The following is a 144,179-nucleotide window of genomic DNA, read 5'->3' as shown; positions in this document are numbered from 1 at the left end:
AGCCTATTCGTTCAGAAATTTCTTTCTGTGTCTTACCCTCTCGCTTGAGGGTGTCAGTGATGGCCTTCTGGACAGCAGTCAGGTCGGCAGTCTTACCTATGATTGCGGTTTTGAGTAATGAACCAGGCTGGGAGTTTTTAAAAGCCTCAGGAATCTTTTGCAGGTGTTTAGAGTTAATTAGTTGATTCAGATGATTAGGTTAATAGCTCATTTAGAGAACCTTTTCATGATATGCTAATTTGTTGAGAATTTTAGGTTTTCATGAGCTGTATGCCAAAATCATCAGTATTAAAACAATAAAGGCCTGAAATATTTCAGTTGGTGTGCAATTAATCTAAAATATATGAAAGTTAAATTTTTATCATTACATTATGGAAAATAATGAACTTTATCACAATATGCTAATTTTTTGAGAAGGACCTGTACAGGGAGTGCAGAATTATTAGGCAAATGAGTATTTTGACCACATCATCCTCGTTATGCATGTTGTCTTACTCCAAGCTGTATAGGCTGGAAAGCCTACTACCAATTAAGCATATTAGGTGATGTGCATCTCTGTAATGAGAAGGGGTGTGGTCTAATGACATCAACACCCTATATCAGGTGTGCATAATTATTAGGCAACTTCCTTTCCTTTGGCAAAATGGGTCAAAAGAAGGACTTGACAGGCTCAGAAAAGTCAAAAATAGTGAGATATATTGCAGAGGGATGCAGCAGTCTTAAAATAGCCAAGCTTCTGAAGCGTGATCATCGAACAATCAAGCGTTTAATTCAAAATAGTCAACAGGGTCGCAAGAAGCGTGTGGAAAAACCAAGGCGCAAAATAACTGCCCGTGAACTGAGAAAAGTCAAGCGTGCAGCTGCCAAGATGCTACTTGCCACCAGTTTGGCCATATTTCAGAGCTGCAACATCACTGGAGTGCCCAAAAGCACAAGGTGTGCAATACTCAGAGACATGGCCAAGGTAAGAAAGGCAGAAAGTCGACCACCACTGAACAAGACACACAAGCTGAAACGTCAAGACTGGGCCAAGAAATATCTCAAGACTGATTTTTCTTAGGTTTTATGGACTGATGAAATGAGAGTGAGTCTTGATGGGCCAGATGGATGGGCCCGTGGCTGGATTGGTAAAGGGCAGAGAGCTCCAGTCCGACTCAGACGCCAGCAAGGTGGAGGTGGAGTACTGGTTTGGGCTGGTATCATCAAAGATGAGCTTGTGGGGCCTTTTCGGGTTGAGGATGGAGTCAAGCTCAACTCCCAGTCCTACTGCCAGTTTCTGGAAGACACCTTCTTCAAGCAGTGGTACAGGAAGAAGTCTGCATCCTTCAAGAAAAACATGATTTTCATGCAGGACAATGCTCCATCACAAGTGTCCAAGTACTCCACAGCGTGGCTGGCAAGAAAGGGTATAAAAGAAGAAAATCTAATGATATGGCCTCCTTGTTCACCTGATCTGAACCCCATTGAGAACCTGTGGTCCATCATCAAATGTGCGATTTACAAGGAGGGAAAAAAGTACACTTCTCTGAACAGTGTCTGGGAGGCTGTGGTTGCTGCTGCATGCAATGTTGATGGTGAACAGATCAAAACACTGACAGAATCCATGGATGGCAGGCTTTTGAGTGTCCTTGCAAAGAAAGGTGGCTATATTGGTCACTGATTTGTTTTTGTTTGGTTTTTGAATGTCAGAAATGTATATTTGTGAATGTTGAGATGTTATATTGGTTTCACTGGTAAAAATAAATAATTGAAATGGGTATAAATTTGTTTTTTGTTAAGTTGCCTAATAATTATGTACAGTAATAGTCACCTGCACACACAGATATCCCCCTAAAATAGCTAAAACTAAAAACTAAAAACTAAAACTTCCAAAAAAATTCAGCTTTGATATTAATGAGTTTTTTGTGTTCATTGACAACATGGTTGTTGTTCAATAATAAAATTAATCCTCAAAAATACAACTTGCCTAATAATTCTGCACTCCCTGTATATTCTTAATGCATACCACATATAGACATACATACGTAGTGCTCTTTTCCAAAACGTAATAAATAAACCATTTTCACAGGATACATTTTATATTAGCAAAGTGTATGAGTGTAAGTACTATGAAAATTATTAAAATGGATATATAGCGTTTTGGAAAAGAGCTCCTCATATATGAGCTGTCCATCCCTTTATGACCACCATGTACCCATCCTCTGATGGCAACTTCCAGCAGGATAATGCACCATGTCACAAAGCTCAAATAATTTCAATTTGGTTTCTTGAACATGACAATGAGTTCACTGTACTAAAATGGCCCCCACAGTCACCAGATCTCAACCCAATAGAGCATCTTTGGGATGTGGTGGAACGGGAGCTTCATGCCCAGAATGAGCATCCCACAAATCTCCATCAACTGCAAGATGCTATCCTATCAATATGGGCCATTTTGTGTGTGTGTGTGTGTGTGTGTGTGTGTGTGTGTACATATACAAACATCTACACACATACACACATATACATAGATATTATGTTTCAGATTATAGCTCCATATTAATAACAGTCTGTGTGCTGTAGGGTCTTAAACTATAAACTCACGCGTGTTGACTTTTTTACCTGTTTCTATTCAGAATGACTTAGGAGCAGCAGCCTTTTTATTTTGGGTATGTCATTTATGCCCCAGTTTGATCTTAGAAAAAAAAAAAATCAAACCTATTTGGTGAAAAAATATGTTAACATTCAAATCAAATATATAGGACTTAAAGGTGCAGTGTGTAGTATTTCTGAGGATCTATTGACAGAAATGCAATATAATATACAAAACTATGTTTTTGTGGTTTATAAAAACCTAACATAATGATTTTATCCACAGGCTCTTACATTATGCTTTTATCACCTTAGAATGACCATTTCTATCTCCATACACAGCGGGTGCCTTTACAGTCGGCATTTCGTGCCGCCATGTTTTTACAGTAGCCCTAAACGGACAAACTTCTCTACAGAGTGCTATTCACTCTCTGCTGTCTCAGACAACGACATGTTTGTCCTGTGTCGGCCGACTTTGAAAGGAAGGGGTGAGCTGTGAATGTTTGCAATTCGCAACCTGTTAAATGTTCACACACTGCCCCTTAAATGTTTTTTCAATCACATTTTTGATGCCATTTCATAATTCTCCATTTCAATATCACAAAAAAATATATATTATCCTAAAAACTGTTGTGTTGAAAATAAAATAATTGCTTAATTGCAAAATAATTGTTATTTTGACCTAGTATCCTGGGTTGTTTATTTAACCCAGATTGTCATCTGTAATGCCTGTGGACTCCTTGCATTGAAGGTGGTGGCCATAGAAAAAAAGTCCTTCACTTGATCATCATATCTACCATCTGAAATTTAGATATGCCCAAAATTCCCAAACAAATTAGGACTCTTGTAGAGCACTTGATTTACGTTAGCTGTGTGTGTCCTTGAATCAATGTCGGCATTCCTTTCTTCCCTTTCTATTCTGTCTTCAATCAATCCTTTAGGCGTAACGGTACCTATTTCTCTGTGTATAATTGGACTGGATGACAGCCATATTTGAAGCCAATAGATGAAAGCATTTTTTGACAATGGAGTGTCTAGCCTGTGACATGACTTGAATGAGGAAGAGATTGCTGTGCAGGTACACGGGTACAAACACACAAAAACCCTGCACATGTGAAATCAAATAAATTGGCACACTTGTTGAGGGAAGTCTGTGGGAATACACTTGAAAAATGAAATCCATTACCATTTCCTGCATTAATAAGGAGACTGCATTGCATACCAAAAGACGTGCAGTAATTTTTGAGGTAGATCACAAAATATCATTGGTATGGCTAAAAAAGGGAAAACATTATTTAAAAAGGGAAAACAAGACAAAGACATTTATTGAATTACATAGTAATCAATTACATTGTATCAAAATAGTCAAAAATAATTTACAGATTAAATGTTAAGTATGTAATATTAGCAGCTAGATGTTGAAATGGGTACTACAGTCTAAATTCAAAATTCTGGAGAGAGTTGTTTCTAACTATCCAATTGGGTAAGAGGGCGGAATCATGCAGACCAAACCAAAAACACACATACACATCTTCTGAAGGAGAACTGAATCTCCTGATCAAAACACATGTGAAGAAGATGCAGAGACAAGCCATATCATATGCATACTAGTGATCGACGATATATTGGATTCCCGATATTTTCCCGATATTTAAGCATTTTCCCATAATCGGGTATCGGTTTTGTAATATCGGATTTTACGATAAATGGACGTTTTGAGAATTGCATGCAAGCGCGCCATTAAAGGACTGATTCTGAAGGGAGATTATCAACAGCGCCATAACAGCGTTATTTTCAGAGGTAAAATAACCTGCTTCCCTTAAAGGGGGGGTGAAATGCTGTTTCATGCATACTGATCTTTTTACACTGTTAAAGACTTGGAATCCCATACTAAACATAGACAAAGTTTCAAAAGTTAAGGTGGACGTTTGATGGGAGTATTTCTTTGTCAAAAATACTACTTCCGGTTAGTCATACGTTTCGGCAAGTTTTTTGCGATCATGGGTCCACTTGACGTTAAAAGGTCGGAATTTCTTTGTATGGGCCGTACGGACAATTCTACCGGAAGAGCGTGAGAGAGAGAGAGAGGGAGAGAGCGAAAGCAACAGGCTACGCCCATCAAAGTGGGGCTCGTAGGCTGCGCTGCACAGGTGATGTGATTTCAAGAAATTAACAATGTCACCAAAAAAGTGCGTTTTTGGTTGCCAGACCAAGACAGTCCTGTACAGATTCCCCAAAACCCCGCGTTAAGGCAACAGTGGATGTAATTTGCTTTTCCGGATCAGCAACTGAGTTGCGCAAAGGTTTATGTCTGTTCACTGCATTTCGGTGCCGACTGTTTCATAAACAAGGCCCAGTTCAACGCCGGATTTTCCGATCGCCTAATGCTAAAAGGATGGAGCAGTCCGAACGATAAAGGTCCCAACGTTAGAACCGCAGGAAGTGAGTAAGACTGCTTCAAATGTAGTGCGTGTACATTTGTTTAGCTGGCCACTAGGCCATCCTTAAAAATATTCTTGTTTGCCGTAACCCGACCGACCCTGTCAATTTAGGGCCGACTCAATTTTTTATTTTTTTTTCCTTTTAGTCCGACCGACTTGCCGGTTGTAAATTGGCTTTAAGACCGACCAATTTCTTTTTTTACTTTTCAAACAACTAATACAACAGTAATAAAATAATATGAATTATATTTTAGTAAGTATTATAAATGTATAAATTGCCTGGGCCATACAAGGCTACGTTCTTTCGTTTATAGAAAAACCCGTGACGTCATCTATGTTTACACTATGGTTAACGGATGTCACAGTATGGCCTGCACGTGCGTTCGTTTCGGCTCGGCTCATACTCTCATTCACTGTAACGTTAGACTGTTAAAGCCCTGTCGGAGATTTCGCCGCATTGTGTGACAGGAGTCAGGACCATGGACACGTTACACACACCAGGCAAGTGCACTGCAGAGGGGAGGGCTTAGTTTGAGCCCCTGCCCTTTTTGAAAATGAATCAAAAGTGCCCCTCTCAACATTTATCATTACTATATTGTGGCGAATAAAACAGATTTTGAATTATAATTAATATAACAACGTGTACAAAACAGTAACAAATGGCGGAAAAGCCGTTTATCTTGTCTCTGTCAGTCTGAAATGTCGTTGTCATAACGGTTTGCTATGGGTAGCGTGTGTTCTGCTCGAACCCAGCGCGTGGTGGGAGCGGCGGCACTGGTTGTAACTTGAAAAATAATGCTTTATGTATGGTTCTGTCGATGGATACACGTGCACTACAACAGCGATAATAAAAGAAAACATGGGCAAAACGGTCTATATTTGTAAACTGTGTTCAATGCATGCGAGTGCTGCCGTATGACCAGTCATTTTCGCCATTATCACTCAGTATATTCTCCAGAAGACGCGAATGAGAACTCTGCAGTGAGAGAAGATCTGTCTCTGTGCGCAGCGCGCGCACGTCTCGCAGCGCGCAAATATTGAGTTCTTTCAAGTCTTGCGTTTGAACGGATAAACTCACACAAAAAGTATGTCAACATGTCGATCTTGATGAGTATCCATCAGACAGTCTGTATATCCCTTAAGAGAACTTTATACAGTTGAGAAAGACGATGCATATCTCTGTATTAGGTCTTAAAGGGGCAGTAGCCTTTACTGCTGTCTGTCAAACAAAAGATAAGGACTCACTCACTGCTCTTGATTGAATAGCTGGTTATAGCTACTTAATTAATTGAATTCATAAAAACAACTTTTTGCTTTTTAATATTCAAATGCACTAGTCTATATCACCAGATGCGTTGGTCTGGCAAGAAGTGCAAGCCACTTCAGGGACACAGATAGTTGCGTGTTCTGAGTTAACACAATCGAGCGTAAAAATAAGAAACATATCACGGGAAAATACTAAAACGGGAAGATAGCGGGAAAAGAGCTAAAATACGTGAGAAACCCGGAAAAAAAGGGAGGGTTGACAGCTTTGAGTCAATGACAGCTAGCTGGTGGTTGGACACTTTTCTTAAAGAATGCACCTGAAATTTATGCAATAAACATGTTTTTGACAAATATTTCAATTTGTTTGTGGTCTATATAGCCTATTAGCAATATAGCAATTAGCCTATGCGCCCGAAGGCACGGCTTGAAGACCCAGTCAGTGATGTCACGATATGCCAATTTGTTTAAATTCATACCTACGTAATCACCATCACCAAAAATTTACATTTTTTTTTGTATTTAAATTTGAAAAAAAAAAATATAGACCTACCTACCGACCCTTTTTAAAAAAATTTTTACTGTTACTGCAAACCAAAATATTTTTAAGGATGGCCCTATATGTGTAACTTTATGTTTGTGTATTGTAAAAGCACTCCAAACAACAATACACAAAGAGGGGGGAAATATGTTGAACTAAATAAGCGCGCTTCTTCATTCAAATGCGCTACTATTCCGTGTCTTTCTATGTAAACACTAACTTAGCCTGCCGTGCAAAACCAGTCCGCTTACTAACGTTACAATTGTCTACACAAACCACACGTAAACACACACACACACACACGTGCACAACTGCACTTCCCACATGTACACCTTCAAAGACAAAAATACGACGATATAATTCAAGTATAAATATGTAAATAACAAGTCGCTAAGCATATTATATAGTTAGTGTATAACTTGTACCACATAGAGACGTCCTGCTCTAGTCGTTTTTGCTGCTGCTCCTGTTCAACTGCAGCCTCTGGGTCTGATTCTGGATCATAGATGTATGGCTGTATCTGATTAAAAGCCATATTTTTATTTTGAATAAAGTTTTTTCCTGCTGTTAGGGATGACACAGCTTTACGACGCACTCAACACAATAGCAGCGGCGCGCACACGTCATTATTTAGCTCCGCTCACACGATACGCCCCCACCCGCTCTGCTTTTTTCGGAAAGACTCGGAACAGCGCATCTTTCTTATATAATTATAAAAAAAATAAAGACTTTTCGGAGATATGCAGGATGCAATGCTACTCTATAGGTACTCAAGATTGACATGACACTGACTGAAACTGAGTGTTTCACCCCCCCTTTAATTAATCAACTTTGTTTAACATAACAGTAATGCAAAATTGAGATAACCTCAAATAAGATATTATGAGATGATGATATATGTCTAGTTATGTAGTTTAAACTTGGCGCTAGAGACAAACTCACTGACGGAGTCAGTCAGGTAATCCGTCATCATGTCACAATAAAGATGTAACTTCACATGAAAGAAATAACACAGCCATTAATGAGAGCAAGTTGGAAATAAAAGCGCAGAACTTATTTCTGTCTCTGTTTTTATTCTCAATCGCATTCAGCCGTTCTCTCACCGAGTTGTTGCTCCAACATATAGGCTAGTCACCATATGTAAACAAGACCGACTCGTTTAAAACTCCTTAAATTATATTAACGTCTGCTATATAACATTTAACATTATATAACAATTCTATGTTTTATAATAAACATCAAATTACAGCTCCATGAAAATTATTATGCCCATCTCCGTGAGACGTGTAAGTTAAACGCAAAGATGAAAACAGTGCTCTGTCATCAGGATTTCATAGATTGACACAAACATTCATTTTGATACCGTACTAGATAAGATTGACTGAGAAAAATAAACAAACCAGCAAATACATCAGCTTTTACAATGTTTGCATATTCTAGAGAATATTCACTGTTTAGTCTATTAAACACAAACCTTTTAAAACTGTAGTTTAAAATGAATGCTTATATTTATGCTCAAATTTATGGGGAGTTGATAGACTCAACTCTCATTTATGTTCTTTCATGTAAGTGTTTAAGGGTGCTTTCACATCTCTAGTTTGGTTCATTTGGTCCAAACCAAGGGCAAACAATTATGCATTGTTGCATTTTTCAGCTTTTTTGGTTCCTTTTCACACCACACTGAATGCTTTTGGTCCGAACCAGTTGAAACAAACCAAAACGCAGCCCCGTGACAACATCCACATCACTCATTGGCCATGGCGTATTTCCTAAACTGCTTTTCGATTTGTCAGAATTTACGTGTGGGAAAATTCCAACAGAAGAGGCAAAGCCAGCAAACTATAATAACACTATGGCGAGACGACTTCGTGGGCTGGTTTTGTCCCTGGCCATAGTCTACTACACTGTGTGTATTTAGCACAGTATGCAAACAATACATTTCTAGAATTAAGTGCAGATGCGACGTTGAAACAACGCTCTAATGCACTGCAGACGGCGAGCGTGCATCGCTTGTCACTTCAAGCGGAGGCGTGTATTAATTATTCTTAACTCTGGCATGTTCATCTTCCAAAAATATGTCCAACGATCTATCAGGTAATAATGTCATGCACATAATGTCAGTGCAGCTAATTACAGCAGCTGGTTTAGTCCAAAAATGAGCAGTACTTTTGCAGTTGGTTCTGTTCAAGGTCGGATCACGTTCTCACCACAAACAAATCGCTCGCAAGTTTGTTTGAAAGAGCCACCTCTTCAAGGAGGTCTCGGTATGCTTGTTTGGTCCGTTTTTGGTGTGCACCAGAGTGCGATTGCTTCTTTCAGACCTGACCAAATGAACCGCACCAAAGAGGGAAACGAACTCTACCATTCAACCAACCTAAATGAGGCAGGTGTGAAAGCACCCTAAAAAGCTCAGTTCAGTGCTGTTGCTGTAATTGTAAAAAACAGAAATAACACAATAAGTAAATATTGGTTATATATTAAACAGCATATAAATCAAAACTGGCACAGATCTGGGGAAGGGTTAAGAAAAAATTCTGAAGCATTAAATGTCCGAATGAGCACAGTGGCCTACATTCGGAAATAAAAGAAGTTTGGAACTACCAGGACTCTTCCTAGAGCTGGCCACCCAGCCAAACTCAGAGATCAGGGGAGAAGGTCCTTAATCAGGGAGGTGACCAAGAACCTGATGGTCACTTTGACAGAGCGACAGCATTATTTAGAGAGGAGAACCTTCCAGAAGAACAACCATCTCTGCAGCACTCCACTAATCAGGCCTATATGGTAGAGTGGCCAGACGGAAGCCACTCCTCAGTAAAGGCACATGACAGACCGTCTGGAGTTTGCCAAAAAGCACTTGATAGACCATGAGAAGCAAAATTCAACTAGAGCTGGGTGGAGATTATTAGGAGGCCATGATTGGTAAGGCCCATTCGAGAGAATTTGGCCAGGGTTACAAAGATTGACGAATCCCCATTTCATTTTTTCTTTTTTATGTTAACTATAGTTACCTTAAAAAAACTTAACTACAATAGGATTCTCTTTATTAACCATCTGGTTAAAATTTTTCTATTCAAATAGCACACATCTAAAGTGATCAACATGGTATAATGTAAAACAAAATACTTAATATTTATCTTTGCAGAAAATTTGCATGAAATATGAAGGCAATATCTTAAGCATATCTTAATATACTCAGAAATAAGAAAAATGCCAAAAAGTTATACCAATAAATAACACCAATAGGCTATTATTAAAAGGTAATGCTTTGTAAAAACAGTAATAATATGCAGTAATAGTTCTTTACAGGTTTTTCCATTGGGCTATTTTTCTTGTTTTTATGTTTGCCGAATGCCTTTTCTCATGTCTGTTGCAATCGTGTCTGTCGTCTTTAGCAGTATCTCACCCATGAAATGCCATTCTAAAAACAAGATGCTCAAGTTTTGCACGTGGTCAGATCATTTTTTTTTGTCATTTGTCAACATATATAACATTTGCTAACATTAGCATAACATTTGCTAACATTTTGATTAAAAACCATGATTTCTCAATTTAAAAATAATAAAGATTAAGGCAAAAAAATAATCAAAAAATCTGGAAAATCGCCCAGCTCTAGTTGTAACGTAACAAAATGTGAAAAAAGTGAAGCGCTGTGAATACTTTCCGGACTAACTATGTTTTGATCTGATCTGGATGTAGTTAAGGCTGGGACGGTTCGGATTTTTTCTTACTGCGGTTGAAAAGCAAGAAATTCCTGCGGTTCAGCGGTAAACCGCTTTTAAACCTGTGATGCCACGCCCCCTGTTGCTCGTCTTGTTGTGAGTGCGACAGACACTAATCTTCTTCTATAGTTTGCTCTGTAAATTAAACTGAGAGTATAACTAATGCATATTTTAAATACTGTTGTCTATGCCAGATATATATATATATAGCCTACATTTTAAAATAATAAACGCTCATCCATTTCATAAGCAAGCGTGTTTATTTTCTGTCAGTGAAACAACACACTACATTTAAATGATTATACATAAATAATGGCAATCTTAAGAATATACGAAAATTATATATTTGTTTAAAAAATATTTTTTTCATAGCCTATTTCCCCACAATTATGCCGCTCTGCGCAGATTAATGTGGGACATGAGCTGGATAGGCACCATCTTCATGTTTTCTCCTGATGTTGCAAAGCAACACTTGCTGTAAAACGTCTAAAGAGCGAATTTTGTCTTCCTTAGGGTCAAGCCATTTAGGCTATGTTTGATTATGCACTGCTAGAGAAAACAGCGTTATTGAAATAAACTTGACGCGCCTCAAGTCTAATAAGCACAAACTGTAAAATAAAATTTCGTCCTACAGTGGTTTTCTACTTTACCACAGTAAAAGATGTGAATGGGTATAATAGACTTAAGCAAACAAAAGGAAGAAACGTTTATAATTCCCTGCGAAAATGAGTGTGACAAGTGAAGATTTAGGGGGAAAAAAATTGATGTTCCGTGGGATAAAATGGACTAACCTATTGTTACAATTCACGCAAATCGGAATATCGGATGACCAGATCGCAAAACAGAATAAAAAAATCAGGCAAATCTTAAATTGGGCTCAGCCTCCCTCTCTCATTCAGCATTATCCATAGCCAATGTTTTGATGGCTGCGATGTAACATCTGCTAATTTATTTCCCTTGTAAACAAAGCTTTGTGTTTCACTCCTGTGGTAAAAATCACATAAAACAGTGTTCACATACAAAACACCGGGTCAATAACGAAATTATAGTTTTAAGTAGAAAATAGTATGTGAGGAGATGTATTAAAATAAAAAGTGCACAACTCCTCTTAAGAGGAAGCAAGCTCCTTTTTTTCCCCTCACGTGCAACCTAGCGTGGATGAGTCCTTATTTGGGTTAGTTAAATCACAATAGGTTTATATTATTATTATAGGTTTTAAGTAGAAAATATTCTTTATTATTTATTTAAAATACAGAGTGTAAATTATATCTTTTCATACAAATAATAAAAAAAGATGTCATCGTCCATCATGACAAAGTGAACATGCTAGTTTTTCTAGAAAAAAAAATATGAAAGCTGGAATCTTTTTTTTGTGGTGATGGCGGTGACGATCTCAGACCCGCAGTAGGCGTCACGTGACCGTGGTATTGCGGTAAAACGGTAACTGTTCCAGCCCTAGATGTAGTCTTTAATAAAAACGTGATTAGCTTTTTTTTTTTATTTTATTAAACTTACCCACATTCAAGAATGCATGAAGCTAGAATAAAACAGGATTTTTGTTTAAAAGCAGAGTTTTTATATATATATATATATATATATATATATATATATATATATATATATATATATATATATATATATATATATAGCACATTCAGATATTCATACAACAAAATATTCATGTTCAACATTAGTTAACATGAACTAATAATAAACTGCACTTGTGTATTGCCAAGAATCTGGTGATACGATACGTATCACGATACAGGGGTTACAATATGATATATTGCGATATAGTATGAAAAAAAATGATTTTTTTTTTTAAGAATAAAGAACACAACCATATGCATAAAACATGACAATTAACTGTTTTATTTAATTAATACAGTATCATTTATATCACTATTTTGTGCAATAATAATAAATTGAATGCACGATTCTTTATTCTAAATGTTTTAAAGGTTCACAGTATAGCAGTTTTACATTTCTAAACTATTTAGCAACAGAAAGTGCATAGTCCATTCCATTAATGAATGACTGTTTTATATTTAATACTGTAAAGCTGTTTTCTTTAACGCAGTCTATTGTATAAAGTGCCATTTCAAGTAGGCTACTGAACTGCAAAGCTGGTACATCCATATCCACATCGCTATGATCAGATGCTTTCGTTTTGCTGCCACCACTGTCAGTTTTGGAGTGTGTTTATTTTGTTACTGAGAGGAAAATGTGTTATATTCTGTCTAAACGCTTCTCAGCAGCGCAGATAACGTCTGGATGTTAAGCAAGCTCTCAGATTCAATGTTTCCCGAGTACTGGATTTTAACTTCGCCTATTTTGCTAACAAAATGACTTGTCGATTTCCTCAGTGGCTTCTTTGTAGCTGAAGCCAAAATGATTCTACACTTCAGCTCTGTACCGCAGGAGCGTAATAATTCTATCTATCGTCTTGTAAGGTTTGCTAATGCATAGACACACACACATGTAAATAAATGTAAATAAATAAATATATATATATAAATATCGATAATTGATACAGTATCGCCAAACAAAATATTGTGATACTCACGTGTATCGATATTTTCTTACACCCCTTATAAAGCATTCATTAATCTTTGTTAATGTTAACTTTCAGCATTTACTAATGCATTTTTGTAAAGTGTTACCATATATATATATATATATATATATATATATATATATATATATATATATATATATATATATATATATATATATATATATATATATATATATATATATATATATATAATAATAAATATAATAATAATAATAATAATATGTAATGTAAATAAAAATGTTTTTTTATATTTTATTTTGTTATATACATACAATGAAAATAATGCATTGCCTACACTACATTTGTGTGGCTATAATAGGTTTCATATTTTATTTAAAAAAAAAAAAAAAAAAAACATTTTAGGCAACAATAAAGCGAAATAATTTGTTACATTTTTCTGAAATATGTCATAAAACACCACTCTTCCTTCCTTTTGTTTTTGTTTGAATGTACCCTGTACTTGACCCTGAATGTAACATGGCCCCTTAATGGCCCGTTACAGAAAAATCCTAGAACCGCCACTGACCTGAAATCAAAAGGGACATCAACATCATCTCATCACATCTTCTGTCCAATCAAATGCTCTCTAGAATCTGAAGCGTCCTGCCCCCTATACTAAAAATAGACGCTGAAGCTGCAGTTGAAATAGGTCAGCTGTTCACAAATTTACGATTTAATGGTAAATGGCGGACTTATACATGCGATAGGAAATGGTTCAGACAGTGTAAATATGCTTTAAGTTGAGGCAAACAAAGTCTGGTTTCACATTAGTTTCTCGCTCACCGCCGCAGCGCACACACAGTCGTTGTCTAGAGACACGAGTGCGCAGCGCGGCTCACATGCGCAAGTTGCCGGAGACCTTAAAACATATCGGAGATTTTGATGATAAACAGTTAGAGATTAGAAGGAAACTCTGGCTTTACCAAACAGAAAGACTTTAGTCAATATTGGCTGCTTCAAAAAAGGGGAGGAGCTTCTTACAGCTGGAGACATTTAAGGGGAAATTATGCCAACACACTGAATAATGAAGTGTGTCTTCATAAAACTGTCCAACTGATAAAACCGATCTTGTGTGAAGAGTTCCACTATTTATATGATGCCTGATCTTGATATGTGCGTTGGTGAAGCGAACCACCTGTAATGGTGTACAGGTCATGGTTAAATGTGTTAATTTTTCCTGTTTTTTTAATAGAAAAATGAATTGCACTAAATTAACATTAAATTGATAGCTCTTTCAAACACAACCTTTTGGACCACCGCTCAGCAATAGTCTTTTCGTGTGTTTGCACACAGTGTTGTCACTAAGGTAACCACCAGTACCCACAAATACACTCTCCACTCACTGTCACTCGCATTAAAAGCATAATTTTCCCTCATGAGGGAACATTGGCGGATACACACTCCAGCTTTGCCCCCACTAGCCTTTCAGTTGAGTAAACATGATGCAGCTACTAATTTATACATTCAGTCTGGTGCACTGCTTCACGGTGGTCTCCATGGATAGATCCCTTATGAACAATTAGTGGAAAAACAGTGGCAGAAAAGTAAGATCCATCCATTTATAGGAGCTTATGAATTACAAATTTAGAAGCTGCTGATTGAAACTTTAGGAGGCATTATTTGGATCCTCATTTTACCTCTTTAATTTGTGTTTAGTTGAGCTAATCAGTTGACAGCAATAGAAATTAATGAATGGTATATGTGCATTTTAATTAGCCTGCTGGCATTTTACAGGACAGTAAATAAGAAAATGTTTTAAAATGACCCGGAATCAGCTTATTTGCCTAATGTTTTCATTATCTTTAACTAACTGAAATGAATTTCTGAATGAGCTTTATCTGGTGAGATTGGCTCAATGTTGAAATTCAGACTTGTTTTCAAAGTCACTGATGCATTGTAGCTGACAATTTTATGTGGATTTATGCAGTAGTCAGCAGCACCATCCACAATTCACACATTAAGATAAATGTTTATATTTCCAATAGCTGTTGAGGCTAAAACCTGTAGTAGGAACCCATCATGGCCATAGCCATCAATGAGGTCACCGAGGTCCCGACCTCTATATTTTTCTGAGGTGTTAATAATAAATGTTGTGAAATAATTGTCTAATATAGTATTAACACTACTTTATTCCTGCAAGGATATTGCACATCACAAAGATCTTCTTATCTGAGCTCCCTCTGTGATCTGCCACTGCTTGTCAATTTTTAGATGACCACTTAAATCAAAGTAGGCAGGGCTTATCAGGGTTCCAGAACACTAAACATTTCCTATTTGATAGCTGTTTTAGAATAGAAATTTTAGATGACCAACAATCAGGCATACTAATATATTTGTCTAAATTTTCCATTTTGAATATAGGCCTATATAATTTACGTGATTCGTGTAATGTGTAATACATGTAATAAGTAACTGTCAATGTGAGGGTACAAGAAAATGTGGTTGGGATTCCCTTAGGTGAGTCTTATGGGGGATTTTTAGAAAATGTTTATATTACATTTATCTCACCTAAATGTTTGTTCACTCGTATTTGTGTTTTTTCAATGGGATACTTTTGTTGCTTTTGAATTTACACAACACAAGGAAGCTTGATTTCAATCTTTGAATTAAATGGAAAAGTAGCACAAATAAATAAAATAGAATAAAGACACGAATGAAATAAAGAGAAATAAAGAGAAATAGTTCCCTTTCAAATGAACTTGCACTGCGTCGAAGCGCTGTGAGAACGCATCAGTGAGGAGTTTTCTTCGGCTCGTCTCGCAGCTTCTAATCATGGATCTATCTGAGGGGTTAGAGACAGGCCCCTCCCTTTCTCGACCCTCATCTGCTAGATCCAGTGCCTCATCTCAGTTACTTCTGCTCCTGTCGAGGCACCGGTACTGCAGCTATCCAGCTCTGAGGAGTTGGATGTTGTTGGTATCGCGACAGGGGATACTGAAGACTCACCTCTTCAGTCCACTGCGAGGAGGGAGGAGCTGGTAGAAGTGCTGACTAGGGCTGTGACAAGGGTAAATATGGAGTGGCCGGCCGAGAGACAGGAGCTTCGTCAAAAGAATAAATTGGACGAACACTTTCTGTCTTCTCATACAGCACAGCCACTACAATGGGGCTAAACTTTTCCCCCACACCTCCACACTGAGGTGTCAATGCCCTGGAAGAAACTGGTTTCCTATTGTGTGTTTAGCCCTCAAACATCAATATATAGTAACATTGTATGGCTAAAAAAGCATGGTTAAGTGGCTATACCCAAAGTTGAAGAGACACTTGAAAGTCATCTCTCTCCCACGGCTGCATTGCCCAGACATTACCCACCAAAGCGCTAAAGCCGCAGCATGCCTGCACACAATATCTGTCATACAAGCATACCAGGCTGACTTGCTAAGGGACCTGAGAGACCGTGATGAGGTGGGGGCTGACGTAATTCGAGAATTGAGTCAGTCAGCCGATCTAGCTCTCCAGGCCACCAAGAAGACGGCCAGATGTGTCTCTACACAGAAAGTAGAGACTCTTCTGCGAAACGAGGGTATAGAAATGGTCCCTCCTCCCAGCAGGGAGCCGGGGTTTTAAAGCCATTACTTCAACGTGCCAAAGAAAGATAGAGGGTTGCGTCCGATATTAGATTTGCACCCGTTAAACTTCTTCATAGGGAAGCTCAAGTTCAAGATGCTTACTCTCAGACAGACTGTGTCATCAGGTCCAAGGACTGGTTTGTCACACATACTTCCATATATCCATACTTCTACAACACAGGATGTTCCTGAGGTTCGCTTTCAGGGGAGAAACCAATATCGTGTACCTACCTTCGGTCTAGCTTTGTCACCCTGCACTTTCACCAAGTGTGTTGAGGCTGCAGTGGTGCCGCTGCGCCTGCAGGACCTCCGCATAATTACATTGATGATTGGTTGATCTTAGCTCAGTCAGAACAGATTGTTGTTCTTGCTCATATAACGAAGTTGGGGTTGAGGATGAACGCAAAGAAAGGTATAATTTCTCCAATACAGAGAACCACTTATCTAGTCATGGTATGGGGTCCGGTGGTGATGCAGACTCGTCTGTTGCTTGCACATTAAGCATCGATTCTCTCAGAAGTAAAAGAACCAAAGCTAGGCCGGTTGTTCATGGTCAAAAAGTTTCACAAACTATTAGGTCTTATGGTAGCTTTGTCCAATGTGATAACTTTTGGCTTGTTCAGCATGAGACTGTTACAGTTGTGGCTCAGAACCAAGGGGATCTCCCCGAGGGGAAACCCGCTCCACATGTTCAAAGTCACGTGTCGATGCCTTAATGCTTTAGTCATATGGAAAGATCATCGTTTCTGTCCCAAGGGCTTTTTTCTTTTCAGTCCCAAGGGTTGTTTTTCTTTAGGGGCTCATGGTTGTTGTGTTCCGTTAACAACAGATGTATTCCTCACGGGTTGGGGGGCGAATTCTGGACAGAGTTTGCTGGGATGGGGACTGTCTGCCTTAAGTTGCCCTGTACTGGCCAGCCCGAGTGGGGTTCTTGGACCTAGTGTCTCTTCTGTACGGCTCTCCTCTAGAGATTCCGATCAGGAGGGCCCTTCTCTCTTAGGCGAACGGGTTGATCCTTCACCCCTACCTGGAGTTATGAAAAATGTGGGCTTGGCCTCTGAGGGGGCCCAGGGCCCATAAGTACAGGTCTCTCAGCTGAGGTTGTTGACACCATCCCTCTCTCCAGAGCTCCATCCACAAGGAAACAGTATGCATTAAAGTGGACATTATTTACCTAATAATGCGGGAATCGCCAGGTGGACCCAGTTAACTGCCCTGTGGTTGCATTGCTGGAGTTCCTGCAAGATGGATTTTCTGCAGGGCTATACAGCTCTACAATAAAGGTGTACGTGACAGCATTAGCTGCTTTCCACAGTCCTTTAGGTGGTGTTTCATTGGGGAGACAAACGCAAATTACTTGTTTTCTTCATGGTACTTTCAAGGTTTAGACCTGTAGTCCATAAAAGGGTTCCATCCTGGGACTTGGCCATTGAGTTACAATGCCTTTCTGTGGCTCCATTGAAGAAGTGTCCTTACTTGAAGAAGTAAGAAATTTTTTTTTTCTTATTTCTATTTCGTCTCTCAAGAAAATTGGAGACATTCAGTCCCTCTCGGTGGTTACCTTGTATTTGAAGTTTGTACCCGGCATGGTGAAGGCTTTTCTTTATTTTAGTCCAGGTTATGTTCCGAAGGTTCCTACTAGGCATGTAACTATCTCCCGATATAAAAGCTATCTAGTTGTAACCATCTCTTAGCTCTGTATCATGCTTGAAGAAAAAAATTGCTCTCTATTTGCACTTTAAATATATTGAGTACCCTACTTTTATTATGGCTATTGTTCCCAGAGGTGGGAGTAAGTCACACGTGTGCAAGTCATAAGCAAGTCTCAAGTCTTAACCTTCAAGTCTCAAGCAAGTCCAAGTTTTTTGTTGTGGCAATCAAGTCAAGTCACTGCTTTATGTCAAGCAAGTCAAGTCATAGATTGGGTCAAGCAACTCAATGGCAAGTCATACAAATGTTTGATGATTTAACAGAATTTATATATTAAAATGAGCTACAACTACAGTAGTTACTGGGACTATGGGAGTTTTATTTGCAAAAAAAATGCAATATGCATTGCATAAAAACAAATATGTTAATAATAATATATATAAACAATATTATATCCTCTTGTAAAGCACAATGGCCAACTACTGTTGTATTTATTGTGCTATATAAATAAAATTGATTTATTGATTTTGATATGCATTGCCTTGTTAAAGGAGCACTATCTAGTATTTTTGCAGTAAAATATCCAAAAACCACTAGGCCAGTGTTATATATTTTGTTCAGTTGAGTACTTAATTGAGTTAAAATTGCTATTTTAACTAAGGACTGGGATGTTTCTGCACAGCGTTTGAGGGAGTCGCCTGTCAATCGCGTCATATCTGCGTTACCCTCGGTTTTATTCTGCAGAAGTGCTTTTCTCTTAGCAGTGTGAACATGTCACAGCAACCCTGAGCGACGCACAGAGGAACGTCATAGCATAATTTTAAACACACTTAAATGTATCTGATATGATAAACAGTGCTGCTTTACCTGACCGGAAAAAACAGAAGTGCGAGCGCCCGGCTACTGTGTCCCGTCCCGTCCCGTCATAATAAAAGTCTTGGTACTCGCGAGACGTGTGTTTGTATAACAATCACTCCAGGGGCCGTGCTCAGCAAAACACTCGGCCCTGCTCTGCTTTACACTACAGTAACGTTAATAACCGCATGCATGAACTTGATTTCTGCCCGAGTCCTATTTTCCACCGGCGGTGAGGTGAAGACCACATGTCCCAAGATACTGCGCTCACACTTGGCATCATCAAACTACGTCTTTGTTTAGAATAGGCGCCTTCTAGAGGACAGAAAGTTGCTCAAATAAAATAGACAAAATGCAGCTAATATTACTCCTTTAAATCATGTTTTACTATAATGTATTACATGTATGCAGTGTTGGCTGGATTTCAGCATTTTTATTTATATAATTTTAGTCCATGGAAGAGTATAAAAGTTACTTTTTGTTGTATAATTTGTCAAAAAATTAGCTCCAATGTAGAACACACACTGAAATGGTGGAGTGACTTTAACCTAGACGTCTAATCACAAACACAACACTGACCAACAGTCACATTTTGCTTGCACACAACGTCAACAGTTTACAACAAGAAACATAAAAACTGAGCTGTCAGATACCACATTTCAACTTACAGTGCTTTTCGTAGTGAAGAGTTTTATTTTCTGCAATTTTGAACTCATTGCTGAAAATGATGGATACAGCGTGACCTGGAACTCACCTAATCTGGTAACATTGAGTGCAAGTAAGAGGGGAGCACATAGGGCAATGGTGTGATCCGTTAGTAACTGATTACCATGGAAACTTTGCGTAGGTAGCGCCCTCAATGTTAATTCACGACTGTCTCCGTTAGTGCTCTCTGCTTGCCTGCTGGGTCATGTAATTAGGTTGTGGTGCGTTCAAAATCCAATATTTATTTACAAAAACAAGTTATTTAGAGTCATTTAACTCAAGTTCGAGTCAAGTCTCAAGTAATGAATATAAAGTCAAGTTGAGTCCTTTATTAATAATTGGCAAGCAAGTCTCAAGTCCTAAAATATGCGATTCGAGTCCCCCACCTCTGTTGTTTCCACTTAATATCTATGATCAATTTGTGGGAAGGAGTTCAGTTAAGAGGTCAAAAGAAGCTCATTTGCAATTCTAAAGTCTGAAGAGACAATCATACAGGAGAGAAACAAGTCAGTTGAGTTTTTTGGCAAAACCTTTACTGTGCTTGTTGTCTTTTACTGTATGATAATTCATACTCAGAAAGTAGAAATGAAATTTGAAATTACATTAAACATTTCAAATGCACCTGCAAACAATTCATGTCATGCATTTCATTATTAAGGAGTTCTAAAAAATAGAGAGAAGTCTCGTTCTCGTGAACCCGATTTCGTCTCTTGAGATTAATACCTTGTCACACCCCTATTTTTGTCAATCAATCAATCAATCAACTTTATTTATATAGTGCTTTTACAATTGCGATTGTATCAAAGCAGCTTCACAGTGTCAAACAGGATTGCAACAAAATTTGATTTGGCTGTACAGTCGTTCTGGAGAAAACAGTGATGTTAACAACTTATTTTAATTTATTATATAGCGACAATGTTGGCAGATCTGTATTATAGTTTATAGAATTAATTAAAACCTAATTCATAAATTTTATTTCTATAATTAGTTGAATAACTTTGATCATAATTTTAGTGTCCACAACTGAGCAAGCCAAGCCAAAGGCGACAGTGGCAAGGAACCAAAACTCCATCGGGGCATAATGGAGAAAAATAAACCTTGGGAGAAACCAGAACCAGTCGGGGTGCCAGTTCTCCTCTGGCCTATTAACACACCGAGTCCAGCATGCTAAGGTATGTTTCTGTTAGACATGTACACATAAGCAAAACGATCTATAACAATGCAATACAATTACATATAAAAAACACATTTTACTCACATACGTGTGTTGCACCATTCCTCCTGTCTGATCCAATGTAGAAGAAATAGCGTTTTGTATCTCAATATGTCTACAAATCCGGCACCCACTGAAACTTGTTTGCAAACACTTCTGTTGCGGTATGAAGCGAACACACAAACGTTCTTCCCCACGTAAGCTGGAACTTCATTAAAAATAAAGTTCAACAACACATTCCTAATATTATGATTTGAAGGAAGCTTATGCGGCAACTGTGTTCTTCCACAACCAGGAATAGCACCATATCTTGCTATATTCTTCGGCCTTTTGTTTTATTGCTGCCGGCTAGCGCAATCCAAACGGCTCCATGAGTCGGTGGGCGGGGCTAATGAACTACACGTGCTTATTATTCTATAGAGGCGTTGTTTCGTCAGTCGAAGACGTCAAAGTGCGAACATTGTGCAAATCGTTTTCTGGGCCTGGTGTCTATAAAAGCTTTTCTTTGAATAACAAGGATGTCTTCAGCTCTCAAACTTACAGGATATTCTTATATTACCATGACCTTTCATATATATCAGAAGCTCAAGGGAAAGTTGATTTCTCAATTCATCACCCCTTTAAATTGGTAAGACATGATGAATGATAAACTTTAGTGATGATGCAACACAGGCTTGATTGTGCAAGTGACAATTCCGTGAATCTCCCGAATTGCAAGTCTGAAATCGCTGGATATTATCTGAGAATAAACTTATTTACCTAGCGTTCATAGCCTTCAGTAAATTAACTTGTCTTAGAAAATGACTAATAAAACATATAGGCTAATTATCAGTTGACCCTGTTAACTTTCTTCACTGACAGATGAAAATGAAAAGACTATCAGTCGAAACTTGGATTTAAGAGGGGAAGAAACAGGGCAAGATAAGGAAATAATGAGTGAGGGTGATGAGGAGACAGTAGATGTTGACAATCTACAGCCCACTGACATGGTTTTTAACCTATTTCTTGTCCATTTTGGCCTTCAAATGTCTTGAAATGCATATACGTAGATAGAGAAATCGACATTTTCCGAGGGGGAGCCATCCATCCCCCTTAGCTATATCAAATTTGGGATCTCTGTGATTATAAAACCCTGCCTACAGCCCTGAAATCCATTACCATATCCTACATTGAGACAAATTTTGCATAGAAAAAGCATTACATTGAGGTCTTGCAATTTATAATGATGTGCATTTTGTTTTGAGAAAACCAGAACCTCCTTTAAAACTGGCCCGGAGGAAAAACATAGAATGGCCATAAGCCAGAGCAGTATGTGGGATTCTCTAACACAGAACAGATTTTAAAGAAACAATATTTGCATTATTATTCCAGTCACTTAGCTCAGGTCACAAGAATGTCACAAGATGATGGAAATGTTTGTAAAGAACTAATTTGTCCTCAAGGATTTGGTGTCCTTCAGGTATTTACCTCAGTGACTGCAGCTGATTCATCTTATTAGCTCTTGTCTTACCAAAAGCATAATTAGTTGCATCAGTGGTTTCAGAAACTGGCTGATGAAAATATATCTGAAATCATGAATTATAGTATTTGTTAGGGGTGTAAGAAAATATTGATACACATGAGTATTGTGATCCATGATATTTTCAGCAATACTGTATTGATTCTTAAAAACACTGTATCGATATTTATTTATGTAAATCCATGATTTGTGTCAGTGGCTTTGTGTTCGGTTTAAACCCGACCACTAAAATGGCAGTATTATCTCACAGCATAAACTGTTACACAGAAGGCGAAAGCATGAGCTTTACCATGAGCAAACCCAGCTCACAAGACAATTATTCCAGTGTCAACTGGTGACAAATCAGGTCCTTTCTCAAAATCAGTGCTCCATCCCAGTTAACCTACTCATACTATGCCCTGAAAGTATGTACTCTTTTTGTGAAGAAAGAGTATATACTTTTAAGTGTGTAGCAGAAGAGTAGGCAAGCTACTAGTGTGTGTAACAGGGAAAATAAAATTTGAATTGAATTGTGCCAAAATGTTTGTTCATCTTATAATAATTCTAAAATATTTACTTTCATCAATATAAAGTGCATCTACAAGAAAGGGGACACCTACAGAGAAATGGGGACACATATAGGGCTATGGGGACACCCACTAGACTAAACTATGATTATGAGTCGAACTATGTATGAACTATGAGTCGGCCAATTTTTCAGTTGCATTAAAGGGTAAGTTCATCCAAAAATGAAATTTATGTCATTAATGACTCACCCTAATATCATTCCACACCCGTAAGACCTCCCTTCATCTTCAGAGTCAGACAAAGTTTAAGATATTTTATATTTAGTCCGACACAGCGTATCTAAGTGTATGCACACTATACAGCAGTTTGACACGCGATCTGAATCATTAGGGTGAGGAGTTATTGACATCAATTTAATTCGCTTTCAGCTGTTGAGGAGAACGGCAGGTGTAAAATCTCTCCGGTCAAACAAATAAAATGTTGTCAGAGATGATTTTATTTTTATTTTAAGGTCAAAACTGTTGATTTAAAAGTGTTTTATTTCATATTTAAGTTATAAGGGAAATAGGGTTGACAGAATATATGTTTTATACCGAACCCAGTTGAGTGTATTAGGAGCACCTAGTATTTGTTGTTTGTGTCTCTGTATTTTCACGTTGCTTATGTTCGCGTGTATTTGATTCTGACAGTTGTGTAACCGGATGAGTTGTACTTTGGTAATGTCTTTTTGGTGTCATTTCAAGTATTTCAGTCCAGTAAACACGATGATAAACAACGCTCAGCCTACGTCTTCCGTGTGGTCCTTTCCGGGAGGGTCGAAACAGAAAGAACAAACCAGAAAAAGGGGGTTACACATGCATCCTGTCACCGTTTAATCGGCCCTGTCAATCATCTTGTCACAATTAAAATCCTCCGCATGCAATTTAATTTAATTTTCTACCATAGCCGAGATAAATATATTAGCATGTTGATCTTCCAGTCCATTGGCTTTTCATGTGGAGACTCTCCTCATGTGTTTGCATAACGATGCATTTAAAAGTTCACAATGTTGTTGCAGATTAAAAATAATGTGGATAACACTGAATAATAATCTTTTTGGCAGGTTAGATACTGATAATTGATCACTCAAAACCCTTTATCTAAACCTCTATACTTAAATGTTGGATGCGCACATCTCACAAGTAACATTTTTTTTACACTTTTTATCTGTTTGTAGTTACTTAATTGAATCTGCATTACAACGCACAATGGGTTGTGGGTAATATCAGCCAGGTGTGCATGGATCCACACTTCACTTTATAGGCTATTATTTATTTAACAGTTTATTGAGTGAAATTTCATTCAATTTGTTTTATGTACTATATAGTGAGCTATATATATTTTAAGTTAATATTGTTTCAATTTTCTTAAATATAATATGAATCATTAAAAAGGTCTTCAATACCTTAAATAGTATAACATGCATCTTAAATTATCACTTTAAGGCATCTTATATTTTGGGAATGGAAAAACATAAAATCGCAATACTGCCTTTGTAATTATTAAACTTCAAAAGGCTATGATTGCATTAAATAAATGTGAGTGCTTCAAAGCCTGAAGGTGGCGGTGTTGTGAGTCCTACAGGCTCACACAATCAATGAGTAGTGCACATTTATGTCAACGATTAGGTATGAACTAATGCTGATCAATTATGACACGGTTTATTTTAGTGTTTAACACTGTAATACAGTCCCTGACAAAAGTCTTGTCGCTTATCTATTTTCTAGAAATACCTGATATTATCCTGACTTTTAATTAATTAATTGGTGTTAGAAATAGCTCATATGAAAAGCTAAAACCCTCCCAAATGATGTTTAATGCACTGAAATAAATAATTTTCATAGAAAAAATATTTATCATTTAATCAAGACGGAAAGGTCAAATTTTGGCAAGACAAAAGTTGTGTTGCCTATACAGAAATTGAACAAATTTACTGCAAATACAAAAATATGTCAGCAAATTAAGTTGTGGTGCTGTGAGATCCAAATTTAATATCTTGTATGACTTCCATGAGCTTGAAGGACTGCATCTATGCGGTTTGGCAAGGATTCATACAATTTATTGATGAAGTCATCAGGAATAGCTAAGAAAGCAGTCTTGCATGCCTCCCAGAGTTCATCAATATTCTTTGGTTTCGTCTTCCATGCGTCCTCTTTCATCCTACCCCACATATGCTCAATGATGTTCATGTCTGGTGACTGGGCTGGCCAATCCTGGAGCATTTTGATCTTCTTCACCTTGATGAACTTTGATGTGGAGATGGAAGTATGCGATGGAGCACCGTCCTGCTGCAGAATTTTTTATCCTCTGTACTTGACGCTGAGACACATTGAAGGTGTCTGCCACATCAGCAGTGGATCTGGTCTTCAGCCTCTTGATAATCAAAACTTTAGTCTCAGGGTGAATCTTAGGCATGTTTGCAGAGGTCTAGTTGCAGTTGATGTGAAGGTCTAGCGTACTGGGGTTCTTTTTATACACACTTGAGACCTAATTGATCCATTATTAGTCACAGGTGAAGCTCATATGACAAGGTGACAATACTTATGTCTTTGCAAAAATTGACTCAATGGGCTTTACCAAGCTGTGAATATTCGAATACTTTTTGAAAGTTTAGTTTTTCACTGAAACATTATCACAAAAGCTGGTGGGATTAAAATGAGCCATTTCTTGTAAAAAAAATCTTGATTAGAAATATATTTCAGCGGCACTTTAGGTCAATTTGTACACAAGCGACAAGACTTTTGTCAGTGACTGTATGGTAGGGCTGGGCGATATGGAGCAAAAAATATATCTCGATATATTTTGCTATATCTCGATATACGATATATATCACTATATCTTTACAGGAAAAATAACCCCCTAAAAACTACAGCAAAAACAAATATGCCAAATACCACAAATTCTTTTTTTTATTATTGAAGTGCAAAGAGGTAGTCAGTTCATGTAGGAACAAATTGCTTTTGTAACATTAAAAAAACTCCCTGATTACATAAATAATAATAATTTAACTGTAAAAGAAAATAAATAATATTTCCTTCTTTTCATTTATGTCATGCTTTCAAAAGATGAATCAAAGACTCCCTTTTTTACACTTAAAGTAAACAGTAAGCATTTTGCAGAAAGATGGGGGCATGACTGAGATATAAATAAACTGATTTTGTATCAAAGTTCAAACAGTGATGTTTGTCATGAGTTTGACAAAATTCAAACTCATCATGCAGGCTACACATGAGCTGAATTTCACTTCTTTTCCAGTTACAGAAAGAAATATGAATGTCAGAAGGTAGGCTATATGATAATATGATACAGTACAACTTACAGAAGAGCACCGCGTGTGTCAGGACACCCGGGATGTCGCGTTTTTCCCTCTTGGTTAAAACATGAATAGACCTATTCATCATAATCCCGTGATAAAGCTGACAAAATAATAATAGTAATGATATTGCTTTATAAATGTTTTCAAATGATTTATATAGTAATGATATTGCAATACTTTATAAATGTTTTCAAATGATATGCGATCATTTTGACATTTTAAACGAAAACCATGCGATCAGTAAGACACAAATCATAAACTGACATGATTGCGACCGCATCTCGCACCAATAGTGTCAATCACCTGACTGTGGGTGAAACTTGCGCTTTGAACTATGATGAACATTAATATTTCTTTATGAATTTTAGCAAGCAGTTGTGTTAGAAGGAAAACATGGGTCCCGAACAACGCGCGCGCTTGTCAACATGATAACTAATCCGCACCTGGTTGTGGAAGCAGCCGTGTTCAATGAGACGACACGCGAGGGGAGGGGGAACAAAAGCAAGAGGCGGGAGGCACGCGAGCGGGAGCGAGCACAGCACAGAGAAGGCAAACAAGCAAAGTGGCGGAATCAGAATTAAATATAAACAATATATCGATATATACGATATGTCCAAATCCATATCGAGTTGAAAAAATATCTCGATATATTTTAAATATCGAGATATCGCCCACCCCTACTGTATGGTACACATAAAATTAGTGTTTATTTTCCCGCTGCGCATTAGCACAGTATCTGCATGACTCGCCATAGACACAAAAAGAGAAAAGTAGATCCATCTGCAATGTTCTACCGCAAGACGCATGCAGTTTTGTTTATGAAGCACCAGAGCACCAAAAGTTATGGCTTTCTATTGCGCCGAGCATTGGCATAATTGCATATGTGATACTGATCGTGTACACAGGTTTCATATGAAGTAACAACGTTTTAGCCACAACACTGTCTATTTCGTGAAAAACAAAGCCACACCAGAACTGATTCGCCTCTCCAAGCGATTCGATTCAAATGAATGTGTGTTTTGAACTGTTGACTGAATGAATTCCCACCACCTACAGGCGGTTTTTCATATTTTTACTTTTTGCATGGACTTTTTATTTAAAAAATTAAACTTTTAAAGTTTAATTTGTAGGCTACATATTTCTAAATTCAAAAACTTACATGCAAAACACTCATTGACTGACTGATTGTGTCTAATTGTTCTAACTGATTTTATTGTTTAAATTAACATTTTAAAAACAACTCTTCTATTTCTATTTAAGAAATTGACAGAAGATTCATACATTTAATAAGATTAGAAAAATGCTCTTATAATGGTAAATATGCCACTGGACATGAATTTAAAGGGACAAATATCACCCTGAAATAGGAAAGTTATGATTGGGATGTGTTTGATGGATTAGAAAGTGCTCCTAAATTTTTAACTGTGCTCCTAAAAAAAATTTTATTAGGAGCACAAGTGCTCCTCAAGAAAAAAGTTAGCGTAGAGCCCTGCATGGCAAATACCGAACCTTACTGAAACAGTGAACCTAACATCGTGATACAAACAGAACCGTGAGCAGAATCTGTACCGTTACACCCCTAGCGTAACGTATGTGAGAGAGTGCCGGAAAAATTGTAAAAATTTTCAAAGGGTCCCATGACTGAAAAAAGGTTGGAAAACACTGGCCTAATAAACCGGCAGTTTTGATGTCTGTAATGTAAAATCAAAGAACAAAAGACAGAGAAAATCACTTACTGCTCTTGACTAAATAACTTTTGTAGCTTTAATAAGGATTCATCTATTTTTTATTTAAAATTTATGCAGTGAAGACTGTGAAATGTTTGAGTGTGAAACTTTTGTATACATATATATCCTACCTGTTACTGTTAAGAGTACAAAAATCACGTATGAAATTTTTGAACATTAAAGAAAAAAATACAACCTCATGTCAATCACGTTTACACACTGCCTCCAAAACCTTCACCCGTCATTAAAAAAAAAAAAATTGGGTTAGTTTTTCTGCATTTTTCACATCCGTGGCAAGCACATTACGAGATGTTTTGAAAATTCAGAGCTACCATACAAGCAAACCCCAGAATCCAGAATGGCGTCTGACTGCTTAAAGACTTTGTAATTGTAACATTGTAATTGTTATGTGTTACAAACAGAGATGACTCAGAGAACTTGAGACAGTGAAACAAAGTTTACAACAACCAGGATGAGATCGGCAGAGGTGAGTGAAGGCAAGATGAATCCAAGCAGAGTGAAACTGAAGTAATACAATTCGTCTTTGTTGCAGGTGTATGACAGGATGGCAGACTGGAGCGATGGGGACAAGGAGCCAGGAGACAAGACATGGAGACACTCGGGAGACAAGGAAACACAGGTAAGTTTTCAGGTGAGTCCGTGGAAGCAAGCATAAGCAGTAGCATGTGCAAACGAGACCGGACAGTGACTGAGTTTAACAGGGTTTAAGTGCAGATGGTGATTGGCGTGCTGATGATGTGCAGGTGCGTGCAATCAGTACTCTGGTGACTGTGAGCGTTGTGTCTGGGACAGGGTGGAACCTGGCGTTCTTGTAATATTAAGTAGCCGACAGCAGGAACATCGGAGGGTACCCCTGACCAGGGGAATAGTGGGGCTTGATAGCCGAGGACGCACTGAAACTGAGTGAGACCAGTGGTAGGCTGGCGGAGAGTGTTCTGTGCATATTCGGCCCATCCTAAAAACTGGTTCCAGGAGTCCTGGTGGCCATGACAGAAGGTACGGAGGAAATGCCCAATCTCCTGGATCTTGCGTTCGGTCTGCCCGTTCGTTTGGGGATGTATCCGGATGACAGGCTCACTGTCACGGTCACACCTAGGAGGGAGAAAAAGGCTTTCCAAACCTTGGAGATGAACTGCAGACCCCTGCCCTATACGATGACTTCAGGGATGCCATAATTTTGGAAGATGTGGTTGAACATTTGTTCTGCTGTTTCTAGAGCAGTGGGTAAACCTCTGAGTGGAATGAGGCGGCAGGACTTGGAGAAACGGTCTACCACTACGCAGTGCTCGGAAACTGGCAGGTCCGTGATGAAATCCACTCCCAGGTATGACCATGGACGGTTGGGAGCGGGCATTGGATGGAGTTTTCCAGCTGGTAGATGGCATGGACTCTTGGCCATGGCGCATTCCCTACATCCCTGCATGTACCTTCTGACATCTGATGACATCTGGGGCCACCAGAAGCATTGGCGTAGCAGTGAGAGGGTTTCATTGACCCCAGGGTGACCAGTGCCCAGAGAGGTATGTGAAGAGTGGCTTAGTGGAATGCAACGAGGTATGGCGACGAACTGCAGGTTTGAAGGACAACCCGGCGGAATGTGGGTGGAGGCATTTGCAGAGGGCAGGGTCTCTTCTGACCATGCGATCGGAGCAACGAAGAGTTGTGCAGGAAGGATGGGTTCTGGCTCTTCTGTGTTCTCCTCTGGACTATGGATTCTGAAAAGGGTGTTTGCCTTGATGTTCTTGGCGCCCGGTCGATAGAGAGGGTTTCATTGACCCCAGGGTGACCAGTGCCCAGAAAGGTATGTGAAGAGTGGATTAGCGGAATGCAACTAGGTCTGGTGACGGACTGCAGGTTTGGAGGGCAACTCGGCTGAATGTGGGTGGAGGCATTGGCAGATGGCAGGGTCTCTTCTGACCAGGCGATCGGAGCAACAAAGAGTTGTGCAGGAAGGATGGGTTCTGGCTCTTCTGTGTTCTCCTCTGGACTATGGATTCTGAAAAGGGTGTTTGCCTTGATGTTCTTGGTGCCCGGTCGATAGGAGATGTTGAAGTGGAACTGTGTGAAGAAAAGCGCCCATAGCTCTTGACGGGGATTCAGGCATTTGGCCTCACGGAGATAACTCTTATGGTCAGTGAGGACCAGAAAGGGATGTTTAGCGCCCTCTAACCAGTGCCTCCACTCCTCTAGCGCCAGCTTGATGGCGAGGAGTTCACGGTTGCCGATGTCATAGTTGATTTGCTGAGAGAAGACCGCTCCCACTCCTGTGGTGGAGGCGTCCACCTCCACGATGAAAGGGAGATCCGGATTGGGGTGGATGAGCAGGGGAGCAGTGGTGAAGATGTTCTTCAGGGTTTGGAAGGCTTTGGTGGCAGCTGGAGTCCAGGTTGCGGAGGAGGCTAGTGAGTGGACTGGAGATGGTACTGCACTGGTGGAAGAATTGTTGATAGAAATTGGCGAAGCCAAGGAATCTTTGGAGCTCTTTCACAGTGGATGGAGTTGGCCAGGACCGGACGGCTTTCACCTTCCCCTCGTCCATCCGGATGCCACTGCGATCGATGTTGTACCTGAGGAACTGTACTGAGGGATGGTGGAATGTACACTTCTCGGCTTTCAGGTACATGTGGAAGTCCCTCAGGCGTTGGAGGACCTCCGCAACGTGTACGGCCAGGCCCCGGGAGTAGATAAGGATGTCGTCTATGTAGACCAGCACAAACTTATGGAGAAACTCCCGGAGCAACCCCATGGATGATATCCTGTACGCACTGCTGAGGTCCAATTTCGTGAACACAGTGGCACCACAGATATGTCCCAGGGCAGCCAGGACGAGATGAAGGGGGTACCTGAACTTGATGGTTATGTTATTAAGTGCCCAGTAATCGATGCAAGGCCGCAAGCCCCCGTCCTTATTTGCCACGAAGAAGCAGCTCGAAGCAGCAGGGGAAGTTGATAGACCGATGTAGCCTTGCTCCAGTGCCTCCTTGATGTACTCCTCCATGGCCTTCTCCTCCGGGAGTGATAAAGGTCTTTCCTTTGTGCACTGGTTCACCGGGCAGCAGATCAATGGCACAGTCCCATGGCTGATGGGCAGGCAGCTTGGAAGCCCATTGGGGACAGAAGACATCCCTGAAGGGGGCGTAACAGGACGGGACATCCATCAAAGGTCGCTCTACCAGGCTTTCGATGGACGTGGCACAGACATGGAGATCTTGGAAACGAGGAGAGGGACGTACCGGTGGAGATGGGAAGCAGTCCAGGAAACAGGAGTCGCCCCACTTCAGGACTTCCCCCGTCTTCCAGGAGATGACTTGGCTGTGCTGCTCTAACCATGGGCGCCCTAAGATGATGTCAACCGTGGACTCCTTCAGAACCAACAGGTGTAATCGTTCCATGTGGAGGATACCAACTTGAATGCAGATAGGGCCGATGGAGCAACTGACCTGCCTCCGACTAAGAGGTCTTCTGGTTATCGATTTGATTTGATAGACAGTCGACGTGGTGGTCGTGTAGAGTTTGAGCTGGCGGCAGAGGGTCCCCAAAATGAAATTAACAGCTGACCCAGAGTCGAGGAGGGTGTTAACTGGAAGGGAAAACCAGCAGCAGTAAGGTTGACAGTGGTGGCGAGTGGTTTCATCTTTTGAAGGGAAGGAATGAAGGAATGAAGTTGTCCAGCTGCATGGCCTCATTGGCTGGTTCTGGAGAGCTGACACCATCTGGTTGGCGGAGGTATGATGAGTAAGACGGCTGGCCCTAGTATTCTTCGATACATGACTGCATATGAGTGGTGAAGCGGATGGAATGTTGAATGAACCATTCTAGCCCGATGGAATCCTCGTAAGCAGCGAGATAATGCTGTATTCAAGGATCCAGACCCTGTCGATAGGTCGTGATCAGGGATTTTTCAGACGGGAGCCTGGCGTGCTTGTAACATTATGCAAGTTTTTTTCACAATGGGTGCGTTTACATGCACACCAGTAAGCTGATAACACAAGTAAACCGTGTTTACATGACTTTATTAATAAACCAGGTTATTTCCTTGTAGTGACGTCAATAATAATGTCCGTATATCTGACAATGGAGTTTTTCAAATGTTACGTCAGTTGTAGAGCTGCAACTAACGATTATTTTTTCTGTCGACTAATCTAACGATTATTTTTTCGATTAGTCGACTAATCTAACGATTTATTTTTTTACCCTTTGAAATTTTTCAAAATTCTGTGGCACCCCCTTGCATAAGTTACGCTAGAGGTGTAACAGTACAGACTGCTCACAGTTTGCTTTGTATCACGGTTTTAGGTTCACGTTTCAGTACAGTTCGGTATTTGCTTTGTTCAGGGGAAAAAGGACTACTGTCAAATGAAAATAAAGAAAATAAGAACAGATAACTTAAATAGATTACTTAGAAGCAGCAGCACAAATAAATACTATTGAGCAAAGATGAGAACAAAATAAACAATGCTTTTCAGGTAGGTCTAACATTAGTTTTTAGGTAGAGAAATGGAATGAAGTAATCAAAAGTAAAATAACCACACATTTAACTGTTTAAAATCAAAAAAAAATAATCCTTATTAAACTTACAAAAGCTATTCAGTCAGGAGCAGTGAGTGATGTCTTTATCTTTTGTTTGACATTAAACAGACAGCAGTGAATGCTACTGCCCCTTTAAGACCCACGGATAGTCGTCGTATTTTCTGTATAAAGTTCACTTAAGGCATAGAGTAGGCTATGACATTTTGACATACTTTTTGTGAGTTTGTCCGTTTAAGCACAGGATTTGAAAGATAACTCATTATTTGCGCGCTTTGGGACGAGTGCAGAGACAGATCTTCTCATTCGAGTCTCCTTGCTACACGGGGGTGATGACTGTGAAAATGACTGCTCATATTCGGACGTACAGCAGCACTCGCATGCGTTTTATAAAGTTTACAAAGAGAGACCGTTTTGCCCACGTTTTTCTTTTATTATCGATGTTGTTGTAGTGTATACCTGAGGAGTCAGCGCGTGTATCCATCGACAGAAACATACATACAGCATTATTTTCAAGTTACAACCCATATTAAAGATCCGTCATCAGATGCGAGATGAACCGAAGTGTAAGTGCGTCCCCGCAACTTTTGCTCGGGATCCCGGTTGGGAAACACTGGTCTGTATTGATTGACACCGCGCTGGTTTGTTTAGAATTATATGAGCGCCGTGACCGCGCGCTGCCGCGTGATGAAGGCGTGTCGCAACTCTGCTATTCAACTGCTCTGGTTTTAAAAGCTATGTCATACTAAATGCGCCAAAATGCAATAAAACTTGTTTTACGGTCGAATGCAACGCGTGTGTGTGTGTGTGTGAGTGAATAAGAGACGCGCAAAAGGACGGAGAGAGAACTTAAGGAAATGCAGCTAAACGAATATGCGTGCGTCATTTAAATAGCGTAAAAATGAATGAATGACGAATGTGGTGGCCGTTATTGATTATGTGGCAGTCCGCCACAAATTAGTCTACGTGTGGGAAACACTGTTTGGCCTCTGTTTAAAGTATTCCCATACTTTTGATATTCGCGGTCTAGGTTTTTGTGATAGAACCAGGAGCAGAAACCAACATTACGCGAGATGAACGTCTGACACGACGTGTCGACGCATTTCACGAACGTCGACGTATTTCCGTAGTCGACGTCATCGATGACGTCGACGCGTCGTTGCAGCACTAGTCAGTTGTGATGTTTAATAAAGCGTGCTAGGCCTGCACGATATTGAAAAAAAATTACATTGCGATATTTTTTCCCCCAACGATATATTATTGCGATATTGAGAGCCATCAATCCAGGCTAAAGTCAATAATTGCCATTCCGTGATATTAATAATTTCACTAATAAGCAAGCTTCATTACAAGTGACAAAAAGAAATGTTGGAAAATATGTGCAAACATGAAACTAAACCTCCAGTAGGTGGCAGCAGGTGACCGTCTTAATGAGTGAGTCACTGAGTCGTTCATTCAAACGATTCATTCGAACGCTGAATCGTTCACACTTGTTGCTATGAGTGAGACGTGTTATGGGTCTGCTATGAAAGATTTTCACTGCTGAAATAGAACAAAAACACTAAATATTGCATCTAAAATGTAAGTGACTAAGTGATTGTTAATTAGTTGCTTATGTAGCTGTCAAATGAAATCAGTGTCCATTTTCAGTCATGATGGTATTAAGGAAAATGCTCTAGTGTTGTGATTTCTCCTCGAGAGGCTGCACGAGCGTCAACAGCGCGACCTTATTATCATCAGTTCATTATATATTATCCACAATCCATCGCCACTTACACTAAATTAATGCACAAGCATTCTTGCATTTTGGTGATTCGCTAGTTATTTTTTGTTTTAATCAGTCTCTTGTCCGTCAGTCAAGTAAAGTTCTCTTTCACTTGTCCCTTCAAAACATGTCCCGGACAAGCGTTAATGTCGAGCCCTGCTTTGTATTCGTCGTAAAGATCTTTGTGGTGCCGTTTTAAGTGATCAGACAAATTGGTGGTGTTTTCTTGTTGTGTGGCCACAAGACACTCCATGCAAAGTACCTCTTTTTGTTCAACATCCTCCTTTATGTAGCCAAAATAGTCCCAAAAAGATGATTTCTGGTACGAACCTTTTTTTTCCCTCTTCGAATGTTTGGCCGTGAGCGGTAAGCAGCATGAGGAACGTGCATGTCACTCCAGCAACAAACTCGTGTTTACTGTGTGCTTAATACACCATGGGCTACTACCATAGACCGTAAAAAAATACTACTACCCTTCACATCGCATGTTCCGGCGATGTGACTGTTGCAGACGCACACAACACGATGTCGATGTTAAAACAGAATATCGTTCAGCCCTAGCGTGCACCGTGTCATCGGAAGATTTACAGCTCATATTATCCCTCATGCAGTTACAGATGCAGCGTTTTGACTGAACCTCTTCTACTTCTGCTGCATAAGAGAGAACACATCTTTACAATTTTCTGGGTCTTAAAAGAGTCTACGTTTGTGATATATGTCCTTATTTTATGCAAAACGCTAGCTCGTTCTGTCTGGATGCCTTTAAATCTGCTCTAAGTTTGCGTTTTTTGTCACCTATCACACATGCGCACTTCAATAAGCCGACAGAAAGCAGGTTAATGCGTTTACATGCAGTGCAAAATCAGGGTAAGAGGAAAAAAACTACCTGTCCCGACTGGTTTATGCTTACCGTTTATGACCTTACTCCAATAAAAGAAAACGGGTTACCGCTTTTACATGACAATGTTCAATGTCGGCTTATTAGCCATAATCGGCTTAAGAAGGTGCTTGTAAACGCACCCAATGATTCATTAGTACTAGGGATGCACCGATCCGATACTCAGGATCGGTATCGGCTCCGATCCAACATTATTTGCTGGATCATATATCGGACAGACAAGACCGATCCAAATTCGATACTGTGCATAATATTCTTATTATTAATAGTCTTATTATTAAGCCCCAGTGCCCCACAAAAGGCACAAAAACATTATATACGTGTTCTGAAGCCATTCCATAGTTTAATGTGAGTACAGATTAATATTTAAGTCATTAAATTCAAGTTCACGTCAATGCATTCTCCCTCCGCTGCGGCTGTCAGTCACTCTCCATTCAGCTTTAAACTGAGTCGCGTTCGGTTACGACAGTCAACACGAAACTCTCTCCATGATGATTTATTGTTTCTGTTATTATGCTTGATCTGTAGATAATTGTCTACGGTTTCTCATAAAATTACTATCTCGCTGGCGTTTATTGCTGTAAATCGTGTTACTTTCTATCAGGTCAGGCTTTTTCCTGGGTCAGAAATGGTCTTCGGTGGTGGCTGACCAGTCATGGTGATCCACCCATCCACACGCATGCACGCACACACACACCCCAACAGTAAAAGTACTTAACCGCGTGATCTGTGAACCCAATAAATGTAAAATAAATGCAAACATTTTTTTTCCTCATTTTTACACAGTTTGCATGGTTTACTGATTCATTATTTTGGCAACAATTATTAAAAAGCAGGATTAAAAATTTAATAACAAATAGTCTAATTCTCTGCCATAAACAATTTAACTTGCGTTGTTCTGCTTTCACCTTATTCCAGTCTAAACTTTTTTTTTTTTGTGGTAATTTACTACACATTATCAATATAAATACTCAAAATAAATACATGAAAATACTGTGGATTATTAAGACTAATTTGTACTAACCCCTCTTGTTTAATGGGGTAAGCACACTTCTCATTTCAGAGGTGTTGTGAGTAAATGATTACACACCGATTCGTGAGTTCAGTGTTGGACAGATCAGTTCATTAAAATGAATTGGTTCAAATGAGTCATTAGCTCACGAATCGGACAAAAGCGGACACATTATGTGTAAACCCAGACTCTTAAAACCACGCAAAAGACTGATCACAGAAAACACTTCATAAGGATATTTTCTATTTATTTGAAAGTATGGTTCATGCGATTTTTGAGCACAATTCACATCCAGCAATAATTCAGGGAAAATATTGTGCAACCACGCCACGTGGCGCACGGATTCAGTCTCAAGACCTGTTACCATTTTGTCAGTTCTGTTGATTTTGATTGATATGCGCGAGTGAGAAAGAGAGAGAACGGTGATGGTTTTGAAGACAGAGAGAGCGCACGGCTCTCTGCTCGTTCTCCTTCACCTAGTTAACAAGGGCGCACGTTAACTGAGTGTCAGAACGAGCAGAGAGTTACGCGCATTAGTAATCTACATCAATTTATAAATCACAATAACTCATCAAATAAGGCTTTGGCGGGACAAACATTTTGCTTTGGCGGCCGCCAAAAATATAAGCGGCTTATAAGCATACTGCACAGATACACTACGCGTCTATATCTTGTTATGAACTTCTCAATGCGGATGGAACGCGGCGCGCTATGAGCATGTGACTCCGTGTTGCTTCAAGTGCATCATCCTGTGCACGGGATGTGCATACTAGAGTGCGGATCGGGCCACATTTTTCAGTCTGAGCCCGGCCCACGTCCGACAGAGCAGTAACCGAACCCGACCCGTTGCGTTTGTAATGAGGTTCTTTGATGGAAGGAAGGAGGCGGGAACCGGCGAACGTTCAAAAAAACTTTACGTCGCACACACACGTCGCGCACACACACAATAAAACACGGGCAGCCCCTCACGGACGACTGCCCGCACACACACAACAGAACGTAAACAAAACATAACATAAAATCCAGGCCTGGTCTTCTCGTCTTCCGCTGCCTTTGCTCTTCCTTTTATGTTCCCGTCACTCTGCCGCGAGACGAGAGTAGTGTGGCAAGCAGCTGGCACTTATTAGCACTTGTCACCGGCCCGTTCTCACGGTCCCTCACCCCGCTGCTTGCCACAGCGTTGTAATAACTGTTACAACATGATTTATTTTTAGACAGTAACAGACACCATTATAAACCATCTACCTAATTAAGCGTAGTGTTAACTTACCACCTCCACATTAACTTTAAAGCCAGATGTTTTGGTAATATTTTATGTATTTTAATAACAAAAACAAACGTTTGCATCAAGTGAAAGCATATTCACTTGGACACATTGGCTACGTACATAATAAGCTGTTTTAAATTTCAAATGTTCAATGTCTTATCGCGCTGATGTGACCGAGGGTATCCATCCTCTAAGTGAGCACAGTTTCAACCCAGGACTATTCCGGTTTGAACCGGAATATTGGCGCCTGTAATGCACTCTACATGTAACTGTTTTCACTGGCATGCCGCGACTGCGTGTGGCGTTTCTGTTCTGTGTCACCTACGGGGCGGCTGCGTGGTGTTTTCTCTGCCTTTGCACAGCTGCTGCTATTGATGCGGGAAGCCCTATACTTAATGTTAAACATAAATAGCCTACTGATACAGCAAAGACAACGGCGGCAGTAGCCTATTGACCACATATCTATGGTATTGATGGCAAAATAGGCTACAGAATATTTTGTTCTGCATTGACAGTTGCAATATTTCAAAATCGATAATTGTCGTTTTTTTATTATTACAATTAGGCCTATATCTGCATTTATGTTAACCTAGAGACTTTCAAACATGAAAATGTAATTTATTAATATGTATTCATGTCAAAATTATATGTAAACATCTTTTCCTATACTATTTTGACTGGAGATGTTTCGCGTCAAAAATAGGCGCTCTTCTATTTCTAGCATGCACGCGTCGCGCAGGCAGTGTGCAAACTTCAACCTGTTAACATGGGAGCCGAAACACATGGCACGCTTGCAGTGTGTCCCGGATTTGATTAGCCAACTTGTTGATATTTAATTGATGGGCATAGCCTATAGGCTGAGTTGCATACATTGAAAAATCGTATATTGTGATTCTTTGTTGTTGGTTTATACTTATTTGTGTGTGTGTGTGTGTGTGTGTGTGTGTGTGTGTGTGTGTGTGTGTGTGTGTGTGTGTGTGTGTGTGTGTGTGTGTGTGTGTACTTTATGTTTTCAAGGTTTTATTGAATGCATTGCTCTTGTATAGAATTTTACTTTAGAATTTTAAGAGCAATAAACATAATGTTAAGGAATTCGGTTTTTTCATTCAGACATGTATAAATTGCTTTTAGGCAATTAATGGGGAGATAATCGATAATCGAAACGAACAGGAAAAATTAATTGTTAGATTAATCAATGCATCAAAAAAATAATCGCTAGATTAATCGTTTAAAAAAGAATCGTTTATCCCAGCCCTAGTAATGATGAAAGCTTAAGCTCGCTCAGGTCGGGTCTGAGATGAAACGCTGCTTGTCAATCAACATTCATGGGAGGGGTGTCTGATGGTGAAGGAGATTTAAAAAAAAAAAAAAAACACTTGATGGATTTTTATCATTATAGGAAGGTTGTGTACAGGCACTGCCAACCCAACACACATTTCCATACAATCAGCTTGTAAAAGTGCATGTACTATTATATTACCCCTTTAACTCTGCAGGGTTCTTGGCTTCTTTATGCACATTAATAAAAAAATGTACCTGGGGTGCCCAAACTTTTGATCCCCACTGTAGCTATATTTCGTTTAATTTCTTTATTAAGTTAATTAAGAAAATGGTTAGTACAATTTATTGTTTGTTAAATTAAAGTTTTAGTTTTTTTAAGCCGACAGTGAGTTAACCGCATGTTTAATCATAATTAATAATATATATATATAAAACACTAAAAGCATCACAATGTTAGTTAATTTAGCCTACTGTTACCTCCACAGTAAAATGCATTTTTGACGAGCTGAGGCAGGCCGATACTGCTCACAACGCCCCTCGCAAAAAAAACTAGCTAAACAATAATCTAAACAAATAATAAAAAAAGAATATGCCAGTTGTCTTATACCTTACACCTCCGCAAATTAATATAAATTTGATCTTCAATTCCCAATGAAATCAAAAGATTCAAGATACATTTTATTCAGCAGCTCATTTCAAATTCAAAGACCACAATATGAGAGAGCGACCTAAGCACTGGTAAGATCATTTAGTCTCATTCATTTTTATTGAAGATGATTGTGTTTTTGAGCATCTGTGACTGTTCCGTCAGTTTGTTTAATCCTGAGTTACAGGTGATTGGCTGAGGGAAGGCGTGGTTTCGCACCTGAACCTAATCATGTCACTTTAAGAGGGACTCGGTCAAACCGAGCAGGAGCGAAGAACGCGTTTGGGCCTGGCATTGAATGCAGGGTTTGTCTGTCGTTTGCTCATCATGAGAGTGCCTGAGATCTGACGTTATGTTGGAATTGGAGGGAGACCACAGCCGCATCGGAGTTCACGTTGATTCATCTTCCCGTGTCGATCCGCATTGCCTGTTTTTTTTTTGGTTGGATTGATTACATGCATATCATACTTGCACTTGCACGCTTACATACTGACTAACATGTACACTGAATATTCCACATTTCATGTTAATATTACTTTAGTGTAATAAATATTATTCTTTATACAGCGGTTGTGTGGCGTCTCCCTTTGTTTGTTGCGGTTTACGAAAGGAAATCGTAACAGCATTCAAGACTTATTTTAAGTTTAATTTACGGCCATTTGCGTTGGCTTGCTTTACTTATTTGTGGCGATGCATGTTGCAGTAGTGCCATTATATCTATCTGACTACAATATAGTCCATAACGCTCTCACATTTATTTTTTAACCGTTTGCCAGGAGTAAAATTTGCACATGTGGTTTACACAACCAGATACATTTACATTTTTTCGGTTTCGTCTGAAATGCTTTCCACCTTCTGAATTAGTTTGTTTGAGTGATTGGAATTAAATAGGCTATGTCTCGAAAGAATCTCGGAAGGAATTTAGGCCTACTCCTGATCATTTGCTATCAGATAGATACCTGGTCAGAGAAAACGAATGAAGGATCCAGTTGTAAAAAGTCCATAACTCTAGAATTATGTAATAATAGAAGAAACGTGCGCTGCTGCTGACGCCGCGGACTATATAACCCTGTGCAAGCCATGTCTTGACAGTCGCGCAAGATATTATGGTCTTATGTTGTTTCCACCAGCGCAGCACATCTCATTGTTCCTATTAATTAATACAATAAATATAAAACAAAGAAGCTTAAAAAAAGGCCCGAAGCCCAGCCCGCGTTTTAGGAATGACGTGAAAATTGGCCCGAAGCCCGGCCCTAGGGGCGTAAAAAAGTCGGGGCCTGACGGGCTCGGGCATAAGTGCAGGGCTCTAGTCACCGCCATCGCAAACACTAAGAACAAAAAAATGGTTTACATTCCAGCCTTTATACATTTAGCTAGAAAAACTAGCATGTTCACTTTATTGTGATTTTTTTTTTTTTTTGTATAAAAAGATATAATTTAATATAGGCTACTCTGTATTTAATATCTTTACATAAATACTATTTTCTACTCAAAAACTTTTTTTATTTTATTTTACTAACCCAAATAAGGACTCATCCATGCTAGGTTGCATGTGAGGCAAAAAATTAGCTTGCTTTCACTTAAGAGGAGTTGTGCACTTTTTATGTACACTCACCTAAAGGATTATTAGGAACACCTGTTCAATTTCTCATTAATGCAATTATCTAAACAACCAATCACATGGCAGTTGCTTCACTGCATTTAGGGGTGTGGTCCTGGTCAAGACAATCTCCTGAACTCCAAACTGAATATCTGAATGGGAAAGAAAGTTGATTTAAGCAATTCTGAGCATTGCACGGTTGTTGGTGCCAGACAGGATGGTCTGAGTATTTCACAATCTGTTCAGTTACTGGGATTTTCACACACAACCATTTCTAGGGTTTACAAAGAATGGTGTGAAAAGGGAAAAACATCCAGTATGCGGGAGTCCTGTGGGCGAAAATGCCTTGTTGATGCTAGAGGTCAAAGGAGAATGGGCCAATTGACTCAAGCTGATAGAAGAGCAACTTTGACTGAAATAACCACTTGTTACAACCGAGGTATGCAGCAAAGCATTTGTGAAGACACAACATGCACAATTTTGAGGCGGAATGGGCTACAACAGCAGAAGACCCCACCGGGTACCACTCATCTCCACTACAAATAGGAAAAATAGGCTACAATTTGCATGAGCTCACCAAAATTGGACAGTTGAAAACTGGAAAAATGTTACCTGGTCTGATGAGTCTCGATTTCTGTTGAGACATTCAGATGGTAGGGTCAGAATTTGGCGTGAACAGAATGAGAACATGGATGTGGTGGTGGTGTAATGGTGTGAGGGAGTTTTTCTGGGCACACTTTAGGCCCCTTAGTGCCAATTGGCTTTGTTTAAATGCCACTGCCTACCTGAGCATTGTTTCTGACCATGTCCATCCCTTTATGACCACCATGTACCCATCCTCTGATGGCTAATTCCAGCAGGATAATGCACCATGTCACAAAGCCTGAATCATTGCAAATTGGTTTCCTGAACATGACAATGAGTTCATTGTACTAAAGTGGCCCCCACAGTCACCAGATCTCAACCCAATAGAGCATCTTTGGGATGTGGTAAAACAGGAGCTTCGTGCCCTGGATGTGCATCCCACAAATCTCCATCACCTGCAAGATGCTATCCTATCATTATGGGCCAACATTTGTAAAGAATGCTTTCAGCACCTTGTTGAATCAATGCCACGTAGAAATAAGGCAGTTCTGAAGGCGAAAGGGGGTCAAACACAGTATTAGTATGGTGTTCCTAATAATCCTTTAGGTGAGTGTATATATTATAATAAAAAAATTGTGCTTTTTATCTGGGATATCAATTTCTTAAAGTCTACGTCTTTAATATGAAATATAAGCCTCTTATTCATCCACTGTGGGGGAAACAACTCTTGTACATTAAAGAAAAATATGGATTGTCATATAAATTTATTAAAAGAGAAGTGTTGTTTTTCTTATATGGTACCCAAAAAGTTTAATTCATACTGGAGGCAAGAGGGCGCCTTCAAGCTGAAACTTCCCATTTGCCTCAGAGAAGTAATCGTTTTCAGCAAATCCCTAATGTGAAGCTAGCGCTGTTGGCTAAATAAAAAGAAGATAGAAACTCGTTGACTGAACATAAAGCCAACAAATACGACTGCATCAGGATATGGTGTATTTGAGTTTTTCAAGCCGTCTCATGTATTTTTTCATAATAATAAAGTATATTATAATGCAGTGCTGATTGACTTAGACTTTATCACTATATAGAATACTATAAAATAATACATTGTCTGCCTCCTTCTGTGATAAGAAGCCACATCAGCTAGCAAACCCTCGACTGACGATATGAAGGAAGTAACAATGCGTTATTGAAACTATTAAAGGTTGTATTTCAGGTTTATGAGCGCTTCACTGGTTTGTGAAGATGTTTGACCCGTGATGTTTCAAACTCACATTATAAGCAACTCAAACTTGCAGACTTTGAGATGAAGCAGCGTTTACTTCTGATCAGAACCGATCTTCAAAGACACACTGGGACATTTCTTTAAAAATCGCAGCTTTTAAGCTTTCATAATCGCACATTACCCAAATCGCGATTGCTGTTTGATTAATCGTGCAGCCCTATTTTAAAAGTGCAGTGCAACTAGCAGCAATTGCGTTGAAGTGCAATTAGCAGCTAAAGACAAATAATTGCACTATATGCATGAGTTGTCAGAGATACTTTCTCAGTGCTGTCTGAGAGGCGCTGCTCATAGGGACAATGAAAACAAGAGAGCAGGAAACAGGCAGCATCTTCACACTCAAATCTCGAGGGATCTCATCCCTGACAGTCTTCAGACTGACTGGCCGCTGCCTCCATGTTTGTGTGCATCTAAGGCAGCATAAATTTCCCATTCATCGCAGAAAGAGGCGACAAGGGACTCAGGACGAACAGCCACTGGTCAGAGTCGCCGGTCTTTGGATTGATGAACTGATGGTGACGGATGAGGGTAATAAAGAGCTGGATGTCCCTCCTGTTACCAGCCAGGAACCAGTATGAATCACCCATCTGGGGCTATATGGAGCAAAAGAAAGATGCAGAGGCCAGCCCTGCCCCCCCTCGGGCACACATATACAATGAAGCGCACACACAGACTCGTCCCTAACAGTCAAGACTTCCACAAAGCAGCAGAGCAGAACTGTCATACAAAACAACGCGCTTTAAAAGAGGAGACACCAACAAAGAGACAATCATCAGTCAGGTCTGGGTGAAATGGAAGATGAGACTTATAAAGCTAGGTTGATGCTGTTTTGAATTGTTTGACTTTAGTCATGATTGACTACTCTAAACAAACATGGAGCAATATTTTTAAGGCAATATCTGTAGGGGAAACTGGAACTGGCTGGCACAATTTACATTCTTCTCTGGTGGAACAAACATTACAGCAAATGAATGCGTAAAGAAATGGTTCACCCAAAATGAAAATTCTGTCATCGTTTATTCACCCTCCTGTTTTTCCAAGCAAGTGTGATTTTCTTCTGTGGAACATAAAAGGAAATTGTATGCGTTCAAGTATGCATTTCTAAGGATGCTTATTTTTTAATATATCATATAATTAGATACTATATAACAAATAATGCAAATTAATTGATGCCCCTATGGTAAAAAGAACATGTCATTATCCTGTAACAAAGTACTATACAAATATTAAGTTAATACAGCTCTACATATACAATACATATTTTGAACATTTATTAGGTATATTTTCAGATGCACATGTATAATTATGTAAGCACCATACATAACATTACGTGTATCTCTACTCAACAAACTGCAAAATCTGAAAGCACTAATCAAAATATTCTTATGTAATAAGTATATGTATGAAAAACAACATATATTTGTATATTAATTTAAGGCAATATATTACATAATATAATTATTTTGATTATTATAATTATTTATTTAGTTTATTCTCTATTATATCAAAGTTCCCCCGTGGCGAAATTAATACTGCATTAATTTAATGCAAAAAATTACTTAATATAATAAAGTTATTATTATTATTATTATTATTATTATTATTATATCAGAATTTCCCCATTATATCAAAGTTGATATACATATATCTTTTTTATTATAATATATATATATATATATATATATATATATATATATATATATATATATATATATATATATATATATATATATATATATATATATATATATATATAAATATATATATACACATGGCATACAGCTCATGAAAACCCCAAATTCCTGTCTCAAAAAATTAGCATAAGCGAGCTATTAACCTAATCATCTGAATCAACTAATTAACTCTAAACACCTGCAAAAAATTCCTGAGGCTTTTAAAAACTCCCAGCCTGGTTCATTACTCAAAACCGCAATCATAGGTAAGACTGCCGACCCGACCCTGTCCAGAAGGCCATCATTGACACCCTCAAGCGAGAGGGTAAGACACAGAAAGAAATTTCTGAACGAATAGGCTGTTCCCAGAGTGCTGTATCAAGGCATCTCAGTGGGAAGTCTGTGGGAAGGAAAAAGTGTGGTAAAAAACGCTGCACAACGAGAAGAGGTGACCGGACCCTAAGCAGCACTGGACTGTTGCTTAGTGGTCCAAAGTACTTTTTTCGGATGAAAGCAGATTTTTTAATGTCATTCGGAAATCAAGGTGCCAGAGTCTGGAGGAAGACTGGGGAGAAGGAAATGCCAAAATGCCTGAAGTCCAGTCTCAAGTACCCACAGTCAGTGATGGTCTGGGGTGCCATGTCAGCTGCTGGTGTTGGTCCACTGTGTTTTATCAAGGGCAGGGTCAATGCAGCTAGCTATCAGGAGATTTTGAAGCACTTCAAATGCTTCCATCTGCTGAAAAGCTTTATGGAGATTTCATTTTTTCAGCACGACCTGGCACCTGCTCAGAGTGCCAAAACCACTGGTAAATGGTTTACTGACCAAGGTATTACTGTGCTCAATTGGCCTGCCAACTCTCCTGACCTGAAGCCCATAGAGAATCTGTGGGATAATGTGAAGAGAAAGTTGAGAGACGCAAGACCCACCACTCTGGATAAGGACCTGTATGTAAATATGTAAAATGTATATATTATATAGTACAGTGTTTATGTATTTGTTATCATTTTTCCCATTTTCATCCCCTTCTTCTGCATCTCCTTCTCCCAACTCCTTAACAAGAGGGTATAGATCATGTTTTGTGTGGAATTCATAGACTGTAAAAAAATGTGGACGTAGTATCCGTGACATCACCCATAGGATTCCGATAAGCCGTTCTGAAGCTTACAGTAGGGGCGAGCTGGGCGTTGCCATCTTGTGAGCGAGTCATCGTGTGTCACTCCTGGATAACAGAAAATTGGCAAAAAGGCGGGATGTGGGCGGAGCTTAGGTGACGCAATGACTATAGATGGCGGATAAAAGGCTATTCACCTGTAACCAAGCCCTTAATTATGCAGAACTTTAAGGCTTTATATAACGTAAACGAATGAGTTATAAAAAAAAATTCACAGTTGTCATGAAGTTCAAAATTAGCCGTATAGGCAAAAACCATAATTTGTACCAGGCTGTAAACATGTTTTTTTTTTCTGCTGTAAAGTTGGGCATTTCAACATGGGGCTCAATAAGATTCTTCTCCCTTCTGGAGCCTCTAGTGGCCAGTTGAGGAATTGCAGTTTACATTACTTCCGTATTGGCTTCAAGAGAGATCGCGGGAGGTTGCCGCTTGGTGGAAATGTGTGCATGTCTCTGGGGGGGAAAGGGGCTGCCCTGCGGGAGTGCGCCTGGCGTTGGGGTCCTTACTCGCATCGACTCTTAGTGAGGTACGCCTGTTTAGATAGTGGTCATTGTAACCAATTATTATTAGTATTATTATTTGTTAATATTATTAGTAATATTATTTTTTCCCTCTTTCTCCCTTTCCATATGGATTTCTTTCCCTTCCCTTCAAAGTAAAAGAGGGGGGAAATTAAAGTCCAGAATAAAAGGACACAAGTTCAACACTGTCTACCCCACAAAGTCCGAGGCATCATCACATCTAATCGCCACCACAGGTCAAAGGTGGGATGTGTAGGGATAGATTTTAGGATTGTGAGGTAAAGAATATATGTAAAAGGAGGGTGAAAGAGAGGGAAGGGATAGAGAAAAAGAAAAGTAAGTAGTGGGAGAGGAACGGGGGGTGGGAGAGGGGAAGACAAATTACAAATTTACATTTAAAACAACATCTAACTACACCCTAAATACATATTCTATGTACAAGTTGTTTCTTTTCACTATATTTTTGTTTGTTTGTTTTTCTTTTCTTTTCTTTCCTTTTTTCCTTTTTTTATTTTTATTTTTATTTCCCATTACTTAGCAGTTGTTTATTGTGTTTTTTTTTCTTGTTTGTTTTTCCCCACACTATATATATTATGTACAATTACTGTATTTATTTCATGAATAAAAAAAGTTTTTTTTATAAGGCAGACTAAGATGCCGAACGGGAACATTGTTTGTGTAACATTGGCAACACATTATTAGCTGTTTGATAATTTAGTCATGCAAAAGGCTAATAATTTTAATTACCGTTATGTGTCCAACGTTGTAGAGATCGATACATAAAACGCATTCTGATACATCGACTTGTAGACGAGTCTGTATGAGTGAGTAGAGGCGCAGCTCGTTTGCATATTCATGTTTCTGCGCATACTAAAGCAAGGGTGTAAAGTTACATTTAAAGGGGGGGTGAAACACTCAGTTTCAGTCAATCTCATGTCAATCTTGAGTACCTATAGAGTAGTATTGCATCCTTCATATCTCCGAAAAGTCTTTAGTTTTATCATATTTATAAAAGAAATATGGGCTGTACCGAGTCTTTCCGGAAAAAACCGAGCGCCTGGAGGCGTATCGTGTGGGCGGAGCTAAAGAATGCCGAATGTGCACAAAGCGGTGATGTCCTCAAGCGTGGAGAAACCCATGGCTATCTCAGCTAATACAGATAATGATCCACAATCAAATCTGAGGCTAAAATAAATTGAACAGGAGAAACGGCAACATCAGGATGTCCGTCTCTGTGGTATGTACTGTATTAAGGGGCCTTTGTGTGTCTTTACGCGCAGTTTATGAGGACATGATTCGGTTTATGGACTATTGTATGTGACTAGACCTTAGAGGTAGCAAGCAAAACGGTTTTACACGTCAGAGTCAGAATAGTGTAACGTTATACAGAACAACAATGGAGTAACCGTTAGCGCATTTAAATGACGAAGCACGCGATCGTATCGTTTACTGATGTTTACTCATGCGACAGTAGCCAATAGCAGAGACATTTGAAGTTGATTTACTCACCGGCTGCTTCCAAAGCAGGACCGCTCTGTCAAAAACACACTTCTTTGGTATGATTTGGTGAAGTCCTGTGACAGCAGTGACCGTGGAAATCCACTTTGCGACGCGACTGAAGCGATGCCTTGAAGCTTCCCGTCATTTCTGCGTTCAAATCGGTTCAAATGCAGCGCTGCCTTCCCGGAATGCTGTGCTGAAGCGTTGAAGTCGCTCGACGTCACCCATAGGAATAAAGTGGAGCGCGGCGCGTCATAAGTGTTCACGGACGACTGGATCTGCACCTGAGAGACTGTTTACAGCGTGCATTTCCTCTCTCTCTTAACGATCTATTTAACGTCAAGTAGACCCATACTCGAAAAAAACTCGCCGAAACTTGTGAGAAACCGGAAGGAGTATTTTTAACACAGAAATACTCCATCAAACGTCCAACATTAGTTTTTGAAACTTTGTCTATGTTTAGGATGGGAATCCAAGTCTTTAAAGGTGTAAAAAGCTCAGTATGCATGAAACAGCATTTCACCCCCCCTTTAAGGTAAATCCATAGCTTGAATGTAGCTCCAAATCTGTAAGACTTTGGTTGATCTTCAGAACACAAAATCTGAGAGATTTCTGTCCTCCATTGACAGCTACACAACTACCACTTTGACTCAGAAGTTCATAAAGAGATCATAAAACTAATCCATATTAATAGAGTGGTTTAGTCCAAATTTTCTGAAGAGACATGAACAAATTGAATTTAGGCTTTTATTCACATATAAACGTCGATCAGCTAATTTAAACTGAAGCTCAACCAAACTAGTTTGAAACGTGAGAACAAATTGTACTGGTTCTTGCAGAAATTCAAAGGTGCTGCGTAATATAAGAATGAAGCTCATTGGTTCTTGTGGAAGTTCAAACGTGCTGCATAACACGAGTATGAAGCTCATTGGTTATTGTGTAAGTTCAATCGTGCTTGGTAACACAAGAATGAAGCTCATTGGTTTTTGTGTAAGTTCAAACGTGCTGCATAACACGAGAATGAAGCTCATTGGTTATTGCGGAAGTTCAAACGTGCTGCATAACACGAGAATGAAGCTCATTGGTTATTCCGGAAGTTCAAACGTGCTGCATAACACGAGAATGAAGCTCATTGGTTATTGCGGAAGTTCAAACGTGCTGCATAACACGAGAATGAAGCTCATTGGTTATTCCGGAAGTTCAAACGTGCTGCATAACACGAGAATGAAGCTCATTGGTTATTGCTGAAGTTCAAACATGCTGCGTAACACGAGAATGAAGCTCATTGGTTATTGCGGAAGTTCAAACGTGCTGCGTAACACGAGAATGAAGCTCATTGGTTATTGCGGAAGTTCAAACGTGCTGCGTAATGAGAATGAAGCTCATTGGTTATTGTGTAAGTTCAAACGTGCTGCATAACACGAGAATGAACCTCATTGGTTCTTGAGGAAGTTTAAGAGGGGTGATGGATTGAGAAATCAACTTTCCGTTGAGCTATTGATATATAAAAGGTCATGGTAATATATGAATATCCTCTAAGTTTCAGAGCTGAAAACTTCCTTGTTAGTCAAAGAAAAGCTTTTATAGACACCGGGCTCAGCAACCGGTCCTGTGCTTCATACTGACGTCATAGAGCTATGAAATACGGCCTATACAGAATCTACAGCGCATCTAATCCAGTAGCCCCGCTCACCGACTCATGGAGGGATTGTGCTAGCTGGTCAACAACAATAAACATGCCGAGGAAGATTAAGATAATGCGTCATCTGAAGGGCAGCGTATGTGTGTGCACGCGGTTTGCGCTTATATCATCCGATCTTACGGGCTATGTGTAATATAAAAATAAGTCCAATCAATCGCAGGTGGATGAAAAATAAATAAATCATTGTGTTTGTTTGATAAAGACGTTTACTGTGATCGAGAAAATCATTCCGGTTGCCACTTCTTCCTCAATCTTTCCTCTCTCAGGTGAACTGACAGGGGAACTTAAGCTCATTAAATATGCAAATCTTCTCCAATCCTAGCCATGGGCGTTTAGTTCCAAGTCTCCAGCGTAGCACGCCCATTAAAACCCCAGCGTTTTGGAGAGAGCCTCAAAACCAGTGTAGAAAATAGCCTATTACTTATTAGTTATGATGTTTTTTAATGTAAAAAACACACAAACATCATTAGATGACCTCTGACAACAGTATACTTTTTTTTTTAAAGCCAGTTCATGACACCTTTAAATGTGCTGTGTAACATGAGAATGAAGCTTGTTGCTTCTTGATGAAGATAAAACGTGCTGTGTAACTTGTGAATGAAGCTCACTGGTTCTTGAGCAAGTTTAAATGTGCTACATAACACGAGAATGAAACTCACTTGTTCTTGAGGAAGTTTAAACATGCTGTGTAACTTGTGAATGAACCTCATTGGTTCTCTTCATTTCTTACTAAATCATTCACATTATGGACCAAAAATAATATTTAAAAATGTAAATGTGGTGCTAATGTGAATAATCTTATATTAGACCTCATTCATAAATGATGTCAGATGCACACTTATCATTGGTTCCCATCTCGAACAACACCATTTTCTTTTTAAATCACACAGGCTAAGATTTTTAGCTTATGAGGGTTCATTTTTGTTTTGACAGCAAATTTGACACTGTCTTGAGCTTGACAGGTTTTAATTTTCTAATATCGTGATAGAATCAGTAAGTGTGGATCAATAGGGCAAAAATTCATATTTTGTGACAGCATCCAATTATGAACATGAAATTAACCCTGTTCCAAACCAACTCCAGTCTCCCCTACTTTTCTTATATTCAATCCACACATGCACCGATGAAGGATATTTAATATGTACATATTAGATATTTACATTCAATTTTTGGCTAGACAGTCGCTAGACTTTCGCCCAATTTGTCAATTTTATCAGATTTGCTTGACCAGTGTCTGGTTTCTTTGCTATAGGCCACTGCATTGTTCTTTTAAGTTATTTTAACTTTTTTAGCAATTAGAAAAGAACATGACAAAGTGATATTGTGACATCACCTGCAGTTACACAAATCAATTAACATGTTTGTTTGAATCAGTCAGAATCTTCAATGCCACCGCATTTGCAATATTGACAATTCAGCACACAAGTGAAAGGACTTTGGAAAGCTGAATAGTCAGCAAAAACACTCAAAATGCAATACTCAAACAATGCTTCAAAGAAAAACCATCACCTACTGGTCATCTCTCTGCCCTCTCTCAAGGCTAAAGACTTGCTGTAAATGTTGCATTGTGAGAGGATGATACAGTCCTACCTCACCACAGGTCTTGAGATCCAGGTCTGTTATTCCAGAGCGATGAATCTTCTTTTCTCTATGTGAAGCATCTTCGGGCTTAGTTGGGTGGCTCGACATCAATAAAACATCCGTGAACTGAATAACTCTTCTTCTCAAAATGGATGGGTTTGCCATAAAACCTGACCTGAATATATAAGACAGGGGCTTCTCAGTTCAAGATCTCAACAGGCAATAACATTAACAGAAATACTGATTATATCACACTCTGACTCACAGCACAATTTTTCTTATAGCAATGCCATTTTATTTCTAGGACGTTAATACGCTTCTTCAGAATGAACGAATCACTCAACAACTTAGCTAATAGACTAACGTTAACTCTTTTATCCGCGACACAATGTATTAGTTCATCTATAAAGAATGAACAATATGAGGTTTGTGCACCCAAGACCAAAACATTATTGTTTCTAACGTAAGTTATGTAGCCTAAGTATAACGAATAATAACACCTTAGTTTGCGTTTATGTCAGTCAACTTACCCAGATTTTTTTCCGCCGTTTTATACATTTTTCATAGTAAGTTAAACACGTCATGAACACAAAGTCACTAACGTCAGTGCTTGTATGTGTATAATTTTCTCTCGTGGCAGCCTCGTGCATAGGGCCTCGTGCGTCCTGTGAAAATGTTTGGTGGGAAGGGGCGTGTCAATTGCATAATCATGACGAAAATAAATTGTTTTTAAAATTGTATGACTGTACAGTTTAGTTTGTATGCATTTGTCAGGACACTGTTAATAAAGAATAACGATAAAGCCCAACGCAACTCATTCAGTTGTTTTATGAGTAGGCGGTGCTTCACCAAACTACATTTCCCATCACCCCCTCCAATTCTCCAAAATGTAAAAAAGAAAAAGAAAAAAGAAAATGCATTAATTACATTAGTATACTTTGCCTCAGTTATGATACATCAGTGAAAAAAACGATTTGCTTTAAGTTTGTATGAATTTTGTGTTGTTCATATTTAATTTTTTAGCATAAAGCTTCTACAATGGTCCTGTTGTGCCCTTTTATACAGTCTTAATTTTGTTGTTGGGGTGTACTAGACTTTCATGCATAATTGTTCAAAAGAACTAATTATTTTTCACATAGCTAGTTTACATCATTAGGCTACAGCATGATATTTTACTGAAGCTTATCCAAAATGTGCTGTAATTGGTAAGCTGGCCCAATGTGTTGTGATTGGCACAGCTTAGCACGTGTTCGGGAAAATGTCAGGCACCTTACCATAACCGCAAGCTCTACTCAGATATAAATATAAAGGGGGGCTTCAATCTTTTCTTTGCTCAAACAGCAACATAGAGACTAAATAAAGTGGAAAAAGTGGAAAAGCATAATACGACCCATATTATATATATATATATATATATATATATATATATATATATATATATATATATATATATATATATATATATATATATATATAAGAAGAAAAAATAATAAAGTTCCCATAAAATAATCCCTTTTTCCCATTCATAAAAAAAAACACGTTTATAGAGTCACTAATGACCCGAGGTGTGTAAAAGTGTAAGTATATATATTTTTCTGCACAACACTTATTGAATCTTTGATGACTGAATAAGTGCAATTCACCTTTATTCCACAAGGTGGACATGTCTGATACACGATCAGATGTTTCACTCATAGGCTGCATCCAAAACTGGCAAAATGCTGCCTTCGGAGGATACATTTTAAGGCAGGAAGGCATCAAGGTAGCCTGACAAGCCAGACCCACATCAAGATGTTTGGTCTGGAAACTCACCATTGACAGGGCTCAATCCGAGGGGCGGGATAAACGGTTGTCTTTCAAACTCCCTCTGCACGCGATAGGATAGCGCTACACCAACCAGAGCAACGAAGGTGAAGTAGAGCTTGCTGACGCTGACAGATTTAACTCCGGCTAAACTCCGAACACATCTTCCCTTTTTAAGAATGACTTCAGTGCCGTTCTTTGTTCTTTTCTCAGAGAAATGCTTAACTCCAGTCTTCGAGAGTCGCGGTCAAAGCTGATTCGAAAGACCGGCGTTCACCAGCTTCTGTGTTTACTTGAAGCACGCAAACGCAACTCGGCCGTCGTCATTATGGCCCCGCCCGTCGACTCTATACACGATGTGATTGGCCCGTCCAGATTGTGAGGAATACAGCTCAGAAGGTTATTGAGAGTTCCTAGACGACAAAGATTAAATTTGCTGCCGCTAGGGTGCGTCTAGATTTCTAGGCTAGCATCAAGGCACATCCAAATGTATTATTAGCTTTATTTCCTGTCTCCTGAGAGACCTTCATCTGATCAATTTTTGAAGGCAGCATACATGTATCACTGCCTTTGATATCCCACAATCCAATGCTTTCCATTCAGTGACAGTTGAGCCGGAGGAAAAAGATGACATCTGAAAGTTGCATTTCTAGCTAAAAATGACTAATGTAGAAATGTGTTTAGTTCTCACCAAAGCTCTCTCTATTTTGCTTTAGATCATTAAACTGTTACACTGCCTTAGAAGTCTGTCCGAAATCAGTTTTGTGAGGTGACTTCATACACAAAACGCTGCCTTACAAGACATTGTCTGATAAGGCAGCGAGGTAACGAGTCAGCTGCCTAGGTTTTCAGACGCAGCCATAGTTACCACAGGCAGAAAACAAAAGAATAGGAAGAATCATCAGCAAAACTTGAAATAGCTCAGATATTTACTGCAGAGCAAGAACTGAACACTAATATAACTTTCACTGATGGTGGATCTTGTGAAGAAGCTGTCAGCGATCAAAATATTGATTTTGAAGATGTGGAAAATGATAGTTCTGAGAATATGTTTGAGATGTTGAATATATGAGGCAGATGCTGAATGTACTGGGAAATGAGCTCTGATGAGGACAGTGATGACGGTAAACATCTGTTCAAACTGAACCCTTCCAAGCTTCAAAAGGTAACAAAATATGCTTTATTTTATTATTTTGTAACTGTTATTCTAATCAGGAGTGTTTTATATTATCATGACAGGTAGAGATCCATCTGTGTTAGATATAGACGGATCCAGGTCACTAAAGACCTGAAAGTGTACTAATGATTGCTGAAACAGTTATGCATTTAAGAGTTAAAAGTTGTGAGTTTTGATACAATTAGGACCTTTAAGCCAATTCACACTGCACAGACAGATGCAACAAATGCGGACAATCACCAGATTACACTATATGTCACTTTTTAGACATTCCATAACCTAACAAATACATTTTCAACATGTTCACTCAGCGAAAACAAGCACCAGGTAATAGGTAATACACAGATTGAACAAAACCTGACAGTGTCTGTTGCCATTGGTCAGCATCTGTCGGTGCAGTGACTTTTATACAGCACATGCCATTATAAAGCCTGTAAGTCTGTCCCTCTCTGTCTCATTTTCAGCCATGTAAAAATCAATATGGCATCTACCCTGACAAAGGTTTATGGTTTCTAAATGAGTAGGAACTTCCCAGGAGAACCACACCCCGTTAGCTGGAAAGCCCCCTTTCGGGAGTTCCACAGGACTCTGTGCTGGGACAATTACTCTTTTCTGTCTACACTCAAGACATTTATAGATAGCTCTGAATTGTCATTTAATTGCATGGCTTCTCTTATCACTGGTGTGCCGATGACACTCAGCTGTGCGTGTCCCCTTTCTGTCTCCATATCTGCAATCTCTGTGCCTGACTGACATATCAAACATACTCATCACCTCAATCTTAATCTTGACAAGACTTAGCTCTTCTTTCTCTCAGCCGTGACCCTCAGCAAATCTTTCTTTATCGCTGTCACACAGTTGTTGCATCTAGGTGTTTAAAAATTCATGGTGTTTTTGTTGTGGATCCTGTTCTGATGACTGCCCTGTCCAGCTGCTTTATGCTCAACAATAAAAAAGAAAACAAACTTCTCCCTTATCCACAACTTTGCTCCTCTACTCTTTTAGTTGTTTAATAGCTGAACTACTACTAAGTATGTTTTTGTCCTTATCATACATCCCCTCGAGAACACCCAAAACACCCATTTTCTCAGTACATTTTTTTGCCTGGAAATATTGTCACAATACATATAAGCTCAGGGATCTTTGCAGAAGGACTGGCTTTTCAGTGATTGACTATATTATACTCTATGCTCACTAATGATAGGCAAAACATTTTATGCACCTCTTGATGGAAATAAATGTTGTGTTGTTATTTCCAACACAAGGTGCATGTTGGTCTTTGTGTCATTATGTCACGTCTGTACACATAAAGTAGCAAGTCTGTCTAATAGGCAACATCACATGTGAGGATGTGGCAGATGACGGATCACTTACAGGTCCTTCTCAAAAGTGTGTGTGTTACCAGTTTTTTTTTAACCTTGTTTTCGGGAATATAAAATCATTACATCTATATGGAAAGTCCCCATAAAACATGAAAACCCAATTTGTTTGTGCTTGTGTGTGTGTGTGTGTGTGTGTGTGTGTGTGTGTGTGTGTGTGTGTGTGTGTGTGTGTGTGTGTGTGTGTGTGTGTGTGTGTTCATGTTTTTCTTTCCCAGTGGAGATTTCAACCTCAATGCACACAGACTCATGTCACCGAGGGGACCTAAATTGAGATCCCCATGAGGAAGTTTATAAATCATATCATTTTTGAAAATGTAAAAATGCAGAAAGTTTTGTGTGATGGGTAGGTTTAGGGGTATGGGTTAGTGTAAGGGGATAAAAACCATTACGTCTATCATTACGTCCTTGCGAAGATAGAGAACCAGACATGTGTGTGAGAGTGAGTGTGTGTGTTTTGATTTTGCATTATTTTCGGTCCTTAACATTCTTACCATCTCCTTACAGGCCTCATTACTGTCTACTCAACAATGCAAGAAGGTAACGACTTTTGAAGAAACCGTTCCAAATTCACTTTGTATCCAGGAACATTTTGCAGCGTTAACAAATATCTTTGTCCCAGTTTGCGGGTGGGGGGTGGGGTTACAGATATGTTTGAGAGAGTTGTGAGTCTGTCAACTTTTGAACATCCACCATTTCACCGTCCTCTCTGCCCACCGGAGGTACTGAGAATGAGCATCGCTCAGTTTCAGCAGTTTTATCAGACATGCAGGCCCCTCATTGCTGCCCAGAGATTACAGCAGTGGAGGAGGTTTGACTGACAGAGACTGGCCTAAGGTGCACCCAGGAGAATCAAGAGGAGGATTTACAGTGACTGCTTCAGCGTGTATTTTCCTCTCCATTCTCTCCTGTCACGGCTCGGGTCTATAATACAGTATAGAAATAGCCTGTCTCTGCATAATTTAGTGGAGTCTCCCGGTTTTTTCTCTCACTATTTGTGATCTTTGCTAGAGTGGTGGTGCCACCATTGTTCCTACATTAAAGGTTAACAAGATGTATTCTTTCCTTAAACAAATTACAAATTGGGTTTCGGCGAGAGTTTGGAGCTGAATAAAAAAAGAGGTGGTCCTTGGTTCAAAAACATCTCTAATCTAGATCATCTCAGAGCCAGAAGACAGTGATTGAGTATTAAGGTCCCCTGCCTGTCCACTACAAGATAAGGATGTAAAATGACCAACTGTGGTCACAGACACATTTTTCAAGAGTTAGGACACAGTTAGTTCAGAGTTGAAGAGGAGAGACAATCAACATTTAGCTGTAGACTGAATCATATACTTGGGATCTGCCATTCTGGCCCCAAAACATTTTGTATACGTTTGGACACACTATCCCTGTGCGTCTTTGTTTTAGTACATACATACAAGTGTGTGTATGTGTGTGTGTGTGTGTGTGTGTGTGTGTGTGTGTGTGTTGTAATTTTGCATTATTTTTGGTCCTTAACATTCTTAACATCTCCTTACAGGCCTCATTACTGTCTACTCATGCAAGAAGGTAACGACTTTTGAAGGAACCGTTCCAAATTCACTTTGTCTCCAGGAACATTTTGCAGCGTTGACAATATCTTTGTCCCAGTTTGGGGTGGGGTGTTACAGATATGTTTGAGAGAGTTTTGAGTCTTTCAAATTTCGAACATCTACCAATTATGACTTGTTATCAATTTATCTCAATTTCAATGTCATCATTTCAACTTGATCTCAGTTACTTTTGATTTCATAATTTTGACTTTTTATGTTATAATTATGATTTATAGGGGCATTTCTAAACCATTTTTAGTGGGGCTTTAGTGGGAGCATAAAGATTGTCTGTCTTTTCCCCCCTGAAAATATAATTAACTATCTGAAAGATCAGGCCAGTATTTTCCCTTAACTGTCACTATTCCGCTTGGCGCTCTTTTTATTTATTTATTGCCTTTTTCATATTTTAGTCACACTGAAAATAATAACTTTGTGGTATGGTAAAATCTATTACATTAATTAATGTACATTGTAAATTCAAGATTAAGTTGGAACTATATATCGTATGTACAATTTAAACAATTTATTCATGTTATACATTAAATGAGAAGAAAGAGTAAATTTTATCATATATTTACAAATACTATTTAATGTTTTATAGTCACAGCCCATTCACCTAAAAATACTAAGTACATTTTAATCTGAAAAACAAAGTTTGTTTGAATATGCCCACACGTTTTATTTTTTTATTTTTAAAAAGATCACGATTGTTGAGAGGTGGCAGAGACGGTCATTTTGGGATGTTGCTTTTATGTGGCTGACTTATTCTCAATAAGTTTCGACTTCTAACTATATATATAATACACAGCAAAATCATCAGTGTTAAATGAACACTGCTGGTGTTCATATGAGATATGAGTCCACACTCAGAGTGTTAAAAGGTAACACCGAATCAGTGTTGGAGTTATTGAGATAATTAAGTGATGATTGAGCATTAATGATGCACACCTGCTGTTAATAAGCTGTTACCTGATGATAAAAAGCAGAATAACTACATTTACATTACAGCATTACCAACTTCACACATTACTAACAGACTGACTTCATTTCTGTTATACATCTACATAAGCTCTTATTGAGAATTAATAGAGTTTTTCTTTCATGTCACCATTTTGGTGAGCAGTGTTTTCTTTAGTTCGACAGTTTGACGACTTTTTAATGTTAGTGTTTCTCTGGTTGCTGTATCTGGGTTTGTTATGGCAAGAAAAGCAAGAGAAACCATGATCAGATACTGTTGGCTGCTTGATGATCAGAATATGATCATTGTGTAGTGGCTTAATTCACCAATCTTATAAATGAGTATAACCGATAGACTATTAACCTTGTTTTATTCTAGAAAAGAACCAGCATGATTTTAACCAGAAAAGTTTTATAACAGATTGTACACTAAGCACTTCGAACTCCTGCGAGCTTTACTCACACACAGGCATCAAGAATCAGCCTATATATCTCAACAATGGTGACATGCAAAACTCATCCATGGCTCCTGGCATGAAGCATGTCACCTTTTGAAAATTAAATTTACTTGATTATTTTTAATAAATACAACCTGCTAAGTTAAATATAATTAAGTGACTTACTTAATGTCTTCACAAATGTTACATTTATAGTTAAACACATTTTACTTCATACTGGCAAGTAATGTGTACTTGATATCACAGCAGTAAAATTTACTAAGAAAAATTGATTGCAAATTGTTACAAAGATTTTATTAAGTAAATCCTACAAGTTTTTTTTATCAGTGCATCATAAATCAGGTATCATTTGAAACTACTTTATAATCAAAACCTTTTCTAATCTTGACAAAACATATATATTGTCGGAAAGGTCTGAGTCTCAAGGTTCCATATTGATTTATTACAGAATGCATAAAAAAAATTAAATAGAATGCAGGTGACCCCCGATGGCTATTTTTGGTACAGTGCTTAAACAAAATCTCATATGACCTTAAAATTTTGTTATGTAAACTTCAAATTTGGAACACAACTTGGTTAGACACGACGCTTTAATTTTGTAAATTTAAGGTAAATACGATTTTTTTTTAAATATATATTTTATATAAAATATATAGTACAGTACGTTTTATATACAGCAAATTTAAACTTTCATACTTTAATTTTTTTAAGTGCTGTTATTATTCAGTAATAATCTGCTGAGTGTCTTCTTTAAAGACCAAACTCAGGTCTATATTCCAAAGCATTTTTGAATTACAACCATTTAAGTTTGGAGAGTGCATTTTCACATCTATTCTCAAAAAGTTACGAAGAAAGAGATTTTGTTTTAGTTATTTTCTTTGAAGAAAGATCAATTTTCACTTGCTTTTGAGTCTTATCAGTTTAAACAGTTAAGTGATTTTAAGAAATTAACACACAAGATGCCGTGAGGAGTCATTTGTTCAATTTGGAAAGGCACACCCCTGTCTATATAATGTCCCACAGTTAACAGTGCATGTCAGGGCACAAATCAAGCCATGAAGTCCAAAAAATGGTCTGCAGATTTCCAAGACAGGATTGTATCAAGGCACAGATCTGGGGAAGGGTACAGAGAAAATTCTGCAGCACTGAACATCCTTCCAGAAGAACAACCATCTCTGCAGCACTCCACCAATCAGGCCTGCATGGTAGAGTGGCCAGACGGAAGCCAATCCTCAGTAAAGGCACATGACAGACCATCTGGAGTTTGCCAAAAGGCACCTGAAGCACTTGATAGACCATGAGAAACAAAATTCTATGGTCTGAGGAAACAAAGATTGATCTCTTTGGCTTGAATGCTTTGGGCCAAATCATCTGGCCAATACCATCCATGGTGGTGGCAGCATTATGCAGTGGGGATGTTTTTCAGCGGCAGGAACTGAGAGGCTAGTCGGAATCAAGGGAAAGATGAATGCAGCAATGATCAGAGACATCCTTGATGTCCTGATGTAGACAACGACCCTAAGCACACAGCCAAGATAACAATGGAGTGGCTACAGGACAACTCTGTGAATGTCCTGTGAGTGGCCCAGCCAGAGCCCAGACTTGAACCTGATCTCTCTCTGGAGAGATCTGAAAATAGCTGTGCACCGACGCTCAACATCCAGAATGATGGAGCTTGAGATGTCCTGCAAAGAAGAATGGGATAAACTGCCCACACATAGGTGTGCCAAGCTTGTAGCATCATCCTCTTGAGGCTGTAATCAGTGCCAAAGGTGCTTCAACAAAGTATTGAGCAAAAGATGTGAATACTTACTGTATGTATATGTGATATTTCTTTTTGTCTTAATATACAGTATTTGCAAAGATTTCAAACAAATCTTTCTTTCCCATTGTCATTTATGGGTTATTGTTTATAGAATTGAGGAAAATAAGCAATTTAATTAATTTTGGAATAAGACCATAACATAAAATTTGGAAAAAGTGAAGTGCTGTGAATACTTTCCGTATGCACTGTACTGGGTAATAGTGATAACCTGGTGTCAATGCACTTTAGGCAATGGTCTCTTGCTAGAATTGCCCCTGGATTTACTAAAGCATGGATTTTTTCCCCCACTTATGTGGCAGAAATAAGAATTCCATACTAAAAGGTAAAATCATTTAAATATATGAATTCAAAATAATAGTACCTGACATGCAAATGGATTCTGCCTAGGAGGACCAAAAATGTAGTATCACTTTACGATATAGTCTCATTTCTTGACCTTAGTTAATGCATTACCTGAACTGACAATGAGCTATATATATATATATATATATATATATATATATATATATATATATATATATATATATATATATATATATATATATATATATATATATAAAAACATTTAATCTTTATTAACAAATTGTTCATGTTAAAAAATAAAACCACTGACTTAAGATTAATAAATGATATAAAAGTATAGGTCCCCATTTTTTCAGTCATCTCAATGGCAAAAAGTGTCCCAGTCAACCTGAATTCACCCGTTGTTTATTATTAGTTTAATATAGCATACTAATATAGTTAACTAATGTTAACAAATGAAACCTTATTGTAAAGTGTCTGCAAAAATCCTTATCTATTAATCATGAACGATGAAAAGGTCATAGAAACATTTAATTGGTCAGGATTAACGTGGATAACAATTTATGAAACAATATTAATGTCCAGCTGTGCACATTTTTTATTAAGAATTCTAGGTTTTCTACAAACTCATGTAGATTTCGTTATTCCATGTAAAGCTGTATCCAAGACACCAGAGATGTCATCCGAGCACCGCAATCACATTTAAAAATTGCATTATTAATGGCAAATGGCTTATCCTATGAAACGTGTCCTTTTCGCCTGCAGCTAAACTAATATGGAACAACCTATTCATCTTGGCACCACAGACAAAGGTAGGTTTCAAATCCACAGCAAGCTCGATATTTAATTTCACGTGGAGAATGTAATTACGCCGAAGAAATGATATCGTGCCCTGGATTAAATCAGGGAGTTATTGAGAGTGCCTGTAATTTTAATTCTGTTAGGATGACATTACAGAAGACCTTCTGAGAAACTATTATATTGTGGCATGGGAGAATAGTGCCACTTTGTGGCACAGAAGAGACTTGCACACAGAAGAGTGAACCTCATGGAGAATATACGCACTACTGCTCAAATGTTTAGCATCAGTAATATTTTTTAAAGAAATTAAAACTTTTACTCATCAAGGATGCAATAAATTGGTTTACAATATTAGAAAAGGTCTAATATTCTGATCTTTCTGATTCATAAAAAGCTTTATCAAAGAATACTGGGGAATTTATCAGTTTCCACAAGCATATGAAACTTCATAACTGTTTTCAACATTGATAATGCTAATCATAAACGTTTCTTGAGAAGCAGATCATCATTATCAGAATGACTTCTGAAGGATCATGTGACACTGAAGACTGGAGTAACCATGCTGAACAGCTTTACCATCACAGGAATACATAATATTTTAAAATATATTCAACCATAGAAGTTATATAAACTGTAATAATATTTCACAATATTACTGTTTTTAGACTATTGATGAGCAAATAAATGTTGCTTTGGAGGGACAAATACACTTAAAAGAATGAGAATTTGGGTGGACAAAAAAAAAAAAAAAAAAATGTCCAGCATTTTTTTTTTGACAATATACATCAAGCAGGCATAACAGTATGACTAATATTGTGTTGATCTCCCTTTCGCTGCCAACACTGTTGAGGCATGGACTCCACTAGACCCCTAAAGGTGTGCTGTGGTATCTGGCACGGAGATGTTAGCAGCAGATCCTTAAAGTCCTGTAAGATGTGAGGTGGGGCCTCACTGGATCAGACTTGGATTGAGATCTGGGGAATTTTGGAGGCCAAGTCAACACCGCAAACTCGTTGTTGTGCTCCTCAAACCATTCTTGAAGGATTTTTGCTTTGTGGCAGGGCACATTGTCCTGTTGAAAGAGGCCACAGCCATCAGGGAATACCGTTTCCATGAAAGGGTGTACACTGTACAGGATCTGGAACAGTGCTTAGGTAGGTGGTACGTGTCAAAGTAACATCCACATGGATGACAGGACCCAAGGTTTCCCAGCAGAACATTGCCCAAAGCATCACACTGCCTCCACCGACCGGCATTCTTCTCATAGTGCATCCTGGTGCCATGTGTTCCCCAGGTAAGCGACGCACACGCACCCGGCCATCCACGTGATGTAAAAGAAAACATGTTTCATCAGACTAGGCCACCTTCTTCCACTGCTCTGTGGTCCAGTTCTGATGCTTACGTGCCCACTGTTGGCGCTTTTGGTGGCGGACAGGGGTCAGCATGTAGACCCTGACTGGTCTATGGCCATACATAACAAACTGCGATGCACTGTGTATTCTGACACCTTTCTATCAGAACTAGCATTAACTTCTTGAGCAATTTGAGCTATACAGTTGCTCGTCTGTTTGATCACTCCCCACGTGCATCAATGAGCCGGTTCACCACTGTTCACCTTCCTTGAATGGCTTTTGATAGATACTGACCACTACAGACCAGGAACACCCCACAAGAGCTGCAGTTTTGTAGATGCTTTGACCCAGTCGTCCAACCAATTTGTCCCTTGCCAAACTCGTTCAAATCCTTAAGCTTGCCCATTTTTCCTGCTTCTAACACATCAACTTTGAGGACAAAATGTTCATTTGCTGTCTAATATATCCCACCCACTAACAGGTGCTGTGATAAAGAGATAATCAGTGTTATTCACTTCACCTGTCAGTGGTCCTAATCTGATTGGTGTTTACAAGTGTGTTAAGTCATATTTATATAGTGCTTTTTACAATGCCAAGTGTTTTAAAGCAGCTTCACAATGTTAACAGGAAAATAATGCAACAGATTTTAATTTGACTGTACAGCTGCTCTGGTGAAAACAGTGATGTTATTCTCAATTATCATATAGTGTCAATGTGGGCAGGTCAATAATATAGTTAAAATTTAAGTGTCCCCTGAGCAAGCCAAAAGCACTGGTGTGAAAAATTATTTGGATGTGGTCTAATGAGTTGAGATTCACCCATGAAAAGAAAATGTAACAATTAACTTTTAAATCCATTTCATACCATTTTACAAAACATTCCATAGAAAAAAACAAAACAGACTCTCCTGTGGGTTTTATGTACTTCTTTTAATTGCACATTAAATAAGACTTGTAAGATTAATAGGGAAAAACAGGATTGGGTTGTATTTATAAAACAGTGCCGATCTGAGAACAGCTTTTTCCATCCTAATGGTCACATTCACCAAAACGAGAGGCAGAAGACGACCTCAGATCAGCACTTTCTCAGACGTTAACACGTGACACTTAATTACAATTAAGCGTCATTCAATTCATTTAACCAAAAAATAAGCACAATTTACAAAATATTCATCTTGATCACAACCGTACAAAGGCTGTTAAAACAAGGTCCATACGGTTTATACATGAACCATTTTATCAACATTTGCAATTGGCACACAGACAGAACATTTCAGAAATTATTAAAATAAAAAATAAAAATATCTAATGACTTTGCTACTTGCATTACAGACCTCTATTAAATAAATGATTTTAAAGGGAACAGAAATCACTTAATCCTTTTAACGTTGCATAAGAGTGTACATCCTGATTTATTGAGCGTTTAGATTTCTTGGTATTAGTCATACAGTCAAATGATCAGAAAAGCAAAACTAGTAACGGTTAAGGACGCATGGTAAAACAGCTCACCGAAGGTTTTAAAGCAACATTCTGCTTGTATATTGTAAATCTCCTATAAATGACATCATCTCATGACATCACAAGTATTGCCACACAACATAAATCTTTATATCACTCTCTTTGGTTTGAGTGATGGCTGAAAATGTGCCCTCCTAACTAGAACCACAACCACATTTTACCATAGTACTGGATCACGAGTGCCTCTTTGAAATTTAAGAGCTCAGAAGGAAAGTTTTGAATCGGTTATAACTTATAAGCTTCTAGAACCAACAGAGCAATGATGGTAGCAGAAACAAAAGCAGCATTTGTTTTAGTCCTTTTTCCACATGCATTGCACCATATTTAACTAATAGTATGTTATATTCGTCAATCTCAATTTAGGGTACGTTTACACTACAACGATTTTCAACAAACGGAAATGTTCTCCTTTGCACTTTTCGCGCATTTAGACGAAAATGTTCCGCATTCACAAGGATCCACGAAAATGACTAAAAACGCTGTATTATGCTGCCAGGCCAGCAGGTGGCGATGTCACTTCGTAAAGATACACTACGCACCTTTAGACTGAACACGTTTTGCGCAATACATCACCCATTTCATAAATTTGCATTTTTTGTAGTTTACAGTGACGTTTTCAAAAATGTGCACATTGAAACACGTTTTCAAAAGTGTGCGTTACTAGTAGAGGTCGACGGATAATGGATTTTACCAATAACGATAACTAGGCTGGACCATGCTGGCCGATAACAGATTAATCAACCGATAGTTTTTAAAATAGACACTGAATGAAAACAAGTATAACATAAAATAAGGCTGAACTCAAAATTTGCTGTGTCAAATTTGCATTGTTTTGACAGCTTGAGGTACTACTCTTACGACCTTTTGAGGGGCATTTCGATTCGCAAAACCATGAGATTTGCCTCTATGACATTGTTTTTCTTGATTTTGGGGGTTCTACCATGGGCTTAATGGTTATGTTTTGTCCAGTTTAACTGTTTATTGTTGTGTTTATTGCCTTGTGCTATAGCGTACAGACAAAGTTATAGTTCGACAATGATAAAAGACTTGTAGCTGCATTTAAATTGTTTAAAATAGATAATTATCTTTTGTATTTGAACTGTGTGGCTTGAATGTGGCATTCGTCCAAAATAGACACGGTGTCCGTCAGAAATAGACTAGGTAAGATCCATCTTTAGCAAAGCAGAGTTGCTTCTGAAACGTGCCATAAAGCACTGACTAAAATGGCCGCCATCAGCACCAGCGGCCGTGTCAGAGCTGTAAGCAGACGTGTGGCGCAAAAAATAAGTGATTGGCGTCCCCTCAGCCTTGACGGCAAACATATGCTGTTCTCCAACGCAGCATTTAGTCAACAAATTAATTACTATATAAATTACTATTAGTTTACATTATACATATCGCTTCTGAAGTGTACTACGAACGTGTCAAAGTGTACTTCTGAACGTCTCAAAAACTCTGTTACAGCATTTCCCCTCTCGAGGCCGCTCTCATAGTGAATGCAAGCGGAGCCTTCTCAGCCTATTCGGCAACAGACGCAACTCTGTTAGTTTTTTCTGTTAGAAAAACTATCGGTATGGATATTTGAAGATAACCGAATGCTCAAGCGATTGGTTACCAGTGCGGATAAATCGGCAAAACCGTTCAGTCGGTCGACCTCTAGTTTTCAGGCCCCCAAAACACCGGTGTCGTCGTCCAAAACCCATAAAAAGAGTTTTGATTTTAGTTGAAAACGTTGTCGTGTAAACGCCCCCTTTCGCAAAAAAAAAAAAAACATTTTAATGTAATTTTTTCAGAATTCTAAGGCGCAGTTTGGCTGGGCACAAGAGGGTAAATGTTCATAATAAAAATCCTCCTTTGAATGCAGTATCGAGGCTTTCACTAGTGTAGATCCTTACAGAAAAGAAAGTTTTGAATCATTCTCTGGAATACTGGTGCATTAATGATTCTGATTGGTCAATTGCAGCTTTGCATTTTTATATAGTGATTAATAAAAAGTACAATTGATCATTTCATAATGTATTTCTGCGCCTAGATCCTAATACCTTTTTTTTTTTTTGGTTCTTGTACATTATCCCTTAAAACTATTTGAAAAGAGTAATTATTGTAGATTTGAAATGGAGTTGCCATCACCAAAAAGTCTCAAAACCAACAGAGTTAAAAACTTAAGATTGAATTGAAAATCTCAGAAATTAATAATGGTCAGTTTGGACCAGCTGAGAAAATCCTCTCTACACAACAGTGGCTATTATACAGTATTCAACGCATTTCCTTCCCTTGAAGTTTAACAGAACACAGCATGCAAACAGGGAAATAAGGTTAACGTGGTTAAGATTTCACCATATATACATTACCATGGCTTTAGAGAGAGGGCGCGTTAATCCGACTACAATGGAAGTTCACATGCAGGTGGGTTTTGGAAGTCTGGGACATCCAAAGGCAGGGTCATACACAGTGATAATGTATCAAAACACCCCCCCAAAAAGTGTTGGTCCTCAAAAATAATTCCTTAAAGTTTCAGTTCCTGTACAAAATCAAGCGAATCACATGCAAGTTTCCATCAGCTACAAGGCTAGTTCTCATTTAGCACACCAAAAGAATGCTTTTAAATCCACACCTTTAAAAAACTACTCTAGATAAACCAACTGCAAAATAAAAACCAATTCTGACAGTCCACCCGATAAAATAAGCCATACAAGGCGTCAAGGGACCAACACTTTGGGGCAACTGGCACCGAACGAGAAGTAAAGCTTATTTCTTTTAAGAAAGCAAGTAGAATAGGGATCCATTCTGTAATCTGAAGAGGCTAATAATTTAGTGTAATGTACAAAATGCAGTTGTGGAACTTTTTTTTTCTTCTTTTTGAGTCTGTAATGACAGTAAAAGGCTTGTTCACATTAATACACATTTTGTTTTGGATTTCTTCTTTTTCTTCTTGCCCTCTTTGCTCATCTTCTCCTTGTGTTTCCGGATTTCTCGGACTAAAGTATAAAACGCGTCGTCCACGCCCTTCAAAACAAAAAGGGAAAACAAGAAGTTGAGGAGATTATGTCAAGCATTAAATCAAAGACAGGTCACAGATCTATGCCCAACTTTTGCAGCCATATTCCACAAATTAGCCACAACAACAACATTTAAATTGGTCTCATATCAGGGTTAGAGAAACAATGTTCACCGAACCCTTCCTGAAAGAATAGTGAAAAAAGTAAAGGAAATGAACAAGTGATTATTTTAAGAGTGTGAATCTCACTAAGAAATGGTCATATTTCATCCCAAAAACCAAGCAATAATTATACATTATATTTTGATATAAAACAGGTTTAGAGGAACACTTTTTTTTTGCTGCACTACGACATTTAAATGGCAGGCAGTCAAGCACATTTTCCCCTCAAATGAAATCCTACATATCATAAATAATATAAAGGGCTGTCAAACGATTAATCACATCCAAAATAAAAGTTTTTACATATATGCGTGTATTCAAATATGCATAATTATACACAGTACACACACACACAAATATTTGCATATACACACATACAAAAATGTATAACTATACGTGCGTATGTGTATTCAAATATACATAATCATACTCAGTATTAAACGTGCATTATGTAAACAAATTTTTATTTTGGACGCAATTAATCATGATTAATCATTTGACAGCACAATCTAAAATAAACCTAGAATAAAAAAATAAAATAAAAACATTTAATTCAGTGCAACGATCACAATAAATAAGATTCCTGTCTAAATTACATTTTTAAATGAAAATTAATATAGTACTTGTGGTATGGAATATAATTCATAAGTAAATAAATACACACAAAAATATGATATTTATCCAAGATGATAAGCATTCCAAAAATTCAAGTAAAAAAAAAAAAAAAATCATTTCTGGTTAATTAAAATTGAAAATGTTGCACTGAATTGAATGCACAATTAGAATCAATAAATCAATAAGTGTGAATATACCATAAACAGATTCAATTCAGGCTTTCTAGTGATCAAGTCTCTTCAGAACATTTTGACTAAACCGCTCAATCCATAGGGATTAGTTTTACAATCTCTATGAACTTTTTCAAGTTTCAAAGTGGTAGTCGCGTAACCGTCAACGGAGGTAATAAAACTGCTCAGATTTTATTAAAAATAGTAATTTGTGTTCTGATTGACAGGTTTGGAACAACTTGAGGGCGAGCAAACAACAGAATTTTCATTTTTGGCTGAACTAAAACTTTAACGGTCCTAAAAATTGGCTTTTTTTTTGGTATAATTTTGGGGTGAAATATGACCTGGATATTTCTTTGACAGTTTTCATGAGATTGACCCAAGAACAAGTGAAAAGTGTAGAGCAGATGTCGTACCCAACACCTGGACTGCAGATGGGCAGCGCTTCAAACTTACCCCTCTCACATCAAAACACATTTTTTAAGCTTGATGCATTGTGTCGTCTTTTCTTCTTTACTGAGTTTTCTTAGCCGGTATTGCCTGATCTCCCGTACCAGAGTATAAAAGGCATCTTCCACTCTCTGCAGTGCAAAACACAACTCCCTTCAGTGTTAAGGAAGGCACAGCCATTATTACTGAGAAGGGAAAACGGTCGCAAATGGATTTTAGGAATCCACGGAAACTATAAAGTTTACCCACATAGTGCTGGCATAATTAATAGTGGTGTTCCCCCCCCCTCCCCCCTCCCCCCTTATTTCTGGGAATTTAAAGGGAAACTGGCACAAGGTATTTTTTTTTTTTTTCCAACTTTCCACAAAAAAAAGCCAAGTCTTTCCATGGCACACAACATATTTGCACTATTGTAGAAGAGTTTGCCAAATAGGGGGCGTTTACACGACAGTTTTCCACAAAAAAAAGAAACCTATATGAGTTTTGGCCGTTTATTTATGAAAACAGTATTTTAACAGAAAAAGTAATTTTTTGAAAACTCTTCCGTTTAAACTACAAAAAAATGTGAATTTGTGACACCAGTCATGCACATATGTAATGAATGTTCAGTCTATAAGCATGTAGTATTTCTTTACAAAGTGACATCACCCTCTACTGGTCTGACATGAATAAAACTTTTTTTTTTTTTCACAGATCCTGGTGAACTATGTTGCTGACTGTACATGAAACTTTTTATAAATGCAAATTACATTTTTTTAGGGAACCATTTTAACGATCTGAGCACATGGTGTACATGTCTGAATTCCCTTATGCTAGTTTAACGATGGAAAAAACTATTTCAGCGCACTGTCCAAAAGGGTTGTACCTTGTACCTAGGTGTGTTTTAGGAATAACGTGCAATAAACCAATCAGAGTCTCATCTCCCACTCCCTTTAAAGGTGCCCTAGAATGATTTGAAACAATATGTTAAATTGTTCTCTGATATCTACATAGTGTAATGTGGCTTATTTAAGGGCAAAATTGTCCAGATACGGTTTTACAGGTCCATTTACAGCCCTATAAATTGTCCCAAGGATGTAATGCTGTTTTTGCCTTATTTGGAAGGGTCATGAATATTAATGTTGAGCTCTGCTCTGATTGGCTTATTTCAGCAGTTTAGCTGTTCAGCTCGTGAGTCCTGACCTTCCTGACAGAACAGACAGACTTTAAGCAAAACATCTCAAATGGAGACTGAGATATTGCAGCTTACTTGTTTATTGGCGTTTTCAGATCATCCGCGCGAGAGAAAGAGCTCGCATTTGTGCAGTTGCAAGATTTCAGTAATTAAATCCCCCAAACAGAGCTTTTCTGTGAAAAAAAACCCGTATGATATCCAGTGTTTTACCAAAACATGTCCAATCTGGCAACCATATGCACGCAAGCTCTCTCTCGCGCACCGGTGAACTGAAAATAACAATAAACAAGTAAGCTGCATTTTATCAATCTCCATTTGAGATGCACTGCTTAAAGTGTCATTCAGTCTGCATTTTAGACTTGTCTTTTTTCGTCAACTATATTGCATATTTATATAACGTTAGTCACAATGTAGGCTAATATTACGCAGTGAAATACAAGATAGGCAAAAACATCATAGGAAAGTACTTCAGTTCTCAAAAATATAAATATATAACTTATATTTTTACAAAATGAATAGCCTTGTCAAATGACTGTCGTTTTAACTTAAATGGTGGAAAAGGTGACGTTTGCTAGAAGGATCGAGTAAACGATCTAAGCAAAGTATCTACGGTTGTATTTTGTAATACAAAATAATATTACCCTTTGTCATTAGACACACTATTTAGTTTTGTATGGTACTTGGTGTTTCCTGTTGTTACGTTAGCACCTTGCGTTATCTAGACAATGCGGTCTCTCTAAGAAACTTTCAATTTAATCAGAAATTGTTTAAACAGTCAATAAGTGGATAAATCGCTACTTACTGCTTGCAGGAATACAGAAGTAATTGCCACTTTATTCAGTTTAAGACGCAGAGCGAAGCTTGCTTGAAATGGGGCGAACAAACGAATGATCTTGAATTAAATTGTTGTGGTATCCGATTATAAACATGCGAGCAGCTTGTTTTGATGATTCGCTCCATTTCCGCCTGACAATGAACATGTTTGGACAGATGCAAATGTTCGGGGCGTGCACATAAATGATCCCCAATGCTTGCGTCACAGTTAGCGTTATGTTGAGAAGCACTTTTTTCCCCCTTGTGCTATGGATTCACGAGATTTACATAAGTAGGAGGCAATGATGTTTGAGACTCACAGTATGTTATGTCCATGTACTGAACTCTTATTATTTCACGATGGCAAGGTTAATTCAATTTTTCATTCTAAGGCACCTTTAAAAGCCAGTTGTGCTTGCACCGTGACAGCACTGCTATTTACATGGCTGGAGAGGAATCCTTTTATTTTTAATATTTAAAATTGTTTGTGTGCTGCTGCGTGTCCCTGTGTGTAATAAACAGAGTGTATGCGCGTTGGACCTGCCTATAGGAGCATATATTACTAGCACACCCTTTAAATAACAAATTAAATACTGTGCTATTGACTTAAGACCAGGTTTTTGTTGGTCAATGGTGGAGTTGTTTTCAGTTCCTCAAAACAGCAACCCTCTGACAATGCGCCTGAACACGCCTCATTTTTAGACCAGCATGCCCATGGGTGAACAGATGGCGTGAGTGCATTTCCCATTTAAACAACGCAGGATGTGAAAATGATAACTGTGTCAGGCTGAAAGAAGCAAAAAACAATTGCGTCACATTGTGCCGGGTGTATGATAGGGCCCTCTGTACGCGTTTTAAGTACATCACTGTCGTGTAAACGTACCCTTAATTGTGTCCCTGAACACCACTGGATATAAAATAATTGAAAAGTGAATCTGAAATTAAACAAATACACACAGATCTTTCAGCTTGCAGCCAGAGAGAAATGTGGGTGTTGAAAACAGCACTATGGCGTCAGCGGGTAGCATGTGTGGCTCGAAACAGAGAAAATAAATTTATTCAGAAGCCTTTATTATTCCCCAGCACCACAAGGAGTCGTGATTTGAGCACTGCAGAGCGTCTGCCCTGATTTATAAACATGAAAGATAGAGCAGTTCAATATCCCAGTTGATTTAAAGTGATTGAACCCATTCAATCAATCCAAATTGCATTCTTTGTCATTAAAGGATTGATTTATCTTAAGGTGAAATCAAACACAGACAAATGATAACAAATGCACAAGAGAGACCAGGCACAAACCCAGAGCCAGATCAGTTGTGTTCTGTGATGTGCACCTGATTGATTATTCATAAAGCTCGTCACAATGAACTCATGCATAAAGCCAGTGTAAAACAACAGCACACACTGGCCAACTTTCCTACAGTTCTACACACTTGAACTGCCTTAATCTGTTATGTGAATGTAACAAAACCTAGTCCAGGTCACAGTTACTTTAAAAAAAGATACTTTACTACAATGACGTATACATACTTCTACATTTAGATGACTTCGATTTTGGGGTGAAATGTGACGAAGACATTCTCGAAAGTCTTTAAAGGGTTAGTTCACCCCACATTTTTATTTCTACCATTAATTCCTCATGTCGTTCCAAACCCGCAAGACCTTCGTTCATCTTCATAAAACAAATTAGGATGTTTTTTTATGAAATCCAAGAGCTCTTTGACCTCTCCATAGACAGAAACACAATGAATACTTTCAAGGTCCAGAAAGGTAGGAAAATCTATTTAACTTGTTAAGGTTCAATGATAATATTATAAAGTTTTTGTTTTTGTGCAAACAAAAAAAGTAGCGTTATTTTTGTTTTGTTTTTAGCGCACAAAAAGTACTCCAATCCCTTCATGACATTAAGGTTGAAACACTGGAGTCACATGGACAATTTTAACTATGTTTTTCCTACCTTTCTGGGAGTTGAAAGAGTTAATTCAATTGCTGTCTATGGAGGGGTCAGAGAGCTCTCAGATGTCATCAAACATATCTTCTATTGGTGTTTTGAAGATGAACGAAGTTCTTACGGGTTTGGAACGACATGAGGGTGAGAACTTAAAATTTGTGGTGAACCAACCCTTCAAGAGACTCATTCTATATAGGTTATAATGCATTTTAGAATGATTATATAATTATAGTGGTCTTTGATTATAGATTTCGAATACATTAACATGATATTAAAAGACAGCATGAAATGGCTTTCACAACTCATTTAACTTCCAAAATGATGCATTTCTGAGCATAATAATATTGTGAAAAAGAAAAGTATGGTTGGGTATGTTTTATACAACCAAGCACATTCATTAAGAAAAATAGAGTTGGTTTTGATTTCACGTTGTCTTTAAAACAACTTTAAATCAGTCAAAATAAACGTCTCGCAATGGCCTGGTTTACACGCACCCCCATAATATGATTACAACGGGATGGAAGCAATATGGCAATTCAACTTTACCTTGTGTAAACACAATATTTCAATCAATCTAGAGCGGCACATTTAATCGTTAAAATATTGCAATCTCCTAAATGACAATGACTACCTTGTGTCTATTAAAACCGTGTCATGCAGTTAACATGTATAGTTATGAAACGGCTTCAAACACAGCGGTAAGGAAAGCATCACATTTTACTGGGGGGTGCTGAAAAACAGTACATTTTGACAACGTTGTGCGACATGAAAATAATGCAGTATAACACTGGACATTTTTTGCATTTGATTCGAATAGATTAAAACAGTGCACCTATTGAATGTAAGTTCATCATTTGTGCAGTGCGAATAATGAATAATAATCAGAATAACGAAAAACGCATGCAAATGAGAGTGAAGAGGTTTGCTTGTGTCATGTAAAACCTGCTGCGAATACACTCTCTCTGACTATTTGATATAAATCACATTATTGGCGCACATCTGAATGTAGTCAGCACTGAAAGTTTTATTTTCATTGATTTGTCCAATGCGTGTCCATCCCGGTTTTCCATACCTGTCTCGTCTTTGCTGAGGTCTCTATGAATGGAATGCCGTAGCTACGTGCTAAATCCTGAGCCTGCTTTGTGTCCACACTGCGGGATGGAAGATCACACTTGTTGCCCACCAGGACCATCGGGACGTCCTCGGAGTCCTTTACTCGTTTTATCTGCTCTCTGCAAAAGCACACAGAGGATATTACACATCTACAATTCACTTGACGAGGCGTTTTAGCACTTTACAGACCTGATTCTGCGCCGTATTCAGTTTCAAGCTAACCCTCACCTGTAGTGGTGAATGTCCTCGAAGGACTTTGTGTTATTGATGGCAAAGACGCAAAGGAATCCCTCCCCTGTCCTCATGTACTGGTCCCTCATGGCGCTGTACTCCTCCTGACCTGCAGTGTCCAAGATGTCCAGCAGACAGGTCTCCCCATCAATCACCACCTGCTTCCTGTAGGAGTCCTGCACAAGCGAAACAATATTTTGAGCATTTTGAGCAGCATCACAATCCCAAGATCGAATAGTCCTGTAAACTCAACTGATCACAGTATGACAATACTCTAGTACGTAACGCCCATGGACCATGAGCTGAATGTCTGATGCATATGGCACATAAAATCAAAAATGACTCAGGAGTTGTCATCTGATTGTTTGCATTTTACAGGTTTTCCAGGAGAAGTGGGTGTTGCGTTTTTTACATAGGCTGTAAAAAAATATGGATGTAGTGTGCGTGACGTCACCAATAGGGTTCTGAAGTGTAAAGTAAAGACGAGCTGGCCGTTGTCATCTTGCAGAAAATGGGCAAAGAGGTGGGATGTGGGCAGAGATTAGGTGAAGTGATGACTAACAGACAGCGGATAAATCGCTATCCATCTGTCACTCAAAGTAACAACATCCTTAATTATGCAGAACTTTAAGGCTTTACATAATGTAAATGAATGGGTTATATAAAAAAAATTAATAATAATAATAAATTTTTTTTTAAAAATCACCCCACTCACAGTTATCATTAAGGCCAAATTTAGCCGTATAGACCAAAACCACAATTTGTATCAGGCTGTAAATATGTTTTTTCTGATGTAAAGTTGGGCATTTTATCATGGGGCTCATTGAGATTCTGCTCCCTTCTGGTACCTCTAGTGGCCAGTTGAGGAATTGCAGTTTAAGTTACTTCCGAATTGGCTTCAACAGAAATTGGGGGAGGTTGCCGCTTGGTTCTTTAAAGGTCGTAATGGCTGTGGCGCCAAACCCCCTCACAGAAGAACACCATCGTGTTTAACTTTGACAACGAGAGCTTATCAGGAGCAACTAAACGCTGGATTTTCAATTTTCAAAAGTATGTGAACTTCACAGCATAGACATCCCAGAGTTTTACACAACGGTCTGTTATTGTAATCAGTTACACTTTCATGCCCCTAAACATGACGTAGCAACCAATCACAGTTTTTGTTCTGCATGTCAGTTAGACAGCCTCTGGGTGGCCTTTAGACAATGAAAGCTGCTACAGAACCGAGACCTTCTGCAGTGTAAAAAAGATCGACGACAAGTCTTTACCATCTTCTATTAACGCAAGTGAAGCCACCAGTGTTCAAATATGGGGCCTGACATCTTGGAGCCCGAGTCTGTGCTGTAGTGAGCACAAACTGGAGCTGTGATTTCAAAGTTGGCTTCACATTTCAGGACTCATGTATAGCCTACCTTTAACTTTTTAACTCTGGCTTCAAAATAATATAAGTTGTGTTCACCAGTGAAAATTATCTAGATGGACAAAACCTGTAAGCATCATAAATGGTTGATCACAGTTTGTTCTTTGCAATAATCCAAAAGCCTATTGGTTTGTCAAGGGAAACAAAATAAACGGAAATGTTTACCGGTTTGGAACAACTTTAGGGTGAATAAATGATAGAAGCTACATTCTTGGGTGAACTATCCTTTTAAGGGAGTTTGTCATTGTACTGTTTAGTTGTTGTGTTTTTCATTAAGAATAAAAGGCTAATGAACCCACCATTCAAACAACCCAATTCTAAACCAAAAGTAAAATGAGCGTGGCAGCATTGCCATTCATTCACGGCCGCTCAGTGCACAAGCACTGTAAATGTGACGGTGAGGGAAAAATTTGATGCCTAGGCTCATACCAAAATGTATTCTATTATTCACAATGTCAAACCAACGCAGCTTAACCCAAAATGCAAGCTCAGTCATGCACTTCTTCCATATAAGCTTGTGCAGTTGTGCGCTCTAGACAGAGAATACCTACTTCGGCTAAGAAAAAGCAAATATGTTTATTAAGTATAACGAGTTTGGGTTAGGTTCCTATTCAACTGTCCATCCTATTAAAAACAGCTAGGCAATAAGATGATTGTAAAAAACGTATTCAAGTGTGAATGAGAACCACTTCAAGGGGGATGCCCGGTGTGCGAAATAATATTTGTCTCTACAAAACAAAAACATCCAAAAAACCTACACATTTCAACCAAAGGATTAAAATTGACACCATGCCTGAAAAGTGAAAGGGAAGAAACACAAAAGGCATTCCACCTGGTAACCACCTTGTTTTAAACCAGAATAACCGGATGGCACTATTTAATCTTTAACAGTACATGTTTTGCAAATTTACGCAAGGGTGAGTTTCACATCTTTGTGTGTCAGTAGAAAGTGAGCGTCCTGACAGCGCTAGAGACAGCGTGCCTCACCTCTATGGTTGGGTCATATTCATCCACAAAGTGGTTCTGGATGAGTTGGATGGTGAGAGCACTCTTGCCCACGCCTCCAGCACCCACCACCACAAGCTTATATTCTGTCATTCTTCACCTGCAGCAGAAAAAAAAAAAACATGAAAATCAATGAGCAGTTCAAAATTTTAGCTTTTACTTTCTCTTTTGAGTTTCAGAGCAAAGCATGCTGGGAAATAGAAATCCCAGTTAATTTGTGGTTAGATATAAGTTAATCTGAATTGAAAGAAATAAGTGCATACAACTCAACAATTAAATAATTCAGATTACTTAAAATGTAAATTTTGCGAAATGAAAAGAAACTCATAAAAGTTATTTTGATTGTTAAATTTGAGTTGTATCTAGTCAAACAAATACATTTTTTTAAGCATTAAGGTTTACAGTGAATGATGTCAGCGATTTTCTTGGTATAACGTGCACATGGGGCTCCAGTTAACAAACTTTTCAGAGTTCAGATAATTTAATTACTTAGTTACAAATCTGTCAATTAACTGATGCCATTATCTGAAGTGACAGACAGTTCACTAATTCAGTCCGCTGGAATAACCCAGTGTTAGTTTAACCATTAAGATACAACATCCTACAATTAGGCAGGACTAAAGATTAAAGGTTACATCTCCTTTACACTCAAAATGCCAGGTCTACTGACCATAAATAACCAAAATTAAACACTATACTAATTATTCACTATACACTCATGTTTCATTATACACTCCTCTTTCAGCTTTTACCATATATTCTTACTAAAACTTAATAACTATAGTTGAACTATTTACTATGGAAGCCTGTTTCCACTATGAAATAAAACAATTTAAAAAATAATTGCGACTTTCATTTCACAATTCTGACTTTTTTTTCCATACAATGATCCATAATTTTTACAGTCCATGATAAACTCCCAATTGTGAGAAAAAGTCAGAATTTTCAGCATTTTCAGCTCATATTCTTGACCAATTCATCCATTATTCCAAAGAATATTTGGCTATATTTGAACATATTAAATAAATAAATAAATAAATAAATAAATAAATAAATACACTTTTGGACCAGAGGTTTAAAATTGACACCATCCAGAAAAGTGGAAGGGAAGAGATAAAAAGTCACAATTACCCGTTTTATTTTTTATTATTTTGTGGAAACAAGCTTCCATAATTTACTTCTAAAAAAATAACTCAAACTGATTAAAATCACAATTGAATTAACAGAAAAAAATGCACAATTTGCTACAGCTTGACATTATAATTATAAAGACATGAGAACATTATTCATTATATATATATATATATATATATATATATATATATATATATATATATATATATATATATATATATATATATATAAGGGCTGTGCGATATTAAAGAAAAATGTGATACCTTGTTAAATAATGCGATATTGCAATTCGTGTGTAAAATCTATTACATTTTTTTTTTATTTGTAAACTGAGAATGATACCATTTATGTGTTTCACATTCTTTCTGGGAAAAGAAAGTGTCGCTACAACTTCTGAAAGTGACCAGCAGTGTTTTAGCAAAAATTAATGTCACAAATCTGACAATATAATTTCAACAACAATGTAAACAAAAAACAAAACAAAAAAAATGATTTGCAAATGTAATGCAGAGACGAAACCGAACTGAAGGGATCACGCGCTTTCAGAGAGGCGACTGGTGCACATTTCGGTGTGCACAACTTTTATTTGACCCTGGCGCCCCCCTCAGTCCAGTACCGGGCCGCTCCGAATTTAATGGGTTAAATAAAAGAATTATAGAATACCGTGATTTTGCAGTTATACATCAAATATACTGCTAATCTAAACCCCACATTGTATAATTTCCTTTCTGTCATTTATAACTTTTCGTTACTATAACTTAAAACCGGTAAATCTACAGTAAACAATAAATTCAACAGAAAATACAATATACCACAAATGTAACAATATTTAAGTTATGCATATGCAAGTACAGGGCTCCACATTAAGTTCATGTGCTTATCCTTTGGATAAGTAAATTGTTCATTCACTTGTCTGTGTAAAAAAAGTTTTGCTTTTTGTGTGTTGTAAATATAATTTATTCTGAAGCAATATTCTCACCAGTGTTCAATCAGCTTTAATTTATTTAAATCTGCATGTATTAATCTGATATTTCCACTAAATATAGGCTATGCTTCAGCTTTCTGATTATATTCTTAAATTTTATCTATACATTAAATTAAAATAAGTAACTATAGGGCTATTATCAATGAGATTAAATAAACTGCATTAAATAATGTTATGAGATTTGTATTTTATAATAAATAAATAAATTTTGGAAAGTATGTTTAAACGTGAAACTAAACTACCAGTAGGTGGCAGCAGGTAAGTCTTAATGAGTGAATCATTCACTCAAATGATTCATTTAGAGGCTGATTCATTTAAGAATGAGGCAGACGTTTACTACCAGGTCATTGAATCTTTGATTCAACGGATTCATTCAAACGCTGAATCAAACGCTGTAACACACTGTTGCTGTGAGATGCGTTATGGTTCTGATGTGGAAATATGATTTGATCTTGGAAATAGTTACGATGCTGAAATAGAACAAAAACAGTCAATATTGCATTAGTTCGCTCATTTTTTGTGTGTGTTATTGCTGTTATAATCAGTTTGTCCGTTGGCCAAGAAAAACTCTTTCACTTGCCCCCTAAAAAAAAATCCACTTGTCCCGGACAAGCGTTAATGTCGAGCCCAGTGCTAGTACAATCTAAAATGTTACATAGCTTATTACTATAACTTTTTGTATTCATAGCTCGATAAAATCATTTAACTGAAACTTGAATAGCGTATACTTGACTAATAATAATAATAATAGATTTTATTTAGAAGAATAATTGACTAGAGCATTCCTTAACCCTAAAAGACTGAGACAGCCGCCCGCAGGTAATAATAACTATAGTTCTAAAATGTTTAATAACTTTTAAACCGCTAATCCAATACGCAGCTTTCCATAGGTATAACATTTCTCACGATCCTTCAGAGGCTCCATCAAAATATGCAGCATTGATTTGTCAAGGAAACGCACGTGGGTTGGTCCCGAGCCAAAGAGATATTATTTTTTAATTATTAGTCCCACCCACCGTGCCAAGTTTCATTGAAACTGTCATCAACTCAACCAATAAACACAGTGTTTGGTCTTTTGAACCACCAATCAGAGAGGTTGAAATACCCACGTGTAAACGTAGGCTTAGTATATTTGATTTCACAGATTGTTGGTCGCAACTTGTTGCATTTGTTTCTCATGTTCAAATTCTAATATATTTCTCTGAAGAAAAATGTTTATTTCAGTGTTATTATATAACAATCTTTCCATTTACTTTACTACTTGAACTTTTTAGGACACATTGTCAGTAAATAAAATACACAAGCGTTCACTCAAAAACATAGAAAACCTAAACCATTAAGTTCTGTTTGAGTTCATAGTAAAAAATAAATTTTTGCTGTAGTTTATCTTGAAATTATATTAATTTACATGTAATAGAGTTACGAAATTGAATTACAAATTAAATGAAACTAATCTGTTACAGTTCATTAAAAAAGTGTAATTAAATTACAGTTACTGAAAATGTTAACGATTACATTTGAAAATTTCCTGTAAATTCTATGATATGTTGAATAATTTTAAATTGTTGCTTTGCCTGTTTTTGATTTGCACGATGCCTCCTGCCATTTAAAGGCGATTTAGTAAAGCGATGCTATTTTGAAGCTTTTGATTGGTTCTTGTTTGAATTTGCAGCGTCTGGCAATTGCATCGATCCACAGAAATCTGCTGAAACTTCAGGCTACAACCTGAAAAAAAAGTAATCAGTTACATTATTTTAATAGAGTAATTAAAATGGTGACACTACGATTTACATTCTATATAGGGTAACTTGTAACCAATTACATTTCCAAAGTAACCTTCCAAACATATATTTAACAACATGGTCAAAAAAACAAAAACAAACAAACAAAACCATTAAAACAAAAATAGCGAGACGTTTACAAAAACACGTTTGTTTGTTTAATTTAAGAGGAGTCGATTCAACAGCAGACTACCACGAATTTGAATTTCACGTTTAAAATTTCACGTTAAATTTAATTACGCTATCATAAAGTGATTTAGATTTTAAATCTAGTTGAGAGAAGTTAATAAGTATAGTTAGTCAATAAGCGCCATTATATTCCAGGGCCCGAATTTCACTTGGGCGTGTTATGATGATAATACAGTGGAATAAATATTATACACAAAGCTCACATTAAACCAATGCTGTCATGTACTTTTATATAATTATTCGCCACGGTAAACATACTAGTTAGAACAGCTTCTCTGTTATTTTTACCTCTGGGTTTGTTGTGAGTTCCGCGTCTGAAAAGGCTCTACTGTCTCTGAAGCGTTTATCGTGACCTTGCCATAATGTTATTATCCATTTAAACAACGCGTTTAAAGCCTGATATGTCTATTGACAATAGCGACAAGGTGTCTACAGGATTGAAACCCAACAATATCACACGAAATTGATCAATTCTGCTCTTTCCAGGCGACATGGCCTGCGCTCGGAGGCTGTGCTTTACATAAATATGGGCGGACACACTGTTGCGTCCTGATAAATGATCACTTACCGCGAAATATCAACGATTTTCAGCTGTTTGCGATTATTTTCAGTAGGTGGAGGCGGTTAAAAGGACAAGTAATGAGCAGTCGAGCAGCCTTTTCCGAGCACCAGCATACATCTTGCATTATAGTAGACGAAACATCTGTAGAAACAAATAATCCAGATCGGTGTCCTTTCAGGGAGATGTGTAGGGCGGAGGAGGGCTTGATCAATAACTAACCGATAATCAACACTGGTACTTCCAGATAAATATGGTTATACGACGGATAATAAATGCACTTTAATTTTAGTGTAATAGCACGCGAGAATGTGCTACAACATATTCGATACTGGACAATGACCGGCTTTTGACAAGCTCTAGGGCAGTATTGCTATGGACTGGCTTGATGCTTAAATAGGCCCTAAATATAACCGGAACGTGTACGTGCGACGTCAGCGCGTATCTGGATTCCTATTGGATGTATCACCTGTCAGTCACAATTTGGCTATTTGCATACGGTGTGCAAGAACCAATCGTCTACGATTATAGAGTAATACAAATGAACCGGCCTATTTATTGTTTGACTCGATGCTTCCTTCAATCTAAACAGTTTTTATTCTTCAATAACTTTAATGTGAATATAGTTCGGCGACACACATAGTTGTAAAACAAAACTCAGTTAAAGAACGTGGGGTGGAAACCCCAAAATAAAACACATATTTTATTTATATAATGGTTAATTTATTTCATAATAAAAACATTTTGAAGAGCTAAATATTGATATGTCTGCAGTTTGCAAATATGTTTTAGTTCACAGTAATACGAGTCAATTAACTTCGTTGAAATTATTATTTTATAGTAATCAAGAAATATGCCTAACACATTAAAAGTTCAGTAAAAGACTATGAACAATGAAGACCTTAATATAATTAAAATATTTAAATGAACAACTTATATTTATAATTAATATTTTAGGTGAAAGAAACAAAAACACAAAAGACACAAGGGGTCAGTATATCTATGTGTTTGCAGCTAAAGCTGTATTAAACATTAGATTTTAGAAACATAGACTTTGTTAGTTTAATTTTTTTTAAATGGCTATTATAATTTATTAGCATCACATTATTCTGCTGTAAATTACTATTATTATTATTATTATTATTATTATTATTATTATTATTATTCAATGGCAATAACATTACAAACAATGAACAATATTGAACAAATATTGAACAAAAGTAGAAAAAGAGAATATACATAAATAATACAAGTAAAGGAAAGGAAGCTAAAAAAAACGAAAAAACAAATAAAACAATAACAATAGAAAAAGAAAGCTGCAAATTATTATTCAAACCTCTTCTTGAAACTCGTTGACGTCATTGTCTTGTGGCGCGAACATGGGTGCGAATGACTTTTCTCCGCGCTGACAGGATATGGCCAATCACCGCTTGATATTCACTTTTACTGTCTATGTTAGATATTGAGGAATTCTTTTAAATTGAGGTTTCAGGGGTTTATATTTCAGTTTGAAGTCCTTGGCATTTAAATGATTGAATGACTTCTAAGTATGCTAAATAAAAATAAATACAATTAAACAACAAAAAAAGTTTGAATCTATTGTTCGTACGACGTCAGGCATCTTGAGAAAGAAGTATTTTTTTTTACAGTCCATGGAAAGAACGCATATTCACACAAGTCCCACCTCCTGCGACACGATGAGCCAATAGGATCCTCTCTAATGCGGCCTCTGATTGGACAGCTAAAGGGCCACGCTCAAGCCGTACCAATCATAGCAAGCAATTATCAAATTCAGGGCGGGACTTGAGAGAATACGGCGAGTGAGATCAGATGGTCGTGTTTTCCAAAGACTAGCCCGGATGGACCGAATGCAGCAGCACAGCGTGAAAACTTTTTCCTGTGGGGCGGCGATCCCAACGGATGAAATCCGCTCATTTCCTTAGACTTTTGCGCTTTAAAAAACATTAAATATAAGAGCATTTCATTTATATTAAGCAAACGGAGCTATATAGAAAGACTTAACACAGTTAAAAAAAAACCTGGATATTATAGTGTCCTTTTTTATTTATTGCACAAACTTTGGTCACTGTAACATCGGCTCGGACAAAAAGTGGATAAATGTTTTTCTACATGTTGGAATAAAGGTAAGACGATTTTGCATGTGGAATAATTTAATAGCCTACTTGATAAATATAAATAAATATAACGGTAGTTTGCGGTCTGTCCATCACGCGTTCAGCATCACAATCTTAAATATTTACAGCTAAAGTCTTACAATTGGATCTAAAGTATTATCTGAATAACATAATCAGCGGATTATGGCGTGTATTGTAAATACGTTGTTGTTTAACCAAAAACAGCATTAAAACGGCATGTCTAGTATCATATCATCATAAAAAGCATATCAATTAACATCAAAACAAAACGCGAGTTTACATTATGAGGTCAGATTTTAATACCGCAAGACATAACGTTATCAGTGAATAATTGTGCGGTAGATTGCAGTGTGGTAGATTGATGTTAGATTGGTAAAGTCCGTCCACTTTTGTTGTTTTCAGCTTTTTGCCAGATAATTATGACAAATTATTAATATTTAATTAATAATTATTCAATATTATGATGTTCCGCTTCAGAACATCAATATTTGTTGTACTAGTATATTTGACACTATTATTTATGGACCAAATTATAATCTAGCTAATTAAACACGAATGCCCCGTACATTTGTATAATTGTTTGTATAAATCTTCTCATGCAATGCAAATTGAAAGTTTAATGGGTTATTCATCATTTGGTTATTTGTCTTTAATTTGTACTGCAAAGTGCTCAAAGAAAGTGCACATTTTATATAGCCTCAAAAGTAGCCTATGCAAATGCTTCATAGTGTGTAACTACTTTATTGAAAGTGGTAAGATGAGAGATTATTAATAAACCACTTAGTCACGTCGACAATTCATCTAGTACCCCCGTAACTCAGTTTTTGGCTGGTCCTTCAAAAAGCTTGCCTGCTGATCACAACCATGGCAAAAGAACAAAGGCGGTATTATATCCAGCTAAACGTGCCATCCAGATGTTAGCAATTCAGCCAGGCTCAATTTGGGGTTTTGGGGGGGGTCGATGGATATACTCAAGTTTATTAAAGCTCCTCAGCTGAGACTCAACAAACTCTTGCTGGTTTGTAGTTAAATACCACAGTGTGTAGACTGTTCTTGAAATGTAACGTCCTTAGAGAAGGACTTTGTTTAAAACCTGGCACGGTTTATTCCCTCCAAAAGCTTTGTTTTCCTGTTACCTTCCATGAAAGCACCTCATTGTTTTTATTCTTACGGGCTAAATGTGCCAAACTATGCGAAAGACTCAAGCGTAGCAAAGTACATTTTAGGACCCCCGAGGGATTTTAGGGAGCAAGATTTGGAGATTTCACTGTGAATTCACTCGCTTTCTTCCAAAACCTCAGGTTATTGTTTTACTGGGGTGGGGAACGAAGGTTTGTTTTCCTTCCTCCGTCGTCCCAGATGGGAGATTCGGTGAGGAAACAGTTCTCCTCTGTGTTTGGCAGATGGGAGGTCTTTCTTGGCTTGGTTTGATTGGGTTGTTTGTGTACTTTGCATTTGTTTTGCACCTTAATTTTCCCTCAGCACAAGGTTTAAATATATATCCACACTCTGTAGCTCAAGAGAATACCAGGTCAAAACTATACCTTTAGTAAAACATTTGCTTCTGTAAGATGAGCGTAACTTCATGTCTTTGATTGGAGAAAGCGAGAGGGAGCTACAAACGTCTTATCTCCTTTGGTGGCCAGCTGTGTGGAATGTGTAACCTCACTCTTATCAATTTTCATGGTGTCAAATCAAGGCCCAAGCCTTTGGATAACCACCTGCATGCCTTCAAGCCTCGACAATGGCTTGGTCACCAGCTAATCTTCTTAGTAACTTCTGTATACAGTATTCAGATGCTTAAAAGGCTTAGTTCACCCAAATGACTTCCATTCATTTTATTTCATTTGAAGAATGCTTCAGCTGCGTATGTCCTTATTATGAAAGTCAATGGGACCCAAAAACCTCAAAGGACAAAAGGTGATCCAAAGGACTCGTCTGATATATTAGAAGTATTTTGAAGCAACATGATCACTTTCTATGAAGAACAGATCAAAATGTAAGGCTTAAAGGACAAATCCAGGGAATTTTTAAGATTATCTTGATCGTTATACCTTTGTGAGTAGCAGTCTATAGAAAAAAAACCCTTGCAACTGCTTGCAACACAGAGCTATTAATGCCCCGAGGCCCCCCCCAGCTACAACAGCAGTTATGGGGCCATGAACATAAAGGGTGTATTTGTGTCTCTTAACAGACAAAAAATGCAATTAAAATGTCTGTCCGACATGAACAGGGCCCTTACATGACAACGAGATGTGTTTAGCCACTTAGCCATTGTTTAAATTCATCTAAACAGTGTGTTAGACGGCTAGCTGTATCTCGTGCTGAAGTTCCATGGGAATGCAGTTGTAGCCGGAAAAAAAGGCAAATAGTCCAGTTGGGAAGAGCGTTGTGCGTGTAAAGCGTGATTATTTTATTACTGCACATCTTTCCTCAAGCCTTGTGTGCCCAAATGGAAGGATAAATAAAGTTTGGATTACCTCCACAGCGGTTGCACCCGTCTTCGTCCACAGAATGGCATTTTTCCTCGCTGTGCTGTGTTGTATCTGTGTAAGTGTGTTGTATCATCCTTGTGAAAGCGTTTGCTGAAAATTTTCACATTCTGTTGCCACAATTCGGAAAGGCACAAACGTGAACCATTTCTTCTTCACTTGTGAGCCCGATCGGATCTTCACTCTTGTCCAGTTCACGAACAAATCGTTCTTTTTAACCGGTTCTTTTTAGTGAACCATTTCAACAAATCGGACTGAATCGTTCTAAACGGATCGCGTCTCAAATCAGCACTGATCCAGGGCCGTGCACAGGGGGTTGGCCCGGTGGCTAGAGCCACTGCCCCTTTGCCCTCATCGGAGAAGGTGCCCCTCTTGCCCCCTTCCCTCCCTCACCCTCAGAGGATTCCCATAAAAGCGTAATAAAAGCATTCTTTTCTGCTAAAAATCCACTAATTCTACTAATCCGTTCCGTGTTTTCCCGCTCGCTCCACAGCATCGCTCAAAGTCTGCGGCTGTGTCTGTCTTTTAAGTAAATAATCTGAAAACATTGAATGAATGAGATCCCATAGTAATTTAATAAAGTTTTATCGTTGTAACAACTTAATATATTTGTATTATATGATTATTATCATATTTTTATTATAAATAGGATGTTACCTCTAAGTTGGACACCCAACATAAGATATTTACCAGCTGAATCTTAACCATGTCATGTCAACAAATGGAAGTCAGTCAGCTGTTTATTATCATGTTAAATATGCCTTTGACCCTAAATATCATAGTTTACATATTCTGTTATTAAAAAACTGTTGCGTATGATTTACATAAATCATAAACAAGACCTTCGTCTCAAAATATATTTAATAATTTTAGTGATTCTCATTTGCTACTTAAATCTCCAATAAAAAAAATTAATAGAAAAATGCCAAATTAGCCCAGAATCAACTTTTTGGAAAAATAATTAGAACAAAATAAATGTAATTAGCACTAAAGCCTAATAATTGTATTTACAGTATGATTGTAAAAGGTTTGTTAATCATTCTCTATATTAATATTGATACTCAAACCCCTTATAGTGCCCCCCTTTTATTTGGTTTGGGCCACTGCCCCTCAGAATGTCTGTGCATGGCCCTGCGATCACACTTTTCTTTAGTTGCTCACTTTCTGACATGAGTGACAGTCCCTCTGAATAGAAATAAACTAATGTCTTGAATCATATGTTGTAACTCCAACCGTTCACTGAACTGAGACATGTTTTGCTGAGAGAGCTGATGAACTCACGAGTCGCTGATACTGAGCATGCGCGTGTAACTGAACGAGCAGCAGTCCTCAGATCAGCAGGACAGAATCGAAAACAGTTTCTTTCGGACACATTCGATACTAGGGATGGGACGATACACTTAAACTCACGATACGATGCACCTCGATATGCCAAGGTTACGATACGATATGTCACGATACGATCTCAAATTATTATTTTTTCTTTCCAAATCTGTGATATTTTTTTTTTACCAGCTAAGTAATGTACTTAAATGAAAGGTAGGATTTTTCTCTTTTTTTGCAATTTGGTTCTATGTTGTTTTAAAAAAAAGGAGAATTTTTAGAAGTCCGCGACCACATCTTAAACAGGGGTGCCAATAATTGTGGAGGGCACTGTAGGGCTGTCAATCGATTAAAATATTGAATCGCGATTAACTGCATGATTGTCATGAGTTAACTCGCGATTAATTCCAATTTAATCACACCTTTTTAGCAATTGTAAATGTCTCTTAAATTAAGTTTAAATTAAGTTTTTAATACTCTAATCAACATAGGTATGGACAAATATGCATTCTTTATGCAAATGTACATTTATTATTAGTGAAACCATACTTATTCAATAATAATCAATACAGCATGAAGACTAGACATATCAAAGGTCATAGATATGTTTATCTAAGAAATTGTTCATGTCTCTCAAGCCTAAACTTAAAAATAATGAGTAAGTAGTGATTTCTCTCATTTTAACAATATAAAGGGAGTTTTTACACTGGCAGTTTAATTCAGAACAGGGCAAAGTTCGTATGAAAAATTGTTAAAGTGTACCAGTGAGCGAACCAGAACCATACCATACCTGGAGGAGGTCCATATTACACGAGTAGGAATATAGTGCGGCCCCTTTAAGAGATCCGCATTCCCTACTGAACTGCCTTTGCGTGTGCGCGTCGAACTGGTCCGCGATTCACGTGGACAGTGTGAAGAACACGGACGACTCGGGAGCGCGCTTGTTCAGGAAAGTAACCTGTGCATTCGTTTTAGCCGATTGTAATGTATTTAGTTCAATAAAACACGTGTCCAGTAAAGCCTAGTTCAGACTGCACGATTTTCAAACTCGTCGGGTCACTGCTCTATTCACACTGCATGACTATCTGGGGTAGCATTCAGTCACTGCTGTGTTCACACTGCACGATGGTTTGACGACAGAGGAGTTCACACTGCATGACTGAACAAGAGGAAGAATCGCCGACAACTCCCTCTCTCTCCCGTGCGCAAACTACGGTTCCCAAACACACGTGCGATGTGACAAGTAAACAACGCGAGATCACACGTGCGTCAGACATAGACCGTAAAAAAATATGGACGACTCGACATCATCCGTTTCCGCTTGGCAGATTTGAAGCTTTCAGACGGCCTTGCACGGCGCGGACATCTTGGGACCGAGTCTGCGCAGTAGCGATTTCGGGACCGGAGTTGCGCAGTAGAGCGCAGGAAGTAGTTCTCCCGCGAGACTTGGAATTGTTATTAAAAATGATAAACTGCACAAAGTTTGCTTCAAATTGTATGTGTGCTGATTTGTGGAGAAAAAGAAAAAAGATTATGGCGGAAGAAATTGTTGGAGAGACAGAGGGAGCCAGGATTTTGTTCTGCAAAAACAGTTTGAGGTAAATAAATAATTTTGTAATGCGCTGCTGCTGTGGCTGGATGTGCAAATGTTTGGCCTTTGTTTCTGTTTGATAGAATTGTAAATATATCTATTAAAATACTGATATTCTGCTCTATAACTCCTCCCTGAACGTCCTGCTGCCCTGTATCTCACTCTTTCATTGGCTGTCGGTCATCACCGATGTAATTTTCAGTCAGAACGCTGTTCACACAGCAGGAGTTTGAATCGCCGACAGCTCCAGATATTTAGCATGCCAAATATCTCACCGGCGTCGGCGACTCGTCGGCGATTCTCTATGATCGCGTCTTTGATTATTCACACTGCGTGATTGTCACTCGCGTGCACGAGCACCGATTTGCCTGTGATCTCGGGCATTTGTCGGCGATTTCGCAAAACCTGTCGGCGACTCAAAATCGGGGCAAAAATCGGGCAGTGTGAACTAGGCTTAAGCGGGGTGATGGTGTTAATGATTTACCTCAGACATGAGCGAGAGTGAGCTGCAGTGCATCGCGCTCAGACTGCAGAGAATGTGCTCAGTGAAAAAACGCCCTTTTCTTTCTGGAGTCAGAATAAAAGTTAAACAGAAAATATGGTAGTTTATGTAGGCAATAACTGCATTTTTGGTTTAGAATATTAATGCTAATGTCAACCATTTTCTTTCTCTATTAATGTTTGCTGCTAGTGCTACATACTTTGTCTGACTGCTCTCACTTTTTCCAACTACGGGCTCAGATCAGACAGAAAATGCGCGCTGCGTTTTGTTATGTCTGCCACACACACACACACACACACACACACACACACACACACACACATATATACGATACACTAAATTATTTATATACTACGCAAATCATGCAGCAGTGCAATCTATCTTTATTTCGCGATCCATTTTTTTCGACCTCGATGCGTTTCGTCACGTTTTGTATCGCGATATTTCGTCAAACGATATTTTGTCCCATCCCTATTCGATACCGAGAACTGACGAACCGATGAGCAGAGCCTCTTTACACACACGACGCTCTTCCCAACTGGACTATTTGCCTTTTTTACGGCTACGACTGCATTACCACGGGACTTCAGCGCGGGACTACAGCAAACTAAAACATTATTTAGAAGAATTGGCTGAACACATCTCGTTGTCATGTAAGGGCCCTGTTCATGTCGGACAGACATTTTAATTGCATTTTGTGTCTGTTAAGAGGCACAAATACACCCTTTACATCGATGCCCCCATAACTGCCGTTTTAGCGTGGGGGGGGGGGGGGGGGGGGGCATTTGGTTACACACAGTGAGGTTTATCAGTACATTTTTGATCTGTCCATTTAAAGTGATTGTAATGTGCCATCCATCCTTTTCTCCTGCCATCCTTCCTTCTTTCTCCATCTGTCCATTCATACCTTTATGCCATTCCATCCTTCTCTTTCTCTATCCAACCCTTTCTCTTGCCATCCTTATCTTTCTCCATCCATCCACCCATCCATCTTGCCATTCATCCATCTCTTTTTCCATCCTTCCATCTCTTTTACATGCCATCCATCCCTCATCCCATCAATCCTTCTCTTTTTCCATCCATCTATTCCTTTTACATGCCATCCATAAATCCATCCATCCATCCATCTATCATCCATCCATCTTTCTCCATCCATCCATCCCTTTTACATGACATCCATCCCTCATTCCATCCATCCTTCTCTTTATCCATCCATCCATCCATCCATCCATCCATCCATCCCTTTCTCATACAATCAATCCTTCTCTTTCACCATCCATCATCCCTTTTACATGCCAACCATCCTTCATCCCATTCACCCTTCTGTCTCCATCCATCCCTTTTACATGCCATCCATCCCTCATCCCATCCATCCTTCTCTTTATCCATCCATCCATCCATCCATCCATCCATCCATCCATCCATCCATCCATCCATCTCATGCCATCCTTCTTTCTCCATCCATCCATCCATCCATCCATCCATCCATCCATCCATCCATCCATCCATCCATCCATCCATCAATTAGGGCTGCACGATTAATCGAAATCGAACCGCAACCACGATTTGGCTTGTGTGCGATTATGAAAGCTCAAATCTGCGATTTTAATTAAATAAATAAATGCTCAGTGTGTTAGCGAAGAGCGGCTCTGTGATAAACGCTGCTCCGTCTGAAAGACTGCGAGTTTGAGTCCCTTATAACGTGCGTTTAAAAAAGCAACAGGAGTCAAACCTCTTCACAAACTAGTGAAGCGTTCATAAACCTGTTCAACAAAAGACAACGTTTAATCACATGTTTTACCTCACTTCATATCGTCAGGCGAGTGTTTGTGAGCTGATGTGGCTTTTCATCAGAGTGAGGCAGACGATGCGTTATTTTATAGTATTCTATGTCAATCAGCACTGCATTATAATACACTTTATTATTATGAAAATACCCTTGACGACTTGAAGAACTCAAATACACCATATTTTGCTGCAGTCGTGTTTATTGTCGTCATGTTTAATCAAAGCGTCTCTATCTTCTGTTTACATCGCGTTAGCCTCACATCATGGATTTCCTGAAAACTAAGGTCAATTACTTCTCTGAGGCAAATGTGGCGGTTTCCGTTCGAGGGCGCCCTCTGGCTTTCAGTATGAATTAAAAACTTGTGGGTAATCAATAATTAGAAAACTTAATAAACTTAAAAAAATTATACATGTGTTGGACAATCCATGTTTTTCTTCAATGTACAGGAGTTTTTTTCCCCCACAGTGGATGCACAAGAGGTTCATATTTCATATTAAAGACAGACTTTAAGAATAACTCCTTAGGCTTAGACCTTTCTAATGTTTTTTAGTCATAGGCTGTCTGCATATTAATAGGTAACCCAGCAGTTTTTTTTCTTTTGTAAAATAAGACTTCTGTAAAATATTACAAAAATAATAATAATTATTAGTATTATATTGTTATATTTATTCTGACGTACTCTTTTTTTATTTTTAATTATGAAAATGTTATTGTAATGGTAATATTTCTTATTTAAAAATTTTTTTTTTTAGCAGTAATAATAATCATAATTATTATTATTATTCACATTAATATAAAAACACAAAATGTTATATACACACACTTTTCATGTGTAAAAAATTATAATAACAATAATCGCATTTTAAATCGCAATCGCAATTTTACCCAGAATAATCGCAATTATATATTTTCACCAAATCGTGCAGCCCTAACATCAATCCTTCTCTTTCTTCATCCATCCATCCATCCATCCATCCATCCATCCATCCATCCATCCATCCATCCATCCATCCATCCATCCATCCATCCATCCACCCATCCATCCATCTATCCATCCATCCATCCATCCATCTTTTACATGCCATCCATCCCTCATCCCATCAACCCTTCTCTTTCTCCACCCATCCATCTCTCATGCCATCCCTCCTTCTCTTTCTCAATCTCTCCATCCTTCCCTTTCTCAATCCATCCATCAATTTATCATACCATCAGTCTTTTCCTTTTCCATCTATCATTCATCCATCCATTAATTTTACGTGCCATCCATCCTTCTTTTTCTCCATCCATCCATCCATCCATCCATCCATCCATCCATCCATCCATCCATCCATCCATCCATCCATCCATCCATCCATCCATCCATCCATCCATCCATCCATCCATCCCTTTTACATGCCATCCTTCCCTCATGCCATCCATCCATCAATCCATCAATCCATCCATCCATCCATCCATCCATCCATCCATCCATCCATCCCTTTTACATGCCATCCTTCCCTCGTGCCATCCATCCATCCTTTTTACATCCATCCTTTTTACATGCCATCCTTCCCTCATGCTATTCATCCTTATCTATCTCCATCCATCCCTTTTACATGCCATCCAGCCTTCTCTTTCTCCATCCATTCATACATCCCTTTTACATGCCATCCATCCTTCTCTTTTTCTATCTATCCAGCCATTCCTGCCGATATTTTTAGGGCCCAAGCCCTGAAAGGGCGCAGAGCCCTATTGTTCTTCTAAGGATTATTAGGGCCCAAGCCCTGAAAGGGCGCAGAGCCCTATTGTTCTTCTAAGGATTATTTTTAGGGCCCAAGCCCTGAAAGGGCGAAGAGCCCTATTGTTCTTCTAAGGATTATTTTTTTTTGTTATTATTTATTATTTTTTTACGCGACTATTTGGGCATTTTTGGGGCCCTTCCCATGCTCGAAAACTCTTGAAACTTTGCACACGCATCAGAATGCGCGGCCATCAGGGCCGGGCTGAGGCTGGGACCCGGGCGTGGCAGTGGGGCTCGACAGCGCCCCCTAAAGTGGGGTCTGAAAACGGGGTCTATAAATCAAACACACTTGCACGTACATATATGAAACTCGGTACACATATAGAGCTCATCGGGCCGAACAACTTTCGTGCTCTAAGTTAAGCGTCAGCCCAACAGGAAGTGAGCTATTATGGGTTGTTCGGAAAACGCATGCTGTGGAATTTGCGATACTCCTCCTAGACGATTCACCCGATCAGCACCAAACTCGGTCAGCATGAAGTCAACACACTGAGGATGCTAAATTGCGAGCAACTTTTTGATATCTCAAACGGTTTGGCCGTGGCAAAGAGATGAATTTATGGCGAGAAAAGGGAAACAGGAAGTGTGTTATAACTTTTGCATACATTAATTCATTTTGATGAAACTTCAGCTGTGTGTTCGTTATAAGAGGCCGATCACATGGATATGACTTTTGTGAGTCAAAGTTATAGCGCCACCAACTGGCAGTGGGAAGTGTCACTTTTGTCCAAAGCGGGGGGTTAGTTTTATCTACATTCACCAAACTCGGTATATATATTGTACTTTTCGAGCCGGACAACTTTCTAATTTACAGTCATTAGCTCTGACCAACAGGAAGTCAGATAATTTGGTTGGAAGATAACACAAAGTGGAAAGCGAGCTCTGAGTTTTTACCTTCTCCTCAAAAGCGATTCATTCAATCTCCTCCAAACTCGGACAACATGAAGTAAATATACAGAAGATGCTAAAATGCGAACGGTTATTGGATATCTCAAACGGTGTTCCCGTAGCAAAAGCCTAAAAAACACAAAATAAGCACACAAGTGCCTGGTTCATAAATAAGGCTATACTCCCACCTGCTGGTTATTCTATATATCACACGCTGTTTTTCTGTTTTTTTTTTTCCTGTTTTTTCAACACTTATACTCTCCCTTAAATGACCAGTAGAGGGCAATATTGTATAAGTTTTCAAGCAAAAAACCTTGCCTGTGTGTGTGTGTGTGAATGGTTTTCTAGTCTGGTGGGGACTTAAACCTGAATGCACACAGACTCATGGGGACTTCCCAATGGGTACAAAAGCTTATAAATCAGACAGAATGAGTTCTTTTGAGGAAAGTTTTGTGTGATGGGTAGGTTTAGGGGCAGGAACAGTGTAGGATGACAGAATATATGGTTTGTACAGCATAAAAACCATTACGTCTATGAGTCCCCAGAAAGATAGTGAACCAGACATGAGTGTGTGTATGTGTGTGTGTTTGTGGGTGGGTGTATGTGTTGTGGATGGGGGATGGTGGATGGGCTTAACTGATAAGAGTTGCCTGCAGCATACTTCATCATTACTACTGTGTGTGTGTGTGTGTGTGTGTGTGTGTGTGTGTGTGTGTGTGTGTGTGTGTGTGTGTGTGTGTGTGTGAGCCACTCTTCTGTCTAAAAAGATTACCTCCCAATGCTGTGCTTTGGCCTGCATTAAAGGATAAAACATTTTATTCTGGGTTTGAATAAAAATAATAATGTATAAAACCAGTTTATTTGTAGGGCTTTGACAATATTGTTTTATATAATTAGTTAAATAATTGTGTTAATACAAATAAATATTAATAGAAAAATATAAATATAAAAAAACATTACTAACAAAAGAAAAAAACACATTTAATTGTCTTTTGAAACTTTTCCCCACAGTTTAGACTTTACTATTATTGTTTTGCTGAAAATCATGTTTAATCTAAATCTCTCTCTCTCTCTCTCTCTCTCTCTCTCTCTCTCTCTCTCTCTCTCTCTCTCTCTCTCTCTCTCAGTATGTATGTGTGTGTGTGTGTGTGTGTGTGTGTGTGTGTGTGTGTGTGTGTTTGGAGGGGGATGGTGCCAGCTTCATTTTGATTGTGAAAAGATTAGCTCATTGCTGTGTGCTTTGGCAAGCATTAAAGGATAAAAAAATATATTATTCTGGGTTACAATAAAAATATAGAACCAGTTAATTTGTAACAATAGAAAAAACACATTTGAGTTTCCTTTTCAAACAATGAAGTTTGTGTAACCTAAAAATAAGCAGATTAATGCCTTTTATTTGTGGATGAAAATGAGAGCAAATGATATAGAATAACAAGAAGGTGGGAGTATAGCCTTAGTTATGAACCAGGTTGGATATGTCCTTGAGAACACAGTTTTAAAGATAAAACTATTGTTATTGCAAAACAGTGTTTCCAGACAGTGAAGAAGAAAAAAAAAAACTTTCTCCCACTGTTTAGATTATTATTTTTTTGTTTCTTTCAAATCTTGTTTCTTTCGGAATTAGACTCTGTCTCTCTGTCTGTCGTTCCCCTCCCCCCTCACTCTCCCTCTCTGAATTTCACTCTGTTTGGGTTGTTTGTGTGTGTGTGTGTGTGTGTGTGTGTGTGTGTGTGTGTGTGTGTGTGTGTGTGTGGTCACCTTGTCTCTTGATTGTCATAATTTAAACCTTCATATCACAAATAACTATCACTTTAGTGTGAAAAATAAGTTTAAAAAAAAACAAAAAATATACTATATCTTTAATTAAATACTGGCCTTTTGAACTTACAACATTTTGAGCTGCAAAATATACATTTGCACATAATTGAAAGTGACCCATTATATCCTAATACATTAAAAAAAAAAATCTATATTTAAATTTCATAATAGGTGTGGCTTGTGGTCATAGGGGTACCAGCTGCTGTGATACATGTGGCATATTAGAGCAATTTTCAAATATTCTCCTGTTTAAATGCATATTGCCTGTCGTGCACATTCTCAGCGGTATAAAAACATGCTGCATGTTTTAGAGAGGTCGACTTTGACCAGTAAATATGGCATATTCAGATGACTTTGATATCGTTATTTTAAATTTAATTACATTTAAACATTTAAAAGTGGCTGTTTATAATACACTTCCATAAAATGTATGCAGGCATATTCCTCTTACCTGACACTGATATTAAAATAATTTTTGCGGTTTCTGTGATTTGGCTTTATTTTTTATTTTTTTATTTTAAAAAAATATTGAATGCCACACATATTGAAATAAAAACAAGCATGCTTTTTGCTGCATAAAATTGGTGAACAATCACAAGCTACGGTAGGTCAAAAACACATAAAGAGAAGTGTAAGGATAATACAACTTCAGCATTTGGACAGTGTTCTGCACTCATTTTGAAATTGACATTTGACATCATCTGACATAAAATTAATGAATAAAATGTAATTGATCTCATAGATGTGACTGTTGTGGTTCCTGGTCATAGCATCACCAGTTTCTGCAGTTAATGAGGTGAATTCAAATGACTTTGACATAGTCCCTTTATTTATTTTTTCCCATATTAAATGCCTATTGGCCTGCTGCGCACAGTTAAGCTGATGCCACCGGGGTGGCGGTGCCCCCGGCTTGGGCCCGCCATCGCTGCTCGCAGCTTTAATTTTTTTTCTTTGTTATTATTTATTATTTTTTTACGCGACTATTTGGGCATTTTTGGGGCCCTTCCCGTGCTCGAAAACTCTTGAAACTTTGCACACGCATCAGAATGCGCGGCCATCAGGGCCAGGCTGAGGCTGGGACCCGGGCGTGGCAGGGGGGCTCGACAGCGCCCCCTAAAGTGGGGTCTGAAAACGGGGTCTATAAATCAAACACACTTGCACGTACACATATGAAACTCGGTACACATATAGAGCTCATCGGGCCGAACAACTTTCGTGCTCTAAGTTATGCGTCAGCACAACAGGAAGTGAGCTATTATGGGTTGTTTGGAAAACGCATGCTGTGGAATTTGCGATACTCCTCCTAGACGATTCACCCGATCAGCACCAAACTCGGTCAGCATGAAGTCAAGACACTGAGGATGCTAAATTGCGAGCAACTTTTTGATATCTCAAACGGTTTGGCCGTGGCGAAGAGACGAATTTATGGCGAGAAAAGGGAAACAGGAAGTGTGTAATAACTTCTGCATACATTAATTCATTTTGATTAAACTTCAGCTGTGTGTTCGTTGTAAGAGGCCGATCACATGGATATGACTTTTGTGAGTCAAAGTTATAGCGCCACCAACTGGCAGCAGGAAGTGTCACTTTTGTCCAAAGAGGAGGGTTAGTTTTATCTACATTCACCAAACTCGGTATATATATAGTACTTTTCGAGCCGGACAACTTTCTAATTTACAGTCATTAGCTCTGACCAACAGGAAGTCAGATAATTTGGTTGGAAGATAACACAAAGTGGAAAGCGAGCTCTGAGTTTTTACCTTCTCCTCAAAAGCGATTCATTCAATCTCCTCCAAACTCGGACAACATGAAGTAAATATACAGAAGATGCTAAAATGCGAACGGTTATTGGATATCTCAAACGGTGTTCCCGTAGCAAAAGCCTAAAAAACACAAAATAGGGACACACGTGCCTGGTTCATAAATAAGGCTATACTCCCACCTGCTGGTTATTCTCTATATCACACTGGCTGTTTTTCTGTTTTTTTTTTCTGTTTTTTCAACACTTATGCTCTCCCTTAAATGACCAGTAGAGGGCAATATTGTATAAGTTTTCAAGCAAAAAACCTTGCCTCTCTGGGTGTGTGAATGGTTTTCTAACCTGGTGGGGACTTAAACCTGAATGCACACAGACTCATTGGGACTTCCCAATGGGTACAAAAGCTTATAAATCAGACAGAATGAGTTCTTTTGAAGAAAGTTTTGTGTGATGGGTAGGTTTAGGGGCAGGAGCAGGATGACAGAATATATGGTTTGTACAGCATAAAAACCATTACATCTATGAGTCCCCAGAAAGATAGTGAACCAGACATGAGTGTGTGTGTATGTGTGTGTGTTTGTGGGTGGGTGTGTGTGTGTTGTGGATGGTGGATGGGCTTAACTGATAAGAGTTGCCTGCAGCATACTTCAGCATTACTACTGTGTGTGTGTGTTCGTGTGTGCGTGCGTGCGTGTGTGTGTGTTCTTTTTTCTAGCCTGGTGGGGACTTCAACCTGAATGCACACATACTCATGGGGACACGTGTCACTGATTTCTACAGTGTGTGTGTGTGTGTGTGTGTGAGCCACTCTTCTGTCTAAAAAGATTACCTCTCAATGCTGTGCTCTGGCCTGCATTCAAGGATAAAAAAAAATTATTCTGGGTTTGAATAAAAAAATGAATGTATAAAACCAGTTTATTTGTAGGGCATTGACAATATTGTTTTATATAATTAGTTAAATAATTGTGTTAATACAAATAATTATTAATAAAAAATATAAATATAAAAAAACATTACTAACAAAAGAAAAAACCCATTTAATTGTCTTAAAAAAAAAAAAAAAAGTAGTGTGTGTAACTTAAAAATGAGAAGAATAATGCCTTTTGTTTAAGGACAAAAATGAGAACCAATGAGCTACCGGTATATAGAATAACCAGAAGTTGGAAGTGTAGCCTTATTTAGTAACCAGGTTGGATATGTCCTAGGGAACACTGTTTTGAAGATAAAACTATTGTTGTTATTGCAGAACAGTGTTTTCAGACAGTGAAATAAAAACAATGATCTCTCACTGTTTAGATTTTGTGTCTGTCATTCCCCTCCCCCCTCACTCTCCCTCTCTCAGGATCACTCTATGTGTGTGTGTGGAGGGGGTCTCTCTCCCTCTCTCAGGATCACTCTATGTGTGTGTGTGTGTGTGTGTGTGTGTGTGTGTGGAGGGGGTCTCTCTCACTCTGTGTGTGTCGCCTTGTTTCTTGTTTTTTTCATAATTTAACCCTTTCATATCATAGGCTATCAGCAATATCTATCACTTTATTGTGAAAAATAAGTTTAAAAAATGTATTATATATATATATATATATATATATATATATATATATATATATATAAAACACTGGTCTTCTGAACTTACAATATTTTGAGCTGCAAAAAATGCATTTGCACATAATTGAAAGTGACCTATTATATCCTAATACTTTTAATTGTTTTCTATAACATGGGCTTTAAAGAAGGTCATGTGCTGTGTTTGCAACGATCACGTATGACACCTCTTTAAACTAATTATTTATTGATAGAATTCAAATGGATTCAAAAAAATAATTTCACATGATCTTATAAAAGTGGCTGTTTATAATAAACTTCTATAAATGATATGCACGCATATTACTCTTACCTGACACTGATATTATAATCATTGTTGCGGTCTCTGTGATTTGGCTTAATTTATTTTTAAGAGAAGTGTAAGGATAATACAACTTCAGCATTTGGACAGTATTCTGCACTCATTTTGAAATTGACATTTGACATCATCTGACATAAAATTAATGAATAAAATGTAATTGATCTCATGGATGTGACTGTTGTGGTTCCTGGTCATAGCAGCACCAGTTGCTGCAGTTAATGAGGTGAATTCAAATGACTTTGACATAGTCCCTTTATTTATTTTTTCCCATATTAAATGCCTATTGCCTGCTGTGCACAGTTAAGCTGATGCCACCGGGGTGGCGGTGCCCCCGGCTTGGGCCCGCCATCGCTGCTCGCAGCTTTAATTATTATTTATTATTATTTTTTTACGCGACTATTTGGGCATTTTTGGGGCCCTTCCCGTGCTCGAAAACTCTTGAAACTTTGCACACGCATCAGAATGCGCGGCCATCAGGGCCGGGCTGAGGCTGGGACCCGGGCGTGGCAGGGGGGCTCGACAGCGCCCCCTAAAGTGGGCTCTGAAAACGTGGTCTATAAATCAAACCAACTTGCACGTACATATATGAAACTCGGTACACATATAGAGCTCATCGGGCCGAACAACTTTCGTGCTCTAAGTTATGCGTCAGCCCAACAGGAAGTGAGCTATTAGGGGTAGTTGAACGCATGCTGTGGAACGCATGCTGTGGAATTTGCGATACTCCTCCTAGACGATTCACCCGATCAGCACCAAACTCGGTCAGCGTGAAGTCAAGAAACTGAGGATGCCAAATTGCGAGCAACTTTTTGATATCTCAAACGGTTTGGCCGTGGCGAAGAGACGAATTTATAGCGAGAAAAGGGAAACAGGAAGTGTGTTATAACTTCTGCATACATTAATTCATTTTGATGAAACTTCAGATGTGTGTTCGTTGTAGGAGGCCGATCACATGGATATGACTTTTGTGAGTCACAGTTATAGCGCCACCAACTGGCAGCAGGAAGTGTGTCACTTTCAAAATTGCTTTAAATCCCCATCTTATTTTCACCCGATTCACTTCAAACTTCATCATTATAATGTCAAAACATGGCAGATATAGACATATGAATGGATTCCTGATTCTTGAAATACTGTTGTCATGGCAACGTGTCAAAGTCTAATAATCTTTTTATGTGTTTTTGAGACTCTTAGCATGCTTGAAATTGCATGAAACTCAACACACACATCTGACATGCTGTCCAGAAGATGCAAGCAAAGATTCAGAAACGGGCGTGGTAGAGGGGCTCAATAGCGCCATCTTTTGTCCAAAGTGGGGGGTTAGTTTTATCTACATTCACCAAACTCGGTATATATATTGTACTTTTCGAGCCGGACAACTTTCTAATTTACTGTCATTAGCTCTGACCAACAGGAAGTTAGATAATCTGGTTTGAAAATGAGAAAAAGTTGAAAGCGAGCTCTGAGTTTTTACCTTCTCCTCAAAAGCGATTCATTCAATCTCCTCCAAACTCGGACAACATGAAGTAAATATACAGAAGATGCTAAAATGCGAACGGTTATTGGATATCTCAAACGGTCTTCCTGTAGCAAAAGCCTAAAAAACACAAAATAAGCACACCAGTGCCTGGTTCATAAATAAGGCTATACTCCCACCTGCTGGTTATTCTATATAATCACAGTTTTTTTTTCTTTTTTTTTCTCAACACTTATGCTCTCATTTAAATGACCAGTAGAGGGCAATATTGTATAAGTTTTCAAGCAAAAAAACTTGCCTCTGTGTGTGTGTGTGTGTGTGTGTGTGTGTGTGAATGTTTTTTTTAGCCTGGTGGGGACTTAAACCTGAATGCACAAAGACTCATGGGGACTTCCCAATGGGTACAAAAGCTTATAAATCATACAGAATGAGTTATTTTGAAAATGTGAAAATGCAGAAAGTTTTGTGTGATGGGTAGGTTTAGGGTAGGAGCAGTGTAGGAGGAAAGAATATATGGTTTGTACAGTATAAAAACCATTAAGTCTATGGTGAGTCCCCAGAAAGATAGCACACCAGAGACCAGACATGTGACTCTGACTGTGTGTGTGTGTGTGTGTGTGTGTGTGTGTGTGTGTGTCTGATGGGGGATGGGTGCCAGTTGCATTTTGATGAGGAAAAGATTAGCTCTTTTATTGCTGTGTGCTTTGGCCAGCATTAAAGGATAAATATATATATATTTATATTTCTGGGTTTGAATAAAAAAATGGAAAAAGTATGGAACCAGTTAATTTGTAGAGCATTGACAATATCGTTTTATATAATTAGTTTCGTAATTGTGAAAATACAAATATAAAAAGACCTTTAGATAAATACTAAAGTCAACTCGGTCAACATGAAACAAAGGACACTGAAGATTTGACAGGCATTGACAATATTTTTTATATAATTAGTTTAATAATTGTGTTAATACAAAGAAGGTGGGAGTATAGCCTTATTTATGAACACGGCTGGATAAGTCTTTGAGAAAAATGTATAAAAATAAAACACTTGGCTAGTTTTATCTATAGTCACCAAACACAGAAAGAATAAAAATGTAAAATGAATGTACTTTTTGTATTTTTTTTATCAATATATTGGTTTTCTTTAACATTTTGTATTTGAAGATTAATTCTTAAAACTAAAATACTAACATAAAAAAAACACATTTGAGTTTCTTTTTCAAATAATTTTCTCCGACCATTTAGATTTTATTATTATTTTTTGTTTAAAATCTTGTTCAATATTCATGTTTTTCTAGCCTGGTGGGGACTTCAACCTGAATGCACACAGACTCATGGGGACTCGTGTCACTGTAGGGACCTAAATTGAGGTCCCAATGGGTACAAAAGCTTATAAATCACACAGAATGAGTTCTTTTGAGAATGTAAATTTAATTTTTTGTTTCAAACCTTGTTCAATCGGAATCAGACTATGCCTCTCTCTTTCTGTCTGTCCTAACCCCCCCCCCACTCTCTCAGGCTCACTCTGTGTGTGTGTGTGTGCGTGTGTGTGTGTGTGCGTGAGTGTGTGGTGGGGGGGGTCTCTCTCACTCTGTGTGTGTGTGTGTGTGTGTGTGTGTGTGTGTGTGTGTGTGTGTGTGTCACCTTGTCTCTTGATTGTCATAATTTAACGCTTTTATATCATAGGCTATCACAAATAGCTATCACTTTGATGTGAAAAATAAGTTAAAAAAACCACACAAAATATAACATATCTTTAAAAAATATACAGGCCTTCTGGACTTACAAAATTGTGCATGTATATTACTCTTACCTGACACTGATATTAAAATTATTTTTGTGGATTCTGTGATTTAGATTTATTTATTTATATTTTTAAAAATATTGAATGCCACACATATTAAAATAAAAACATGCATGCTTTTTACTGCATAAGACTGGTGAACAAATAGAAGCTACGGTAGGTCAAAAACACAAAGAGAAGTGTAAGGATAATACAACTTCAGCATTTGGACAGTATTCTGCACTCATTTTGAAATTGACATTTGACATCATCTGACATAAAATTAGTGAATAAAATGTAATTGATCTCATAGATGTGACTGTTGTGGTTCCTGGTCATAGCAGCACCAGTTTCTGCAGTTAATGAGGTGAATTCAAATGACTTTGACATAGTCCCTTTATTTATTTTTTCCCATATTAAATGCCTATTGGCCTTCTGCGCACAGTTAAGCTGATGCCACCGGGGTGGCGGTGCCCCCGGCTTGGGCCCGTCATCGCTGCTCGCAGCTTTAATTATTATTTATTATTATTTTTTTTACCGACTATTTGGGCATTTTTGGGGCCTTTCCCATGCTCGAAAACTCTTGAAACTTTGCACACGCATCAGAATGCGCGGCCATCAGGGCCGGGCTGAGGCTGGGACCCGGGCGTGGCAGGGGGGCTCGACAGCGCCCCCTAAAGTGGGCTCTGAAAACAGGGTCTATAAATCAAACACACTTGCACGTACATATATGAAACTCGGTACACATATAGAGCTCATCGGGCCGAATAACTTTCGTGCTCTAACTTATGCGTCAGCCCAACAGGAAGTGAGCTATTATGGGTTGTTCGGAAAACGCATGCTCTGGAATTTGCGATACTCCTCCTAGAAAATTGACCCGATCAGCACCAAACTCGGTCAGCATGAAGTCAAGACACTGAGGATGCCAAATTGCGAGCAACTTTTTGATATCTCAAACGGTTAGGCCGTGGCGAAGAGACGAATTTATGGCGAGAAAAAGGAAACAGGAAGTGAGTTATAACTTTTGCATACATTAATTCATTTTGATGAAACTTCAGCTGTGTGTTCGTTGTAAGAGGACGATCACATGGATATGACTTTTGTGAGACAAAGTTATAGCGCCACCAACTGGCAGCAGGAAGTGTGTCCCTTTCAAAATTGCTTTAAATCCCCATCTTATTTTCACCCGATTTACTTCAAACTTCATCAGTATTATGTCAAAACATGGCAGATATAGACATATGAATGGATTCCTGATTCTAGAAAAACTGTTGTCATGGCAACGTGTCAAAGTCTAATAATCTTTTTTGGTGTTTTTGAGACTCTTCACATGCTTGAAATTGCATGAAACTCAACACACACATCAGACATGCTGTCCAGAAGATGCAAGCAAAGATTCAGAAACGGGCGTGGTAGAGGGGCTCAGTAGCGCCATCTTTTGTCCAAAGCGGGGGGGTTAGTTTTATCTACATTCACCAAACTCGGGATATATATTGTACATTTCGAGCCGGACAACTTTCTAATTTACAGTCATTAGCTCTGACCAACAGGAAGTCAGATAATTTGGTTGGAAGATAACAAGAAGTCGAAAGCGAGCTCTGAGTTTTTACCTTCTCCTCAAAAGCGATTCATTCAATCTCCTCCAAACTCGGACAACATGAAGTAAATATACAGAAGATGCTAAAATGCGAACGGTTATTGGATATCTCAAACGGTGTTCCCTTAGTAAAAGCCTAAAAAAGACAAAGTAAGCACACAAGTGCCTGGTTCATAAATAAGGCTATACTCCCACCTGCTGGTTATTCTATATAATCACAGTTTTGTTTTTTGTTTTTTTTTCAACACTTATGCTCTCACTTAAATGACCAGTAGAGGGCAATATTGTATAAGTTTTCAAGCAAAAAACCTTGCCTCTGTGTGTGTGTGAGAATGCTTTTCTAGCCTGCTGGGGACTTAAACCTGAATGCACACAGACTCATGGGGACTTCCCAATGGGTACAAAAGCTTATAAATCAGACAGAATGAGTTCTTTTGAAAATGTGAAAATGCAGAAAGTTTTGTGTGATGGGTTGGTTTAGGGGTAGGAGCAGTGTAGGAGGACAGAATATGGTTTGTACAGCATAAAAATGGGTGGATGGGCTGAACTGATAAGAGTTGCCTGCTGGATACTTTAGCATTACTAGTGTGTGTGTGTGTGTGTGTGTGTGTGTGTGTGTGTGTGTGTGTGTGTGTGTGTGTGTGTGTGTGTGTGTGTGTGTGTGTGTGTTCTTTTTTCTAGCCTGGTGGGGACTTCAACCTGAATGCACACAGACTCATGGGGACACGTGTCACTGATTTCTAGAGTGTGTGTGTGTGTGTGTGTGTGTGTGTGTGTGTGTGTGTGTGTGTGTGTGTGTGAGAGCCACTCTTCTGTCTAAAACAATTACCTCTCAATGCTGTGCTTTGGCCTGCATTAAAGGATTAAACATATTATTCTGGGTTTGAATAAAAAAAATAAATGTATAAAACCAGTTTATTTGTAGGTCATTGACAATATTGTTTTATATAATTAGTTCCCCCCCCCCTCAGGATCACTGTGTGTGTGTGTGTGTGTGTGTGTGTGTGTGTGTGTGTGTGTGTGTGTGTGTGTGTGTGTGTGTGTGTGTGTGTGTGTGTGTGTGTGAAGGGGGTCTCTCTCACTCTGTGTGTCACCTTGTCTCTTGTTTTTTTAATAATTTAACCCTTTCATATCATAGGCTATCACAAATATCTATCACTTTATTGTGAAAAATAATAAAAAAACAATAAAAACACCTCTTTAAACTAATTATTTATTGATAGAATTCAAATGGATTAAAAAAATTAATTTCACATGATTTTATAAAAGTGGCTGTTTATTATAAACTTCCATAAATTTTATGCACACATATTACTCTTCCCTGACACTGATATTAAAATCATTGTTGCGGTCTCTGTGATTTGGCTTAATTTATTTTTAAGAGAAGTGTAAGGATAATACAACATCAGCATTTGGACAGTATTCTGCACTCATTTTGAAATTGACATTTGACATCATCTGACATAAAATTAATGAATAAAATGTAATTGATCTCATAGATGTGACTGTTGTGGTTCCTGGTCATAGCAGCACCAGTTGCTGCAGTTAATGAGGTGAATTCAAATGACTTTGACATAGTCCCTTTATTTATTTTTCCCATATTAAATGCCTATTGGCCTACTGCGCACAGTTAAGTTGATGCCACCGGGGTGGCGGTGCCACCGGCTTGGGCCCGTCATCGCTGCTCGCAGCTTTAATTTGGAGTGTTTTCTCTCTTGGAACGCTTTCAGCTGAGGCCTGCAACTAATTATGGGAGAGTGCATAAATTGCTAGTAATTACATGTAGTATGGCAGCTAGTGCAAGCACAAGCAGAATGAAAGGTTAATCCAAAAGAGTTTAGCAATAGTAGCAACACAACACCATTCCCCAAGAATTTAGCTCATTCTCTGGTTTTGGAGAGACACTAAAACTGGAGCTCAAATCTTGTATCATTTATAATTTTATACTTTCCTGAGACTTTAGGGTTTAACTCAGTTGATTCTTAACAAACAAAGGTAAGGTTTTAGTAACACACAAAACCTTTACAGAGCAAGAGTGTTTCTTTAATCTGTGGTCTGAGTGGTTAAAAGATAGACGTAAGTAGTATATTGATGTGAAATTCTAAATAGAGATGTCACACTTAGAGATGTCACAATTGTACGTATCAGCCACACTCCCTTTAATAATCATGTGGGATGATCTCGTCATGAAGGCAGAGTTGGATCCAACAGTGCCGTCACCAAATGGACAGTCGTTTATCTAAGTGCTTCATTATGACGATTACAAATGGAGCTTGATTGACTTCTGCAGGGCTCGTTTTAGACCGACTAAGTGATCACTTGTGCTCAGCATGATGTGCAGATGATTGAATGGAGTGCTCATGGTGGGGCGGCAATCAAATACAACACTGTCTCTTCCTGATTAAGATTGGTGACCCGCGCAAAACAGTTTAAAATGGCCAATGTAGCTCCAGTACTTCTAAATTTCCACACTTGACGTGGTCGTGTGATGTTCGCTTGTGCTTTTATGACGTCGCCTAGACTCTAGGTCAGAGGTTGTTATAAATAATCATAATTTGTCATTTTTGACCAACAAATGTAAGTTTTATTCTTATGTCAGTTAAAGGTGCAGTATAAAGGATTGACAGGATTGAAATAGGTACTGCAGTCCAAATTCAAAATATTGGAGAGCGTTGTTTCCCCCGCCCCCTCCTCCTCAGAATTGACACTCATGTGTGTTGCCAGCTTGAGGACACGCAAAAGGAAGGAGCACAATTGACAGTTCCACATTTTAATATGATCTCGTTCATAGAGATTTTTACATGTATGCCGAGGCTTTTTAGGTCGGGTAGACTCTGCAATCTCTGACCCAGTTTGTTTGCTGGTTCCCATGATACCTGGAAACCAGCAAACTGTTTTTTTCCACCAACTGGCAACCTGTGGTGTCACTATTGGGTAAAATTGTGGCATGCTGTTTCGCAAAGACCAAAACAAAAACAGACATTCCGACAACTGGCTATATCTTTGTTTTCCTGAGAACCGAGTATGTGAATTTTGCATGTTTCCCAAATATCTGCAAGCATATTATGGTATTTTTATCCTTTAGTAAAGTAAAAAACTTAGATACGGCACCTTTAAAAGACGTAGAGCCATTTTAGCCTTACCGAGCTCTGTGTTTCAGGCTCTTGGGCTTTTCTATTTGTCCTGCTCTTGGATTGTAAAAAAGACCACACACTATGGTCTTGTGATCTGATTCATTGTTACAGGGGTGTCATTGTTATAGAGGTCAATATTTAAATGACGTATATTTTCATATTACATCTTGTACTATGACAACCTCGGTTCCCTTGTGATTTTGGCTAATATAGTCAAACGTATATGCAGCAGACGTGAAGTCATCCGTTAACTGGGCTTCCTTGCTTCAGTGATCGCTCCTGGAAAAAAGTCAGAATACTGCAGGCTGCAGGCCACTTTAGCTTTAGAAGGAAAATAACACAAAATGGCCCCACAATGCATCTGACTAGCTGCAGGACTCCATCTGTTGTCGTGAGCGCTAAAGGGTAGTAAAAGTGAAGGACAAAACACTTATATGCTCACAGAAGGGCAAAATGGAATGAGAAGGATATGCAGCATGCAACAAACGTTGCATCTTTGATATTTGTTGAGTATCTCACTCCTAAATACTGATGAAGAAACAGTGAACGTTAAGGACAATTCCAAGTAGGATTTTGTTGTATAGATTTATGGCCCAATTTAAAATGTGATTTCAATGTCTTTGCATTGGAAGCCTGGATTCTGAGCTATTTCAAACCCTCTGTAAATCAAAAATTAGAAACTTGGCAAGAACCTCATGGCTCCAGTTGTAATAAACCATCCTTTTTTTCTTCCATTTTGGCTCAGACAGAAGAGCACTTATAGGGGTCCCACCGCACCATATGTCTCCGCGCTAAACCAGAGACATTCAATGTACTGCCTCTTACAGGGTTGAGAAAAGCAATTGAAAAGGCATTTTTGTGTTGTGTAGTGTATTTGTGCAGTTCTTGATTATATAATGCAATGTAAAGTTACCCTCACTCCACAACAAATCCTTCACATTTAACAATATTGAGAACAGAACAAATTAAAAATAAGTAGCTTATTTAATTAAATTGTAAAATAAAGCAAATATTTTGGCGTAGTGGCGGTGTGCATGCTGATTTTACATGAAACCTTTTTTATTCGAGCAGTGTAACTTTTGTGTTTGGTTGCTCAAACGGATTTCAATCATGTACACAAAATAAATTTGGGTTGACAGCCTGAATGAGGCTTAACGTACTCGTGACAGTCGTAAATTTTTATTTTTCAATCACAAATAATCTTCAGTTGGAAAACCATGGAAAGCGATGTGTTTGAACAACTTGGTTTTCAGTCCTGAACAGAGTTGTCCTTTGAGGACTGCACATTTTTTTAATGTATAATTTTGTGTGCTTGCAGATTTTATTAGTGCGGGACGGGTGTTGTATTTCATTCAGAGAGGAGATCTATCTTGAAGCTGTGGTCTTTGGCAACTGCAATGCTTTTCTTTTCCAGCGCAGTGCCCCATGCAGTCAGTAAATCGTCCCTGTCCCTCCTCTGGAGCCAAACTCAAAGCCCTTTAAACATGAAACATTCTTCAAAGAAATAGGAAGAGTGAAAGATTTTTTTTTAATTATTAATAAGGCGAGTTAAAAACATAAGCAGCAGCTGTCAAACAAAAAGATTAAATCATTGCAAAAAATATATATTTATGGAACCAAATGACACATAGCTGGTGAATTTTATTAGATTTTTCCTATTAAAATATATAAAACTGTCAATTTAACATTTATTTGAGGTGAATACAAATTGTGAATTTTCTCTGCAAAGCTAAAAATCTGCTCAGGCGTGCATGTTTGCCAATCCATCGTCCTAAAATTGTACCTGTTCACAGAAGTGGGAGGAACATAATGTCAGGTCCAGCTGGTCTCACTCTATCCAGCGGGACGTCCACACTGCAGCCAAGGGTTTTTTCTTTTCTTTTACATTTTATCCTCCTCCTCTTCACACCCTAGGCACACCTCTACAAAAAGCACAGAATCACGGCCAAATCATTTCTTGGAAAATATGCTATTTTAGGAACATGTGAATTGTTGTTTCAAAGAGACTGACTCATTTTGTACACAGCACTCTCTTGTTTTTTTGAAAGAAGAGCTGATTTTTCAACTAGCCCGAGATCTGAGGAAGGAAATGTGTCCATCTGGAAGCACAGAGGTCTCCTGCTTACAGCAGAGTCATTTCCTTTTAAAAAGCTTTCCTGATTAGGAAAGGCTCTCATTATAACACTTGTCTTTGTTCCTGGACAGATGCTTTTCAGATTTGTAAAGTTAATGGATATTTGTTTTAGCAAATAAAAGAGTTCAGAAATTGTTTATGAAAGTTCTTCTAATAGCTTTTTAACCATAAATGCCACTTTGATACTTCATTAAAAGTAAACATTCAGTTGAGAACAGAGTTCTCAACATTTGTGGGAATAAATTGTTTGCATTTAAAAAAGAAAATATAGCAGCAAAAGAATAGTGTTAAAGGAATAGTTCATGAACGTTGTGTCATCATTCACTTTATAACATGATGTCTTTGACTTGAAGAGGCCATATTGTGCCCTTTTTCAAGGTATTGCTTTTTTTTGGGGGGGGGGGGGTTGTTATACTAGAATAGGTTTTAATGCTTTAATGTTCAGAAAACATTTTTTTTACATATTTGTCATTGTTGCAGCACTTCTTTTCCCTGTCTTTCAGTAACGCTCTGTTTAGTTCCTGTCTCTATGTAGCCCCTCCTTCTGAAAAACGCAATGCACTCTGATTGGTCGGCTGTATCAGTGTGCTGTGATTTGTTAAGCACTTTGTGTTGTGGAAATGTCCTGCCCCTAACCATTTCAATGCACTGCTAATGGAACTCACTGAGGCTTTTTTTTCTTTTACGTATGCACTGGGCGGCAATTATTTAACTGAAGAATATTGTGACATGTTTGTGACTTCTGGGATGTTTGTTCCCAGAAGAAGGCTCAAGACTACAATCGAGGCGTTGCAGGGAGTTCAGAAACAGTGTATAGAGAACGACTCCCATTGAAGTGACTGTGCTTTGGAACTTTGCAGATGTTTTTCATGCTCAAAACTACACACTGAAGATAGTTGAAGATAGTTGAAATGTAAAAAAAAATGTAAAAAAATAGGACCTGTTTAAAAATGTACAAAACCACAAGATCAAACTACACGCCTACACTTTTTGGCATCTGCATGAGGCAGTGAGATGTGTACATATCATTCCCAGGTGTTTTCTAACCCGTGTTGTATATCTGCAGAGTTGCCGTGAAGGGGTGACAGCTGTAGCGATGGACCCCTGGAGCAGAACGGAATGACGTCAAAGACCAGCAGCCCCAGACCCTGCAGATTCTGACCCGGGATGGAGCTGAAGGTGTGGGTCGATGGAGTTCAGCGCGTGGTCTGTGGGGTCACAGAGGCCACAACCTGCCAGGAAGTGGTCATTGCTCTGGCTCAAGCCATTGGTGAGTCTCAATTGCTTCTTTATATAATCTTTTGTGTTTTAATAAGATGTATGGAACATTCAAATCATCACCTTTAGTAATATAGTGCTTTTTACTGTACAGATGTTTCAAAGCAGCTTTACAGTGATAAATAGGAAAATAATGATCAATGATGAAAATGAAAAAAATTAAAATCTGCTGTAAATCATCTTTAAAGGGGCTGTATGTAAGTTTTTCACTTTACTAAAGCATAAAAATACCATGATATGCTTGCAGATATTTAGGAAACATGTTTTGTTTTGGTCTGCGCGATACCGCACATTGCCGGTTTACACCATAGTATTTCGACACCACGGGTTGCCAGTTGGCGGAAAACACATCGTATTGTATCCATGGAAGTCAGTGAGCAAACTGGGTTCAGAGATCACAGATTCCACCCGACCTAAAAAGCCTCGGCATACATCTGAAAATCTCTATGAACGAGAACATGTTCAATTGTGGATAAATCAACTCATCAACTTAGGATGCGATGCATTTTTTAAAGAAAAATATCCACATTTATTTATTTATAAACCTTTCTAAAACTTACGTGGCTTTCATTGTCAATTGCGCTCGCTTCTCTTGCGTGTCCTCAAGCTGGCAACCCACATGAGAGTCGAATCTGAGGAGGAGGGGGCGGGGGAAATATCGCTCTCCAATATTTTGAATTTAGACTGCAGTACCTATTTCAACCACTGTTAATCCAGCATACCGCAACTTTAAAAAATACAATGTGTCAGTGAATGAAAACTTTAATAATTGACTCACTCTCATTGTCACCCCAAACTAGTATGACTTAAAGGGTTAGTTCTCCCCAAAATTCAAATGATATCATAATTTATCCCATAAGATAAAGAAGTCAGAAATCACTGGACTCACGTACAGCCATTAACGAAAGCCATAGGGATTATGGTTTCAAAATTTATAAATGTGGATATTTTTCTTACAAAAATGCATTGCTTTGCTTCCAAAGGCCTTCTGGAGGAGTATGGAATATTTTTATGATGGATGGATGCACTTTTTTGGGCTACAAAATCTAAGCTACTATTAACTCTCATCATAAAGCTTGATTATTTTATTTTTTTGACTGAAAAAAGAAAGTCATATTTATACTAATTGATATTTATGATAGGAAACACGGTTATAAATATCAGTCTTTAACTAAATATTAATTATAAGTACACTCAAAACTCTGCATGGAGATTTTTGGAAATACATTTGCCCCGTCCCAAAAAAAAGACACCTCATGTACGCTGCATATGTCTTGCACACTTACAATGGCCGTCTTGTACTCATCCTCACGTACATTAGACCATAGAGTGTCCCTTTTGTCATTTTAAGTTTGGCTCACAAGTACTTCTTTGTGACCGCTTTGCACCCTAGATGCACACTTTTGCTAAGCAGACTTCTACCTAAGTGTGGACTAAAATTAAGGGTTAGCGTGCCAACTGGGACAAGCCTTCAGACGAGTAGTTCAATAAAAATGAATCATCCGTACAAACTGATTCACAAAAATGAATAAGGCTTCCCAACACACAAAGAGTAACGCAATATGACATGCTACCGCTATCTGTTAAAAAAATAGCTCTTTACTGGAAAAGAGCATTTATTACCAAATACACTCCCCAATGGAAAACTTAAATCATGCAAGCTATATTGCTAACAACAGATGCCATAAATTGTGAGTGATCCTGAAACCATCTGGCATCCAGGTTGATTTGAGTAATCATCATCCATTTTATAATTGAAAATAAGATAGTATAGGAGAGTTTGTATTGGCTTTCCAACAGCTTGAGATTAGTTGAACAGCTTGTCTAAAGACTTCAGGCATATTTTAAGGAGTTTAAGGAGAGGCACAAATGGACTACAAAGCTGATTTCATTTAATTACATCATCACTGGGACCCAAAGCAATTTGTTTTTGATTCAAACCTGTCTTGTTGACGTCACCGTTTGATTCTATTTTCAGCTGCACTCAGACTGGTATAATCTAAGGGCCCCTCTTGTATTAGTGTGAAATGCGCTGGCGCAACCAAAGTGCCCGCTGACATGGAAAATCTGACTCATTCTACTGAAAGAAAAACTCTTAAGAACACATCGATCCTTTTTCACACTTTTGGGAGTAATCCATACGTTTTTTTAACTGAGAGTAGTATATAGATATATCTTCAAATAAAGCAGTCTAAACATATTAAGAATAATTATTTGGTTGTTTTGCCAAGTAGCAAATTATATGGTAGTGGAGCTGGACGTGCAGAGAGTGCAGGGGGCTAAAGGGAATACTATAATTATACACTGCCCGGCCAAAAAACTAAAAAGTTGCAGTTTGGATTTAAATAAGCAAATACTTAAAGGGGGGGTGAAACACTCAGTTTCAGTCAATCTCATGTCAATCTTGAGTACCTATAGAGTAGTATTGCATCCTTCATATCTCCGAAAAGTCTTTAGTTTTATTATATTTATAAAAGAAATATAGGCTGTACCGAGTCTTTCCGGAAAAAAAAACGAGCGCCTGGAGGCGTATCGTGTGGGCGGAGCTAAAGAATGACGAGCGCGCAAAGCAGTGACGTCCTCAAGCGTGGAGAAGCCCATGGCTATCGAGCTCAGCTAATAGATATATGATCCAGAATCATTCGGAGGCTGAAATAAATTGAACAGGAGAAACAGCAACAGCAGGACATCCGTCTCTGTGGTATGTACTGTATTTAGTGGCCTGTCAACATTTGTGTCTTTACTCGCAGTTTATGAGGACATGATTCGGTTTATGGACTATTGTATGCGACTAAACCTTAGCAGTAGCAAGCAAAACGGTTTTGCACGTCAGACTAGTGTAACGTTATACATAGAACAACAATGGAGTCTCTTAGCGCATTTGAATGACGAAGCACGCGATCGTGTCGTTTAATGATGTTTACTCACGCGACGGTAGCCAACAGCACAGACATTTGAAGCAGTTTTACTCACCGACTGCTTCCAAAGCAGGACCGAACCTTTATCGCTGGGACCGCTCCGTCAAAAACACACTTCTTTGGTATGATTTGGTGAAGTCCTGTATGATTTGGTGTAAGTCCTGTGGCCGTGGAAATCCACTTTGCGACACGACTGAAGCGATGTTGTGAAGCTTCCCGTCATTTCTGCGTTCAAATCGGTTCAAATGCAGCGCTGCCTTCCCGGAATGTTGTGCTGAAGCGTTGAAGTCGCTCGACGTCACGCATAGGAATAAAGTGGAGCACGGCGCGGAGTGTTTATGGGCGTGCATTTCCTCTCTCGCTCTAGTCACGCGCGCGCACCCTACCGGAGAAGAGCCCGTACGGCCCATACAAGGACCTTCATCTCTTATTAACGTCAAGCCGAGCCATACTCGAAAAAAACTCTCCGAAACTTGTGAGAAACCGGAAGGAGTATTTTTGACACAGAAATACTCCATCAGACGTCCAACATTAGTTTTTGAAACTTTGTCTATGTTTAGGATGGGAATCCAAGTCTTTAACAGTGTAAAAAGCTCAGTATGCATAAAAAAAAAAAAAAGCCCCCCCCCCCCCCCCCCCCCCCCTGAGTGTTTAGCTTTTAATTTCTTAAACAACCATGTAGGAAGACACGTCATGGCCATATTCCAGGATGACAATGTCAAAATTCATCAGGCTCAAAGTGTGAAAGAACTGTGAAAGGTGCCAATTCAAGTGTAAAAATGATCCAACCATTCCTTCACAATATGAGCTTGATGAATCTTGACATCATTATCCAAATGATCCAATGATCCATTCTTCAGCATTTGCTTATTTAAAGGTGTCATGAACTGGCTATTAAAAAAATGTATACTGTTGTCTGAGGTCAACTAATGATGTCTGTGGTTTTTACATTCAAAAACATCATAACTAATAAGTAATAGGCTATTTTTGACACTGGTTTTGAGGCTCTCTCCAAAATACTGGGTTTTGATGGGTGTGCCGCACTGGAGACTTGGAAGTAAACGCCCACAGCTAGGAACGGATAAGCTAAGCTCCCCTGTCAGTTCAGGGAGAGGAGAGAATGAGGGAGAAGCGGCGACTGGACTGATTTTCTCGATCACAGGGCTCTTAAATGTCTTTATCAAACAAACTATGATTTATTTCTCGATAATTCTCAATTCTCAATTCGACCCGCGATTAATTGGACTATTATTTTTATATTACACATAGCCCGCAAGATCGGACGATATAAGCGCGAACCGCGTGCACACACATACATGTTCGGTGCGCGCTGCCCTTCAAATGTCAACAGCAGAGAATAGCAGAACAAGAATGGAATATAATGAGATTCATCAGCCTGTTGGGCTTTGCGAGCGATAGCCGATACCAGTGCTAAAGTCCAGCGTGCTAAAGGTATGTTTCTCTTAGACGTGTACACATAAGCAAAATGATCTATAACAATGCAGTACTATTACATATGTGTGTTGCACCATTCCTGTCAGATCAAAATCCAGCATCGACCGGAGATTTGTTTACAAACGATCCCGCAGTGAACTGAAGTGAACATTCTACCTCACGTGAGCTGGAACTTTATTAAAAATAAAGTTCAACCACTCATTCCTAATATTAGGTTTTGAAGGAAGCTTATGTAGCGACTGTGTTTTTCCACAACCAGGAATAGCGCAATATCTTGCTATCTCCCTCAGCATGTTTATTGTTGTTGACCAGCTCGCACGAGCCCTCCATGAGTCGGTGGGCGAGGCTACTCGATTAGACGTTCTGTAGAGCCGTGTTTTGTCGCGCAATGACGTAAGTATGAAGCACAGGACCGTTTGCGTAGCCTGGTGTCTATAAAAGCTTTTCATTGACTAACAAGGAAGTTTTCTGCTGTGAAACTTAGAGGATGTTCTTATATTACCAAAACCTTTAATATATCAAAAGTTCAAGAGAAAGTTCTCAATTATCAATTCATCACCCCTTTAAATTCAAACCAAATCAATATGCAGTACATAAATAGGAGTAAATTGAACACTAGTTACCATTAATGTACTTAATGTAGTCATTAATCTACCATTAATGTAGTCAATTCCCATCAGATTTTTGACGCAATTGTAAAATGAGACAAACCTCAAATCCAGATCGCTCCACAAATGCAAATTCTTCCTTTCTTTCGGACTATAAAGAACAATACATCTTATTATTTTAGCTGTTTCATGTTTGTTTAAAGAAACTGGAAAAATACAGTGTCTACTTCATATTGTTTAATGAAGTTTGAGCTTGTTGTGCCACATCATGATTGGTTGGTGACATGACAAATAGACATCAATGAATTAGAAAATATTTTTAATAATGTAATATGTGGGTTTTTTATTGAAACGACACACTAGCAAACACTGAGAGAGCCATATGGTGTTTCTTAATCGACTGTGTGGTCACAGTTATTAAATTCAACTACTGGCATAAACTTCTTGTAGCCTATTTTACTTTCACAGTGAGCTGAATATTTACAACAACAAAAAAAGAGTGAATAGTGGTTAGCAAGCAAACAGCGTCAGAATGCCCATCTGTCAGTCAAGGCTGAAGCAAGACGTAAACCTGTAGCAACGACGTCTGACAGAAGATACATAAAAAATAGAGGAATCTTCTGACTTTTGAGCAATATGGCATATTGCAATATACTTTTGTATACATTGTTGCTTTAGCATGATTCTGCACTGACCCCACTAGATAATAAAATTAGTCAGCGCAACATCAACAGAAAATGACTGAGTGCAACTTTTGAAAGAAGTGTATGTAAGATTGTGGCCAAACCTTGTACTGCAATACCTTTAAAAATGACTGTAGAGCGGTGTATCCCCTCCCCCCCTCCCCCTTACTCGAGGTTGCCAGATAAGCTTCAGGATCCACAGGAACGTTTGTAGAATTGCAGCTGTGGTAACTAGAGCAGATCTGGCAACCCAGATGCCGAAACACTACTGACTTCGTGATTGATAGATAGGTGGAGGGCGGAGCTTCAGGCCAAAACACAACATGTCAACATCAGTTGAGGGCTGCAACAACAACTTTTAAATGACAATATCCTGGCTGGACTGCTGTTGTCAGTGATATAAGTATTTGAAATTAACGTGATTTCGTATTGTCTAGTGACATATCAGGGCCATTTTATGGTATCCGCGGGGTCTTGAAAAGTCTTAAAAGGTGATAAATGAATTTTGGGAAAATTAAGACCCTTATAAAGTATTAAAAAGTCTTATCATGGCTTTATAAAGTCTTAAATTTTGAAAGTATTTTGTTCAAGCTTTGTCAAAAGAGTTTGACTCCAAAAAGTATTTATGAATATATTTCTTTTCATCGCAATAAGTATTAAAAAACAATGGGGCGCTCAGTCTAAAATCGGCTTGGAGCGCGCGCCAGGGATGGAAATTAGCACTGCCACCAGCCAAATGCGGCTGATTTAGAGTTGTGACGGGTAAACTCGCTTCACCTACCGAGCTGTTTCACCTCTTTGTAAACTTTGTTCAATGCATGCGAGTGCAGCCATATGTGCGCATATAACCAGTCGTTTTCTCCGTCATCACTCGCGTGAAGACGCGCTGTGAGACTCGCCGAGCGCTGAGAGAAGATCTGACGCTGTGCATCATCCGAGAGCGCGCACTCGTCTCACAGCGCGCAAATATTGAGTTCTCTTTCAAGTCTTGCGCACTCACACAAGAAGTATGTCAACATGTCCATCTTGATGAGTATCCTAGCAGACATAGTCTGAATATGCCTTAAGTGAACTGCACAGTCGAGAAAGACGAGCATATCCCTGCATCAGGTCTTAAAGGCGCAGTAGCCTTTACTGCTGCCTGAGTGATGTCCTTATATTTAGTTTGACATTAAACAATGCTCTTGATTGAATAGCTTTTGTAAGTTTAATAAGGATTAATCTTTCATTTAAACAGTTAAATATGCAGTTATTTTACATTTGATTACTTTATTCAATTTCTGTACCTTTCTGCAGGCTAGTAGGCCTGTACATTATTATTTAATGTACACATGAGTGAGGTCGAGTTAAACATTCTAGTTTGAATTTTATTTTTTCGGTTTTCGGCTTTGGTTTCTTCTTTTTTTGTTTCGGCCAAGAATTTTGATTTCGGTGCATCCCTACTGATAATGTTCTGCTCAGTATGTTGTCAACACGCTTCAAAGATGCCAAAACGAATAGTTTCATTCTTGGGACTAAAAACCATAAAACTGGAAGCCATAAAAGACCACAAATCATCGTGGAAATGTCAGTATTTCATTGAGACTTGAGATTAAATAAACTGCTTAAGTATTGTAGAGCTTGTAATATTAATTTGTTAAAAACAAAAAAGTGGCTGGTAAAAACATTGAGTGGTAGACTTTAAAAAAGTTAATTTCCATCCCTGGCGCGCCCTGTCTACGGGTGACGTCATGTATTTTGCGAAATGCGCAGTTAGGTAATGTGTCGCCCTCTATACGTTGTAAAACAGATATGCAATATAAACAATACAAAATTGGCCTACGATAGAGATTTTAAGTCTACATTCGACTACAACTGTTTATTAAAGGTTTGTTGCCGATTAGAACTTGAAGTGCGATGAGGTCTTAAAATATTTTGAGAAGGTCTTTAAAAAGTCTTAAAAAGGTATTGAAATTAACTTCAGGATTCCTGCATATACCATACAGTTCCTTTAATATCTATGGTTACAATCTTATTCAGCAATGCAAACTTTATTCTTTTTTCTATAGGTCGCACAGGACGCTACACACTGATTGAAAAATCAAGCGCCAAACAACGAGAGGTTTTAGTGAGAAGTGCCCACAATTCGCCGTCAATGTCCCCTCGGTTAACAGGCAACCGCGTGGAGGATCTTACCCAACTGGTGAGGCTGCAAAGGGAGACTCTTTCAGTTCTAGACAGCAGGATGGGGGCGTACGAGGCAGAACTTCGGATGTTGACTGAGAAAAGAGTTGGACCAAAGGATGATGAACTGTATGTGAAAATGACAGAGGAGATTTCAAGGTTGGAAAAGCAGGTGCGAAGGAACAAGGTGGAGATCGAGGAAGAGGAATTCTGGGCAACTGAGCTCCAGATCGAGCGGGAGAGCGAGAGGCAGCTGCAGGAACGAATTCAGGAGTTGAGCAGTCGGCTGCGAAGTTGTGAGGCGGACATGGATCAGCGGCTGATGTCACTGCGGGGTGTAGAGGCAGGGATAGAGGCTCAAAGGCAGCATAAGGAGATCAGAGAGACCCAGCAGGCCAGTGAAGGGGAAGTGAAGGCTAGACTTCAGAGAGTGAAAGCAGAACTCAAGGCTCAGGCTCAACACACAGCTCAGCTTGAAAACAGCTCAAGAGCAGTGGACCGCTCACTGGCTGAGTCGTGCAAGAGAATGCAGGTACGTCAAGGTGAACATACAAAAAAATCCATATGAAGTTTTAAATATAACATTAAAGCTAAACTGTGTAACTTTTTTAGTTTAGCTAAAACAATTCTTTCAAAAAGATATGTGCTCATTAATGTATATTTACTTCTTTCGAATAATTAAGTATTCTCATAAGTTTTTAATATGCCACTGAAAATACATACGGGTGAGGGGTTCGAATGCCGGTCGCCATGTTGCAAATTCAAGCTTCGCCTTTCACATTTTAACACTCGATGGCACCGTGTCGAATGTGAAGAGGGGATTGCTTGAGACTGCTATATGAAAACCTGAAAGCCTTTTTGCTGATGGAGAATCACTCTTATTCTCGAGGATATGTATCAGAGTCGCCAAAGAAGCAAAAAAGAGAATTAAGACTGTTAACAGACAAATCAACAAGACAAAAGTGGGATAGCTGTTGTTAGCAATGAAATGGTAAATAAAATAAAGAAAACGTAAAAATATTATTCATTTTACATAGAATGTTAACTGACAGATTAAATATCCGCAAATTTTAATAGTTTTCTAAAGTAACCTCATCACTTGAAGGAACATTCATGGATGAGGTCGAACTGGAAGCCATGTAAATGTAAATTTTGGACTAAATTGGCCACCGTAGGAGTTACAACGAAATCAGAATTGAGAGGAACAGAAACTAATATTCACTGTATGGTCATATACCTTTTCACCGCTAGATGGGGGAAATAATAATAATAATAAAGCGTTCGATTTATATAGCGCTTTTTCTAGGCACTCAAAGCGCTTTACATTGAAGGGGGGAATCTCCTCAACCACCACCAATGTGCAGCATCCACCTGGATGATGCGACGGCAACCATATTTCGCCAGAACGCTCACCACACACCAGCTGTTTGGTGGAGAGGAGACCGAGTGATGAAGCCAATCAGGTTGTGGGGATTATTAGGAGGCCATGATGGACAGAGGCCAGTGGGCAAATTTGGCCAGGATGCCGGGGTTACACCCCTACTCTTTTTCCGAAAGACATCCTGGGATTTTTAATGACACACAGTGAAGCTTTAAAGAGTGCAATAGTCTTGTGATTTCTGCCATAAAGACAAGCATTGCTTTTCATTAGTGTAAAATACCCAGATTAATCCATTTTTGATTTTTAGTTATCTTTGAAAATCACAAAAGCTGAATACACTGCACAACTTTTGCCCAGAATTTTACCTCTATTTGCAGTCTGGGCGAATCGACGCTATCTGCAATGTGTCTGATTTAGCAGATTTTTTTAGCTTCTGACTGAATCCATCCAATCGAGGATATCAAACATGTTTTGAGCCTATTTTAGAACGTGTCACGTAGCATTCTCTTCAGAATGACTCGGAAGTCTGGTAGTGTGTGGATTTCAGTCGTTAGTGTATCACGCCCAGTTTTTCCTCTGTAACCATGTACAAAGTCGGAAAGTGTATGATACCTAGTATTTTAACATCTCCTTTTTAAAAGTCTTGTGATGTATTGCAGCCTTAAAGGTTTAGTTCGCCCAGAAATCTTAAATCATTATTTACTCACCCTAATGTTGTTTCAAACCCATAAGACTTTTGTTCATCTTCGGAACACAAATGAGGATTTTTTTTTTTAATGAAATATGAGATTTCTTTCCCTCCATTCACAGTCTACACAACTACCACTTTGATGCTTCAAAAAGTTCATTGAGATCGTAAAAACAAATTGTTTGAAGAGACTTTTAAGAGAATTTGGGCTTTTATTCAATGTAAACATTCATCAACTCACACCAGTTTAGACATGTGCCGATTTTTCGGTAATGCGATATATTAAGGTAATGAATATGGACGATATTGTTATTTTGAGGTGGGCACCTCAAAATACCGTAAATAAAAATAAAAATAAATTGTTAATAAATTATTATAAGGCATTTAAGAACACTTTGCCCATCAACCGTATAAAATGCTCAATACCGCTGTATTCTGCGTCAAAGGGACACGCGCTCAGATGTAAACAATTCCAACATTTGCACATGGCTGAACGAGTGAATCGATTTAAAAAAGAATCAAGAATCGATTCGAACGTTTGAAATCGATTCCATCGAGGGGAATCGACTCCTCTTTAAGAGCCCTTTCAGTTCTACAGAGTTTAGCAATCATTTGTCTCTCGCTCACTAATAATGACTGGAAGTCTCTGCAAAAGGCTCTTTTGGACAGTTAGTTTCAAATAACCAGTTAAAAATAAAACAATTCAGAGGTTCTTTTGCATCATTGCGTGATGGCGTCATTACAACATAATTCTAACAATTTATTATTATGGTAAGCCATGCTGAAACGTTCATATCGCTGATTATTATCCCCTTAGGTTAATGGTGTTGTTTATTGTCATTGTTACCTTCTGTGATCCTCCATTGTGGACAAGTTTACTACATTTTGCACACAAAAACATAATTTTAGTTTAAACGGTTGAAACGGTTATGCTGTCCACAACGGTAGGTTTTGAGCGCTGCTTACTAATGCAGATGTGAGGGTCTTATTTAATTTTCAATGTTCTTACATTTTCTATAATCTAATGATAATTCTGAAAGAAAATGCACCTAGGGCACAGATTAATGGCGGAGTCTACTGTTGCTATAGTAACGAACGCAGCTTCCTCGCCCATCTGATTGACAAATAAACTGTACACTCTTATTGTCAGGGTTTGTAGAGGGGGAAAGGAACGAGGACTCAATTGCAGGAAGAATGGGCTTTATTTAATAAAAATCAAACAAAACAAACAAAACAACGCCGAGGGGGAAAAACAAGACTTGACTTGACTTGACTTGACTTGACTTGACTTGACTTGACTTGACTTGAGGAGCAGGACAACAGGAGGAATGTTTGATGACGATCCAGCACAGGACTGCAAACACAAGAAGATTAAATGGGGAGCAAACAATAGAGGGTAATAAGAGAAGACAGGTGGGGCAAATGAACCAATAATCAGGAAACAAGGTGGGTGGGATTAGATGATTGACATGAGAGTGCATGGGACAAAGAAACACATGAACATGTGCTCACACCAAACGTGACATGAACATGCAGCTAATGAAAACTCATGAACTGCATGTTCACACGAAACATGACAACAAGAAAGAATGCAGCAAGTAAAACACCAGCTGCATGCTACTCAACACAAAACACACGGACAGGAGAGCGCACACTCACATGACAAGACAGTGCACAAGAACGAGCGAATGCTCATTCTGTGCGTTCACAACAGAAGACAAAACACAAGGAGCATGAATGTCCGAATCCCAACACAGAACCGAAACCCAACTAGACAGAATTGCTGGGACCCGAACACCACACCCCACACAGAAAACTACAGGGACAGAAGAGCACGCAGCTCGAGCATGCTCAAAGCTGCGTGCTCACACAAGACAAGACAAAACTGTGTCAGGACTCTGTCACAAAACCAAGAGAAAGCTAGACCGAGATGACAGAACCCTGACACTTATACTATTGTTTTTGTTAATATTGTGGTTATTTTACGTTCTGTGCAAAAGCACTTATTTAAACGTAGTCATTTAACTTAACTGTGCACACGCATTTTATACATGTCATCTAGTTTTAACTATGCAATAAATGCACGTTCTTGAATAATGTGCTATCCTTTTTATTTATTAAAGCTCCCATTCTTTAACAGAAGTTCCCTTTCAAAGCCTACAGCGAACGGCCAGTTTGGACTACACCCCTGCACTTCCTTCAGGAATGACGTCACTAGAACCGCTTGCTGACTAACCCTCCGCCCAAAAATACACGCAAAATAGGGGGCGTGTTCTTGTTGCTCTCCCACGTGGAGAAGAGCGCACATTCAGCGCTTGCATCTCCCCGTTATGGTAAGAGGCGGGACCTTTCCGGGCAAAGTGAGCTAAGCTGCTGTCTAGGGCTGGGATAAACGATTATTTTTTAAACGATTAATCTAGCGATTATTTTTTCGATGCATCGATTGATTTAACGATTCATTTTTCCTGTCCGATTCGGTTACGATTCGATTCGATTATCGATTATCTCCCCATTAATTGCCTAATAGCAATTTATACATGTTGATTTAATTATCTGAATGCAAAAAACTAATTCCTTAACATTGCAATATATGTTTATTGCTTTTACAATTCCAAAGTAAAAGACTATACAAGAACAATGCATTCAATAAAATCATAAAGTGCACGCACGCGCGCGCACACACACACACACACACACACGTCGTGTTTCCATGTTTTATGGGGACTTTCCATAGGCGTAATGGATTTCATACTGTACAAACTGTACATCCTATCCCCTTACACTGCCCCTGCCCCTAAACCTACCCATCACAGGAAACATTCTATGTTTTTACTTTCTCAAAAAAACTCCTTCTGTGTGATTTATAAGATGTTTTCCTCATGGGGACCTAAAAATGTCCCCACAAGGACAAGGTTTTCGGATATTGCCATCTTTGTGGGGACATTTTGTCCCCATAACGTAGGGATTACCAGGCCCCACACATACACACGCACACACAAATAAATAGCTAAGTATAAACCAACAACGAAACACAATATACGATTTTTCTATGTATGCAACTCAGCCTACAGGCTATGCCCATCGATTAAATATCAACAAGTTGGTTAATCAAATCTGGGGACACTGAAGCGTGCCGTGAGCGTTTCGGCTGCGTGGAGTGTCCGTTTTTGTTTCGGCTCCCACGTAAACAGGTTTGAGTTTGCACACTGCCTGTGCCGTCAATATCATAGATATATGGTCAATAGGCTACTGCCGACGTTGTCTTTGCTGTATCAGTAGGCTATTTATGTTTAACATTATGAATATAGCTTCCCTCCGCATTAATAGCAGCAGCAGTGCCGCGTCAGACACGCTTCTAGTGTGCAGAGGCAGAGAAAACGTCACACAGCCCCGTGGATGACACGTAACAGAAACGCTGCGCGCATCCGCGGCATGACAGTAAAAACAGTTACATGTAGAGTGCATTACGGGCGTGAATATTCCGTGTAAAACCGGAATAGTCCTGGGATGAAACTGTGCTCACTTAGAGGATGGATACCCTCGGTCACATCAGCGCGATTAGACAGTGAACATTTTAAATTTAAAACAGCTTATTATGTAGGTAGCCAATGTGCCCGATGCTTTCACTTGATGCAAACGTTTGTTATTGTGATTAAAATACATAAAATATTACCAAAACATCTGTCTTCCTGTGTGCAGAAATGTGTTTATGTAGCCGTGACAACAAAACGCGTGTATGCGCGCCCGTGTTAAGAGCGCTTGCTCAGTGCGCGCCGCGCGCCAACCCGCAAGCCTTGCACTTCTGAAAGTCTGAGGAGCCACTCGTGTTGCTACCATAGATATACATAATAAATAATATACTTAATTACATAATATACTTTATTATGCATATCTATGGTTGCTACTACTCTCCGGATCCACCATCTTTATTTTGAGTCTGACGAATAGACGCGCATATTTTGCGTCGACGTCATCGATGACATCGACGCGTTGTCCCAGCCCTACTGCTGTCCAATCACAACACGGGAAGCGCTGGCCCAATCAGAACTCGTTACGTGTTTCTGAAGGAGGGACTTCATAGAACAAGGAAATCATCAGGCCGTTTTTAGGACAGAGGAAACAATGTTGTTTGAAAAATACTGGGTTTTTTTTACACGTGAAACATGAACTCATGTTATATTGCACACTGTAAACATAATCAAAGCTTCAAAAACACGCGAAGAATAGGACCTTTAAATTGCATTTATTGCTGGGCTATATGGGCCATCTCAGGAGCATCCATAATTTAAAATCAATCCGTGTTATTGAAATGTATCTTCATTTTACAAATGAAGTTTCAGAGAAGGGCACTTTATACATCCTTGTATCCCGTGGTCACTCCGGGACGAGGTTCCTCCATCCATTTAGTAAAAAAAAGAAGAATCGAAAACAACAGTGTGGAATCAATTCTTGGAATCGACTCCCATCGATTCCGGAACCAGGAATTGGAATTGGAATCGGAATCGATTCACTGCACGTGTGTAGACACGTCACTTGTGCATTTGAAGTAACATCACAAATCAAGCATCATCACGTCACATGAGTTATGCCTTTGGTGGTTGGTTGTTGTAGAAGCACCGGTTCGGAACAAACAGCACTGAATCACAATGATGCTTTCTCTCTTAACTGCTGAAATCTATTCAGCACCATATGAGAAGGGTGGGGAAGAGAGCATAATGCCTAAAAGAAAACAGCCCTGTAATTGTAATACTGTACACACACAATTTTGGAAACTACTATTTTGATTGTTTTTGAAATAAGTAACTTCTACTCACCAAAGCTGCATTTATGTTAACAGTATTTATCTGAAGTAAAAAACAGTATTTATCTGAAATAAAAAGCTAACAAAGGTAAACAAAGGGAGGGGGGGGGGGGGGGGTAAACAAAGAAAGGAATATATTTATTCAGCAATGATGCCTTAAAAAATGGATTAAGTGACAGTATAGACATTTATAAAGTTGCAAAAGCTTTATATTTCAGATAAATGTTGTTCTTTTGAACTTTCTATTAATTAAATAATCCTGAAAAAATTACACAACTGTTTTCAACATTAAAAATAAACATAAATGATTCTTGAGCAGCAAATCAATTTACAATGATTTCTGAAGGATCATGTGACTATGAAGACTGGAATAATTCAGCTGAAAATACAGCTTTGAATCACATAAATAAATTGCATTTTAAAATATATTAAAATAGAAAAGTTATTTTAAATTGTAACAATATTTCACAATAATACTGTTTAGTTGTATTTTTTGATCAAATAAATGCAGCCTTGGTAAGTAGAAGAGACTTCTTTAAAAACATTCAGTTTTCAAAACCAAAAGTTTCCAAACTTTTGACTGATTATGTGTGTGTGTGTGTATAGATAGATAGATAGATAGATAGATAGATAGATAGATAGATAGATAGATAGATAGATAGATAGATAGATAGATAGATAGATAGATAGATAGATAGATAGATAGATAGATTGATTGATTTCTGGGACCTGGCAACCCTGATGACAGCAGAGGGCGCTGATGGAACTGCAGAATGCAGCGATTACCCCGGAAACCCCGCAAACAAACCAACAGCGCTAGTGAAGTTTTTAAAATGCTCCAACCGGCCATTCATTTTTTGTATTCTTAATATTGTTCATCGCAGCACCAAATACGTAAAGACTTAATAGGCTATTTATTTTCAAACTTAAACATTTTTATACTTTAATCTGGACTACATGTCCTAGTAATTAGAACTTGATTATTTGTTATTGTTCAGTTACCCTTTGAGACATACGGCTTCATTATTACCAAACTGACAATGAAAAACACTTCAAAATACTAAATCAAAATAACTTATGTAATGGATCTAAGATAAAACTAACAATGATCCTTATTTCTTAACTAATATTAACAAAAAACATAATACTTTCTGTAACAAATGTAGCTATTGCTCAATCTTTGTTAATGCATTTAATAATAAGACCTTATTGTAATGTGTTACCTGTTTTTCTTTATAGTCTAATTCTTTTGTAATTCAATCTTTTTAAAAATGTTACTGTTTGGTGCATTGTTTTATTTATTTAAACATTCAGTTTATTTATTTTTTTATTACACTTAAAGCTGTTATACTATGACAACGTTTTTTTTTTTTTTTTTTGCAACTTATTTCAATATCGTGATGATACCATATACCGTGATAAAAGCTTCAGCAATTAATCATAACATGAAAAATTGATACCGGCACATGCATGCACCAGTTGTGGTAAATGCATGCTCAAGTATGTTCGCTTGACATTTGAGAACCAATGAGGTTCATTCTCGTGTTTTACGCAGCATGAGCTTCCGCAAGAACCAATGCGGTTTGGTTGAGCCTCTGTTTATGCTCGCTGATCAATGTTAATATGTGATTAAAAGCCTAGATTCAGTCTGTTCATCACATAAAGAGATCATATTTCTTTAGAACGTTTACGATCCTCTGTTTGAACTTTTTAAAGCATCAAAGTGGTTGAATGTCAATGTCAATAGAGGGACAGAAATTTCAGATTTCATAACAAATATCTTCACTTGTGTTCAAAAAAAGATGAACGAAAGTCTTATGGGTTTGGAATGACATGAAGGTGAGTAATTTTTGGGTTGTTTAATAGCATTATCTGAAGGCTCCACAAGAATGTGCAAAGTCTTTCATTAGTGACTGGCCTGAGCTGTGATGTCAAAGGCAGAAGGGAGCATTTCTACTTAACACTTTTAAGAGCCATCCAAAAATATCAGGAGCCAATGTCCATACCAATATGTCAGGAGCTTAAATGCTTTAAGGGTCAAATATGGATATTAAAAACCTTTTCACAGGCATAGTTTCTAGGAATGCTCCAAATAATTGGTCACTTACCGAAACCAGTTGATGATTACTTTCTTTGATTCTATAAATGGTGACGATCACATTTTTACAACGCAAAAGACGCAAGCTTGCTCACACCAGCCGTGAGAGGTGTGGCAAATATGAAAAGATCAGCAGCGGCTGCATCTCCATTGGACTAGAGTACAATAATAACGCAGTGAAAAGGTGTGTATAATTCAAACTACTTTTATTTAATTTAAAAAAATCCCAATAATCGGCATTATCTGTAGCTCCTGTACATCTGCATACATGTCCTGCTCTTCCTCCACTCTCTTCTGAACTCTTTCCGTCAGGCAAGAGCATGTTCTCCTCATTTCAGCTGAAGGGTTGCCATAGTAGTCAATCAGTTCCGTGTTTTTTGTTTTCTCAGCCAATCTTTGTTCTGGAGCCGGATTCACAAAAAATGTCTTAAGAAAGAAGTTAAGAAAATTCTAAGAAGTTCGTAAGAATGTTCCTAAGTGCAACTCTTGAAAAATTCTTAAGTTCTCAAATATTTTCTTAAGAACATCTTAATTTTGTACTTAAGAAGAAAATAAATTGTATTTGATTGAAAGGTATTACTGAAGACTCGCTGAATTAAAAACACCTCAAAGCCCATCTTTTTGCACTTCTTGCAGATTACCGTAGATATCGTAATAAGTGTGCAGACTATTTTCGTTGTGACTGGCTTGACTGGAGTAAATCACTCAATGTCGTGTTTTTAATGTGCCGTGTTGGTAAAATCTGTATCTTATAAGAGCCTAGCCATTTATCATTAACGCTGCTCGGTTACGAAAGATTGGCCGTTAGATCTACACAAGACGAATCATATCTCAGAGACATCCGAGCCCGTGGCAGACGTCAGAAGAACTGGCCGAGAAAAAGCTGCTCTCTAATGAGCGCTGAAGACTCGCTGATCGCCTGGATCTCTTAACTAAACTAAAACGCCAGATAAAATTGTCAAATAGGCCCTATCTTTATAAATAAACCACAGATTTAATCTTTAAACAAATACATTCTCACCTGAAAAAGTCTTGAAACTATTTGTGACACAATTGCAGTAGTATTTTTAAATTACGTGGAGTTTCTCGTCCGCTATTTTCTTGTCTAAGTGGTGCGTGCTGGTTTCTGGTTTTTTACTCGTCTATATGGTAGGCTACTATAAGTTATAAATATTATATTTAGCTAGCTACTGTTATTTTGTAATGCTTAATATTTGAAACAACCCAAGCCAAAAACACAACAGAAAAAACAGCGTCTACACGACATGGTAGCGCCGGCGGCAACAATACCACAATACCAGTTAAGCCGCCGTTCTTTGGCCATTTTTCTAAAACTCTGCCCCACACACTGACTTAGATTTGTGGGTTGTGTTTAAATGAAGCATTTTAGAAAGGCGTGGCTGAGCCTTAACTTTTACAAAGAATATCGGACCCACTTTATATTAGGTGGCCTCACTACTATGTACTAACATTTAAATTAATAATTTGATACAATGCAGTTATTGTGTACATACATGTTGTTACATTGCACTTACATTTAAAAAAATACCTGCATCTAATTACATATGTAATTAATTTCTGTAGTTACATTTCTAATTACACTGCTGACCAGGATACTGAATAACAGGATATTCAGTATGCTACATTCTTTGCTCATGTTTTTCAAAGATTCATTTTCACAAATCATGGCTTGTGAATGCATTAGCAAAGATTTTGCTTACGTTTCTCAGTTTTTCATTTGCTGTTTTGATACAAACGTCTCGTGGGGGCGGGCTTAACAGTGATCTACTCTGATTGGATAAAGAGCTTTTGATGGACAGGTGGAATAATCTTGCGGTGCTTTGTATTAGGCTAGTTTGTAAAGATGAGCTCTCAGGAGAGACATGGAGCGGCGGCGGCTTCATCTTCATCATCTTCTTCACCCGCTTGTTCTTCAAGGCAGCAATAAGTTGGTGTTATTGAAGTAACCAATAATATCGATAAAAGGTGTATCCATGTACAGTGTGCAACAGTTCATTGCGGGTTATTGATATACATAGGCGTAATTTGCGGGTGCGAAATGTCCCCACCACTTTTTGAAACATTGAAACATCTTGTTGCACGGATGAACCTAACTAATACAAACAAAACATCTCTGGTTAACTAGAAGAGAGCATCATTTCATACACACACAGACGAGCGCTTTAATCGCTTAACGCCGTTGCAGAGACTTTCTATTTGTTCCGGTGAAATCATGAAATAAAATGCATTAAAAAAACTGTCCCCGCTTTTGATATACAACCTTTTGATATTCAGGGTAAATGCAAGAATTGAACATCAGGTTTATATTAACTAATAAACTAATTATTGAATTGAATTCTGGACATCCGCCACCGCTCCATGTCTCTCCTGAGAGCTCAATCTTTACAAACTAGCCTAATACAAAGCACCGCAAGATTATTTCACCTGTCCATCAAAAGCTCTTTATCCAATCAGAGTAGATCACTGTTAAGCCCGCCCCCACTAGAGGTTTGTGTCAAAAAAGCAAACGAAAAACTGAGAAACGTAGGCGAAATCTTTGGCAATGCATTCACAATCCATGATTTGCAAAAACGAATCTTTGAAAAACATGAAGCATCATTCATTCAAAGAATGAAGCATACTTAATATCCTGTTACATTTGTGCGACTGAGTTAATTTTTTTTTCATTTTCGATGTGTTTTAATTCTTTTGTAATGGCATATTTTTGATAGCTTCTAAAAAAGTTTTGTTCAGTTTAAAGTTTTGTTCAGTTTTATTGAGACAAAGGTAATTCCATACACCACCACACCTGTCCCTAACTTTACCCCTTAAACTTACCCACACCACCACACCTGTCCCTAACTTTACCCTTAAACTTACCCACACCACCACACCTGTCCCTAACTTTACCCTTAAACTTACCTACACCACCACACATGTCCCTTACTTTACCCTTAAACTTACCCATACCACCACACCTGTCCCTAACTTTACCTCTTAAACTTACCCACACCACCACACCTGTCCCTAACTTTACCCTTAAACTTACCCACACCACCACACCTGTCCCTAACTTTACCCTTAAACTTACCTACACCACCACACATGTCCCTTACTTTACCCTTAAACTTACCCATACCACCACACCTGTCCCTAACTTTACCCTTAAACTGACCCACACCACCACACCTGTCCCTAACTTTAACCTAAACTTACCCACACCACCACACCTGTCCCTAACTTTACCCCTTAAACTTACCCACACCACCACACCTTTCCCTAACTTTACCCTTAAACTTACCCACACCACCACACCTGTCCCTAACTTTACCCTTAAACTCACCCACACCACCACACCTGTCCCTAACTTTACCCTTAAACTTTCCTACACCACCACACCTGTCCCTTACTTTACCCTTAAACTTACCCACACCACCACACCTGTCCCTTACTTTACCCTTAAACTTACCCACACCACCACACCTGTCCCTAACTTTACCCTTAAACTTACCTACACCACCACACCTGTCCCTTACTTTACCCTTAAACTTACCCACACCACCACACCTGTCCCTAACTTTACCCTTAAACTTACCCACACCACCACACCTGTCCCTAACTTTACTCTTAAACTTACCCATACCACCACACCTGTCTCTAACTTTAACCTAAACTTACCCACACCACCACACCGGTCCCTAACTTTACCCTTAAACTTACCTACACCACCACACCTGTCCCTTACTTTACCCTTAAACTTACCCACACCACCACACCTGTCCCTAACTTTACCCTTAAACTTACCCACACCACCACACCTGTCCCTAACTTTACCCTTAAACTTACCCACACCACCACACCTGTCCCTAACTTTACCCTTAAACTGACCCACACCACCACACCTGACGCTAACTTTACCCTTAAACTTACCCACACCACCACACCTGACCCTAACTTTACCCTTAAACTTACCCACACCACCACACCTGTCCCTAACTTTAACCTTAAAATTACCCACCACCACACCTGTCCCTAACTTTACCCTTTAACTTATCCACACCACCACACCTGTCTCTAACTTTACCCTTTAACTTATCCACACCACCACACCTGTCCCTAACTTTACCCTTTAACTTATCCACACCACCACACCTGTCTCTAACTTTACCCTTAAACTTACCCACACCACCACACCTGTCCCTAATTTTACCCTTAAACTTACCCACACCAACACACCTGTCCCTAACTTTACCCTTAACTTACCCACACCACCACACCTGTCCCTAACTTTACCCTTAAACTGACCCACACCACCACACCTGTCCCTAACTTTACCCTTTACTTACCCACACCACCACACCTGTCCCTAACTTTACCCTTTACTTACCCACACCACACCTGTCCCTAACTTTACCCTTTACTTACCCACACCACCACACCTGTCCCTAACTTTAACCTTAAACTTACCTATACCAAAACACCTGTCCCTAACTTTACCCTAAACTTACCTATACCACCACACCTGTCCCTAACTTCAACCTTAAAATTACCCACACCACCACACCTGTCCCTAACTTTACCCTTAAAATTACCCACACCACCACACCTGTCCCTAACTTTAACCTTAAACTTACCCACACCACCACACCTGTCCCTAACTTTAACCTTAAACTTACCCACACCACCACACCTGTCCCTAACTTTACCCTTAAAATTACCCACACCACCACACCTGTCCCTAACTTCAACCTTAAAATTACCCACACCACTACACCTGTCCCTAACTTTAACCTTAAACTTACCCACACCACCACACCTGTCCCTAACTTTAACCTTAAACTTACCCACACCACCACACCTGTCCCTAACTTTAACCTTAAAATTACCTATGCCGCCACACCTGTCCCTAACTTTAACCTTAAACTTACCTACACCACCACACCTGTCCCTAACTTTAACCTTAAAATTACCTACACCACCACACCTGTCCCTAACTTTAACCTTAAAATTACCCACACCAACACACCTGTCCCTAACTTTACCTGTATCCCACCTTAATATCAGCAAAAGTGTTTTGCAATACAATATGGACACAGTAAGAACTTATTTTTTTGATTGAAGTACATAGAAGGCTGATATAAAGTGGGACCAGAATATCTTTGGGTTTGAGACTTTGAGCTTTATAACAGCTACATAACACTAATGAAAAAAGGAAAACAAGAAATCTTATCATATGACCCCTTTAAACATTGAATTGGGGTGGAGTTTTATATGAATGCATTTCTGAAGGGAACTGAATACAAAAGTTTCCAAGACATTTAATTTTTATCTTGCCTCCATATGATCCCTATTAAAGTAGTGTTTATAAGTGTAGCAAACCTTTTATTGCTGCTGTTCCAGAAGCGCCACCTTCTGGCAGAGAGTGGTGCAGGGAGGGGGCACAGGTTTTCTTATATGGGGGGCTTCATGGACAAAATGTTGGGAACCACTGAACCAGACCACTAACTAGACTAGCACTAAATTAGCACTAACCAGAAACATATGCTGGTCTTAGCTGCTCTTTTCAGCAGAGTTCTGTCAGAAACATTCTCAATTGTGTTAGCTGTAAGTACACAAATGCCGCATGTGTTTGGATTCTTGAGCTAATTTTTTGGAAGTATATTGGAGAATTGTTACTAGCCAATTATTATTGCATTGCTGCAGGCTGAATGGCTGTTGCAACACTACACAAACATTTCACTACCCTCTTGTCCTTCTTTCCACCAGGAGAGTCAGTACGAGCTGGAGCAGCTGACTAAAGAGTTGAGGCAGGTTAACCTACAGCAGTTTATTCAACAAACAGGCACCAAAGTCACGGTTCTGCCCGTGGAGCCTGGCGACGAGGACTTAAGCAACACAACAGATGATAAAGGTATCTGTTTTACTGGCAACATATCCAAAGCCCCATATCAGAACCAAATATTCTGTTGTTCAGAATTGCTCCATACAGTATGGATACTGTTAGCACTCAGAAGAATGACGACAAGACCTCAACCATAATGAGTAATGAGTGCATTTTACAAGTGTCATTAATGGCAAGACCACATCTGGTTTCAATTTAGTGCAGTGCCAAATCTGCAGGCCCTTGTACTATCTGCTTTTCAGAAAGTAAAAGAATGTTTTTTGGGGCAGGGCAGTTCATGCTTTTTCCTGTAAACCATATAAGGCTGAGGGTGATTCAGAAGCACTGCTGAGAGTTAAGTGCCGCGAAAGATTATAGCTGTGCAATGATTGACTCAACAGCCCTAATGCCATTTTCTCTGTCTAGTACAAAAAATCTGTTATTTCTTTTTAACTTTATTGACGACAATCCTGGAAGGGAAAATAATTGCAAGCCTTCTGTTTGTAGATGTCACTAAGTTCAAAGTGATTCCCTTTTTTCTGGTTTTGTTTATGTGACTAATCCAAAGTGCCACCTTGTGGTTGTAGTTGGTATTGTAAGTGTTATTCCTGCAGTCATGGCCAAACAGTTGACACCAGGGGTGTCCAATCATGTTCCTGTAGAGCTAGCCTTCTTCAAAGTTCAGCTCCAACCCTAATCAGACCCTGATTATCTCATGATCGAGATAATTAAGATCTTCAGGAGCACTTGATAATCACATTTGGATTATGGCACGCCGTTTTGACCTTTATTTTGTTAATTTTTTTTATTTATTTGATTGGGACAGCGCATGTTAATGAACAAAACATGGAATACATGCATGTAAACATGCCGGATTGTAGCAAAGGGCTTATTTCCATCCGTAGTCCCACGGGCTAAGGTCACATAGCTCACAAAAACAAAAGTTATCAAATGTCCTATAAACTATTTATTTAGTCAACAATTAAATTTTAATTTAAAATGCTGATTCTTGATATCAGGAATTAGATTTTTTTAATATAAAGAATTACATTTCAACTTGTAAAAATGTGAATGCTTGATATAAACAATGATGTCGTCACTCGCTCAAATGCAAATTCTTAATATCAAGAAATACATTTCGAATAATACAACTAAAAACTATAATTCTTGACATCTGTAATTGTATTTTCACTAGTTAAATGTCACTATAGGCTATGGCAAGCCATTTTGACTTTTATTCATTCACAAAAATTCTTGATATCCACAATTACATTTTTACTAGTTAAAATGCAAATTCTTGATATCAGTAATTGAATTTCAACTAGTGAAATATCATCTAATTCAATTCTTTATATCAACAATAAAATACTTGATATCAATATAATTACAGATATCTAACATGTTACTAATTTTACTAGTAACAATCACAATTGATATCAGAAATTAACTGTCACTAGTGACAATTAAGTCTGCCATTTAAATTCTTTTCTTGATTTCAACATTTGATTTCTTACTAGATAAAAAAAATCCAAGTACACATATCAGCTTTGTATTTCTTATTTATAGAAATATAATTTGATATGAATAACTACTTTGTTACTAGTAAAAATATGAATTACCTCTTCAAGAACTCAATTTTCACTAGTTAAATGTCGAGCCATTTCGATTTTGAAGCATTCACAGGGTGTGAATTCTCGATATCAACAATTACATTTATAATTACATTTTCATTTTTGCCGTTAGGAATTACATTTCTACTAGTAACAATGGAAACATTTTATATCAGGAATTAGATTTCCTCTAGTAAAATGTTCATTCCTAATATCAACAATGATGTAATCACTCGCAGAAATCGAATTATTGATATCAAAAATGTATTTTCAACTAGTAAAAATAATTCTTGATATCTGTAATTGTTTTTTCACTAGTGAAATTTCACCATAGGCAGCCATTCAAATTCAATTCTTGATATCAGGAATTCATTTGCTGGGAATGACTAAAAGTCAAAACGGCTTGCCATAGTTGGATCTGGTTGGTGGATAGGAATGAAATATTAGCCTGCATTCTTTTTGAAATCTGATCAAATAACACAATTTTTCACATTGGAAATGAACCAAGTGCAATTGCATCGTGGGTACTGTATTTCACTCAGTGGCATACCATGTATTGTATACATATATACTGCAGAAATATTAGTATGATATTCCAAACAAGAAACGGATATAGGAATAAAGAAAAGACGCATGTAAATATCTGGTCGTCTGCAACTAGTTTTTTTGCATTCTGAGTCCATTCTTCAAAATTTCCCTTTGACCTTGATTACACTCTATATTCTTAAGATCTCCATTAGTACAATGAGATATAAGACAATATTTTTTAATAAGATGTAATTTAATAGTTTTCTTTCATTTCCCAGACTTCGCTGCATTAACTGGCTCGTTGAAACGTCCGGGTTTAACTTATCCAGTGGTTGGCAGCATCCGTGGACTCCATAGTTCAATCTCCTCTGGTTTGAATCCTGAAGGCATCTACGTTTGAGGACCATAAACCACTTCAGATTTTTAAAAACCTCTCCATATATGTTTTTGGCTGAATTATTTGCATTTTTAGCTACAGCAGATATTCTCAGCATAAAGGAGAACTAGTGGCAAAACCTTTCATGCAGTTTTTCAATACTTGATCTCGATCACAAAGAACTGCATACCATTTCAAATACAAACAAATGTATTCTGATTTTCATATGTATGGTATCATTGCAGTGTCTACTGTTTGAAAGTGGTACAGATGAAGGATGAATTTCTTTGGAAGCTTAAATATATTTTTGTATTCTCATTTGAGCCTCTAAAGATGTTTGTATGAATGTGCAACGTTAGTTTTTTTTATATAGAGAGATCGATCTGTGATTATAGGCGTTTTATTTTTTACATTTCATCAATGTGTTGTTTTTTATGTTTCCTAATCTTTACGAGTGTTTTACTATGTTGAGCCAAAGACGATCACTTATTTCAGCTGCAATACGTTACTGCATGAAATATACTCCTTGCTTTACTTTCGCCAATGTCACTATTGTTGATACATGCATAAAATGTTACTGATATTGACAAATACACAAGTGTTATCGTTTGAAATGTACTTTCACTCTTAAAGGGATGGTTTTCATTTTGAGTCAACCATTAATATTATTACATGTTTACCTTATCATTTGTCTCAGCGAAAAAATGAAATCATTTAGCTATTTAGCTAACGGTAGTGCCTTACTGAAATTCAACCCAAGCCATGTTAGGATCAACTTTAATGATGGTGCAAGCATGTTAACTCTGCTAATTAGGTTTTGATATTTTCAGTGTATATATAAAATATATTATGTTATATGCCCAGATTTTGCTTCCATGTCTTGTAATTTTGGTTGCATTTGATTTCAGTAGATATTGGTATTAAACTTGTTTTAAATGGTTTCCTACAGCATTTGGAGCTTGCTAATTGCCAAACATATACTATATATTATTTTGTAAACAGTTCATATAAACCCCTATACATCTATAGAGATGTGAATCACCATTAAAGCCAAATCACCTCATATGAATGCTCCTTATTGTACAACATTTTGAGTAATAAATGCAGTCAAGTGTAACAGCAAGAGAACAGAATTGGCACCTGATTAAAAGGAAAGCCACAATTGTGTGTCCAGCCTAGTGCTACTGACTCTCAGGAATGGGCGGACAAGTCCCTCATGTTGTGAAGGCCACCGTCCCACAGTATGTGGGGTTTAACTACAGCCAATATGGGGCTGCAAGGAGCTCCAGCCAGACAAAACACCTCGTCCACATCCAGACCCCATTCCCGAAGAGTTTTTAGGGCAGTGGCACAGATGTTTCGAGAGCCCCACGCGGTTAAGACACATGTGCAGAGAGGGCTGTTCTCATGCCCGAACCTCCTCCTCATCTGACCAATCAGAACGGCAAACTCTTTCATGCAGATCTGATAACATAAGACTAGGTTAATAAGACTAATAAACCTTAAAAACATAGTATTAGAGCAAAACAGATGATGTGTTATCCGTTGTAGAAATGCAAATATTTCATGATTTACCTTCGCTGCTTTGCAGGTCTCTATTTGGGTTTCACTGAACCCAAAATCTGTAAGACTATCGAGTGAATCCTCAGAAAAACCGATAACGTCACCTGAGAAAATGACCTTCAGCTGATTGAGGATGTGATGATCGGCCTGATCGTACAGCAAAGCAGCTGGAATTCCTAAACTCAACAAAATGTGCAAACATTAACTAATGCCTTCCAATAACTTTGAAATTACTTGTTAAATGTTCATGCATCATGAGGTGATCTACCAGTATGCAGAGCTTTATAGACATCACCCTTGTCGGTAGATAGGAACAGCTTTACTTTGTTTGATTGAAGAGTATTTAGGAGTTCTTCCTTTTTGCAAAAGTAAAATTTGCCTATTTCTAGACCTGGTGATAGAAAAAACAAAGCGATACAAGCATATTGAATCACAAAAGAGCATATAAGCCAATAGGTGTACAAAAAGATTTTATTTCAGTATTAACAGCACAAGTCTCATGTTTTATCATTATTATTATGAGAAACCTTAGACATTTCAATCAATTTTATAACATAAAAGTAACAGTAAAAAGCATTTTAAACGCATTAAATGTCTATCACTTGCTGCAAAATAGTGATTCTGGCCCATAAAAAAAAATCTTTCATATGTAAAAAAAACATTAACAATTGACATTTAATAAAAAGTCAAAACTGCATTAAAAAAAATAATTAAATCTGTAACAGAATTATAAAGCAGAAGTGATTAAAAGTAAATACACATTTTTAGGAGCACCTAAAATGACCACTGATAAAACTTGATTTTTGTTTAATTGTATATGTATGCAAGTTCCATATTAAAATCATCTTTTAATTAACTTACCATAATGCTTAACACTCTCAACTATCTTCATTTTGATTTCTTCTGAACACTCCTTTGCAATGAGAATCACTTCAAAAAGCAAAGATTCAGCCTTGTTCTGGTCCACAAGTCTCTCATTCACAGTTTGCATAGCCTATATTCACAGCAAGCATTTCAAAATATTAAATCACACCCAATGTATATCACACCCAATAACTGTACTCATACCTTAATAAAGGTAAATGCTCTGCCTTTGGGTAGTGCATCCGTGTTTGTGGACGTTGAGTTCAAGTCAAACAGGTCATTATATTGCAGCGCAATCATAAGAGGACCTGTGGAAATCTGTAGAAACAGAGGATATACAGCCATGTGTATATCAAGCGCATTATTAAGTTTCGTGTAGTAACTTTTGACTTTACCTTGTTATCCTCCATTCTCTTCTAAATGTCCGCCCTTCCTACATTAACAGATGCGGAAGTGAAGAAAATGTTGCGACCGTGACTTCAAACAAAACAAACCCGCGTGCTACTTAGGATTATATGGACACTCCTAAAAAACAAAACCGACGCGATTAAAAAGTGAAATGTGACCTATGCTTCCCGCCAGCTTGTAAAGTACTACTAGTGCTGCTTATTAACATGCACTTTACTGTCATCCGCCACCTCGCGCTGTGGAGGGGCACAACATCAGACAGATCTAGCTGAAGTAGTTTGTATCAGAATCAGAATCAGAAAGAGCTTTATTGCCAAGTGTGCTTTCACACACAAGGAATTTTTTTTGGTGCTGAAGCTTCCAGTGCACATAAACAATACAATACAACACGGTAATAAAAAATTCTAAGAAGAAAAATATGAAAAAAAATATGAACAGTATAAGGTCACGGTTACGTTTAGTCAGAAGACGTAGATTATGAGCATTTACAGTATTTGGGTGGAGAGAATAAATATAAATAATAAATAATATAAGTAATATAAGTAATCACCTGAGTTTAGGAGATATTGCACTCAAAAGTGGGAATAATTGCACTTACAGGCATTTGCCTTGGGGGGGGGGGGGGGGGGGGGGGGTTAACTGTTCAAGAGGGAAATGGCCTGTGGGTATCCACTATTAAAATATTGTATTTCCGCCCTGTCATTAACAACCAGTCACTAATTATACTGATTTGGGTTTTATAAATCGTGCAGAAACTTGCTTCATTTCTAAAGTAGCCAGATGATTAGTCATGTTGATTCAGTAACCACACCTATTGATACAGTCTGCATGGAAGCTTGTTTCCGGCACGGAATAAACACGATTAAAAGATAAATGCGACTTTTTATGTCGCAATTCTGATTTTATAATTCCAAATTATGAATTCTGGAACAAACTTTTTTCTGTAAGACGTCTATAGATTTTGTGTCAAGACCAGTGAAGACCACAACTGCTGGGATATTACTAAATGATATTACTATATATATATATATATATATATATATATATATATATATATATATATATATATATATATATATACAATTCAGATGTATCTTCTCTGTACCCCATCTGCAGTGCAAAGATTAATTTTGTAGATATAATAGCTCTATATAGCCGCGTTTCCACCACAGGAACTTTACCCAGGAACCAGGAACTTTGGGTGGTACTCGGTGTGTTTAGACCGCAGGAACCAGGGTCTAAATGAAGTTCCGGGTAAATATTTCCCCCTCCAAACGGCCCTGCTTGCGAGGTAGTACTTTATCAAAGTTCAGGAACTTTCGAGGGCGGGACTTGGGCGCTGAACATGCTGATTGGTTTAGCTCACACAGCCTTTTATTTCAACAGGCATTTTTAAAAGTCTTTTGCGAAGTTCGGTCTACGTTCAGTAAATATCAGTCTTGCTCTCTGTCTGATGGCGCACGTTTGTCTCAGCCGTCTCACGTTCAATGTCCGTAATAGCTGATAATATACATTGTCATTTTAAATCTTTAAAAAGCTTTCTGAATATGCTGCTGAATCTGCATATTAGTGCTATTTTCTGTCGTTGTTAATTACCTCTTTGTAAACCTATACATTAGCAAAACCAGCACAGCTTGAATCTCTTCCATACTCGTTATAAAAAATTTTTTCACCGTGTAAACGACCTGACTGATTACTTTTAAGTGTGCGTCCTTAGGCCGGATACACACTGCAAGCGTGGCGTTTCTGCTGCGTGTCAGCCGCGGGGCGGCTGCCTGGCGTTTTCTCTGTCTTTGCACACCAGAAGCGTGTCTGACGCGGCGCTGCTGCTGCTGGGAAGCCCTATACTTCATGTTAAATATTTATATTGCCTATTGATACAGCAAAGACAACGTCGGCAGTAGCCTATTGACCACATATCTATGGTATTGATGGCAAAATAGGCTACAGAATATTTCGTTCTGTATAGACAGGTTTAGTTTTTTAAAAGCGATAATTATGTTGTTTTTTATTATTACAAGTAGGCCTATATCTGCATTTATGTTAACCTAAAGACTTTCAAACATGAAAATGTCATTTATTAATATGTATTTGTGTCAAAATGGCATTTAAACATCTTTTCCTATGCTATTTTGCCTAGAAACGCTTCCAACACGCTAGCATGTCGCGTGAAAAATAGGCGTCTCTTCTATTTGAAGCATGCATGCGTTTTCCGCGCGGCTCGGACCGCGTGTGAGCCGCGTGGCTGACGCAGGCAGTATGCAAGCGCTAACCGGTTAACATGGGAGCCGAAATAAAAACGGGCACGCCACGCAGCCGAGACGCTCACGACACGCTTGCAGTGTGTCCCCGACCTTACATGACGAGACAGCGCGTGCCGCGCTCATGTTGACAAGAGAGGAAAGCTAATTTTTCTGAGGGGTAAACTTTTTATTTCATAAGTTATGAAGATAATGTTGGAATAATGACACAGCATATATTGTCCCAGGCAGTTTTTACTTTAACTGCGCCTGACAGAATAATTTTTTTTTTCTGAGATGATTATTACACTTTACAACAAATAAATAGCTTATATAATGCCATTAAGAGTTGCTATGGCCTCAGTTAACACACTCCAGCTGCTGGAGAAAACAGCGGTGACATTTTTGATGCGGCAGACAAACTGCATGTGACAAAATGATTGTGATTGAAAGTCATCACATGTAAACACCAGATCGGTTTAGATAACGTCTCAGTCGCAGTCCTACATCACCGGACTAATTTGCCTAATCTTCTCGGAACTTTAGATCGCGGTCGAAACGCAGACAGCTGCAGGTCTGGGGGGGAGAAAAGTTCCTGTAAAAAAGTTCCTGGTACAAATTGTTCTGGGTAATTTTGGTGGGGCTTATGTCTTATTCTAATTATATTTATTGATTACAAATAAGTAATTTCTCAGGCAGTAATGTGGATCTTTATAAATTTAAAGAGTGCCTTGTCTTGGCCTCAACCACTCAAAGTCTTGGTTTTGTCTTGGTCTCAACACACGTTGGTCTTGGTCTTGGTCTTGTCTTGGTCACACATTGGTCTTGGTCTCAACTTGGTTTCGGAGTAGGTGGTCTTAACTACAACACTACCGCCACTGAATAATAAATTAATTAGGTAATTGCATTTGTGTTTTATCTCACATTTCTTACTTTTTACTTACTTACAATTGCGTGTCCCTAACTCTACCCTTAAACTGATCCACACCACCACATGACCCTAACTTTACCCTTAAACTGACCCACACCCCCACACCTGTCTCTAAATTTACTTTTAAACTTACCCACACCCCCACACCTGTCCCTAACTTTACCCTAAACTTACCCACACCACCACACCTATCCCTAACTCTACCCTTAAACTGACCCACACCACCACACCTGACCCTAACTTTACCCTTAAACTGACCCACACCCCCATACCTGTCTCTAACTTCACTTTTAAACTTACCCACACCACCACACCTGTCCCTAACTTCACCCTAAACTTACCCACACCACCACACGTCCCTAACTCTACCCTTAAACTGACCAACACCACCACACCTGTCTCTAACTTTACTTTTAAACTTACCCACACCACCACACCTGTCCCAAACGTTACCCTTAAACTTACCCACACCACCACACCTGTCCCTAACGTTACCCTTAAACTTACCCACACCACCACACCTGTCCCTAATTCTACCCTTAAACTGACCAACACCACCACACCTGTCTCTAACTTTACTTTTAAACTTACCCACACCACCACACCTGTCCCTAACTTTACTCTTAAACTTACCCACACCACCACACCTGTCCCTTACTTTACCCTTAAACTTACCCACACCACCACACCTGTCCATAACTTTACCATTAAACTTACCCACACCACCACACCTGTCCCTAACTTTACCCTTAAACGTACCCACACCACCACACCTGTTCCTAAATTTACTCTTAAACTTACCCACACCACCACACCTATCTCTAACTTTACCCTAAACTTACCCACACCACCACACCTGACCGTAACTTTACCCCAAACTTACCCACGACACCACACCTGTCCTTAACTTTAATCTTAAACTTACCCACACCACTACACCTGACCCTAACTTTACCCTTTAACTGACCCACACCACTACACCTGTCCCTAACTTTACCCCAAACTTACCCACACCACCACACCTGTCCCTAACTTTAATCTTAAACTTACCCACACCACTACACCTGTCCCTAACTTTACCCCAAACTTACCCACACCACCACACCTGTCCCTAACTTTAATCTTAAACTTACCCACACCACCACACCTGACCCTAACTTTAATCTTAAACTTACCCACACCACCACACCAGTCCCTAACTTTAATCTTAAACTTACCCACACCACCACACCTGTTCCTAACTTTAATCTTAAACTGACCCACACCACCACACCTGTTTCTAACTTTACCCTTAAACTGACCCACACCACCACACCTGTCCCTAACTTTACCCTTAAACTGACCCACACCACCACACCTGTCCCTAACTTTACCCTTAAACTGACCCACACCACCACACCTGTCCCTAACTTTACCCTTAAACTTATCCACACCACCACACCTGTCCCTAACTTTACCCTTAAACTTACCTATACCACCACACCTGTCCCTAACTTTACCCTTAAACTTACCTATACCACCACACATGTCCCTAACTTGACCCTTACACTTACCTATACCACCACACCTGTCCCTAACTTTACCCTTACACTTACCTATACCACCACACCTGTCCCTAACTTTACCCTTAAACTTACCTATACCACCACACCTGTCCCTAACTTTACCCTTAAACTTACCAATACCACCACACCTGTCCCTAACTTTACCCTTAAACTTACCTATTCCACCACACCTGTCCCTAACTTTACCCTTAAACTTACCCACATCACCACACCTGTCTCTAACTTTACCCTAAACTTATCCACACCACACTTTCCCTAACTTTGCCCTTAAACTTACCCACACCACCACACCTGTCCCTAACTTTACCCTTAAACATACCCACACCACCACACCTGTCCCTAACTTTACCCTTAAACATACCCACACCACCACACCTGTTCCTAACTTTACCCTTAAACTTACCCACACTACTACACCTGACCCTAACTTTAATCTTAAACTTACCCACACCACCACACCAGTCCCTAACTTTAATCTTAAACTTACCCACACCACCACACCTGTCCCTAACTTTACCCTTAAACTGACCCACACAACCACACCTGTTCCTAACTTTAATTTTAAACTGACCCACACCACCACACTTGTCCCTAACTTAACCCTTAAACTGACCCACACCACCACACCTGTCCCTAACTTTACCCTTAAACTGACCCACACCACCACACCTGTCCTTAACTTTACCCTTAAACTGACCCACACCACCACACCTGTCCCTAACTTTACCCTTAAACTTACCCACACCACCACACCTGTCCCTAACTTTACCCTTAAACTGACCCACACCACCACACCTGTCCCTAACTTTACCCTTAAACTTACCCACACCACCGCACCTGTCCCTAACTTTACCCTTAAACTTACCCACACCACCAC

The 144,179-nt window shown here is 38.5% G+C and overlaps 3 protein-coding genes across 6 annotated transcripts; 1 reads left to right on the top strand and 2 right to left on the bottom strand.

Annotated features, from left to right (window-relative positions):
* Positions 1-63,784: 63,784 nt before the first annotated feature.
* kras (v-Ki-ras2 Kirsten rat sarcoma viral oncogene homolog) lies at positions 63,785-81,540 on the bottom strand. 3 transcript variants are annotated; one of them, XM_067437132.1, is made up of 5 exons: positions 81,151-81,534; positions 76,476-76,593; positions 74,066-74,244; positions 73,797-73,956; positions 63,785-67,397 (listed from the first exon to the last, which is right to left on the bottom strand). In XM_067437132.1, the coding sequence occupies exons 2-5, from the start codon at positions 76,584-76,586 to the stop codon at positions 67,281-67,283; spliced, it is 567 nt and encodes a 188-aa protein (XP_067293233.1). In that variant the 5' UTR covers positions 76,587-76,593; positions 81,151-81,534; the 3' UTR covers positions 63,785-67,280. The 3 variants fall into 3 exon arrangements, with proteins under 3 accessions (XP_067293233.1, XP_067293232.1, XP_067293231.1); XM_067437131.1 differs by lacking the exons at positions 63,785-67,397; positions 81,151-81,534 and adding exons at positions 68,323-68,917; positions 80,871-81,091; XM_067437130.1 differs by lacking the exon at positions 63,785-67,397 and adding an exon at positions 68,345-68,917 and having other exon boundaries at positions 81,151-81,540.
* A 1,438-nt stretch (positions 81,541-82,978) lies between these two features.
* LOC137064766 (ras association domain-containing protein 8) lies at positions 82,979-136,682 on the top strand. The gene is made up of 5 exons (XM_067436272.1): positions 82,979-83,285; positions 110,330-110,533; positions 118,254-118,900; positions 133,103-133,247; positions 135,634-136,682. The coding sequence occupies exons 2-5, from the start codon at positions 110,431-110,433 to the stop codon at positions 135,753-135,755; spliced, it is 1,017 nt and encodes a 338-aa protein (XP_067292373.1). The 5' UTR covers positions 82,979-83,285; positions 110,330-110,430; the 3' UTR covers positions 135,756-136,682.
* A 139-nt stretch (positions 136,683-136,821) lies between these two features.
* LOC137064765 (cytosolic 5'-nucleotidase 1B) lies at positions 136,822-138,759 on the bottom strand. Of its 2 annotated transcripts, XM_067436271.1 has the most exons (6): positions 138,554-138,759; positions 138,363-138,476; positions 138,156-138,288; positions 137,563-137,685; positions 137,307-137,470; positions 136,822-137,195 (listed from the first exon to the last, which is right to left on the bottom strand). In XM_067436271.1, the coding sequence occupies exons 1-6, from the start codon at positions 138,566-138,568 to the stop codon at positions 136,923-136,925; spliced, it is 822 nt and encodes a 273-aa protein (XP_067292372.1). In that variant the 5' UTR covers positions 138,569-138,759; the 3' UTR covers positions 136,822-136,922. The 2 variants fall into 2 exon arrangements, with proteins under 2 accessions (XP_067292372.1, XP_067292371.1); XM_067436270.1 differs by having other exon boundaries at positions 138,363-138,759.
* Between the last annotated feature and the right edge of the window lie 5,420 nt (positions 138,760-144,179).

The sequence above is a fragment of the Pseudorasbora parva genome, chromosome 25, assembly GCF_024679245.1.
Source record: "Pseudorasbora parva isolate DD20220531a chromosome 25, ASM2467924v1, whole genome shotgun sequence".
Taxonomy (NCBI): domain Eukaryota; kingdom Metazoa; phylum Chordata; class Actinopteri; order Cypriniformes; family Gobionidae; genus Pseudorasbora; species Pseudorasbora parva.
The sequence above is the reverse complement of the archived record's forward strand: the minus strand, read 5'-3'. Positions and strand labels throughout refer to the sequence as shown.

Bases quoted from the DNA above. Each gene is read 5' to 3' on its own strand.
- kras (XM_067437130.1), bottom strand. From the start codon at position 76,586: ATGACAGAATATAAGCTTGTGGTGGTGGGTGCTGGAGGCGTGGGCAAG. The intron at 74,245-76,475 runs GTGAGGCACGCT...TCGCTTGTGCAG, and splicing joins AATATGACCCAACCATAGAG to GACTCCTACAGGAAGCAGGT. The intron at 68,918-73,796 runs GTATGGAAAACC...TTTGCACTGCAG, and splicing joins CCTCAGCAAAGACGAGACAG to AGAGTGGAAGATGCCTTTTA.
- LOC137064765 (XM_067436270.1), bottom strand. From the start codon at position 138,503: ATGGCTGTATATCCTCTGTTTCTACAGATTTCCACAGGTCCTCTTATG. The intron at 138,289-138,362 runs GTATGAGTACAG...CTGTGAATATAG, and splicing joins GAGCATTTACCTTTATTAAG to GCTATGCAAACTGTGAATGA. The intron at 137,471-137,562 runs GTAGATCACCTC...TGTTGAGTTTAG, and splicing joins CTATAAAGCTCTGCATACTG to GAATTCCAGCTGCTTTGCTG.
- LOC137064766 (XM_067436272.1), top strand. From the start codon at position 110,431: ATGGAGCTGAAGGTGTGGGTCGATGGAGTTCAGCGCGTGGTCTGTGGG. The intron at 118,901-133,102 runs GTACGTCAAGGT...TCTTTCCACCAG, and splicing joins AGTCGTGCAAGAGAATGCAG to GAGAGTCAGTACGAGCTGGA. The intron at 133,248-135,633 runs GTATCTGTTTTA...TTCATTTCCCAG, and splicing joins CAACACAACAGATGATAAAG to ACTTCGCTGCATTAACTGGC.